General features: G+C 38.4%; 2 protein-coding genes across 7 annotated transcripts; one reads left to right on the forward strand and one right to left on the reverse strand.

Moving 5' to 3' along the window:
- The first annotated feature begins 1,201 nt into the window (after window positions 1-1,201).
- CA13 (carbonic anhydrase 13) lies at window positions 1,202-72,513 on the forward strand. 4 transcript variants are annotated; one of them, XM_042972886.1, is made up of 9 exons: window positions 1,202-1,340; window positions 5,822-6,019; window positions 14,472-14,590; window positions 21,718-21,813; window positions 23,119-23,181; window positions 23,679-23,834; window positions 34,349-34,447; window positions 54,368-54,423; window positions 72,415-72,513. In XM_042972886.1, the coding sequence occupies exons 1-8, from the start codon at window positions 1,304-1,306 to the stop codon at window positions 54,395-54,397; spliced, it is 798 nt and encodes a 265-aa protein (XP_042828820.1). In that variant the 5' UTR covers window positions 1,202-1,303; the 3' UTR covers window positions 54,398-54,423; window positions 72,415-72,513. The 4 variants fall into 4 exon arrangements, with proteins under 4 accessions (XP_042828820.1, XP_042828819.1, XP_042828817.1 ...); XM_042972885.1 differs by lacking the exons at window positions 54,368-54,423; window positions 72,415-72,513 and adding an exon at window positions 39,804-40,032; XM_042972883.1 differs by lacking the exons at window positions 54,368-54,423; window positions 72,415-72,513 and adding an exon at window positions 35,569-37,186.
- Window positions 72,514-86,771: 14,258 nt separating this feature from the next.
- Window positions 86,772-97,479, reverse strand: CA1 (carbonic anhydrase 1). 3 transcript variants are annotated; one of them, XM_007084317.3, is made up of 7 exons: window positions 97,443-97,479; window positions 96,745-96,942; window positions 95,233-95,351; window positions 92,698-92,793; window positions 90,037-90,099; window positions 88,531-88,686; window positions 86,772-86,939 (listed from the first exon to the last, which is right to left on the reverse strand). In XM_007084317.3, the coding sequence occupies exons 1-7, from the start codon at window positions 97,477-97,479 to the stop codon at window positions 86,823-86,825; spliced, it is 786 nt and encodes a 261-aa protein (XP_007084379.1). In that variant the 3' UTR covers window positions 86,772-86,822. The 3 variants fall into 3 exon arrangements, with proteins under 3 accessions (XP_007084379.1, XP_015393983.1, XP_015393984.1); XM_015538497.2 differs by lacking the exon at window positions 96,745-96,942; XM_015538498.2 differs by lacking the exons at window positions 95,233-95,351; window positions 96,745-96,942 and having other exon boundaries at window positions 97,443-97,457.
- Between the last annotated feature and the right edge of the window lie 39,856 nt (window positions 97,480-137,335).

Below are 137,335 nucleotides of genomic sequence, written 5' to 3' on the forward strand. Positions count from 1 at the left end.
CCCTAAACAATACGGTGGTTACCAAAAGAGGTACCTCCTGGGACTTTCAATTACCACATTAGGCAGCTGCTGTGTGGATTGCAAGAGAAAGTGAAAGATGATAGTTAAACAGCCATCCTTACATCTTTTATGGAAGGTTCATGACCATTAAGAAACTATTTGCATTGGCTTGACCATAAATAACACTGCACAGTTCAATTTGAAATTTCAAATTGACCCAATTCAAACCCTTCTGCAGCCGGAACAGTACTTATAATCCTGGCAGTTCACAGAGTTCTCTTTATTTTTCACTCTGAGCCCAGAACACCTACTACTCCAGGACAGAAATTCAAGGCTCTGCAGACAGTTCAGCTTTCAGTCATAGGGCAGCAAGCCTACTGTGCATCCAAACCAACGATGGAATGAACACCTTCCTGTCTCTGCTGGGACAAAAGGGCAGCATTATTTCGGGACCAAGAATCAATATTAGATTGGTTCCCTAATTCCTCCAGCCACAGTGAGCAAGGGTGAGAGTCAGGAAGGAGATGGGATGAATGGGCTGGTGCAACCAGGCTGGGTAAGGGAGGGGTCAGGGGTCCTTTTTTAGTAAGAACTCTAGGCCCCTTTTGGCTGTGTGACCTGGGAGGGTTACTCAGCTTGTCTTAAGACTCTAGGGCAATTATAGGATCTAGTGGCAAAATGTGGGTAAAAGTCTTAGTTCAGACACTGGCCCATGGTAAGCCTTTAGTAAATAGCAGCTAAATTATTTTTGTAGCTATTACCATTGTCACTATTATTTTGTACTTTAATACCACCACCACCAACGACTTGACTTCATGTCTCCACCAGCAGCCCCTCCCAGCCCGGCAGCTTCAGGCCCAGGTGACTCATTTATTCCCAGGATAGACCTCCAAGCAATACTTTCGGGGGTGACTACTTCTCAGGAGGCAGAAAATCTCCTCTGGAAACTCTTCTCTCGTTCTTCCCTCTTTCCTCCCTTCCTCCCCGCCTCTCTATCAAACCCACTCTCCTTTTCTGGAGTTCAAGCTGTTAGTGCAAGGCACTCTCGCCCCAGGACCTAGCTCAGCTCCGCCGCCGAGGTCGCCCAGACATGTGCGGGCGCCTTCCTGCACGCCACTGCCCCCTGGCGGACGAAGCCGAGAGCGACCTGGCCCCGGGGTTGTAGCGCACCCCTGCTGCCAGGCGGCGCGGGGCGGACCCCGTCCAGGCTGGCCGCCGCCTTTGCCAACTCGCGCGCCCGCCCGGCTCCGTCCCTCCTCTCGCTGTCCTGCCACATCTTCCTCTGCCTCCCATTCGAGGGACCATGTCGCGGCTCAGCTGGGGATACGGCGAACACAACGGTGAGCGAGGGAGGGCTTTGCTCCAGGGGGCGGCCGTGGGGGACAGACCACACACTGCTGATCTCGCACTTGCGAGAAACTTTTTGGTTCCTCTTTAAATTGAGCAGCTTTCCCCTGAGCCGAATGCAGGAAGTAAAGAGAGGGCTCAGTCTTGTGAAGACAGGAAAAGCGTCTTTTGGAGGGTGTTGATAGTGAGGGTGAAAGTTGGTGTGTGTTAGCCCTGTGAAGATTCCCCCAGACCACGAAATCTTCGTATATGTCCATTCACTTTCACTTGAAAAGCCGAGGACTTTCCCTAGTAACAACTACTTATCAATTAAAGGCACGGAGATTAGAAGTCTGATGACATACTTTAATGAATCGAGGGCAAGTTCGCTTTCAGTTTTTTGAGTTCATTATTCGCAGGAAACAAATCATGGAAAACATTTGAAGGTATACTTAAGAAATTTTAATAATTGAATCACAATCCTGAAGATTGAAGTTGCCTTCTTGGCAAATGAAATACTGCAAATATCTTAATAGCTGTTACTATAAAATATTGCCACGGTAATTTGCAGTTGGTTGACTGGTACTGTTAGCTTTAGGAGGTTTCAGGTTCTTTCTAAAAAAATAAAGTTATGCTTTGGGCCACTTCACTCTTTCTCTCTCTCCCACAATCATCCTTGCATAGATAGAGGATTAGCAAAGGATTATTCAAATTTTATCATATTGGCAAACATGGATTTATTGATGGGAGCAGCAGTAATAATATGTATACTTGTCTTCTTCTATATACTAAATCACCAAAATAACCGTTATTTGAAATAACTGCACAGTGAACCAAGAAGCCTTACAGTGAATCAGTGTCAAAATTAGATCTGTTACTTAGAGCCTGGAGCCTGCTTCGGATTCTGTGTCTCCCTCTCTCTCTGACCCTCCCCTGTTCATGCTCTGTCTCTCTCTGTCTCAAAAATAAATAAACTTTAAAAAAAAATGAAACAGTTTTAAAAAAATAATAAAAAAAATTAGATCTGTGAATAATAATAATAATAATAATTATACTTTCCTTGGATTAATGTGCATATTATTGAATAGTACCATATAGTCAAATTTTAGAGAAAGTTTACTTTCACAAAGAAACTTTCACAAAGAAAGCTTTTCAGCTTCATTTCTAATTGCAGCCTTCTTGAGGTTATGATTAACTTGGCAGTTTAAAATGGCAGCAGGTGAAATTTAGACCTTTAATAATAAAACATATAATTTAGGCGAATTTCTTTTTGACTGAGACTGTAATTATAATCTCACACTTTGCTAATTTCCAATTTATGTTTGGGAAAAAAACCCACAAAAAATTTCTTTTAATTTCCCTCTCTGCTGGAATAATTTTAATTTTTGTCATTTCATAGTTACTGGGTGTCAACCGTGCCCTCACAATAGTTAGGAAGAAGAAGCATCTTTTCAATCAATGAGTACTGATTACTCTTTAATACATTTATTTGTTAGAAAATGTTGGCCCCGGTGAAACTCATCTTCAGAAATGTAAAAAAATCTATCTTTGAAAAGCCATTACTAAGGAGTGATTTTGTATTTCTGCTAAGAATTGTAGGGCCATTTCCTGGTTTTTGATGCAATAGCTTTCTGAGGACTATGCCTGTAAGTAAATCAACTGTGGCAAAATGCTACTGGAGATGTGTTGTATCCTGACCGGGCAAGTTTAGTTGCTTGTTTTCTGTTTAGGCTGGCAAAAGCAGTGAATGAGCAGATAAAAGGAAATTTAAACAAGGTGTAGTAGCAACAATAAAATGGAACACCAAGAGTTGAGCCATTGGAAGGGGGTTCCACCTTCACCAAATACTTAAAAGTTCTTCCACTAACCTGTGGTAGTTTTATTGGTTTAGTTTAGGGAATGTAACAGTTACTGAAAACTGCATATCTGTAGATATTTAAAAGTTCTAAAGTCAATGGAAGAATCACCATTTATTTCTACTTAAGAACTGTGTTTAAATGGGTTTAAAGTTGAATGTTTTGGAAACATTCATTAAAAAGGAGCTTGTTTAAGAGGCAGGAAAATGAACCGACTATAGCGGTTAATAAATAATATTGAGTAATTTATGCAAAGCATTATTATTATTACTTTTAAAATCTTTATTTTTGAGAGAGAGAGAGAGAGACAGAGCGTGAGTGGAGGAGGAACAGAGAGAGGGAGACACAGAATCCGAAGCAGGCTTCAGGCTCTGAGCTGTCAGCACAGAGCATGATGCGGGGCTCGAACTCACAAACGGTGAGATCATAACCTGATGCTGAAGTCAGACGCTTAACCAACTGAGCCACCCAGGCACCCCAAAGTGTTATTATTTTTGTTTTATTTTGGTTTGCCTCTGCTTTTCAAAATTATTCTTGTTATAAAGGACTGGAAATAGGAGAGTAAAGGAATTAGGAGGAGACAGAAACTCTTTCCTAGTTGGAAAAAAGTCAACAACAACATTTCATGATACACGCATTACACATTTGAAATCTAATTCTGGTTAGGTTGACTCATACTTGGTGGCAGTGAAATAGAAAACTTTTTTTCACTTAAAGAAAGGACTAGATTGTACACAGAAAGAGTACTAGAAAGGTAAATGAGAGTACTCAATAAACCAGGAAATGTAATGCCTTCTCTGTAATAAGTAGGCAAAGACTTTTGATGTTCAAGTTGTTTTGAAGTCCAAAATGTCAGATTCCCTAGAGAAGAGCTTTTAAGTTATGTGAATGGTTGTATATTCATGGTTTGAGTTTTTGTAACTGATGCACATGTGAAGGAAAGAGCTTAAGCTTTCTCCTTTGCAAAATTTAAGAGTAATAAGGAGTGTTAGATTTAGAGATTGAAGCTGTTCATAATTGCGATATGTTTGTATTTCTTGAAGTTTCATTCTAAATCTTTAAAAATATTTGTTGTCAGTAACAAATGTTTAATTGTCATGCTGTCTCAGTAACATTTGTTTTAATGTTTATTTATTTATTTTGAGAGAGTGACAGCGTGCATGCAAGGGGTGGGCCACAGAGAGAGAGAGACAGAGAGAGAATCCCAAGCAGACTCCACCTTGTCAGAGCATGAAGCTCCATCTCACAAACTGTGAGATCATGGCCCGAGCAGAAATGGAGAGTTGGATGCTCAACCAGTTGAGCCACCCAGGCACCCCCAGGCTGTGTCATTTTAATAAGTACTTGAATATTAGAGAAATCAAGTTAGTGAAGTAGGGAAAAGCTTAGTCAGTAGCCCTGTGCTCTGCTGACTTGGTGGTAGCTGTATAAATTGCAGGCATAGTAGACAATAAGAACCTCTAACCTGTAAAGTGACTACACACACCTGTAAATGACTTAGAGATTTACCTGAAGCTGCAGTCTTGCTGTTGATTTGGGGAGGCAGAACTTGAATCAAGTCTCCCAGAGAAATGAACAGTCTAGACAAGGGAATTGCCTGCTTATTGGTTCATATCAATTTACCAAATGTGTGTCTGACTTGGGGACTTGTTCCAATTTTGACTTTTTTGAATAGAGGATCAGGATGACCATTTTCCCTTGTGTTGGAATTCAAATATAACATTGGCAAAATAACCACAGAAAGAACTTCAGAAATGTTCAAAGAAAGAAAGAAATTGTTACCTGACTCCGCTGAAGATAATCAACAATATTACATTTCCTGACATGGTGCCGCCATTTTATTTGGATTATACTATGTGAAAAATTTACATATTTCCTTAGTATGCCTGTTGGACATTAGAGGTAGCTGAGTTGAGGCCTGGGTGACACCTGAAGATACCAGTGAGTGATAGAAGAAAGAAGTAGGGATAGCATTTTTTTTTTAAAGTTCATTTATTTATTTTGAGAGAGCAGGGGAGGGGCAGAGAGAGAGACAGAGAGAGAGAATCCCAAGCAGGCTTCACACTGCCAACATGGAGCCCGATGCAGGGCTCGAACCTATGAACTGTGGAATCATGACCTGAGCTAAAATCAAGAGTCAGATGCTTAATCAACTGAGCCACCCGGGCACCTCAGGGATAGCATTTTTAAGAACTGCACCCTTTTTTCGCTACACAGCTTTCTCAGTTTCATTCGTTCTTTCATCTTAAGAACTTGGAGACCTCTGGAGCTACCACAGATCTTCCTTGGAGCTGAGACTAAATCTCATTGTTTTCAATGATCAATTATGCTATTGTTTTTAGTTTGGTGGAAAGGCACCTTTGGAAAGTACTTTTTAACCCTTAAACGGTTTTTGTTGCAAGGGTTAGTTTAATGCTGCAAATGAGTTAAGCAAACCAGGAGGTTTTCATCCTATAATAAAAGCACCCAGCCTTGTAAAAAAAAAAAAAAAAATTAGATGCAAAGGTCGTGAGGATGAAGATCTTATTTTATTCATCCTTTTTATTCCTTCAGCTCAAGCACAGTGCATTGTACTCAACAAATGTTTGGGGAATGAAGTAACTTACTTAATCCTTTTCTTTTGGTCCTATATATTTAAGGTCCTATTCATTGGAATAAATTTTTCCCGATTGCTGATGGGGATCAGCAATCTCCAATTGAGATTAAAACCAAAGAAGTGAAATATGACTCTTCCCTGCGACCTCTGAGTATCAAGTATGATGCAAACTCAGCCAAAATCATCAGTAATAGTGGCCATTCCTTCAGCGTTGACTTCGATGACACAGAAGACAAATCAGGTTGGTTCTTTTTTTTTTTTTTTGGTTGGGGGTGTGTGTGAGGTGATTGCACTGTGATTTCTTATCTTTCATATTTAAAATACCTATGTATTGTGTGTTCCTTATTAATACTTTGCTAGAACTTGTAATAAAAGTTTTGTTTGACTGTTTCATGGGATAATGTCTTTCACGCTGTGAATAAGTCATGGACCAACCAAATAAAACTTTAGTTTATGTGTTAATTTGATAACCAAATGAGGTAGAAAAAGAAAATTTCCTTAAAATGGACATTGAATCCTTCTTCAAGCATATCAACTGCCCAAAGAATGGATGATATCCAATTTAAAGTTAAGATGAGAGAGAAGATTAGAGAGAATTGAATTTTGGAATAATTCTTAAGGCTTCTGACAAATTACTTTCACTTTTAGTCTAATATTAGGATGATGTTGTATTTGCTCTGTTAATAAAAATATAGTTAAATTATATATATTTTTTTACATTTATTTATTTTTGAGAGACAGAGACAGCATGAGCAGGGGAGGGGCAGGGAGGGAGGGAGACACAGAATCAGAAGCAGGCTCCAGGCTCCTAGCTGTTATCATAAAGCCCGATGTAGGGCTCGAACCCATGACCTGTGAGATCATGACCTGAGCCGAAGTCAGACACCCAACCGACTGAGCCACCCAGGCGCCCCAAAAATATAGTTAAATTATGCAAATCCTAAATTGGAAAAAGATTTTCACTTATTCATTAATCTCAGAATAGGTTCATAATAATATCCTGTATTTATGTGGTACTGTATTGTTAGCAAAAATTACAAGCTCATAAAATTTCTTTCTCATATTTGTCAAATTCATAAAAGATACATTTTCATCAGAGCACTGTAAAAAATATACAGAAAAGGATTAACATGCTATTTTTAACTTTCATGGGGAGGAAGGACCTCACTTTAAAAAAAAATTATTTATTTTGAGAGAGAAAGAGAGAGAGTGGGGGAGGGGAGAGAGAGGGAGAGAGAATCCCATACAGACTCTGCACTGTTAGTGCAGAGTTCTAACAGTGGGCTCAAACATGGGCTCAAACCCACGAACTATGAGATCATGACTGAGCTGAAATCAAGAGTTGGACGCTTAACCAACTGAGCCACCCAGGAGCCCCCAGACCTCACTTTTTATATACTACATTCAATTGTCTTTCCTTTAAGCCCTCAGTTTAATGCTTCTGTATTAATAGATATGGTTGATGCAATGGGTACATTATAAATAGTCCATGGCTTCTGAGTATAAGGGCTTTACCACCCATAATTGTAGTTTGATACTGTTTATGTCTTAAACATAAAAATTTGAGGCTAACCACTCCTGCTGTTACAATAAGAAATGATTAAATTTACATCACCTAAAACTTTAAGTTTTTAGTTTATAAATGTAGGCAGCCTTAGTCATAGAAAATTCCTACTCTAATCTGCTTGATGATGATCTAGGTTTCCTCTCTCTCCCTCTCCCTTTTTTCTCCCTCTTCCTTCTGTCTTCCTCTCTCTGCCTGTCTCTTTCTCTCTTCCTCTCGTTTTCCTTCTACTTTGAGTTAATCTGGGGGAATCAGCTTATGTTTCCAGATTTGACACTTTGTCTGTGATTGGTAGTGTGTGCCTTCTCCCATATGTGAAGGTCTAGTTCCTATCTAGATCACAATGAAATTACCAGAGTTAATTGGAAATGTCTGTAAAGTACTTTGTACCCCTCTGAGACAGAAACTACATAAATATGGGTCATGATTCTCATTCTTTTTTCTCAAGATAAATAAAAAGAGAATGTTTTGTGGTGACTCTGGGTATTAATCAGTTAAAAAGTAGAAACCACTATAGTTAAATTGTTGTTGATTTTTCTTTTTCTTTGGTAAACTATAAGAAACACAAACTTTCTATAGCAAACCACTTTAATTTGAATAAAACAGTTTCTATTTTGTAAAGAAGCCATTCTTGACCAAAATTAACTCTGAATCCCACCAGTAAGAGGGCAGAGGCACCTGGGTGCCTCCATTGGTTAAGCCTCTGACTCTTGATTTCAGCTCAGGTCATGATCTCACAGTTCATGGGTTTGAGCCCTGCGTACAGCCCAGCACTGACAGTGTGGAGCTTGCTTAGGATTCTCTCTCTTCCTCTCTCTCTGCCCTCCCCTGTTCAAAATAAATAAATGAACTTAAAAAAAAAAAAAAGGAGAGAGAGAAACCACAGGCATGAAATTGTCCTCACGGTCCTTGTAGGACTTCTTTGGCTGGGCAGTTGCATTCCCCGTGGTTAACTTCTGGCGAGCCACCCTTTAGAATTTAATAGTCCTTTAAAGAGGGGGTAGGAAGTGATGATATTTTGGGGGAAGAATTCCTCTTGGCCATAGCAGAGGGTAAATAGTAATCTGGTAGAGAAAGACAAGGGCATTCTCACCCTAGCTACTGGTCTGTGTACTCAGACAGGATCTCACCTCTCTGGGAATCTCACCTGACTGGCCCCACAACTCCTCCTGTAACATCCCTGCTTGTCCCATCCAGAGCTCCCCACACTGCATTGTAACTGCTAGCTGGTTCTCTTCCCATTCAGCTGAACGCTCCCTGTGGGCAACAGCTCTGTCTGACTCCTGTGTCTAGCATAGTGCCTTGCACACAGTAGGTACTCAATAAATGTGTGTTTGAGTTAAAAACATTTTTTTGGTGTGATGTTTCTTGGAGGATAGAAAATTGATATGGGGGCGCCTGGGTGGCGCAGTCGGTTAAGCGTCCGACTTCAGCCAGGTCACGATCTCACGGTCTGTGAGTTCGAGCCCCGAGTCAGGCTCTGGGCTGATGGCTCGGAGCCTGGAGCCTGTTTCCGATTCTGTGTCTCCCTCTCTCTCTGCCCCTCCCCCGTTCATGCTCTGTCTCTCTCTGTCCCAAAAATAAATAAAAAACGTTGAAAAAAAAAAAAAAAAGAAAATTGATATGGCGGGGTGAGTAGGTGGCCCCGTAGGTAAGTGAAATCAAGAGATTCAGCTCAGGTCATGATCTCACAGTCCTGGTATCGAACCTCGCGTCAGGCTCCGCACTGAACATGGAGCCTGCTTGAGATTCTCTCTCTCTGCCCCTTCCCAGTGCTTGTACTCTCTCAATAAAAAATAAGTAAATAAAATAAAATAAAATAAAAAAGAAAATTGATACAGCATTATGGTATAGCACTCATTAGCCTATGTAAAGTCCCAGTAAAATTACAAACTGCCAGAAATTAATTAATATTTACCATTTGACACCTAAGTAATTTAAATTATAATTATTTTTAAGTTTATTTATTTATTTTGAGAGAGACAGAGACAGCGCGAGTCAAAGAGGGACAGAGAGAGAGGGAGACAGAGAGAGAATCCCAAGCAGGCACCACGCTGCTGGCACAGAGCCTGATGCGGGGCTCAAACCCACAAAACCGTGAGATCATGACCTGAACCAAAACCAAAAGCCTGACCCTTAACCAACTGAGCCACCCCGGTGCCCCTGACATCTAACTAGTTTAAACATTAGTGGATTATTCATTGCTTGAATGTTTAATTCTTATTATTATTATTAAAGTTTTTTTATTTTTGAGAGAGAGAGAGAGACAGACAGACAGAACGTGAGCAGGAGAGGGGCAGAGAGAGAGGGAAACACAGAATCTGAAGCAGATTCCAGCCTCCAAGCTGTTAGCTCAGATCCTGACCAGGCTCGAACTCATGAACCGTGAGATCATGACCTGAGCTGAAGTCAGAGACTTAACTGACTGAGCCATGCCACTCAGGCGCCCCTGAATGTTTAATCATTAAAGGCTGTTGTAGTGATTGTTACATTTTAATAAATGAAAATTCTTGGAATGTAGTAAGTACTTAATAACTATTAATAACAAAATGATAATAATAAGACATAGTAAATAACAGGCCTGTATCCTTTCCATGTATAAGATATGTTGTGCTGAAATCTTTTAAAGATGTCAAAAGGAAGGAAGCTAGTTTCTTACTGAGAAAGGCCTTGTAGGAAAACCAGTGACATGATGGACTCAATGCTTATTCTTTAATTTTCACCTCTAGAAATTGTCAGTTTCTTAGTTACGCTCTAGTTATTTAGTTCTAGTTATCTGGTTCTAGGTAACTGCCTGAAATCAACCAAATTCACAAGATCTGAAATTATACATTAGAAAAGAGAAAAAACATAAAAAGATATGGGAGCAGGATGCCTTAGTTGTGTGATTCCTCCAAGAACCAAGATCTCCAGGAAACTGAATTGGTAATTTGTGACAATGTATACATTACAAAACTATCATAATGATGTTTCCTTCATTAGGCCTAAGTCCCTTGAGGATAAGGATGACCTTACTCATCATCCCATACTTAGTATTGAACATAGTTGCTAGCCGATAGCAAGGTATTCAGAATTGTTGAATGAATAAGCAGAGAGTGACCTGGTGTGCATATGCTCAGAGCAAAAGAGGCCAGACTTAACGAAGACTTTCCTGGCTCCATAAAGAATTCAGGCCCCACTGACTGGAAGCATTTATGGCTTTGGTCTCTCTCTCTCTCTCACAGTATAATCCTGGCAGATTTGTGCCCTTTGGTTCCTCTTTTCCTAGGGTCCAAGCAAAATACATGTGCTATTCATTTAGCTTTGCTTCAGAGAACTGTTTACCACACAGTGATTAGTCTATGACTTTCATTAGATTCATAAGAACATGTTCTCTAGTGGTTCCCAGGTCACTTACTCAGTAGCCATCTTATAAACTGAAGTTTACAGAGATGTGCTTCTACAGGTGAGGTCTCTTGTTTTATGTTTTTAATATTTATTGGTGCAGACACTGTCTTAAGCACTAGAGATACAAGAGAACAAGACAGATTCTGCCTTAGAAGAGTTTGTATCCTGGTGGGATAGACAGTAAATGCATGCATAGACAAGTGTGTTAATTTTTAAATTATTTTCTTTCTGATTTTGTTGCAAGCCTTGGTTACCATTTAAGGCCATTGGCTATACTGTGGTTTCAGAAAAGAAGTTACCAACAATTTAAAAAAGCCAAACTCAATGGAGTAACATATACATTCTAGTTTCACAACATTGTTGGTCTTTGCAGCATATAACAAATGACAAGGATTCTTTTATTAAGATATTAAAAAGTTCCCAAATTTTAATGGCACTTAACTCTGATTGCTTACTCTCTGTGGACCTCTTATATGAGTGTTTTATTTGGAATAGATTTTTAAAAAATTCTGAATGAAATGATAAGTGGACTATATATGTATACCACGTATGATTTGGGAGAAACAATTACTGTTTTCGGATATAAGATGGAGACAATAATATTTAGTTACTCATCTGGGTTACAGAGGAAGGTGAATGATTTGATGCTTGAAAACACTAACTCATTCCCCCTAAAAATAATTTTTGTTGCCATTGTTCATTTTATACTATAGTTATGTTATTTTATTATAGAGTATCTCAAAGTCAGTGATAAATTAACCTGGATATTTTGACTTACTTTTCCCCATCCTGTGGGAAGCTTTCTTCAGAAGAGCTCTGTTCTAAGAGAATGTTTTCTTCACACACAGACAGTTGCTGATCATGGTCCCAGTTTGGATATTTTATTTTATTATTTTATTTTATTTTATTTTATTTTATTTTTAACATTTATTCATTATTTATTGAGAGATGGAGAGAGAGAATCCCAAGCAGGCTCCATGATGTCGGCTCAGAGTTGGACATGGAGCTCAAACTCACGAACCATGAGATCATGACCTGAGCCGAAATTAAGAGTTGGACACGTAACCAACTGAGCCACCCAGGAGCCCCCAGTTTGGATATTTTAATTGAAACACTCACGTGTGGAGTCCACATATGTAGAGTGTAAGGCAATCTTTGTTGCTTAACTAGCAGAGCTATGCTAATCTGGCTTTAAACCCTGGATTCTGAGCAGGCTTTCCAGAGATCAGCCATTATTCTTGGATGTTTCCCTAACAATGTGTGTTTTTTGGTATCATTTTCTTTCTCCTGAGCCAGCTTATTTGCATCTTCTCCCAAAGTTAATTCCACATTGATTACTCAAGCTCTGTAATCTGCCTTTTATCTGTGAAGGAATGACTTTATGTTTCAGCTCAGGTTTTATGCTACTGCTGCAAGAAAAGAAAGGACAATAGAATTGTTGATTTCTTTTCATTTGGAATGCCACTGTATCCATGCTGTATGGAGTCACTTAGGGAAATTTGCCTTTTAAATTAATTTATCTGTGAATGATCTTTGAAAATGTTTGTTTAAAGACAAATCAAATGTTTTATTCATTCATTCATCGAATATTTATCATACATCTCCTCTGTGATAGGTTCCATGCTAGATGATGGGTACAGCAGTGATCCAGTTGGACAGAGCCTCTGCCCTCATGAACACTGTCCAGTGGGAGACTCAAAACCCTAACATTACTCTGCTTATAACGGTGTAACAGAAGAGCAAGCCTTAGAGTCTGATGTAAATGGTTCTTCTCTTTAACTTTTCAGAGGGTTTTGGAAATAGCCATCTTTGGTTATTTAAAAAAAAAATCTGGATCCAAATAAATCTACCAAATAAATTTTTTTGGTAAATTTAATTTGGTAAATTAGATTTATTTACCAAATAAATCTAATGGTAGGGAAGTTCCTACCATTCAATCTTCCAAAAAAAAAAAAAAACCCACAAAATGAATTGCATATGCTCAATCTTTTCCCTTGGTAATTTTGATAATTGTATAAGCCAAAAAAGCTTCCAGTCCTATCTCCTAATTAAAAATAGACAGACAGACGGACAGATGAACACAAGTATGCATGAGAAAGCTAAAGCCCACAGAGACTTAAGTGAATCTTGAAAGATCACATAATTCAGTTGCTGAGCTGGGACCATTCCCAGGTTTGCTGATTCCAACCACGGTAACTCTTAATCATTGATGTTCAACTTCACTGAGTCAAACTGAGTAAGGAAGAAATGAGTTCAATTGTACTGGTTAATAGAGGCAGCCATCTGGATCATTTTTCTCCCACAAAAGAGCTCAAAGAGGCGTGTGCCTTAGGCATCCTTACTGCATGTGATACCTCTTAACATCTTTTGCTTCTTTTTTTTTTAATTTTTTAACGTTTATTCATTTTTGAGCGACAGAGAGCAAGCAGGGGTGGGGCAGAGAGAGAGGGAGACACAGGATCTGAAGCAGGCTCCAGGCTCTGACCTGTCAGCACAGAGCCCAATGCAGGGCTTGAACTCACAGAATATGAGATTAGACCTGAACCGAAGTCAGATGCTCAACCAAATGAGCCATCCAGGCGCCCCTTGCTTCTTTTTTAAGTAGACTCCATGCCCAATGTGGAACTTAAACTCATGACCCTGAGATCAAGAGTCACATGCTCTGCTGACTGAGCTAGCCAGGAACCCCATTAACATCTTTTGATTCATATATAAGATGGATCATTCCTGACAAATTTTGAGATTTCTCTCTCTCTCTTTATCTCTATCTGTCTACCTATCTGAAATCTCTGAAGAGGAAGGTCATTTAAATCAAACTGTTATTAAGACTGCACCTCATAATCTAACACTTAATTCTACTGGATGTTGATGGGAGATTAGTAATGTGTATGGTATATTCAATATCCAATGCTGTCTTATCCCCCCATAAACATGCCCAATAAAGATTAATTAGGAGGAGACAGGTTAGAGCTATGTTTTATATTAAGAAGATTTTCTATATACTTAAGATATGATTCTGTTGTCAGAAAAGAGTTAATTTTGCACTGTATTCCAGGTTTCCCTGGGAAGATAGAATTTAAGTACAGAAGATATGCTTACTTGGCCAGTTTTTGTAGTAATCCTAACACAATAAAATAGTAATAATAGCTAACATGTCCAGCATGCTCACTGTGTGCCAGGCAGTGTTAAGTCCTTTGTATTCAACTTTTCTTCTAGTTTCAAAACAGCATTAGGAGGAAGGAGCATTACTCTCTTGAGGTTACAGACATGAAAGCTGGTGCTTTGAAGTTAGAGTTCATGCAAGATCACCAGTAAGAGCATGAGCCCAGGTCTTCTCAGTGCAGGACACTATTCTTTAATCATAATGCTGGACTGCTCTACCAAGTTCAAGGTGGCCCTTTTTACATAATCACATCCTTATTCAGAGAGGCTGACATTCTCCAATAAACAGACCAATTCCTTACCTTTAAGGACTCCTAATTTCTTCTACTTTCCAACCACTGTCTGCTGTGATTTCCCAGATATTCCATAAAAATCTGTTTTGTAGACTCTCCAACCTTTTAAAATGTTTGTACGCACTCCTCATATACCTAAAAGTTGTGTTCCTGTCCACAAACTGAATGACACATTTGTAAACACTTCCTTGGAGGACCTGCGTGTGTTCAGGGAGATGATGTGGGTTGTAGCAGCATGTGTAAAGATTGTTTTCTTGCTCACAATTGAAAATGCACCGCCATTTTAGTTCTGCGTGGGGGTCCTCTCACTGGAAACTACAGGCTGCGGCAGTTTCACCTGCATTGGGGGTCTGCTGATGATCACGGCTCTGAACATGTGGTGGATGGAGTGAGATACGCTGCAGAGGTAAGCCAACAGACATAGATTCATGATTCAGTGTTTTCCTAGGTGATGGGATTTAAGGAACGCAGAGGGCAACTCTCTTGACTCCAAATTGATCCTGAGTCAGTCAGGTTTCTCGGTGTCTGAAATTGCTTTATTCAATCAACATGAGAGTTTATCAATATGAGAGCGATCAGTGTGGCTCTTCTGAGTCTTATACCAACTCTGAGAGCTTAGGGTTATTGTGCTCATTCTAGAAATGAGTAAACTGCAGATTTGGAGAGATTAAGTAACTTATCCAATTAGGGGGTGGGTAAGATGGATTTAAATTCAAGTTTGTCTGATACCAAATTACAAATCTTTCTATACTATCTATTGTGCTTCCCGAAAGTCGACTGAGAAGGCAGAGAAAGAGACATTTGATTGGGGCCCAACTGTGTACGTATTTGGTCCAGACAGAGATACATACTAATATCATATTTTGTAGAGGTAATAGTGAATGGCGGAGTTTCTTGTAGGGAAGAAAAAACAAAGACACAAATTCTCCTAAACTCTACATTACATCTATAATTACAGGTATAGAATGGAATCTGTTAATTATTAAGGTCATTGGTAAAGCATAACACAATAAAGCATTCATTGACTCTTTAAAAAAATTTTTAATGTTTATTCACTTTTTGAGAGACAGAGACAGAATGTGAGTGGGGGACAGGCAGAAAGAGAGGGAGACACAGAATCTGAAGCAGGCTCCAGGCTCTGAGCGGTTAGCACAGAGCCTGACGCGGGGCTTGAACTCACGAACCACGAGATCATGACCTGAGCCGAAGTTGGCCACTTAACTGACTGAGCTGCCCAGGCATCCATCATTGATTTTTTTTTAAATTGGGAAGTCACTTCTTTATAATTATATTTGTTAATAACACTCTACTTTTTCTAATCCTCTGTTCAATGATAAAGCATAATATACTTCAAGTTTTTATACTGTTAAATATTGCTAACACCCAACTTTTTCATGAGGTGAAAGTGAATTATTGTATGACTCAACCAAAGCTGTTTATGTGAAAATAATTTGGCTTGTGAGCCATCTAGGTGAGACAGAGCAGTGTTACCAGGCCAGTAAAGTTCTTCATTTTCTCATGGTTACTGAGCTGTGGAGTATGGATACTCCTTTATAATTCTGCTGTTCAGAGAAATCCAACCAACAGAACTTTTTTCCAGTTTTACTCTTGCATTCACAGGTACATCTATTCTTTGAGTCTATCAACCAAAGTGTCCATTTTGTCAACTTAAAACACTTTTGTCTGAGGCCAAGTGCTTAAGGTGTGGGACCTGCTCTGTTTTCAGGATGGGGAAATAAAATGTATATCCAAAGTGTTCCATATCAGTGGAGAAAAGAAGCTAAGAATGTAGGAAGTGGGACTTCTGAATCTGTGTGGTGCCTCAGTTTATATCATCTGCTGAACAGTTTTCATGTTGCTTTCTCACATTTTGTGTTCTAAATTTAACACATTGTTCTAAATCTTAAAGGCTTTGTGGCGATTGAGCTGGCCTTGGGTTACTGCTTTGTAATATTCCTAAACAACTAAGAAAAATTAGTCACATTGCTTTATGGTTTTACTTTCTAGTTTCATAAACTTGAATGCGTACTCTCAGAGAGATCTTATCTGAGCTGGCAAGTTGTTTCTTGAAAAGGGCACCCATATCCTGAAATTTTCCAGAAGCTCGGAGTCCTGACTTGCAGAGCAAGAAACATCTTTGTAGACTTTCCTTCTTGAAGGAGATAAAGCTTTGACTGGAATTTCATATTTTCTTTAATATATGTTTAAGACTATTTCTTATTTTGCTCATTTGTTCATGAATTCATTCACTCTTTAAGAATTCATTGTGACCCTACTATGTCCCCCATGTTTGCCTAGCTGACTTGTGCTCATCCTGAAGGGAATGCTGGAAGGAAGTAGGGATAGAACAGGGAACACTTCCCTGCAAAGAGCCCTTCAGCCCCAAACAAAGGATGAGCAGCAGTGAGCCAGGCAAAGGAGAGAGACAGCAGTGGTCCTGCACGGGATCATGTATGAGGACTTGGGGTGGGAAGTCCATCCCGTATTTGAAGAACAAAGTGGCTAGTTGGATTGGTGCATGAACAGGGAGGAGAGCTGCCCCAGGTAGGGTTGGAAGGGCTGGAGGGCCTGCACTTAGTAAGGTAAGTCATGGTAAGGATTGTGCACTTCATTCTCTGTGCAGTGGGAAGCCACTGACTAGCTTTGAACTGGAAAGTGATCATATTTGCATTTAAAAAAACATTCTAGGTACCATTTGAAAATAAATTGGGTTGAAGCAGGGATGGATAAGAGGAATCAGTGAGATTTTTGGGGGGAGTTCCAGGTAAATCGATGATAGTATAGTTAACTGGAGTGCTGGCTAGAAGTATAGACTGGAAGTATCCCCCTTCAGTGGGATTTGTTGATTAATTTGGTTTGAAGGGGAAAGGAGGAGGGGGTCATGTTTTCTGGTTTGAGACAGGAATGCTGATGGAAAATGAGGAAGTCTGGGTCAGACCTCAGAGTTGGGGGGATGTTAGAGGTAGATGATAAACATTAATAAATGGTACGTGATAAGTTCTTTGATAGGAACATACCATGGGAGCTGGTAGTGTTACTGAATAGTTAGGAAATGTTTCTTTGTGATTTATGTGAATTGAAACTGAATGTCTAAGAGTCACTATGAGAAAATCTAAAGAGCTTCTCAGCAAGTGGGCACAGCAAAGACAGATGACCCCAGGCAGGAGTAAGGTTGGCATGTTTAAGAAGCAAAAGCCTTTGGCTTCTGGGATTGGAATTAACGAGGGAGAAGTTATAGGCCATGTCCTGGAGAAGCAGGCAAGGACCATGCCTTGTCAGGCTTTGTGGGGCATGGTAAGAAATTTGGGATTTATCCTTAATGTATCGAGACAAAGATGATGGAAGGTCTTGAGCAGGGGAATGTCATGTTCTACTTTATATTTTATAAAATAGAAGCAGCTGCTATGTGGAGAAGAGGTTGGACTAAGGTTGAAACAGGGAGACAAATTTGAAGCTTATGGATGTAGTGCAAATGAGCAATGATGGTTTGGGGTATGGGTGTGGTGGAGATGAAGAGAGCTAGATGAGTCCATGATGTGTTTGCGAAGTGAAGTCAGTGGGACTTGGAAATGAAAAGGATGACAAGATTGAAGGGAGAAAAAAAAGAGGGGTCTAGAAACACTCCTAAGATTTTGGCTTGAACAAACAGGATGGTTCTGCCATTTACTAAGATGGGCAAGTCCAGGGAGAAGCAGATTGCAGAGAGAAGTTAACTTTCTGTTTTGCACATGTTAAGTTTGAGGTGTCTATTAGATAGATATCCTTGGCTCACATTCAAGAGGGCTGTTGGGTGCAAGTGTGGACTTTAGGGAAGAGGTCCAAGCTGGCGCTGGAGGCATTTGGGAGTCACTTACTTTTAGTTTCAGGTTCAAAAGAGTCCCTTTGTGCTGAGCTGTAGATAGGAGTCTAAAGCGTTAGTTTTTCCAGCTACATTTGTACCTAATTTCGTGACTGTCATTGAGTTGTACCCTCTTACAAAATAAAAAGAAGAAAAGAAAGGAAAGGAAAACCATTTAAAATGTACCATATAAAAACTTAACTTGAGGTCTACTCTGATGATTTTCTAACTGTTATAGAGAGATTAAAGTGATCTATATCATGAAAAACCATATCCCAAGGGTTAGGCATCTATACAAAGTAGACTAATAATCCACTCCATATTTAAAATTTTTTAAATGTTTATTTATTTTTGATACACAGAGAGACAGAGCATGAGTGGGGGGATGGGCAGAGAGAGAGGGAGACACAGAATCTGAAGCAGGCTCTGGACTCTGAGCTGTCAACACAGAGCCTGACGCGGGGCTCGAACCCACGGACTGTGAGATCATGACCTGAGCCGAAGTCGGACGCTCAACCGACTGAGCCACCCAAGCGCCCCTGATCCACTCCATATTTAGAACTTCATCTGATTCCAGTTTGTGCAGATTATATAGTAAGCATATTAAATATGTAGTTGATAGTAAAACTATGATTTTAACATTAATGGCAATCTTGGGCATGCTAAGCGTAATTGACATATCAGTAGTATGCAGTTAAAAATGCCAAAGTTGAATAATACTATTATTTAGGAATTATTTTCCAACAGGGAAGAATCTTCTCATTTCCATTTTGGTCATGACTATGACTTCAATCACTGTGGCTGTTGTTGTTAGTCAGGAAATGTGAGTTTGCTATTTGTTTGAGTTTTAATTCAAATACAAATGCTAATACAAGTGATAACAGTTTCTCTGAAGGTATTGCTGCCAGTTAGGCAAGGTGTGTGGGAGAAAGACTTGTTTAAAAAGAGTTTTGTTGCTCTAGTTTCCCAGAATATCCTAAACATTTGCTGTTTTTTAACCAGAAGAAGGATATATAGATTCATTTCTCTTTAGTTACATGTTCATTTTCTAGTCAATTGTGGTTGTGAACTTAAAGAAGTCATTTCACATCTTTCTATCTCTTTGGTGTCATCTCTTACTAAGTGAGCTGATGGATTGGCACAGAGCCATTTTAAACAACCTTAGTGTTCTTTTCAGCCCCTCCCTTCCAGTGGAATGTCATCTATCTCATGTGAGCCAAATGAATTTTGTTTCATCATTTAGTGTTTTCAGGTTTTGTTCCTCCTCCAACTATCTCACACCAACTTGGAACATGGCGCCACCGGAATCCACTTTTTTTTTTTTTTTTAATGTTTATTTATTTTGAGAGAGAGAGAGAGACAGCAAGGGCGGGGCAGACAGAGGATTCAAAGCGGGCTCTGCGCTGACAGCAGGGAGCCCAATGTGAGGCTCAAACTCATGAACTGTGAGATCAGGACCTGAGCTGAAGTCGGATGCTTAACTGACTGAGCCATCCAGGTGCCCCTCCACTTTTTTTTTCATTTAAATTTTATTTAGTTAACATACAGTGCAATACCGGTTTCAGGAGTAATATTCAGTGATTCATCACTTACATACGATACCCAGTGCTCATCACAAGTGTCCTCCTTAATGCCCATCACCCATCTAGCCCGTCCCCCACCCACCTCCCTCTATGAACCCTCAGTTTGTTCTGTCTTTAAGAGTCTCTTGTGGTTTGTTTCTCTCTCTTCTATTCCCTGACCCCCACCTTTCCATATGTTCATCTGTTTTGTTTCTTAGACTCCACATATGAATGAAATCATATGGTATTTGTCTTTTTCTGTTTGACTTATTCTGTTTAGTGTAATACATTTTGGCTCCATCCATGTCCTTGCAAATGGCAAGATCTCATTCTTTTTTGATGGCTGAGTAATATTCCATTGTATATGTGTACCACATCTTCTTTATCTATTCATCAGTCTATGGATATTTGGGGTCTCTCCATAGTTTGGCTATTGTTAATAATGCTGCTCTAAACATTGGGGTGCACATACCCCCTTTGAATCTGTATTTTTTTTATCCTTTGTGCAATTGCTGGGTCACAGGGTGGGACCCACTTTTGTATTTTCTATCTGGATATCCCACAGTTGTCCTTGATTATTTGTGGATGGTGTACTATTTTATAGTTTTGTGGCTATTTATGATAATTCTTATTTATTCAGAAATCCCCCATATTAGTTGCCTGTAAGATGTGAAGTTATAGTTAAAGCATGGGATTAAAAACATGTCTTTGAACATACTAAATCCTCTCTGTAAGAGTTAGCTAGAAAGGTTATTTGTGCATGAAACCCTTTATATGTGTTTCCTTCCTGAGTTGCCAAAAGGATTTATTTAAAGGAGATTTTTATCTGAAGTCAGTCCCTCATATAGGGGTTGTTAGACCACATGGTCTACTCGTGATCTTGGCTGAATCATGTGAGTGTGGCACATTGCCCTTTAGCATCTATCTTAGTTTAGATTGTTCTTCCCCTTAATCAGGAATGAAGATCTTCCCAGAGTGGTTTTCTGCCGTATTGTTATTCTACAGTCTTCCACAGTTGTTTGTGTGATAGGGATACTGCACTGTTTACAATGGCAGAACATTTAGAACACCTTTGGATTTTGCATGAGGTCCAAGTTGTGAAGTAGGTGTAACCTATTTTCTAGAGTTCCAAGTCTTCCAACTCCTTCCCTCTCCCCATCTTTCCTTTCCCCCACCTCAGTAGCACCACCTGCCTCTCATTTTCATCCTCAGACACCTCTGGTTCCTAGTTCCTGTTCCTAGACAAAGCCTCTTTGTCCCCATTAAAAGTTGCTGTCAGCAAAGGATCTGAACATATTTATAGATGGTAATAAATGTGTGAATATTGCTTAAAATAGTTGTGTTAAGGAAAGTTTGCACTTTTTTTTTTAATTTTTTTTTAACGTTTATTTATTTTTGAGACAGAGAGAGACACAGCATGAACGGGGGAGGGGCAGAGAGAGAGGGAGACACAGAATCTGAAGCAGGCTCCAGGCTCTGAGCCATCAGCCCAGAGCCCGACGCGGGGCTTGAACTCGCGGACCGCGAGATCGTGACCTGAGCTGAAGTCGGACGCTTAACCGACTGAGCCACCCAGGCGCCCCAAGTTTGCACTTTCAAGCCATAAAAAGTCTTAGAGTACAGTGATGAACAGCTGACTGGGCAGTTTCAGGAACAATTGGCACTGTCCTTAGCAGCAGGACTCAGTCACTGCAGACCTCAGTGGACTTCTCCGCCATCCTGTGAGCCTAAGCTCATTTAGTGGACTCTGCCACCAGCTGGGACCTGACCTAAGGTGGCTCTGTTGCAATGCCACCCTTGCAAGGCTGTGGGGGAGCCTTAAGTCACTCAGGAGCAATGGCTGGAGATTGTTCCTTGGCAGGATAGTCCAGAGCATTCTAAATAGTGATGTAGAACTTCTGATAGTGCACCACAGACTAAGTGGTAGTGCACCACAGACTAAGTGGCCATGGTTTTTGTCTCTGGTTTTTGGATGAAAACAAATAAGATTCTGTCCAAGATTCTTGTGAAGAATACGTTATATACATGAGTGCACAGCACCAGAGCATCTATATAAATATTCTATTTTCATTTATGTTTTTAGGGATGTTTTACAATAAAACATTTGAATTATGTTGCATACCTCCCTTTCAGCTCCATGTTGTTCATTGGAATTCAGACAAATATCCCAGCTTTGTTGAGGCAGCTCATGAGCCAGATGGACTAGCTGTTTTGGGAGTATTTTTACAGGTGAGAATACACTGATTTCATCTTAAATAATTAATCAGTCATGTTGGATAAAGAGTTTCAGTCATGGAGAAGATAGTCTACCACTTTTAATAGTAAACTCATTCTAACTTTAATGTTTTCCTTTTGCAATTAATGTTAAAAATTTATGTATTAATTTATGATTCATCTAATAGCCCACAACTACCTTAGGAGATTTGTCTTCTGTTTCCTCTTATTGTCCATTGATCATTTTTATGTGGGTAGAAACAGCAGCAACAGCAACAACAATAATAGTAGCAGGAATAACACTAACATTCTGAGAAGAAGATCTTTATTGTAGGCTCTTATTGTAGGCTTTATTGTAGGCTCTTCCTGATTGCACAGTCTTTAGAGATAACAGACAGTCAAGTTCAAGTTCCTGATTCTTGAAACACTAGTTTTACCACAATGGTTTGTTGTCTCAGACACACTGGCCAATTTTTTAAAAATTTTGTTGTAGTTTCCTTTGTCTAATATTCACATGGGATTAGGCAAGTATCATCGTTATAATACCCGTGGGTGGGTTGGGCTCCCACTGCACCACATTCTTGCAGGGCGTGCACTTCTGCTTTGCCACCGACTCTGTGTGTGATGTAACTCGTTGGGGCTGGGACTGGGGGAAGCCCAGGGCAGAAGGGAGGGAGGCATGAATGGCAGCGGCTCCCTCCCTTTGGCCACCAAGTCTGCTGGTGGCAGTGGAGTCCAAGTGAAGCAAGAGATTATACTTTCATTCTGAAGGATTTAAAACCTTCAGGTCGATTCAGGACATCCCTAACAATGAAAAGAGTTACATCTATTTTTCTGATGATTTCTACTCATGACAATATATCGTTTTGGTTCAGGACCTCAAATCATTTTAGGTTGAGAATGGGAGATGTTTTCTTTTAATACTTTGATGTCACAAGAGTCTGTTTAGATGTAGGGTCTGAAGGTCACTTCTGGTTGAATTGGGCAAGTATTATGTTAGAGTTTCCTAAGCAAGTTTTCTCTTAAGTTAACCTGTACATTAAGCCTTCATAAAGCTAAAGAATATGTAGCTGTTACTACTCATTTTAGAATCAAACTTATAATTCAGCCAAGGAGCCCTGTAACATTATCTTGTTATTCACATTCTCTGGCATGCTAAAGCCAGCAGGTAAAAGACAGATTCATTATAGAACAATTACCGTTTGTTCTGGGTTGGCAAAGGTTTTTCAAAAAAAGGGTTAAAAAAAAGTGACTGGCATGGAGTGAATCAGACCTGTTCTGTTAACGGTAACCATTTCTTTTGAAATTTCATGCTTTCAGATTGGTGAACACAATTCTCAACTGCAAAAGATTACTGACATTTTGGATTCCATTAAAGAAAAGGTAAAATAAAATACTGTCTGCTAATGACTTGTTCTCTCCTGAATTCTCTTACCTTCTTTTAATAACTTAGACTTTGGACATTGGATATGTTATCTGCTTTGAAGCAGGTTTGGAACACACTTGACCAATAGAGCAGAATTAACCTATTGCCAAGTGTGTTTTGAAAATGATGAAGGGGTCTTAAATTATCTAAAACCATTACTAATAAATCTATGCATACTTAGTTTCTCATATTGGAGTTTTGCACAATAAGCATTTAGTTGCAGCACATTTCAAACAAATCTTGTGCTTCTTAAATAAATTTAGGTAATGTGCTGCTTCGTGTAAAATTTTTAGATTAAGGCAGATACTTTTTTTAAAGATACAAAGGCAGATACTAAATAATTCCATGAGTTAAAGAATTCCAGTAAAATCGTATTTCATGGGATGTGTGTTTTTTTGAGGTCTGTGTAAAGCTATCCCATTGTAATTTGTAGGAATTCTTTTTTCTCCACTAGGGTAAACAAACTCGATTCACGAATTTTGACCCATTATCTCTGCTTCCTCCGTCCTGGGACTACTGGACATACCCTGGTTCCCTTACGGTCCCACCTCTTCTTGAGAGTGTCACATGGATCGTTTTAAAACAACCTATAAATATCAGCTCTCAACAGGTATGTCACTGCTTCAAGGTTGGTTCTGATTTACTAGAGGAAGCGGGACTGAAACTTTTTTAAAAAATAAAAACCCTGCCCTTAATTTCAGCTGCATTATCAAGCCTGTGTTTTCCCTTCATTAATCAGATAGGTGGTTGGACCAGGTAAAACTTGTGTCCCTTTCTTATTTGACCTTCTATGATTAGATGATTTCTCTCCCAGTTGTTAGAAATGCCATGTGCATACAGACACTGAGGAAAGTGAAGTGGCTTTAAAGGCTATAATTGTTTTCTTTTTTGGTCTGAGATATAAACAGGCTGGGATATAAATGAGCAACTCAGAAGAGAGGCTACTCTTTTTTTTTTTAATATGAAACTTATTGTCAAATTGGTTTCCATACAACACCCAGTGCTCATCAAGGGGACTTTCTCCTTTTTGACCTCAGTCCCTAGACCTGCTCCTCCTACAAATTTGACATTCAGAAAGTAAGCAGTGAGAACAACAATGGATCTTTAGGCTTTTGTTGACAGAACTTTTGTGGGGCTGCTTGAGGGACTTTGAGCATTTGCTAAGGCGCTATTTGAGCATTTGCACCCGTGCTGTTTTAGTGAAGACATTTCCTCACTTGTTTTTCTGAAAAACATATTGAGCCCCCACGATAAGCCAAGCAGTCTGCAGGCTCAAGATGTCTTTGGGCCTAGAAACTCTGCTCAGATCTACAATCTGTGTGACTAACCAATCTGACAAGTGGATGCTATATCTTCTGGGATGCTGTGCTTAGTGGGTTTTATTTTCTTTTTGTTTTCCTACTTGAATTACTTGCTGCAAAATCTGAATAAGAACATAGTCTAATAATTTTTGCAGCTGATAAAGCACTTCTATTTTGGGCTAGCCCACCTTCCTAGCTGTTTATTTTTTTCCCCCAATCAAAGACTAGAGCTGGTTCACCTTTTCCAAGGTCATGTCAGACAACATTTCTCCTTGGCATGTTGAACACATCCAACTTCTGTTGGCCTTGTCTTTAGGATTAAAGCCAAATAATACTCTGGAACATACTAATTAAAACGTTTTGTAAAAGTTGGGATTGAAGTCCAGAGTTTGACTGACATGGAAATTCCTGCGACTTTTTCCAATCATGAATAAGGTGCATTGTGTCATAAGAAAAATGACCTGTCACTGATTCAGTGGCCTGTAATGGAATACATTTTTCTTTCCTTCATGTGTTAAACTGTTTACTTTTACATTCCTTTGTTAAATTTGAACAAGTTAACAGTAGGAATTGATAAATTATAATAGAAAGGTAGTAATAATAGGAGCTCATGTTCTTCCTCATGTTTTAAGGATATTTTTATTTCTTAAAGCCACTTGGAAAATAACTTTTTAAAATCCACCTGCCATTTGGAAGAGAATATGTTAAAAAATATAATTTAGTTCCTTAAAATGCATAAGACTAACCTAAACAAAATGACTCGCTGTAGGGGCACTTGGGTGCCTCAGTTGGTTGAGTGTCTGACTCTTGATTTCTGCTCAGGTCATGATCTCACATGAGATCAAGTCCTGCCCTGGGTTCCACACTGAATGTGGAGCCTTGTTGAGATTCTCTATCTCTCTGTCTGTTCCTCCCCTGCTCTCATGCTTGTGCTCTCTCTCTCTCTCAAAATAAATAAATAAACATTAAAAAAAATGACTCACTGTAAAGTTAGGAATTGTGACTAGGTGTGGATACACTGCTGTATCTTATTTAGGTCTCAATTAATTAATATTACGTATTAATGGGGTATTTATATGGTAGAATATATAAAATAATAGCTATATTTTAGAGCTTTAGTATGAATGATAATTCACTGTGATCTACTTACATTCACTTAAATCTATAGTAGGAGTACTTTCAGACATTTTCTAAACAGATGGACGTGATTATCTGGGTAATAATCTAAATTTTTATAATATGACATTATGGTGATTTTAAGAGTTAAAGAATGAAGCAAAAGATATTTTAAAGTCCAATCCCAGTCTAACCATGAGAAAAACATCAGAGAAAGCCCAAATGAGGGACATTCTACAAAACAGCAGGTTAGTGCTCCTCAAAACTGTCAAGGTTATCAAAAGCAAGGTAAATCTGAGAAATTGTCATCAAGAATGCTGAAGGAAATATGACTACCAAATGTAATGCTGTTTCCTGGTGAGATCCTGGAACATAAAAAGGTATTAGGTAAAAACAAAGGAAATCTTAATATTAAGGATGAACCGCAGTTAATGGTAACATATTAATATCGGTTCACCAATTGTAAAAAATGTACCATGTAATGTAAAATATTAATAATGGGGGAAATTGAGTATGAGGTATATGAGAACTACTCGTACAATCTTTTTAATAATTCTGTAAATTCAGAACTGTTCTAAATGTTATTTAAAAAAAATCCAAAGCCTGAGAGAGTTGAGATGATTATTCAGTTATCTGTTTCCTATAAAGTAAAATGAATATGTCTTTTGTGTATACCACTTGAGAGTTACTTTCCAAACGATAATTTTTAATCTCAACTTCGGCAGCTGTTTATTTTTGAAGTCCCTGAGGCACATTGTTTTATTTATTTTCCAATTCTACCATATAATGTCACTAGCCATGAAGATTAAATTCTTTTTTTAGTGAGTTAGTGCCAATTTTTTTTTCTAGGTTTTTCTACTGCTATTTCTTGCCAAGTCACTGTTTGACCAAAAAGACAAATCAGACAGTTTTCATTTTCTTTTATTTGATTCAAGCCCATTTTTGTCCCCAGAGTCACTTATTGAAATGCTTGATTTAACTGCCAGGCCAGTAAACAGATATGCTGTTTTCAGATAGTTTTGATAACAGATCTATCATTCTCTTTGGAAGGCTAAGCTAACTTTTCTGCCAAGTTTCTTAGGGTTATCCTAAATTATCTAAATTGTCTTACTCATCTACTGAATTCAGTGTACAGAATACTTGGTTTTAATTCTTTGCTCTTTTTTTTTTTTTTTTAAATCTCTCTTATTTGTTATGATCTTTTCATACAATAAAATTCATGAATTTTAGTGTGCAGTTGATTTTGTTATTGTATATTACTGTGCAGCAACCACTAGATCAAGATATGAAACAGATCACTTGGCCCGAAAATTCCCTTGCGCTCTACCTCCTTACTCAACCATGGCTCTGGGCAGTCTTTGAGATGCTGTTACTAGGATTCTGCCTTTTCTAGAATTTTATTTAAATGGAATCATACAGTTACATAGATTTTTGTGTTTCTACTTAGCATAATGTTTTTAAGATTCACTGACTCTTACTGAGTAATATTCTATGATATGGATATACCACATTATTTTATTTTTTTATCAGTTTATTTTTTTTTATTATATGATATTTATTGTCAAATTAGTTTCCATACAACAGTGCTCATCCCAACAGATGCCCTCTTCAATGCCTATCACCTACCCTCCCCTCCCTCCCACCCCCCATCAACCCTCAGTTTGTTCTCAGTTTTTAAGAGTCTCTTATGCTTTGGCTCTCTCTCCCACTCTAACCTCTTTTTTTTCTTTTTTCTTTTTTTCCTTCCCCTCCCCCATGGGTTTCTGTTAAGTTTCTCAGGATCCACATAAGAGTATACCACATTATTTTAAAATCTATTTACCAATTGATGGACATTTGGGTTGCTTCCAGTTTGGGGCTATTATGAATAATAGCTATCCATATTTGGGTGTTAGGAATAATTGTCATATATTTTTTTGTGGACACATGTTTTCACGTTTTGTGGCAGTTCCTAACACTAGATTTACTAGATCATGTGGTAAATTCATGTTTAATTCTCTAAGGTACTGCCATATTGTTTAAAAAAATTTTTTTTAATGTTTTTATTTTATTTTTGAGAGAGAGAGAGAGAGAGGGAGACACAGAATTTGAAGCAGGCTCTAGGCTCTAAGCTGTCAGCACAGAGCCCTATGTGGGGCTTGAACTCACAGACTGTGAGATCATGACCTGAGCTGAATCAGACACCTAATTAGCTGAGCCACCCAGGCACACCTGCCATCTTGTTTTTTAATGTGGCTGTTCCATCTTCCATTCTCGCCAGCAATATATGAGATTTCTAGCTCTTCCACATCCTTGTCAGCAGTTAGTGTTGTCAGTCTTTTTAACTTGAGCCATTCTAGAGGTTATATGTGATTTCTAATTTGCATTCATCTGATGACTAGTAATGTTGAGCATTTTTCATACGTTTATTGACTACGTATATCTTTTTTTGGTGAAATACCTGTTCAAATCATCTTTTCCTTTTTGAATTGGGTTTTGTCTTTTCATTATTGAATTGCAAAAGTTCTTTATACAATCAGGATAAAGCCCTTTTTAAAATACATGTTCTGCAAAGTTTTCTCCCAGTTTGTTGCTTGCCCCCCCCCATTTTTAAAACTATGTCTTTTGAAGAGCAAAAGTTCTTAATCTTGATGTAATTCATTTTTATCAACTTATTCCTTATAATTTGTGCTTTTGATGACCTGTTTAAGATTTCTTAAATCTAACTATATGCCTCCAAATATTTTTTTCATACTTTAATAGTTGTAGCTCTTACGTTTAAGTTTTTGATGACTTATGAGTTGAACTTTTATGTATCCTGCACCCCATTTTCTCATTCCTTTCCTTCTGATATTTCAATTATGCATACTTTAACCTTTTAATATCATCTAACACATCCCCAAGGTTCTATTTTTTTTAAGTAATTTTTTAATCTCTGTTCTTCACCAGGGATAATTTCTACTTATCTATATTCAAGTTCATTTGCTCTTTCCTCTGTCATGTCAATTTGACTATTAAGTCTATCTAGTTAATTTTTTTGTTTTAGCAATTCTATATTTTAGTTCTAAAATTTTATTTGGTTCTCTTTTATTATATCTATTTTTCTTCTGAGACTTACCACTACTCTCCTAAGATTTCTCAAGCATTAAAATGATGCTTTGTTTAACATATGACCCTCAGGTAGTTAAAATACTCATTTAAAAATCCTTGTAAATTCAGGGGCCCCTGGGTGGCTCAAGTTGGTTAAGCGTCCAACTTTAGCTCAGCTCATGATCTCGTGGTTTGTGAGTTCGATCCCCACATTGGGCTCTGTGCTGACAGCTCAAAGCCTGCTTCAGATTCTGTGTCTCCCTCTCTCTCTGCCCCTCGCTTGCTCACACACACTCTCTCTCTCTCTCTCAAAAATAAATAAACATTAACAAAAAACTTAAAAGTTAAAAAAAATTCTTGTAAATTCCTAATTTGGTTCATCTTGGGTGTGACTCTGTTGATGTTGTAAATAACTTTGCTTATGTCACTCCATAAACAATGGAGTTGCTTTTTTGGAGAAGGTGTTCCATTTTCTTGCCTCTTGGCATGTTAAGTAATTTTTTATTGTATTCTAGATGTGACGAACATTAAGTTGTGGACATTCTGGATTCAGTTACTTTTCTCTGATGAGCACTTTTTCCTCTGTGCTAGCAGGTAATTTTTTTGATAGGGCTTGAACTTCAGGTTTTCGTTCTCATGCAGCAGCTCTGGTCTCAGTACAGCCATGTGTGGTTCTTGGGTGTAGAGTTGATGACCCTCTCTGCCTCTATCCTTGTAACACCAGTGTGCTCCATTGCACTGTGTGCACCTTGCAGACTCTTCTCAGCTCCAGGTGAAAAACTGGAAATTGGAACTCACTTATAGAGCTCCCATCTCTCCTTCAAGTGAGGATAAACTCCCCACTTGAGTCTCTCTGCTTCTGTTCACTCTCCAGTACCTGTGACTAGTTGCTTTTTGTATTACATCTGGGTTTTAGCGTTGTTTTCCACAGGGAGGTTGTCTGCAGTCCAGCATATCTGGAAGCAAAGTTCTAACATCCTTTTTAAATAGTAAAATGTTCTATTTTGTAATTAATGATAATGATCTAGGAATAGTTTTCTTAGCTTCTGCATCTTTAGGCTAAATGTGAAATGGGGAAAGAATCCATTCGGTTGAACATTGATTTTGACTTGATATAAAAGTGTGTATAGTTAGCTTTGAAATTAAAGTTCTAAATTATAGGAGACAGTACAAGTCAATTCTAGAATCGTTTATTAATTGCTAATTCTTGTAGGGCATAATACACAAAATTACAAAGAAGTGTTAAAAATGTCCCTTATCCTCAAGTAGTTTGTAATCTAATAGACAAGATAAAATAAATGCCTAAGAAAGGATATCACAATGGCTGTGCTTGGTATGTAAGAGATATAAAGTGTAAGGACGTTTAAAAAAGGAGAGACTATTTTATTGGAAAAATCAGGAAAAGACTTCATGAAAGAGCTGACATCTGGTCTAGGGAAAATGTGGTGGCTGGTTTGAAGTAGTAAAGGAAAGGGAGCAATTTCAAGATGGAACACCATAAATAAGGCAAGTAAAGGAAGTACAAAAGATATGTGGGCAACTTTGTACCTGAAGTTCTCAAGCTTTAGGGTATACAACAGTTACCTGGGGAAGCTTACCAAAACGTTGACCCTTGGACCTTGTCAGAATTTCTGATTCAGAAGGTCTGGGGTAGAGTTCAGCAACCTGAAGTTTTATGAATCACCCCAAAGTCTTTTCATTCAGGTGCTCTGGAGCCACCCTTCATAAAACTGGCTTAGAGCAGAACCTGTGTGTGGTCATAATCGGAGATAATCTAGTCAGTTAGAACCCGGTGATTCAGAAGCCAGGCTAATAAGTTTGTTTTGGGGGTCTTATTAGAGGTAGAAATATTACATATTTTAGAATTATATTTTGAAATATTTACACCTGAAACGATATGATGTTCAGAATCTGCTTCAATCTTATCCAGTTTGGGCAGGATGGGAGGTGGAAAGAGAATGAATGAGAATATGGGTGAAATGAAATTGGCTGTGTTAATGGTTGTTGAAGCTGGGTGATGGGTTTGTGGTGGTTTATTATGCTGCCCTTTCTACTTTTGTGTATGTCGGAAAGTTTCCATAATAAAAACTTAACGAAAAGACATTAGGGGAAAATAGGGGGAAAAAAGAGATGCAGTAGTGGTTAGTTAGTATATGACTTATCTGCCAGACAGCTTATTTATTGAAACTTCCTAGCTGTTCCTCAAGTTCCTCATCTTTAAAGTGGGGATAATGGGGGCGCCTGGGTGGCTCAGTGGGTTAAGCATCCGACTTCGGCTCAGGTCACGATCTCGCGGTCCGTGAGTTCGAGCCCCGCGTCGGGCTCTGTGCTGACAGCTCAGAGCCTGGAGCCTGTTTCAGATTCTGTGCCTCCCTCTCTCTGACCCTCCCCTATTCATGCTCTGTCTCTCTCTGTCTCAAAAACAAATAAACGTTAAAAAAAAAATTAAAAAAAAAATAAAGTGGGGATAATAGTATATCATTGATTAAATGAGATATGTATGTAAAGCACTTAGCACATTACCTGGCCTACCATGTTCTGTAAGAAATTTTATTTTCATTATTATCCAGCTTTGGCAGGCAGTGGAGTGCCATTAGACATTTGAGCACTGGAGTGACATAAGCAAAGTTATTTACAAAACATTAGAAGAGAGTATTTCTGCTTGCTGGGCTTGCTATATAAGGAAATTAAAATTTGAGTATTAGAGCCAAGAAAAATAGCAAAACAGGTCATACCTACCTCAGACATCAGGCTGATCTGTGGAGACTGCTGCTAGGACCCCCATAGATGCTATGAGCCTTAGTGACAGAGTGGCCGATTCTCTGTCTGCAAGAAGCCTGGGGTCCGGAAAGTGAGGAGACTGGTAGGGGCCAGCCAAGGATGTGCATTTTCTTGTGCAGAGCCAAGAAAAGCAAATCTGAGCAGACACTGGCAGATGTAGGTCTACCTAGCTGGGCAAAGCGACTGGGAGGGAAATCCAGAGCCAAAAAGGTCAGGGGTTTGGTGAGACATCAGGATAGGTTCAGAGAAAGATCTAGAGTAAATTCCAGTTTTACACCATGAGGTCAAGGTGTTGCAGAGGTAGGGAGCCATGATCAACTTGCAGAGGAGTTATAAGGAGGATGGGCGAGATAAATAAAGCCCAGGTTTTCAGAGGAATCAGCAGTTTCACTGGGAGGCAAGTCATGTTGGCCAAGGCCAGCAAGTGGGTGCCCTGATTCCAGATTCCGGATTCCTGCACAGCCACCTGGAGAGGTCACTCCAGACAAACCTGATCCGCATGGTCTGGGGAAAAGCCTGGGTGTCTTCCCTATGGCTCCAGAGTTTAGATTTTATTTTCCTCTGCTGCTTGACTTCACCAGACAATTATTCGAGTCTCATCTGGCTTTAGCTATAATTTGGTCTAATGAAATATGAGTAATAGTTAAGTTGTAAATATTTGTCTTGCCGATATCTATACCTCTTAAAATACACCTCGGGGCGCCTGGCTGGCTTGGTCAGTGGAGCATATATATGACTCTTGATCTCAGGGTGGTGGGTTTGAGCCCCACGTTGGTTGTAGAGATTACTTAAAAAATAAAATCTTAAAAAAAACAAATAATAAAAGACACCTCAGCGTATCAGTTGTGGAGAGACCTGGCTGCTTGTATATGATGCATGAACTTATCTCCGTGGACTGTGGTTACAAACTGTTGCCTGCTTATTGTGGAGCACCTCGGTCACCTCTGCCTCCCATCCCGGCCAGGGCTGTGCAAGAAATATTTTAGGCTTCAGTTAGAGATGTGGGAAGTACGGATCCCCCTACTTCTCTGCCATGTAGGCCCACATCCTTTTAGGCTTCAGTTAAACAATGATGACAGAAACTTAATAGATGTATCCTAGTCTGAATCTACTTGCCTCTGCGATTAGGTGACTAACTCGGCTTAGACAATGGAGGCTTTCATTCTCAATATGTAATAATTAGTCTTTGCTGAAGCAGAGCAGCAAAACAAACACCCAAAACTTACTTGTGTTAATTGACAATGTATTTTAGGTGAATATTTTTGTGACAGTAGAATTATTCAGTTAGCAGTCTTCATTTTACTACTGTAGACCAGTGCTAAATCTTGATAAAAAATATTAAATCACCAAGGAATTGGTGAATAATTTATAAATCATGCTTATAATAGAAAACTTTTCAGCAATTAAAAGTAGTGACATAGGGGTGCCTGGGTGGCTCAGTTGGTTAAGTGTCTGACTCTTGGTTTCTGCTCAGGCCATGATCTCATTGTCTCATGAGTTCAAGCCCCACATCAGGCTCTGTGCTGACAGTGCAGAGCCTGCTTGGGATTTTCTCTCTCTCCCTCTCTCTCTGCCCCACCCCTACTCACACTGTCTCTGTGTCTCTCAAAATAAATAAATAAACTTAAAAAAATAGTGACATAGATTTATGTTTATTGACAAGCAAGATATCTAAGATATATATTAATTAAAAAAATAAAGTTTCAAAAGAGCATGGCAGTTGAGCCTATTTTTGTAATAAAACATTGTGTGTATGTGCATGTGTGCTCATGTGTTTATATAAAGAAGAACATCTGGAAGGATATACTCCATAATGTTAACTGTGATTATGTCTTGTGATTACTAGTAACTTCTGTCTTCCTCTTGATGCTTGTATATTGTATGAAGTTTGTAAGATAAGTAAACATTTTTTTTTGTAATAAGAAAAATTAAGTTCTTTTGATGAGAAATATGCCTATCCCAGTTAAATTGTATTTAAACATTATCAGAGGTTGAAGGGTACTAGATGTTTACCATGGTTGTTGTTTCCAAGACTCAAGTATGGTGAGGGCAAAATAATTGTTTCAGGAAAACAGTACTTAAAAGATCAAAATTCCATAGGATGAGGACCACAAGGTTCTTGTGCGAACTGAGGCCATGTTGTGCTGGAATACTGATAAGCGTTCATTGTAATTCCAAGAGTTGGAAGACAGCTATTGAAGGAATATAATCCAATGCATTACTTTATAGATGAAGTAACTGAAGGCTAGAGCTCAAGGTCACACAACTGGTCTGTACCAGGCCCAGAAATGGGACCTAGCCTTGAAAGCCAGTGCAGTGACCTTTCCACTATCCTCCTCTGACTTGGTAGGTGACATTCTCTGATTCCTAGATATGGACTCTTTGAACCACATTCTAGATGTTGTTTCCTCATATTACTTTCATCTCCAGATAAAGAATGCTTATGTACTTAAGTTTTTGAACCCATAGGTATTTGTATAGTGGTGAGAACTTAGTAGAAGTATTGTTTTATTATATATATGACTCATAATTTAGAACACTTTTACTGCAGTATTTTGGTTCCTGGTAAGGGAAAGGTTATATATGACTTTTTTTTAATATTTATTTATTATTAATTTTGAGAGAGAGAGAGAGAGAGAGAGAGAGAGAGAGAGAGAGAGAACATCAGCAGACGGGAGGCAGAGAGAGAGGGGAGAGAGAATTCCAAGCTGGCCTGACATGGGGCTCTATCTTACAGCTGTGAGATCATGACCTGAGCCGAAATCCAGAGTCAGACACTTAACTGACCAAGCCACCTAGGTGTCCCCTCAGGTGTGACTTTCTATGCTGAAACGAACTCTTCTCTTGTTTTCAACAGCTGGCCACATTCCGCACTCTCCTCTGTACCGCGGAGGGCGAAGCAGCAGCTTTTCTGTTGAGCAATCACCGTCCGCCACAGCCTCTGAAGGGCCGAAAAGTGAGAGCCTCTTTCCATTAAAAGTTGTCACCAGTCGACCACCCCAAACAAGTCGGTGCAGAAAAAAACAAAACACAAAAATCCCTAGTAACAGTTCTTTCCCAGGATTCTGGTTTACAGGTACCATATGGCTGCTGTCAGCTTCAGTACCACAAAGATCAGATCTCTTTAATCAAACTAATAACTTAACTCATCTGTCTCAGATTTTCCCTCATGGGTATCCAAACAGTAAACATTGTTTGATGTGTGTTAAAACCCATGAAGTGCATCTACTTCAACCTGTGTGAAAACATGGCAGGCATCACAAATCTCAGAATGTATTAAGATCTTCCCCTTGCCCTAGAGATTGAATCAGTCATATCTCTCAGTGATGTTTGGTGAAAAATTTAAATTCTTTTCCAGAATGATAAGATTGTGATATCTTTTTCTACACAAATGAGTCAGCTTGCTGTCTTGTTATCATTCCAATTCATAGAAAGTCGATAATACTTCCTTTTAAAGTGAATTTTTGTTTTGATTATGTTGTCGATGCTCATCGCATGGTACCTTTAATAGAATGAACAATATGAGTGCTCGGGGGGTGGGGGTGGGGTGGGGGTGGGGATATAACTCCTTACTCTGTCTATTTCACAGCTCAAAATGAACCGATACCATTTTGGCAAGGAATTCCTCTGGATATAAATGACTGTTTAAACTTTAATGAGTTTTGCCCTATATCACAGTCATGCAGTAATGTTAATGATAAACTGGTTAATAATTGATTAGATACAGTGCTTGCCCAATGTATTGACATGGGTTGAGACTAACAGATTGCAGGGTACCACACAGGTGGAGTGCCCCAAGGGTATGATGGATGGGTCCCCTGCTTTCCTCCTATGTTTTGGCAACAGAGCAGCAAACAGTCCCGTGAAGGTTAGTGTTGTGTCAACTGGTGAAAAACATTTACCCGGGCCTCGTATGAATGTGCCATGAGTCTACAAACCCTGCAACCCATTTCCTTGGCAAAGCCCATCTCCCCTTTGATACATGTCCCTCAATCTCATAAGTAATTTTGTAAATTGGCTTCTGATATTCATTTTAATCTATCGTCTCTCATATATTTTTGTTTGTTTTTGGTGAAGGAGGATGGTGGAAGTCCTTTTACTCTCTCTGGTACAAATGGAGCGACACTAAGCATTAATCACATTAAGACTTGAACACATGGTACGCTTCTGTCCTCGAGAGAAGTTTAGCTGAGTTTCCTTGATTTTATTAATTTGTGTCACACACCGCTTCTCCTCCAGATGTAGATTTTAATAATTCAAATTATTCTGCAGTAGTCTTCTTGATAGGATCACTGAGAATCAGTAAGTTGTGTAATAATGCTGTACTTGGTTGCAGAAGATAATCTCCTGAAGACTAATGTGGATATTGGTCATTTTTGTTTTCCCCCATCTAGCTTACCCTTCACAGGAGCTTGCCATCTAGTAAATATTTAACGAACTGAATGTTTTAAAATGTTTTATTTGATATCTTTGGTAATTATCTTGCTGCTTGGGATTAAATACATTATAAGTTAATGTAACAAGTAAAATGTAAGCTATCTCTTAAAAATGGTTTCCTTTTAAAGGCATGGTTATTAAATCTACCTGTGTCACCAGATGTTTTAATGGCTTTAAAAATACCAGTGTTGAATGGTAAAGTGTTTCTTTAGTTTGGAAGGACATGTTGTAAAGTATCCTAGTCAGAGAAAGAAGTCTGTTTCCTCAGAAAAAGTAATGTTCTGTTTGAAGGGGTGTATCATGGGGAGTGTAACTGCTTTTGCATGAGAGTTATTTGTAATTTATGGTTTCTGCTACAGTATTGCATCGGTTCTATGTTACAAATTGGACTTTAGTAGACTAAAAAAGTCTACACAGCACTGATTATCTTGAAGATTGTGAACTTATTTATCTCTTAGGGGGAAAAGGTCTAAGTGTGCGTTGAAGTTGTTGATCTCTTAACAAGATTAAAGAGTTGTAAATACTAATATAGATCTCTTTTGTTTCCCATACGTGTATTGGATTTATGTTTATTAAGCACTTTGCATTTTAATTTAAGTTGAATCCAACCACAATAAAGAAAATGAGACAAACTTTGAACTGTATTAGGGACTTGTATATGCAAGACACAGAATGAGATTCGATTTTTACATTTCTTATTTAGAAGATAATCTCAAACTCACAGAAAAAATGCAAACACAGTACATTGTTTTCTGAATTATTTGAGAGTAAGCTGCCAACCTGCTTCTCTATCTTGTTACAGATTTTAATTTATATTTTCTACAAGTGAGGACATTGTCCTACATGGTTGCAACATGGCTAAAACAACCATGAAATTAATATTGCTTTATTATTACCCCCTAATCTATTTGAGAAAAACTTGTTCATTTAGTTGTCCAGTTTTCTTCAGTTGGAAATGATCCTCCAGTCTTTTCTTGGTTTTATGACCTTGACACTTTTGATGATTATAAGCCAGTTATTTTATAGAATGTCCCCCAATTTGGGTTTGTTCAAGGTTTCCTACGATTAGATACAGGTTATGCATCGTTGGCAGGAATATCAGAAAAGCAGTGTTGGATGCTGTGCTCTTCTCGTTTCATCCTATCAGGCAACCAATTGTGATTTTTTTCTCTTATGGAGAATATTCACTTTCATCACTTAAGACAGTGTCTGTTAGGTTTCTCCACTGCAACGTTGTTTACCCTTTGTAATTAACATATTTGTGTGAGGATGTGTTTTGAGACCACATAAATATTAATTAATTTACTTTATTAAGGACTTAGCAATTCCTAATTTATTCAGTTACTTATTATCATTATTACTATTATATTATCACTAATACCTTATCTATTTATTCTCATTCACAAATTTTTCTTTTTAAAAATTTTTTTAATGTGTATTTATTTACTTATTTTTATTAACTTGTTTTATTTTTTATTTTTTAAAATTTACATCCAAATTAGTTAGCATATAGTGCAACAATGATTTTAGGAGTAGATTCCTTAGTGCCCCTTACCCATTTAGCCCATCCCCCCTCCCACAACCCCTCCAGTAACCCTCAGTTTGTTTTCCATATTTATGAGTCTCTTCTGTTTTGTCCCCCTCCCTGTTTTTATATTATTTTTCTTTCCCTTCCCTTATGTGCATCTGTTTTGTCTCTTAAAGTCCTCATATGAGTGAAGTCGTAGGATTTTTGTCTTTCTCTGACTAATTTCACTTAGCATAATACTCTCCAGTTCCATCCACGTCGTTGCAAATGGCAAGATTTCATTCTTTTTGATTGCCGAGTAATACTCCATTGTATATGTGTACCTCATTTTCTTTATCCATTTATCCATCGATGGACATTTGGGCTCTTTCCATACGTTGGCTATTGTTGATAGTGCTGCTATAAACATGGGGGTGTCTGTGTCCCTTCCAAACAGCACACCTGTATCACATGGATAAATGCCTAGTAGTGCAACTGCTGGGCCATAGGGTAGTTCTATTTTTAGTTTTTTGAGGAGCTTCCATACTGTTTTCCAGAGTGGCTGCACCAGTTTGCATTCCCAATTTCATATTTATTTTTGAGAGAGAGAGGGAGACAGAACATGAGCAGGGGAGGGGCAGAGAGAGAGGGAGACACGGAATCTGAAGCAGGCTCCAGGCTCTGAGCTGTCAGCACAGAGCCTGACATGGGGCTCCAATTCACAGACTGTGAGATTGTGACCTGAGCTGAAGTCAGATGCCCGACTGACTGAGCCACCCAGCTGCCCCCAAATTTTTCTTGATTTACCCAGTGGGAGCACCTTCAAGATGACTTCTGTGTCCTTTTGACATGTCCCTGTTTGCTTACTTTCTGACAGCAGTTTGACATGCCTGGCTCATCTCATTCTTTCCCTTTCCTAGTCCTAGGATCTACCATTTCTCCAAAGGGACCCTGCTAGTATTGAGAAAACCAGTCTGGGTACTAGATGATCTCACTGCTATTGGAATGTCACTACTTCTAGGTCCTCTCCATGGACAGAAGTTGGGAATGTGTACACACACATGTTCATACGTGCACACATACATCATGTGTATATACAGCTTCAACACTGGTATTTCTATATTTTTCTGTGTTAGGAAACATGATTTCACACTCATATGTCCAATTTCTGTCCAACTGCAAGTTTCATTCTAGTTCTCCATTTCCGTATTTGTAATTCTCTTTTCCAAAAGTAAGAAACCAGGCTTCTTCCATTATCCTCAACACATTTATTATTTGACCAATTCTTCTGTATGTAACCGTATTCCATCACCACCTGCAGCCTCTCACCCCCACATTGCATGGATGCCCTTCTCACTCAGCTTGGGCTGTGATGTCCTGTGCTGGGCTGCCTGGACCCCTAAAGGGAAGGGAAAGGAAGGGAAGGGAGAAGAGAAGACCACATTTTGAAATACTCACTGGGCTGTTCATAGGGAAGTCCTTTATTTCTAACACAAGGTTATTGAAAATGTAGCTTTACCTATACACATTTCATCATAAGTGACAATGGAGTAGAATATTTTGTAAAAGCCTTTTAATACCTTTGGAGTGGGACTGCAGAAAATGTAGGCCAAGGAATAGTGGTCTCATTATGGAGGGTGGGAAGCCATCCCGGCCCATGAATAACTACCCCAACTTGCTCCTGTTTCAAATTCTGAAGAAGATTAATTTTTTTATATTAAGATTTCAATACCCATTGAAATGCAAACTCCTCTCAGTGGATAATTGTTTAAGTTGCCACCAGTCATTTCTACTTCAAGGTAACTGATCTTTGCATGGTGGGTTTTGGTGGGAATAACGTCTTTGATGGAAGGAATGTGAACATGGTACCAGAGAGCAAATGATCTGAGTGTTCACATAATCAAGGTGAATTTGAACCACGTCACAGTGTTGCCTACATGTCTCATTCTTACCTGTACCCTGACACCTCACACCAAGGACTGATGTATAGCAATGAACAGAATGCATTAGTTCATGCTTTATTGCATTAGTTCACGTAGATGGGCATATCTACGAAATAGATGAACAGAAACAATTTCCAATTAACTGTGGAGGAACTAGTGATGAGGCTTTGTTAGAAGATGCCTCAGAAGTTTACAAGAAGTTTATGCAACGTGACCTGTTGAATTAAGATTTGATGTGTTTGCTCTTTTTACAGCATAGCTTGTTAATAGTGGAAACATCAAATGTTGAATTTTTGTAACAAAAATTAAATTTATGCTGCCATACACTAACTCAGAAATTTGGGTATTTCATTAACTTGACTGAGTAAATTTTATGTGAGTTAAACTTTGACTTAAAAATGTTTATCGAATTGAATTACTTGCAGATTTTTCTGTTGTGGCTCAAACTCACCTGTACCTTCCTAAAGAGGAATTAATAACAAGCAGAGATCCCCTACCTCCTGTTATGGGCTAAGGAAAGTCTTCTTGCCTGAAGGTCTTCAACATTCCTACCAGTGTAAATCATCTGGTGAAAGAAAGTGGGTATTTTCACTTCCTTAATTAGGGGTGCCTTGGAGACTCAGTAGGTTGAGCATCTGACCCTTGATTTTGGCTCAGGTCAATGATCTCAGGGTTCATAGGATAGAGCCCCACGTCGGGCTCTGTGCTGGGTGTGGAGCCTTCTTGGGATTCTCTCCCTCTCGCTGCCCCTTCGCTGCTCATGCTCTCTCTCTCTCTCAAAATAAATAAGTAAACATTAAAAAATTTTAAACTTTCCTAATGAATCTGTTTTCAGCTCCTCTAAGTGGAGGGACTGGTCAGTTGATCTTAGCTATACTCGTTAGAGTTGCAAAAACTCTGGGTTTGTGTCTCAATGAGATCAGAGGAACCAATGCTTGGATTTGATTATACAAGTGAGAAAAGATGTTGAAAAACTAAACAGAACAGTGAGGCAACCTAGAGATCACCTTCCTTAAAGGAGGCAATATTCCTGGAGCCAGGCACCATGGCCACCCAGGTGAAGTTGAAACTAGAGTAGACTTGACGACCAGGATCTGGTTAGTTTTTGGAGTCAGCCACTATTGAGACCTGGTTTGAGATAGAGAGAGGGGGAGACATACTCTGGGTTCTCCTTTTATTCTGTCCTAACCTAGTCAGATGCCAGATAATGTGGAAATATGAGAAATCATCCCTTCTGTCATACAGAGCAGATCAGTGGAAAGATCCAGGAATGGATCCGAGGAGAAACAGACTTAAAACCAGCCAGGGACCGAGGACTGGGATCTCTATTAAGCTCATCAAATGACTGTGATATTGGGCTGGAAGTCTCCAAAGATGGAAGAACTTTGCTAAACACTCCAATTCTGGAAATTTAATTTGAGCACAATTTGTCAGACGTCTGATATGTGCTAAATGTTATGTTAGGTACTAGAGATATAAAGATGATTAAGATATGGTTGCTTTTCTTAGCTCAAAATCTAAGACAAGTATAAAAACAAATTGCAACATATGAAATGTTATTAAGTATTTTAATTTCAGCTATCTATAGAGTGTTAAGGAAACATGGAAAAGATGCAAAAATTAATTCCAGATAAATTAATAGAGGCACAAAGATTTGCAAGTGTGATATTTTGAAAATTGGATTTTCTGGCTCTCTAATGTAGATTTGTATTTGGTGCTAGGGGGTAGGGAAATGGATCAGTGAGGACTCTTTTGCTTGAGAACAATAGGAACTCCAACACAACACGGATAAAGCAATAATGTGAAGCCACAGGCTACAATCAGCCCTCAGTGTTCCTACTTCTTGGCTGTCTCCACCTCTGTGGGCTTTGTTACCAGTCAGACTCTCCCTTCATAATGGGAGGGTAGAAGTCTGCACCTCTATACCTAAACCACCTCCTGTAAGCCACACCAATGGTAAAGGAGAGCTTCTTTCTTCAAAAACTTCAAAAAATGTCTGTCTTTCACTCATTTGCCTCAGTTGAGTCACATGTCCATCCTTATCATCATGGCCAGCAGATAGAACATCCGTTTGGAGAAGCAGGTGGAACTTGGGGCTAGTACCTGAGGAAGGGAGAAAGGCTCCTGGGTGACAAAAGCAATAAATGTCTACTCTGTAACTGAAAGAGTGGCTGAAGAGTGATCTGAAGAGAATAAAACTCATGAGCTAATTGATACCTTCCAGAACTCACCATCAGCCACCTAAAAGAGAATGAAGTTTCTCAAGCCAAAAGCAAGGTCAGCATTTCAGTAAAGGCACAAGATTTTTTTTTTTTTATGTTTATTTTTTTGAGATAGAGAACAGCATGAGCAGGGGAGGGACAGAGAGCGAGGGAGACACAGAATCTGAATCAGGTTCCAGGCTCTGAGCTGTCAGCACAGAGCCAGATGTGGAGCTCAAACCCACAAACCATGAGATAATGACTCGAGACAAAGTTGTATGTTCAACCGACTGAACCACCCAGGAGCCCCCGGGGCACAAGATTTTTAAAAGTTTTTTTGTTTTTTGTTTTTTGTTTTTTGTTTTTCTGCCAGTGCTTTGATACAATGTTAAGTCAATACTTTTTCACAGGGATGAGGAAGGATGGGTACGTAAACTGGAATCGGCAAACCTGGTAATGTCAGCAGAAAAGGGCTATTTGTTGATGCAATTCAGTTGGTGTTCCATGCAGGGCTCATATGTTGATGTTGGTTTCTGATCACTGTGGTCTGTCTCTCGCTGGCTTCTCTCTTGTTCCAAGGAGGCAGAGAGGTCTCTGTTAGCTTTCATCCGCATCTCTCTTAGTCTTCTATGGATTGGTCTAGTGATTGATCATACCTACTATTCTCAGTGCCTTTGTCTTTACAGGTGGCTTTAGGAAGTATTTTTGGAAAGCATTAACAAATGAACACATGAATGAGTAATAAATGCTCTGATTACGTGTAAAATTAGCACGTTTTGAAATCCACTCTTCTTCAATGAAATAACAAGTGTCCACAGGTTACTGACCTAAAATCTCAAGCAATTTCTCCCCTTAGGGAAATGGTAATCAATTGTGAAATTAATTCAAGATAAATGAGGGTGGAGGTTTAGATTGTAGTTGTTTCTTTGTGATTAAATGCACACACCCTTTCCCTAGGATGGTCTCCAACCACCGGAAGCCCTTCCTTGTTAGGGCCAAGGTCCTCCTAAAACCTCTGACTAAAACCTTCTGCTGCCATCATCTGGACAACTATGAAATTTTCTTCCACAACCTATGCCATGGACCATGGACCATGGCTCAAAGTGGTTTGCAGATATCTGGGGCCCCAGAGATACTTGTAGGGGGTCAGTGAAGTCAAAGGTATTATTTGCCTTTTTCAACTGCTTTGGTATTTGCACTGATGGTGTAAAGTGATGATGGATAAAATTGCTGATTTCTTAGCATAAATCAAGGCTGTGGCAATAAATGGTGTTAATAGTCATTTTCTTCTTGCATGCATCGTTTTAAAATGCCAATTTCTCTTAAGAAAGTCCTTGTTGTTAAGGTTAATTGGATTCATATTATTGAAAATTAGTTTGAGCTTAACTATTAATCTCAACTCCCAAGTACACATTTGTTTAACTTGGTGTGACATAATGGGAAATTTGCCAGAACTTCACCTGCATATAGAAGTATGGTAGTTTTCTTTAGGGAAAGCATTGTGCAATGATTTGAGTTGCAAACTGAACTAGACACTTTTTCTTTTTCTTTTTTTTTAAGTAAACCCTACACTCCATGTGGGGCTTGAACTCACAACCCTGAGATCAAGAATCACACACGCTACCAAGCGAGCCAGCCAAGTGTCCTGCACTTTTTTTCATTGAGCATCATTTTTACATAAAAGAGCAACTGACAAACTGGATAGTCAGACTTGGGTAATCGGCAAATATTTTCCTGGAAATGAGCAAAGTGAGCTTTTCATTTCAAGAAAAACAACTAAAAGCGTTTGTTGGCAAAGATAAAATTAGAACTCTAAAGAGAAAATTAGGATTTTGGAAAACTTACATCTGCCTAGGCGAGCATGCCAGCTTCTCAATGCTTAAAGACATTTTTGATTAGACCAGTGGTAATTTTTTTAAATGTGATTTTTGTGATATCATCTAATGAATTGTGCCAACATTTTGAAGATATGCATAACTCGGTGAAGCAATACTTTCTAAACAAAAGGTGCGTGATGTTACAAACGCATGCACAGATAAAATATCTATTCACAATGCAAGACAGACCAATAAATTTTAGTGCAACAAAGTATGAAAAGTTTATTCATAGAGTTTATTTATATGTAACTTTTAAGAAAACGCCAATTGTTAAGTTTCGGTGTATTACTAAAGAAGAATATCCACAATTATCCAAAAAGGCTACTAATGTACTCCTCTATTTTCTACCTATGTGTCTGTGTGAAGCTGGATTTCCTACAAGCATTTCAAACAAAAGAGCCTAAAATGACAGATTAAATGTAGAAACAGACAAAAGAATCAACTTGTCTTCTAGTTAGCCAGATATTAGAGATTTACAAAAATGTAAGTGCCACTTACTACATTTTTTGTTTTATAAAATATTATTTTCATAAAATTTGTCATGTTCACTTATTTACTATATAAGTCCATTATCTTTAGATGAACTGATACATAAATGCTTAATATTTTCTCAGTTGTAATTTCTAGTACAGTGAATAACAGCAGATATAACCCACATTAACAAAAGCTCTTTGAGGTCTTCAGTAACTTTTCTTGTTTGTTTCTATTTTTTTTAATTTTTTAAACTTTACATCCAAATTAGCATATAGTGCAACAATGATTTCAGGAGTAGATTCCTTAGTGCCCCTTACCCATTTAGCCCATCCCCCCTCCCACAACCCCTCCTGTAACCCTCAGTTTGTTCTCCATATTTATGAGTCTCTTCTGTTTTGTCCCCCTCCCTGTTTTTATATTATTTTTCTTTCCCTTCCCTTATGTTCATCTGTTTTGTCTCTTAAAGTCCTCATATGAGTGAAGTCATAGGATTTTTGTCTTTCTCTGACTGACTAATTTCACTTAGCTTAATACCCTCCAGTTCCATCCACATCGTTGCAAATGGCAAGATTTCATTCTTTTTGATTGCCAAGTAATACTCCATTGTTTACGTGTACCTCATTTTCTTTATCCATTCATCCATCGATGGACATTTGGGCTCTTTCCATACTTTGCCTATTGTTGAAAGTGCTGCTATAAACATGGGGGTGCATGTGTCCCTTTGAAACAGCACACCTGTATCCCGTGGATAAATGCCTAGTAGTAGAATTGCTGGGTCCTAGGGTAGTTCTATTTTTAGTTTTTTGAGGAACCTCCATACTGTTTTCGAGAGTGGCTGCACCAGCTTGCATTGCCACCAACAACGCAAAGAGATCCTCTTTCTCTGCATCCTCACCAACATCTGTTGTTGCCTGAGTTGTTTATGTTAGCCATTCTGACAGGTGTAAGGTGGTATCTCATTGTGGTTTTGATTTGTATTTTCCTGATGATGAGTGATGTTGAGCATTTTTTCACGTGTCGGTTGGCCATCTGGATGTCTTCTTTAGAGAAGTGTCTATTCATGTCTTTTGCCCATTTCTTCACTGGGTTATTTATTTTTTGGGTGTTGAGTTTGATAAATTCTTTATAGATTTTGGATACTAACCCTTTATCTGATATGTCATTTGCAAATATCTTCTCCCATTCGGTCAGTTGCCTTTTAGTTTTGCTGATTGTTTCCTTCACTGTGCAGAAGCTTTTTATTTTGATGAGGTCCCAGTAGTTCATTCTTGCTTTTGTTTCCCTTGCCTCCAGAGATGTGTTGAGTAAGAAGTTGCTGTGGCCAAGATCAAAGAGGTTTTTGCCTGCTTTCTCCTTGAGGATTTTTATGGCTTCCTGTCTTACATTGAGGTCTTTCATCCATTTTGAGTTTATTTTTGTGTATGGTGTAAGAAAGTGGTCCAGGTTCATTCTTCTGCATGTCACTGTCCATTTTTTCCCAGCACCACTTGCTGAAGAGACTGTCTTTATTCCATTGGATATTCTTTCCTGCTTTGTCAAAGATTAGTTGGCTGTATATTTGTGGGTCCATTTCTGGGTTGTCTACTCTGTTCCATTGATCTGAGTGTCTGTTCTTGTGCCGGAACCATACTATCTTGATGATTACAGCTTTGTAGTATAGCTTGAAGTCTGGAATTGTGATGCCTTCTGCTTTGGTTTTCTTTTTCAAGATTGTTTTGGCTATTTGGGGTCTTTTCTGGTTCCATACAAATTTTAGGATTGTTTGTTCTAGCTCTGTGAAGAATGATGGTGTTACTTTGATAGGGATTGCATTGAATATGTAGATTGCTTTGGGTAGTATTGACATTTTAACAGTATCTCTTCTTCCTATCCAGGAGCATGGAATCTTTCTCCATTTTTTTTGTGTCTTCTTCAATTTCTTTCATAAGCTTTCTATAGTTTTCAGCGTATAGAATTTTCACCTCTTTCGTTAGATTTATTCCTAGGTATTTTACGGTTTTTGGTGCAACTGTAACTGGGATCAATTCCTTGATTTCTCTTTCTGTTGCTTCATTGTTGTTGTATAGGAATGCAACCGATTTCTGTGCATTGATTTTATATCCTGTAACTTTGCTGAATTCACGAATCAACTCTAGTAGTGTTTTGGTGGAATCTTTTGGGTTTTCCATATAGAGTATCATGTCATCTGCGAAGAGTGAAAGTTTGACCTCCTCCTGGCCGATTTGGATGCCTTTTATTTCTTTGTGTTGTCTGATTGTAGGGGCTAAGACTTCCAATACTATGTTGAATAACAGTGGTGAGAGTAGACATCCCTGTGTTGTTCCTGACCTTAGGGGGAAAGCTCTCAGTGTTTCCCCATTGAGGATGATATTAGCATTGGGTCATTCATATATGACTTTTATGATCTCGAGGTATGCTCCTTCTATCCCTACTTTCTTGAGGGTTTTTATCAAGAAAGGATGCTGTATTTTGTCAAATGCTTTCTCTGCATCTATTGAGAGGATCATATGGTTCTTGTCCTTTCTTTTATTGATGTGATGAATCACGTTAATTGTTTTGCGGATATTGAACCAGCCCTGCATCCCCGGTATAAATCCCGCTTGGTTGTGGTGAATAATTTTTTTAATGTATTGTTGGATCTGGTTGGCTAATATCTTGTTAAGGATTTTTGCATCCATGTTCATCAGGGAAATTGGTCTATAATTCTTTTTAGTGGGGTCTCTGTCTGCTTTTGGAATCAAGGTAATGCTGGCTTCATAGAAAGAATTTGGAAGTTTTCCTTCCATTTCTATTTTTTGGAACAGAGAATAGGTGTTTCAAGAGAAACAAGAGAATAGGTGTTAACTCTTCCTTAAATGTTTGGTATAATTCCCCTGGAAAGCCATCTGGCTCTGGACTCTTGTTTTTTGGCACATTTTTGATTACTAATTCGATTTCCTTACTGGTTATGGGTCTGTTCAAATCTTCTATTTCTTCCTGTTTCAGTTTTGGTAGTGTATATGTTTCTAGGAATATGTCCATTTCTTCCAGAGTACCCATTTTATTGGCATATAATTGCTCATAATATTCTCTTATTATTGTTTTTATTTCTGTTGTGTTGGTTGTGATCTCTCCTCTTTCATTCTTGATTTTATTTATTTGGGTCCTTTCCTTTTTCTTTTTGATCAAACTGGCTAGTGGTTTATAAATTTTGTTAATTCTTTCAAAGAACCAGCTTCTGGTTTCATCGATCTGTTCTACTGGGTTTTTTTTGTTTTGTTTTGTTTTGTTTTTTTTTTTTGGTTTTGATAGCATTGATTTCTGCTCTAATCTTTATTATTTCCTGTCTTCTAGGTTTTGGGTTTTATTTGCTGTTCTTTTGCCAGCTCCTTGAGGCATAAGGTTAGGTTGTGTATCTGAGATCTTTCTTCCTTCTTTAGGAAGGCCTGGGTTGTTATATTCTTTCCTCTTATGACCACCTTTTCTGCATCCCAGAGGTTTTGGGTTGTGGTGTTATCATTTTCATTGACTTCCATATACTTTTTAATTTCCTCTTTAACTGCTTGGTTGGCCCATTCATTCTTTAGTAGGATGTTCTTCAGTCTCCAAGTATTTGTTTCCTTTCCAAATTTTTTCTTGTGGTTGATTTCGAGTTTCATAGAGTTGTGGTCTGAAAATATGCACGGTATGATCTCGATCTTTTTGTACTTACTTAGGGCTGATTTGTGTCCCAGTATATGGTCTATTCTGGAGAACGTTCCATGTGCACTGGAGAAGAATGTATATTGTGCTGCTTTAGGATGAAATGTTCTGAATATATCTGTTAAGTCCATCTGGTCCAGTGTGTCATTCAAAGCCATTGTTTCCTTGGTGATTTTTTGATTAGATGATCTGTCCATTGCTGTGAGTGGGGTGTTGAAGTCTTCTACTATTATGGTATTACTACCGATGAGTTTCTTTATGTTTGTGATTAATTGATGTATATATTTGGGTGCTCTCACGTTTGGTGCATAAATGTTTATAATTGTTAGGTCTTCTTGGTGGATAGACCCCTTGATTATGATATAATGCCCTTCTGCATCTCTTGACACAGTCTTTATTTTAAAGTGTAGATTGTCTGATATAAGTATGGCTACTCTGCTTTCTTTTGTTGACCATTAGCACGATAGATGGTTCTCCATCCCCTTATTTTCAATCTGAATGTGTCTTTAGGTCTAAAGTGGGTCTCTTGTAAACAGCATATAGATGGATCTTGTTTTTTTATCCATTCCATTACCCTATGTCTTTTGATTGGAGCATTGAGTCCATTGACGTTTAGAGTGAGTACTGAAAGATATGAATTTATTGCCATTATGATGCTTGTAGAGTTGGAGTTTCTGGTCGTGTTCTCTGGTCCTTTCTAATCTTTGTTGCTTTTGATATATATAGATATAGATATAGATATAGATATAGATATAGATATAGATATAGATATAATATAAATATCTATATCTATATCTATATCTATATCTATATCTATATCTATATCTATATATATATAAATTTTTCATCTTTTCTCCCCTCAGAGAGTCCCCCTTAAAATTTCTTGGAGGGCTGGTTTAGTGGTCACAAACTCCTTTAATTTTAGTTTGGGAAACTTTTTATCTCTCCTTCTATTTTGAATGACAGCCTTGCTGGACAAATAATTCTTGGCTGCATATTTTTCTGATTCAGCCCATTGAATATATCCTGCCACTCCCTTCTCGCCTGCCAAGTTTCTGTGGATAGGTCTGTTGCAAACTTGATCTGTCTTCCCTTGTATGTTAGGGACTTTTTTTCCCTAGCTGCTTTCATGATTGTCTCCTTGCCTGAGTATTTTGTGAATTTGACTATGATATGCTGTGTTCATGGTCAGTTTTTGTTGAATTTAATGGGGGTCCTCTGTGCTTCCTGGATTTTGATGTCTGTGTCTTTCCCCAGGTTAGGAAAGTTTTCTGCCATGATTTGCTCACATAACCCTTCTACCTCTATTTCTCTCTCTTCCTCTTTTGGGACCCCTATGATTCTGATGTTGTTCCTTTTTAATGAGTCACTGATTTCTCTAATTCTTAAATTGTGCTCTTTTGCCTTAATCTCCCTCTTTTTTTCTGCTTCATTATTCTCTATAAGTTTGTCCTCTATATTGCTGATTCTCTGTTCTGCCTCGTCCATCCTTGCCGCCGCTCCATCCATCCATGATTGCAGCTCATTTAAGCATTTTTAATTTCATTCTGGCTATTTTTTACTTCTTTTATCTCTGCAGAAAGGGATTCTAATCTATTTTTGACTCCAGCTAGTATTCGTATTATCGTGATTCTAAATTCTGGTTCAGACATCTTGCTTGTATCTGTGTTGGTTAAATCCCTGGCTGTCGTTTCTTCGTGCTCCTTCTTTTGGGGTGAATTCCTTCATTTTGTCATTTTGAAGGGAGAACAGGAATTAATGTGGTAGAAAAATTGAAATGAAAAAAATTACAATTAAAAAATATTAAAATTAAAAGTTAAACACACACACACACACACACGTAAACACAAATTGAATAGATGATGCTAGATCCTAGGTGTGTTTTGGTCTGGGTGTTGGTAGTGGTTTGACAGATTAGAGAAAAAAAAGGGGGGGGGGAAGGAAAAAAAAAAGGAAATCGCTTGAGAATTTGAAAAAATGAATACACTGAAGTAGACTAAAATGAGATGATGGAGGTAAAATAGAATTTGAAAAAATATTCACAGAAGTAAAGAATATAGTAGAAAAAATTAAAGAAAAATATTTTTATTAAAAACTAAAAATAAAAATGATTTTTTTTCTTTTTATGTGTTCAAGAAAAAGAAAAGAAATGAAAAAGAAAAAAGAGAAAAAAGAAAAAAGAAAAAAGGAATAAAGGAAATCGTTTGAAAATTTGAAAAAGTGAACACACTGTAGTAGACTAAAATAAAATGATGGAAGTAAAATAGAATTTGAAAAAATTTACATAAAAGCAAAACATATAGTGAAAAAATTAAATAAAAATATTTTTAAGGGAAATTGAAGGTAAAAATGAAGTTTTTCTCTTTCTGCATTCAAGAAAAAGAAAAGAAATGAAAAAGAAAAAAAGGCGATTGTTTGAAAATTTGAAAAGGTGAATACACTTACGTAGACTAAAATAAAATGATGGAAGTGAAATAGGATTTGAAAAAATTTACACAAATTAAAAAATATATTAATAAAAATTAAAGAAAAATATTTTTAATAAAAATGGAAAATAAAAATGAATTTTTTCTTTCTGTATTCAAGAAAAAGAAAAGAATTATAAAAAAGAAAAAAGAACAAAAAAGAAAGAAAATTGAATTAATGAACCTGCTAACAGATTGAAGTAGGACTGAAATTGCTTCGTTTTCCCCTAGAAGTCAGTCTATGTAGCTCTTTATAGTCCATAAATTAAGCTGACGGTGAGACTTGTGTTCTTGAAGAGCGAAGTTGGCCCAGTTGGGCGGGGCTCAGTGTAACAGCTCCGCTCTCCACTAGATGGCGCTGCTAGCCTACTGGGGCGGATTGTTGCAGGGCTTGTAGGTGTGTATGCGCATGTGCACGATTGGTGTGAATGGCGCTAGCCAGCTACCCAGTCTGTTCTCCCAGATCAGCAATTGCACACCTGTCCACCTTCAGCTTTTGTCCACTCCCTGCTTTTTCATCTCCGTGACCAGGCCCCAGGCAGTAGCCCTCTCCTGAGTTTTGTCTGAGATGCGGCTGTTTTCCCTGGCCCCTTACTTCTGAAGGACTGTGGCTTTGACTGGTTCCTTGCCTCTGCAAGTGGGTCTCACAGAGCAATGACCAAATGAGCAATGGCTGAATGTCGGCTGCACCCACAAACACTTGCTGCACCCCACTGCTGCCGGTGCCCCAAGACTGCGGCCAGGTGCTAGCCCGCCCCAGAGACAGTGTCATAGCAGCGTTTCAGGGATTATTGAAATCACAACACACATCCGGCACCAGGCTTCACCCTTCAAGGACCTTGTTCCAGCACCAGCGAATGTGGCCGCCTTTTGGGCTGGGACCAGGTGGCTTCAACAGTCTCTACCAAATGTCCTTCCAGCAGTGGAACTGCTTTTCCCCGTGTGGCCCAAGAACCTCCCAGACCCCACTCTGCTCCTGGGGATTCGCCGTTCCCACCAGAGCACCGACAGGTATCGAGCTGTGGAGTTGCAGCCTTTGTGCTCCCCTTGTTTAGTCTTAATGGAATTTAAATCCTTTCCTTTCTCCTTTCTCCCTTTTTAGTTTAGTCCCTGCGGCTGTTTCCAATTTTTCACTTTCTCTCCAGCTGCTTTTGGGGAGGGGTGCTCTTCCCGTATTCTCCCCCCCTCCCCAGTCTCCGTCCTCTCTCCACCCGCAAAAGTGTTTCCCTACCTTTTGCGGCTTCTGGCTGCCCAAATTCACCTCTCTGCGCCGCATACCTGCTGAATTCTGTGGTTCAGGTTGTGCAGATTGTTGTGTTAATCCTCCAATCAGTTTTCTAGGTGTGTAGGATGGTATAGTGTTGGTCTGGCTGTATTTCATGGACTCGAGACACAGAAAACTTCCATGCTGTTCTGCCATCTTGGCTCCTCCCTCCTTTAAATAATCATTTCTTTCCTCTGTTTCCCCTTTCTCTGCCTGCTTCCCCAGGGCAGCTCACTGGCTCTACGCTGCCCGTCTCGGCAGAGACTCTGTGACTCGGAAGGAGAGCAGGTGCTGCCTGTGATGCTTCCCTTCCTAGCTTTTGTTTCCAAATCCTTCAGTAACTTTCAAGAGTAAAAGGTCCTGAGACCAAAAGGACTAAGAGTGTTTCCCGCGGACCCTGTCATGATTCAGTGTCCCACCCTTCATTCTTCTCAGCAGAGATCTGTTATCAAAGAGTTGTGATAGAAACAAAATTTTTTTAAAATAAATAAAGAAATAAGTAAATAAGTTGTGATCAGGTCTAGTGAACAGTAATTAAGTTCTATTAATACTGTAATAGAACTAGGTACGGACATGCATCCATATTACCCAGATGTAAGAAGGTAAATTCTGGTCACATAGTCTCACATTATTTGCATAGGATTAACCACTCTAGTTCAGGTCCTTCTAGATTTACTATTCACTTTGCAACATCAAATCTAAGGTCAAGCAATTTGCACTAATTCCTATTTAGGTGCCGAAGGAACAATATAATTTCCTCTAAGTTTGGGGTAACTCCTTGAATTCAAGTCCAAACTACTTGTTGTAGATGCTTTGAAGTCCTGGCCTGTAGTTCCCTGGTTTGTGCCAACAGAAATTTCTCACCCCCTTTTGCTCTTAGCAGATTGCCACTTCTCCTGCTCTAAGCACTCAGTTTTAAAAAATTTCTTCCCAGTCTTTTGTCTTCTTATTGTGTATTACAGAATGGTTCTGACCATGAACTCCAGGTTTCTTTGCCATATCCTTTCCCAGTCTCATCTTTTACTTTTATCGACCTTCCCTTTCCCTTGATCCCTCCTCTCCTACCTGAGAGAGTTACCGGCCTTCCAGTTCTTGCTTCTTCTCTGGGAAAAGAGCAATAATCTATCTTGGCAGATTAGTTACAATTCGGCTTTCTTGCTAGGTCAGTGCAGAAGGGTGTGGCCAGATGGCTCCTTCCTAAGGAGTGTCCTAAGTTGATATACCTTAATAAGTTCTCCAGGTATAGAGCCAAGCCCTCATCTCTGCAAGGTTAGCTTACTTTGTCACTGCAATGAATTCCTTTTTTAAATGCAGACTCGTAAGTGAGGCCACAAGTTTGATACAGAAAACACAAACGTCAAGTTATTAATTTATAAACAGTAGCATGCATCTGATATCATCTGGAATGCTCAGATCAGCATGACCATGCATTCAAAGAATATTTACTGAGTTCCACTAGGAAGGTAACCATGCATAGGAAACCAAATCAGAAGTTTTCTCAGTGAGTATGGAATTCAGGACAAAGAAGACAAATAGAAGAAGTAAATGTTTTACATCAGTAGACCTGGAATAATTTAAAATATCCAGCTCACTAAAAGGGGTGATTTTCAAAGTGAGACCATAATAATAGAATTTTGTTGGCTGTATCTCCCAGCATTATTTCCAAAATATGGATAATTTTGCCAGAAGAACTAAAATACTTGCTCTGTTGGTTAATGTTTTCTCAACATTGGATCATATTTGGATAAACTCTTATTATGTACCTCTATGGTTTTCATTTTCTATTGTTTTGTGACAAATCAACCTCTTCCCTAGTTAGCACATCCTTTCTTTTAACATGTCAACATTCACTAAGTAAGAGTTTCAGATCTGAGGGCCATTTACCGTTTAAGGATAGTCTTTAAATGTCTGTTCTTATCCAATAATGTACAGATTATAAAGCCCAATTCTTAGAGCTATTTAGCTGATGTATAGAATTTTAAACTTACTTTTCTTATTCGCAAGTTTTTATTGGGAAAGTCTCTAAATCTCCCCAAGGACTGAAAATGGAATTATTTAAATTACTTGCAGAATGGATAAAAAAGAATATAAAGAAAATGAGACAGCATACCTAAAATAATGCCTTTTCTGCTGAGTGTATAAACTCTTCACACCAGTTGGCTTGGAGATCCCACCTTTGTAGAGGAAACCTTGAAGAGGAAAGGAAGGATGGGTACAGTCAACTGTTAACTTCACTTCCAGCCAAATGCCGGTGCAGAGGTGAATGGCTCAGCCAGCTTTATGTTATACGACCTAGAGGGAGGCCACAGGCTCATGGAAAATGGGATGCTGTGGATTCATGAGATACTGTAAAGAGTAAATAATGTGTGCACACTGAAGGCAGTAGGTACAATGTATGCGTATGAGGAGAGGGGAATACAGAAGGATGTCAGTAATACATGTGATGTTTGCTGTGTTCCTTTTACCCGTAGAGTTGTTAAAGGATAGAGTTAAAAATAAGAAGGGGTCACCTTGTGTAATCTTAAAAAATAGTAATAGCATAGTCTGTTTCTTTGTTTCATCTTGTTTATTTTCATGGGAATTTTCTTTTAGGGAAACTTATCTTTTGATAAAGGAGATACAGTGTTTTTTCAGCCAGCTGGGATGAAAAGCAAAAGAATAAAGTCAGGGATACAAATGGCAGGCATTGGCTGTGATAAATATGAGTCAGACTGATCACAAATCCATGACCAAGTAGAGGTCTTGCAGTTATAAAAACTTTTGAAGACAATTTTCAGGGTTGTTATATAATGAAAATCTTGGAGACCCATGAAACTCCTGGAGCCCTGATCCCAAGGGGTCTCTCGAATATCATTAACCTAACAGTGTCCTTTTCTCTGGGCATAGGGACTATTCTGTGTTGGGTTTCTTCACGTGTCACTCAGACATCCTGAGATCAAGTAATGAAACAACAATTCCTAAACCCACATCTGTTTGCTCCTATTATTTGCTGTGTAGTTGATATACTTTCTGTGTTTTTCCCTTTAGAAATCGGAGCCTAGACAAACACAAGCTTGAAGTGCTCCTTCCTTGAACAATGGAAGGTACTGTTGTGCTTTGCAGCTACACAGAGGCATACTTGAAGCTGAGTTTGCTCACTCATCACAGGAGTTTGAAATCTGAGCTCCAATTATTCCTTTACTTAAAGGAGTCTATTAAGAAAACACAAAGCCAGATCTGGCTTTCTGACCAATATTAAGGAAGAAAGGAAACAGAGAGCTCTATTTTTTTTTTCTTTATTATGAGGATACACTTCATTCCTATCCAAGCAAAAACTCCTTGTCATATATAATGAAAATGCATCTTTGTTAGAAAGCAGTAAGATTGAGAATGTTATGAGGGCATATTCCATTCAAATATTTTTAATAAAGGAACTATCTCAAATACATCTATTAATGGTGGATGTTCAACAACAGATTGATTCTCTAATTAGTCTCTATAATTGATTAATGTTTATTGTAAATGTGTCAGCTTATAACCAGGTCAGGTACTATCTTTTAAATGGCTTGGCAAAATTTAATCACATGCTATTGCTCTGTAATAACTTCATTTAGGTTAGCTTACATGTGAATATTCAACTAAGTCATAAGTTCTTCTCTGTCACCTTCCTTTACTCTTCTTTAATCTTGGCATGGAATCAGAGAGAAATACTAAGTACTCAATTATGAGTTTAGTTATTTACTAGACATAAATACACTGGATACACCCACCTACACATAGGTACATACACATATAGATATATACACACACTCACACCTATAATACACACCCACAACTATACCTACATGTATGTGTATGTACATTTCTATCTCTTCACTTTTCTTTTTTTCTTTCTTTTTTTTTAACTCTTCACTTTTTTTTTTTTAGCCTTTTTATTCATTTTTTGAGAGACAGAGAGAGACAGATCGTGAGCAGGGGAGGGACACAGAGAGAGGGAAACAGAATCTGAAGCAGGCTGTAGGTTCTGAGCTGTCAGCATAGGGTCTCACGTGGGACTTGAACCCACAAACCGTGAGATCATGACATGAGCTCAAGTCGGCCACTTAACCGACTGAGCCACCCAGGTGCCCCCTCTTCACTTCTGAGACAAATCTCCTGGTTTCTTTTGTCCTCTCCAGGTGTTTTTTGTTTTTTGTTTTTTTTTTTTCTAGTTTGTTCTCTCTTTATTTCACTCTTTTCTGGGTGATTTTTTTTCTAGTTCCATGATTTTAACCAACATTTAGGTATACTGATGATACCTGTATTTGCATCTCCAGCCACAACCTTCCCCCTGAAATTCTAACTCATATATCCAACTGCCTAGAAGACAGCTCCATGGGATTCCTGATAGACCTCTCACAACTAACATGTCCAAACAGGTCCCTTGATTCCACTTGCCATCCCAGTTTCTTCCCTGCGACACCTCCTCCTCCCAGTTCTCTCATCTCAGTAAATGGCACCACCAGCTACTTAAAACACATTCATCTCTCACCCCTCTTTATCTTAAACCACGTGAATCTGTCAGCAAGTCCTATGGGCTCTGTGCTTAAACTATGGCTCCCAACTGGTCTCCTGGCTCCAGTCTTGCTTCCTACAGTCTTCACACAGCAGCCAGAGTGCATCTTTGAAAAAGTAGGTCAAAGTGCTTCATTCGCTTGAGCTCCATGCTTCAGGAACTTCCTCTCACTCAGGATAAAAGCCACGTGGCTTACAGGACTTTGTGTAATCTGTGCTGGCTGCCTTTGTCCCATTCTCTCCTACTATCCCACCCACTGCCCTCTGGTGCAGACACACTCACTTTTCCAACAGGCCTTTTCAAGCCTTTACATCTGACCTTCTCTTCACCTGGAATGCCCTTCCCTGGATCTTCCCACAGATCCTCCCTTATTCATTCAAATGTCACCTCCTGAAAGAGACTTTCCCTGACCACACTCTCTTTCTCCTTACTTTGCTTGACTGTTTTTTTTTCGTAGCACTTAACCTAACATAATACTATTTATTTCTAATGTCATCTGTCTGTCTTTCCTCCTAGAATGTAATTTTCCTAAGAGCAGGGTTTTTATTTTGTTAGCTAGTGTTTCTGGCATCCAAATTGTGATTGGCACATGCTAGACATCAATAAATATTTATTCAATGAACAAATGAATATATTTTCATGCAGATTTAAAATAACAGAGCTGATACAAACTTGCAACTAGAAGATGAATAAATTCTGGAAATCTAATACAGTTTAGTGATTATAGTCAACAATACTGTATTATATACTTCAAAGTTGCTAAAAAAATTAGACCTTAACTGTTCTTACCACAGTAAAAAGGAATGATAATTATGTAATGTGAGGAAGGTGCTAGCAAACCTGAGGTGGGAATCATATTGCAATATATAAATGTATCAAATCAATGCTTGCACACCTTGAACTTACACAATGTTATGTCAATTATACCTCACTAAGAAAAAGAAATAAGATAACATAAAGATTCACACTATAATCTCTAATTTTCTGGATTAGTTTTGTGCTTTCATAGAAGATTGGGTCTAGAATTCTATGTCAGCTTTGGTACTAGATACAGTGTGCACTGTTTCTTTTTTTAAAAAAAAATTTTTTTAACGTTTATTTATTTTTGAGACAGAGAGAGACAGAACATGAACGGGGGAGGGGCAGAGAGAGAGGGAGATACAGAATCTGAAGCAGGTTCCAGGCTCTGAGCCATCAGCCCAGAGCCCAACGCGGGGCTCGAACTCACAGACCACGAGATGGTGACCTGAGCTGAAGTTGGACGCTTAACCGACTGAGCCACCCAGGCGCCCCAGTGTGCACTGTTTCTTAAGAAAACTTCTTTCGATAGTGCTTTAGTACTTTGAAAGTCTTCTAAAAGTTTTCATGCAGTGTTCAAAGGTTTAAATTTACTGTCTAGTAGTTGATTGACTCAAAGACCCTTACTCACAATTTAATAGATGCCGTATTTCCCAACTCAGGCGTCACTTTGCCCTGGACACTGTTATCTTCCAAAACACTGCTGAGTGAGACACACACTAAGAGAAAAGCAGCACGGGAGAGGATGATGAGGAGAACGATGTTCTCCCAGTGAACGGTGTTTGAAAGGGAGAAAATGCAGAGGAAGAAAGACTATTTTAATAGGCATTAAAGAAACTTTAGGAAGAAAAATTTATGTGAGCATAATCTCTCTAAAGGGCGAAAAAGGAAGGGGTTAAAAAGCAGAGGGTTATTCCTTCTGTTAACCACCAGGTGGTGTTGTTGGAAAAGAAAAGCTGATTTGCCTTCTGGGGAGTGGACTGGCCAGTGCCAGACCAGACACCATCGGCCTCTAGCACATTATCATTCTTTACTTCCTCTGCTGGTGCCAGATTCCAGTCCCTTCCAAAGGCTCCCACTTATCCTTTACTTCTAAGTTCTTCCAGGGAGTGTCTCATTGGTGTTCATGGATAAGTCAGGTTAGCTTATAGTGTCCTTTCTTCTATTGTGTTCTGTCCTCTCTTTTCTCTCCTCCCCCAGGTGCATCTCCTAGCCACCATGACCTCTGGGAGCATCTTTGACACCAGCTCAGGGTATTGCTTAATCCTCTGGGCACCATACAGATTCCACTGGGCTCTGTTTGTGCCCCTGCCAGGGGAGAGAAGCCTCAGGAAGTATTCATTAATAGTAAACATTTTTGTGCCTACTCTGTGTTTCCTACCTTTTTTTTTTTTAAGTTTATTTATTTATTTTTCAGAAAGAGACAGAGACAGTGAGCAGGGGAGGTTCAGAGAGAGAGGAAGAGAGAGAGAATGTCAAGCAGGCTCTGCACTGTCAGCACGGAGCCCAATGTGGGGCTTGAACTCACAAACCACGAGATCGTGACTTCAGCCGAAACCAAGAGTTGGACTCTTAACTAAGTCTCCCAGGCGCCCCGTCTACCTCTATTAAGCACAAAATCAGGGGAAGTGGCCCAAGGTGGAAGCAAGTTTGCATGTAAATTTCCTGAAGTCAAGGCTGCTTTGATACTGGGTTGCTCTTCACTTCTATAAATATGTCATCCTTTTCTATGTTTTCAAATTCCATTGAGTCTCATCTGTGACTGTTGTCTTTCTTTGCAAAAGGGATGAACTTGATTGAGGTCTTCAAGCAATGCTTAAGATCTATCAGCAGATATCGAGGACTTATTTATTAAAAGCTTTGTTATCAGAGACTTACTTACAAACATCTCTGTGTCATTTTCACCATCCTGTCCTCTTCAGCATGTCTCATTCTTGTTGAGACTCGTGGTGGGGTTAGGAGACCCACTGGTATTCTTTCTTCAATCTTCATTTTCTGTTGAGTGAAGACTGAGCTTCTGGCTTCGGACAATCTACTGACTTGCTCAGTCTGGCTTTCTTCCCTTAGATCCCCTATATGACCATCTGCCACCCCCACACCTCCCCTCCTCAGAGGCCATTCCTACAATGAGGGGAATTCAAAAACATATTTTATTCAAAAAAGAAGTTATGAGAGCATGAATGGGATTTTTCTAGCTTTAGGATTCTAGAGAAATCAGGTTACTGCTTTCTCATATAAGAAAAAAGTAATTTTTTTCTTTATCTTTTCTCAAAGGTACATCTTTCTCTTTTTGAGAAGCCTTTGGGATTTCTGGTCCTACCCTCTCACAACTGAATCATCAAGGCCAAATCTGAGCCCTCTTTTCTGGCATATTTTTAGAGGTTAAGGGCAGTGTCCCTGAAGGAAGTACTGATTCTGGGTTTTTTTAAAATGTTTTTAACATTTATTTATTTTTGAGAGAAAGGGAGAGACAGAATGTGAATGGAAGAGGGGCAGAGAGAGAGGACTCCAGAGGACTCCAGTCCAGAGAGAGGACTCTGAAGCAGACTCCAGGCTCTGAGCTGTCAGCACAGAGCCTGACGCTGGGCTTGAACCCACAAACTGTGAGATCATGACCTGAGCCGAAGTCGGATGCTTAACCAACTGAGCCACCCAGGCACCTCCGGAAGTCCTGATTCTGATCAGGAAAAAGGAGGATGAAGTGCAATGGCTTGTGAGTAAGGGGAAGTGTCTTCACTTCTCCATGTCTTACTTTTCTAATTCACACACACACACACACACACACACACACACACACAGATTAGTATCGACATAAAATGTTTTGTGCATCTTAGGTGAGATGAGGCACTTGAAGGAATTACAACAGGTCTTGGCATACTCAATAAATGTATTATTTGAATGAACACGGTCTGTCAATGAAGGAGATACAAGTAAGAACAATCTAGTAGTTCCAAATTCCTTTTAGACTCCAGACACTAGATGTCGCTGACGAATAGTACTTTCCAAATGGAAATTTTAAAAAGTTCTAAAGGAAAAAAAAAAAAAGCTTGGGGGATTGGGAGATTGCTTCTTGAAAACATCAGCCTGAAAGCGTTTCTTTAAATATCGAGTTAAAAGTGAGTCAGCTTTAGAAAACTTGTAAAGCTTTAATCAACGTGTTTAGATAGCAAGGAACCCAGTAGGGTTTGCTGATTAACCGATTGAAGTTAAGACAAAACTAAATGCTATTTCTGTATTTAAGAAGTTGCTACTTTGATTGAAGTCTGAAACACCTCCCTCAGAAATGGGAGGCTTGGTTGAGGAGGTGGGGAGGGGATGTTAGCAAACAGCTTCCTATGGGCCCTGTATTTAGATGACAGGTAACATCCGGGCAGATATGGATCTTTCCTTCCCATTCAAGATTTGATCAATGAACTTAAATTTTGGGGCCTTTTTAAAAGTACCTTCTCTGATTTGTGCACATATAGAACATCAGATTAAATGAAAATATACAGCCTAAAGTAAAAATTTCTGAATTCCGTATATATGTGAGAAGAATGACACTTCTGGTGTGATGATTTTGTTAATCACATTACAGGTTTGAAAAGCAAAGTGCTGTTTTTATCAAGTATTTAGGAAGTAGGGGTATGGGGGCCTACATGCACTCCTAGCCACTGTTTTCTAGGATTTTTCTACAGCTGCAGAGAGTCTTAGCTCAGGACAGCCTCTATAGCCAGTGTAGTGGGTGTTTACTGGACTGAGAAAAAGATCAAGGAGATGGGCAGGTGGCTAAATCTGAATTTTTCTCTCTTTACGTCAAAAACGTTTACAACTGGGTGTGTGGAATGATAATATTCCTAATGACAGCTAGAATTTGTTAAGGCACTGTTGTGAGCCCTGTACACAACTCATCTGAGGCTCACAGTAACCCCACAGCACAAATACTGTAATTATTCCCATTTTACAGATGGGAATGCTGAGAAAGGCCAGGTTAATTGCCTAAAGCATTAGTGCTAATCATGACTTTGATAAAACACGTTTCTACTAAGTAGAGATGTAAGTTTGTAAAACAGCCTGGAGAGATAAGGCCAATTATGTTCATGTCTCCACCATCTTTCCAATCTTCTTAATTACACACTGATACAGTTGTGTGCATGTATGTGTGTGTGGTATGCCTGTGTTCCACTCTTCCCATTTAACCTCACCTTACACACACGGTCTCATTTTGTTTGTATGGCTGCATTCTTAGTGACAACAGAAATGATGCCACAGTAGCTTTCACATTGTCTCACGGTGCCCTGTGAATTTCTCAGAGGTGGTTTGGGGCCACTTTGCAGCGTATAGGGGGTCAGGGCACAAACGAGCACGACTCAGTCCTACCCCTTTTTCCCGCCTCACCTGAAGTGGTTGCTCTTGAAAATATTTTAAATCCACTGACACATTTATAGCTTATGAGTAATGTTTCAACGATGACAGGGTCTCACTGTCTTGTCTAAACAAAGTTTAAATATCATAAACTACATCAGAGTTTTTAATTCCTCTATTGTTGAACACTTAGGTTATCTCCATGACTTGTTATTTTCCTCTTGATACGAACAGACGTCTTTGTAGTTTCCCCTCTTTTGTTTTCTTGTATTTCCTGGAGTTGGTGAAGGCTGAAAGCACATGGACGTTTATAAGCATTTTATGCAGCATTACCAAGATGCCCTGTGGAAGGCACTTTGCGGTGCCAAGGGTGCGTGAGCACCCTTGCCCTTTGCCCACAAACCGAAAGTAACAGCTTTGGAAAAACAAAACAACAACAACAAAAACCAAACCTGAAACAAACTGCAAGTTAAGTTAAATATGACCGAGCTGTATTGGCAGCACCGAAGTCAGCTCCCTGAGGAAACTGTGTTTCTCTGAGTTCCTTTCTACTGAAGTAGAAGAATGTGCCATTTACAAAGGGTTATGTAGGGACCGCAGGAAAGGTGGGAGATCTTGGTTCTCCTGGAATCTTGAGGGACCCTGACTTGGCGAAGTGACTTCCCCGGAAGAAGTCTTACCTCTGAAAGTCAGATAGGGCAGAATGTAATTGGTGCTGCTCATTCACAAGGCTCTATTGGGAAAATGTAATGTGTTTAACACATGCAAAGAGTATCTTTGAAATACCATTTATTAAAGACAAGGAAAATAAAGAAAAGAAATCACTCATGTTCTCATTTCCACACCAATAACAACTGTTGACTATTTTGCCTTTTAGGGATTAAAAAAAAAGAATCTTTAGTGCATCTGGGTCTTGTAAAGTTTTGATAATTTGTTTTACCTTAAAAAAATTTTTTTAATGCTTATTTATTTTTGAGAGAGAGAGAAAGGGAGGGGAAGAGAGGGGGAGACACAGAATCCGAAGCAGGCTCAAGGCTCTGAGCTGTCCGCACAGAGCCAGACGCGGGGCTCGAACTCATGAACCACGAGATCATGACCCGAGCCGAAGTCAGGCGCTTAGCCGACTGAGCCACCCAGGCGCCCCTAATCTGTTTTACTTTTTATAAATTGAATAATGTGGCAGAAAATTGAAGGAATCAGATAAACTGGGTGTAATTCCATGCTTGTAAATCACAGATTTGCAGTAATTTACAATGTATTTTGTAATATGAAGGGTAAAGTTTGCTTTCCATCCTAAGCACGCATTTATTTTCCTGGGTCAAATACATAAACACTCCAAGTGGCATTTCTGCTCCAAGCTCAGCAGAGATGACTAAGAGCAAGGGTGCCATGTTCTCACCTCCACATGACATTACTCATTTCAGAGTGGTGGCAAATGGTTGAAGAATGTCACACTCTGCCCTATGATGCTAATCTCTCTTCTCATAAAGCAGAGAGATTCAGTTTACGGTGTCACGCAGATGCCAACATTAAGGTTGGAGCAAACAAGGACGAAAACTTTCTTTATTAAGTATGTGTCCAAAGAGATGCCAGGACTTTAACTATTAAAAGTCATGTGTTTGCTTTTTTGCAACTTTTAGAAAAGTTCATTTTAAGTTTGACAGGAGAGATTGGATTAATGAGGCCACAGACTACCGGACCTCACACATTCACACTCAAATCCACGAACCTAGAAATTGTGTGTGCAGTATGACGGTGTTTGGAAGCTGGAGCGCTTCCTCATACCCACTGTCCTAGTTCAGGCCATACCCCCCAGCTTTCCTGCCTTCAGTCCCACTGTCTTACCACTGTACAAATCATCTCTCCAAGATAGAGCTGGTGATGTTCTTTTCTGGCCATATACCTTGATGGGGTTTACACTGCCGACAGAGTAGAGCCCAGGCAATCAAGAGTTCCTGCATTCAAGAACTTGTGCTCTTGGCCTCCACCCCCTTTCCGGCCCCACTTCTTGCCATTTACTGGCTGGCCCCACTGTGTTCTCGTCTCTCCAGACATCCTTGCCATCCTCTAAGCAAGCTCTGTTCTTGTTCACCCTTTCTTCTTTCCCATTAAATTCCTTGCTCTATTTCTTTGTCCTTTAATAGCCAGCGCAAATGTAGCCTACTCTCTGAATCCTTCTCTGACCAATCTCTCTTTGCTGGGTTCTGATGTAGAGCTCTGCTCTGATGTACTTTGTTCATAGTACTGTTCACCTTATAATACAGTTCTTTGTATTTGTCTCTTTCACAACTAGCAGACTGCAGCTGTATTTCATGGTTTTTTAAAAATTTCAAAGTAATTTTATTAAAATATATTTGATATACAACATTGTGTAAATTTAGGATGTAAAACATGTTAGTTTGATACCTTTAAATATTGTGATATGATTGCCAGTGTAGTGATAATTTGCACATCTATCATTTTACATAATTGTCATTTCTTTTTTATGGTGGGGGTAATTAAGATCTACTCTCTTTGTAAGTTTTATAATTATGAAGCAATATTGTTTGTTATACTCACTATATTGTGCATTGGATCTCTAGGACTTACTTTTTTTAATGTATCTATTTCATGTCTTTTTTAAAGTTTATTTTATTTATTTGAGAGAGAGAGAGAGCACATGAGCCGGGGAGGGGCAGAGAGAGAGGGAGAGAGAGAGAATCCCAAGCAGGCTCTGCATTGCCAGTGCAGAGCCTGATGTGGGGCTCAAACTCACAGACTGTGAGATCATGTCCTGAGCTGAAGTCAAGAGCTGGATGCTTAACCGACTGAGTCACCCAGACATCCCTCTGTTTCATGTTTTTATCCCCAGACTAACAGAGTGTCAGAAACATAATAGATGCTTTTTTAATATTTCTGAACAAATTCATCTATTTATAAATAGGTTATAGTCACTAGTAAATCAATAAAAAAGTAAGTAATGATTGTTTACCAATATATATTATTTGTTTATTCAACCATCTTTTACTGAGTCCCTACTATGTGCCAGCCATTGTGGTATGCAATGGTACCCATTGAAGAAGACATTGTTTCTGATCTGAAGGGGCCCACAGTCTTCTAAGGGAGATAGGCAAATAAGCAAGAATTATATTTGTTTATTTATTTTGTAAAATAAAAAACATTCTTAATATTGATGTGTTTTCCTCTATGATATTACAGTGGATAGTGGCATTTTAAGAGTATGAGTAGCAAAACTATATAATTATATCTAATTTCTGGTCTGTACTATTCGGAAAAGATATATTTAAGAGTAATTCTGATCTTTGCCAGCAAAGGTGCAATCCTGGGTGTTTCTGCTGGCTGTACCGGGAGTTTAGATTCTTCCTTTTCTGCCACAGGCAGCTTCCCCTCCCCCTCCACGGTGGACCATACTTCTGGGGAGACGAGCTGTGGCATTAGAAATACAGAGAGAGAGGCTACTTCCTTCACCACCAGAACCTGCTGGGACTCTGCCCTTCCCGGAATCCATAGCACTAGCAGCAGAGCAATGGTGTCTCCACAAATACCCTCAGCCTTCTAGAAAGTGAAAAGATAAAGAGTTTAATAACATAACCAGAAGAGAGTCTTGCATCAATCTTTAATTTCAGTGTAAGCCTGTGACACAAACTTGGAGTGAGGATTTGCTATGTAGTCTTCCTCTTGTGTGGCCAAGTGAGACAAGGAGTCCCAGTTATTAATGAACCATGACATATAAAGGGGACAACCTGAGATAGTGAACTGGCATTTTGTAAAGGTCAGGGGTTACTATAAAAGGACTTGTGCAGAGACAACGATTGTTCTTCCACTAGACAAGGAGGAAAATCCAGCCGCGTAGGATCACAGGACTGACAGGGACACCAAGAGGTAAAGTCATTCAGCCCTTGCCTCCAAACAGGAGGACATCTAATCATTCAAAAAACCAAACGAAAATAGGGGCTCCTGGGTGGCTTGATCAGTTAAGCGTCTGGCTCTTGATTTCAGCTCAGGTCGTGATCTCATGGATCATGGGATAGAGCTCTGGGTGGGGCTCCACACTGACAGTGGGAGGCTGCTTGGGATTCTCTCTCCCTCTCTCTCTGCCTCTCCCCTGTTCACACTCTCTCTCACTCTTTTTCAAAATAAGTAAATAAACTTTTTAAAAAAGTGAAACTAGAATGGGCCCTATCAACCAGATCTTATTTTGGAAGCCTATCTTTCCAGCAAATGGCTCAGTTAATACCGGCATGGCATCTGAGCTGATGTTCTAGAATAGTAAGGGCTCCTAAAGACATTTTATAATTTTCTTACCTGTTTTATTAGTTTTATTTACTTATCTCTTAGAAATGAGTCTTTTTGAAGATTATGGAAGATAATACAGTAGTGAATTTATCATATCATGATATAGCCTGTAAGGTGTGTGCTCCTGAAGTTACCATGGAAATTAGTGTCAGTTTTACTGGAGGAGGAGGTGTGCTTCCCATGGGGCATGGGAGTGAGTATGAGCTCCAGTTGTGGAAATGTACAACTTCTAGATATAGGATGTTTATTAAGAGGAGTTTGTTGGGGCGCCTGGGAGGCTCAGTCGGTTAAGTGTCCGACTTTAGCTCAGGTCATGATCTCACAGTTCGTGAGTTCGAGCCCCACATTGGGCTCTGTGCTGACAGCTCAGAGCCTGGAGCCTGCTTCAGATTCTGTGTCTCCCTCTCTCTCTGCCCCTCCCCTGCTCATGTTCTGTCTGTCTCTGTCTCAAAAATAAATAAACATTAAAAAAAATTAAAAAAAAAAAGAGTTTGTTAAGATTTTTAGCAAAGCAATGACAGAATTTATTAAGAGGATTTTATTGGGGCACCTGGGTGGCTCAGTCAGTTGAGTGTCTGACTCTTAATTTTGGCTCAGGTCATGATCTCACAGTTCTGAGTTGGAGCCCCATGTCAGGATCCGCACTGAGCATAGAGCCTGCTTAAGATTCTCTGTCCCTCTGCTCTTCTCCCTTGCTTGTGCTCTCTCTCCCTATCTCTGAAAAAATAATTCTAAAAAAGAAGATTTTATTTGGCAAAGCAATGATAAGCCCTTTGCGGTGTAATAATATTTATCAATTAACAATCCTTCTATGGCATTATTTTCAACTTTTTAATGCATTGTCTTTTTTTTCTCTCCCTTACCAGCTTTCCCAAAGTTTAACACAACTTCTTAAAAAATATGATGTCTGAGACACTGATTTAATTTCCTTTGGATATATATACCTAGGAGTGGGATTGCTGAATCATATGGTAGTTCTATTTTTAATTTTTGGGAGGAAAGTTCTATTAGCTGCACCAATATACATTCCCATCAACAGTGCATGAAAATGCCCTTTTCTCTGTACCCTCATCAACAGTTGCTTACTTCTTGTCTTTTTTATAATAGTCATCCTAACACATGCGAGGTGTTATCTCATTGCAGTTTTGACTTGCGTTTCCCTAAAGATTAACACCTTTTCATATATCTGTTGGCCACTTTTATGTCTGTGAGCTGTAAAGATGGAGAAAAGGGGCCATGAGCCAAGGAATGCAGGTGGCCTCTGGAAGCTGGAAAAGTTAAAGAAACAGATTCACTCCTAGAACTGCCAAAAAAGGAACTCACCCTGCTGCTAATTTGATTTTAGCCCATGAGAACCATGTAGAGTTTCTGACCTGGAGAACTGTAAGACAATACATTTAAGTTGTGTTAAGCCACTAAGTGTGTGGTAGTTTGTTACGGAAGCAATAGGAAACTAATACAGGAATGCATTGTGACAATAATTATGAATGTCTGACAAGAAGAGTCGAGTCTGACTCATAGAAGGATGCAGTGAACAGCTTGTTGCAGCTCTCTATGGCAGCCACCTTCTGGCACGTAGTTCCCATTCAGTGGGGTGGCTCAGTTGGAGGGAATTAATGGTTTTGTTGGAATAAAGAGAAAATAAAATCTTAAGCTCCTGCCTAGGAAATCTGGAAAAGATCATACAAATTCTCATGAGCTGAATCTCATGTGATGTTCCTAGTTCGTTGCTGAGAACTAAGATTTATGGAACACTTTAGAAAACATTTCATTTGATCTTCACAACTATCCTGGTTTCTTTATTCCTATTTTACCTAAGAAAAACCGTGGGTAGGAAGTTAAGAGAAACTAGAAGTCAGACGTTAAATGATCCATCCAATAGATGAAGGAAGAAGGACCTCCTTGTAGCTTGTAGCTTCTCACTCATCCTCAAAACAGAGGTTTTGTACTGTAAGACAGAGTCATGCTCTTTCCTGGTCTTATGCCATATGCTTGAGTATTGAAACACAATAAAGATTTTCTCCAAAAGTAGGGTTTTGTTTTCTGCGAATAGAGCAACACTGGATATATATTATTTTCTCTAAACTGTTTCTGAATATATTTTAAAAAGGAAAGATCCGCTGTTATCTTGGCTGCTACATAGCTGATTTCCACTTGGCTTCATTGATAGTGGCTTTTACCCTTTTCACAGCAGAAAGCCCAGCTCTGATGGAGACCATTAGAATCAGCTATTGTTTTATTCAAATCATGTAAGTTTAGCAGCTACATACAGGAATGTGGACTCTTGTAAATAAATATAGTCAACATATATATAGCACAGTGCAGGTAAGGCATTTTTCTATACTACCAGGAACTGCACCTCGGACAAAGGAAAAGAAACCCCTGAAACGTAATTCCAAAAAATATCTAATATGTTTCAAATTTACTTGTGACTTCTTCTTCAAAGGATTTTTTTTTAATTTTTTAAAATGCTTATTTATTTCTGAGACAGAGAATGAGTGGGGGAGGGGCAGAGAGAGAGGGAGACACAGAATCTGAAGCAGGCTCCAGGCTCAGCACAGAGCCCGACGCAGGGCTCGAACTCACAAACCTTGAGATCATGACCTGAGCTGAAGTCTGTCACTCAACCAACTGAGCCACCCAGGCGCCTACTTGTGACTTCTTAAACTAAAGTAATTCAGATGCAGAGAGGGAGAATTTTTATAAAAGAAGTTAAAAGAACAGTTTTATTGAGACATAATTCACATACCATACAATTCACCCATTTAAAGTGTACAATGCAATGGCTTTGGGCATATTACATTATTGCTTTTTAAAAAATTGTGATAAAATTTCAAACCATCTTTAAGTGTACAATTCAGTGGCATTAATTGCATTTACAATGTTATGCAACCATCACCACTGTCTATTTCCAAAACATTTTCATCACCCCAAATAGAAACTCTGCAACCATTAAGCAATAACTCCCCATTCCTCCCTCCTCTCAGTGGCTGGTAACCTCTAATCTACTTTCTGTTTTTAAGAATTTGTCTAATTTAGATATTTCCTATAGTGAAGTCATACAATATGTTTCCTTTTGTGTCTGATTTGTGTACTTGGCATAATGTTCTCAAGGTTTATCCACCTTGCAGCCTGCATCAGAACTTCATTCCCTGGTATGGCTGAACAGTATTTCACTACATGCATATACCACATTTTGCTTACCTACCTATTTGTTGATGGATACTTGGGTTATCCCCACCTTTTGGTTGTTGTGACTAATGTTGCAATAAACATTGGCATGCAGTTATCTGCTGAGTCTCTTCTTTCAGTTTTCTGGGTATATTACCTAGTGGTGGAGTTGTTGGAATCTATGGTAGTTTTAGGTTTAACTTTTTGAGGGATGACAAACTGGTTTCCATAGTGGCTGCAGCATGTTACATTCCCACTGGCAACGTTCAGTAGTTCCAATTTCTCCATTCCTCACCAATATCATCCTGGAAGATGGGATGTGTAATCTCTTTGTGGTTTGTATAAATAAACTTTTAGACTTGGGGCACCTGAGTAGCTTGGTCGGTTGAGTGCCTGACTCTTGATCTCAGCTTGGGTCTTGATCTCAGGGTCCTGAGTGTGGAGCCTACTTAAAAAAACAACAGCAACAAAAACACAAAACAAACAAAAAGATAAATAAACTTAAAAGGATTAAAAGTTGAATCCTTTCTAGCCCTTAGTTTTAATTTCCCTCCGTTTTGTGTGTATTAAATCATTTTTAGGTGTTTACTACCGCTCTTCAAGTTACTCCAAGCTAGAACACGAGTGTTCTAGCTCTTGCCCTTTCTTAGAAAGAACCAGGTCAAGGGTGCCTGGGTGGCTTAGTTGGTTAAGTGACCGACTCTTGACTTCAGCACAGGTCATGATCTCACAGTTTGTGAGTTCGAGCCCCGTTTTGGGCTTGGTGTTGACAGCGCGAAGCCTGCTTGAGATTCTCTCTCCCTCACTCTCTCTCTGCCCCTCCCTTGCTTATGCTCTCTCTCTCTCTGTCGATTAAATTAATAAAAATGAACATAAAGAAAAAAGAAAAGAAAGAAAAAGGAGCCAGGTCATCTCAGAGGAGGCTTGGACAGAGAATAAACAATAGATGGAGGAATTTAGTGCAATAGGGAAATAAGTGTGGAATGTAAAAGAGCGCAAGAAAGGAGTACACAGAGGAAACATAGAGTTTATAAAGGATTATAAAAATTATATGGGAGAGAGATAACAAGGGTGAATTCAGGGAAAGGTGCTAAAGGAAATGGCAAGCAAACTAGGTACGCTCTGTGAATAGAAGCCATAACTGGAAGGTCCAGGTTTCAAAGTTGTCATGTCTGTGGACTTGATGCTTCACTGTAGAAAGAGAGAGGATGGACTGGGTTCCTTACATCCCACTTGAGGAAGGATGATCACGCTACCCCGGTTCCCCCTAGGACAGGGAGGTAGCTCTTGAAACCTGTTAAAGACAGGGAACCCATTTCCTCAAGCCTCCTTCAACTGCCAAAAGGTGATCAGACACAAGTACATTGGCCCAGTGGCCCAGTGGCTGCTGTGTTTGGTAGGGTTAGTCCGTGGGATTTGGGAAAGCCAAAATTTCCCTCAAAAGAAAGCAAAAGCCTTGTGTTATTTTTTTCTAAGGAGACTCTCTTTTTTTAAAAAAAAATTTTAATGTTTATTTATTTATGAGAGAGAGAGAGAGAGAGAGAGCATGAATGGGGGAGGGCAGAGAGAGAGAGAGGGAGACACAGAATCCTAAGCAGGCTCCAGGCTCTGAGCTGTCAGCACAGAGCCTGATGCAGGGCTTAAATCCACGAACTGTGAGATCATGACCTGAGCTGAAGTCAGACACTTAACTGACTAAGCCATCCAGGTGCCCCTGGAAACTCTTTTTATTAAATTATTAGGTCCCATATTTATCAAAATATTAGACCCGCCATTTGGTTGATTATCCCCGAACAATGGTAAAGGTGATCCCATATGGATGAGCAAGGGCACTCTTCATCGTGCCTGTGACACCAGGTCTGCCTTTAGAGGAAGTTCTATACCAGAAGCTTGAAGATATGCATACCCTTCCATAATCTGTAAATTTATACCAAGAAAAAAAATCAAAGCAGTGTACAAATACCCATTGTACATTTTGTGCCAAATGATCACCACAAGTTTTGCCTGTCAAAAATGTATTGACAACAAATATTTAAGTGTAAGGGCTTTATTAAATAAATTTGGCTCACCCACTTACTATTTTGCTATTAAATATTGTAGAAATGTATTAATTGACATGAAAGAATGTTCATAAATTATTGACAGTCAAAACAAGCAAATCACAAAATAATAGTCTCAACTTGTAGTATCATCTATCGATCCCCCCCTCCTAGGTTTATCTATCTGGAAGATTCATGCCACAATAGTGGTCTTTGGGTAGTCAGATTACAGATAAGTTTTGTTCATTCATTAGGATTGTTTGTATTTTACAGGTTTTATTCAATAAACCTGTGTTACAACCCCCCACCCCCCACCCACACATTCTGGAAAATGCCAGAGGGTGGCAAATTCACAATTCTGTTCACGAAGGGGCATGATTCTCCTGCACCATCCACAGCATCATACCTCCCCGTCTCCACATATTCAGAAGAGTAGCATGGCATTCTGGGTCTCCTTCAAAAAAAAAAAAAAGAGTTCTAAATTCTTAGAGAAGACCAGCAAGATGCGATTCTACAAGGCAGCAAATGCTGATGGGGAGAGTAAAAGTGGAGATGGTTCAGCAATGACGAATCTTCCTGGTTTGGTCACAGAAAAGGAGAGTGTTGCCAGTTCCCGCTGTCGGGATGCCTTTTGTGTTCTGCATCTTTTTTTTAGCTCAGGGATTATCAGGGCAGGGTTTCCACGCCAGAGCATTCAATAAGGCTTGCCCACCCAAATTCAGAGCTCAGTGTGATTACTATCAGCTTTTAAAAACTTTGCTAGATAAGAATTTAGCTCTTGCCGACAAAATCTTTTCATATGGATGGCTTATTTGTTCAGGAAGTGAGCAAACAATGCTGTGGTGACATTAATGCACCACAAAGGCATTCACTCAGAGTTAATTTCAGCAGAGTATAATCTTTCAGTTGCTTTGTTCATAAAATGTCCAAATCGCCTCTTTCCACACTGACACTTCACATACTTGGCTTGCACAGTCTATAGGCGTCACGGAGACTGGCAGGACCAGATGATCTAATTATACCATTTATGCTGTCAATAATGAAGAGCCGCAAGGCCTGAGCCCAATATCTCTTAGTTCATCTATATGTTCATTTTTAAGATCTAAATAAAATGTTAAAACTGAATTTTCAAAATGTTACACCATAGTGTGAAATGTAAGTTTTTGAAATTGATTTTTGAAGTTACTTCTGAAATGTCTCTTGAAAAATATTGGGTTGAGCAGGTGTTTGGTCTCTAAGTCTGTTTTTCCAGAGGCTTCCACTAACAAGGTCCTGAAGGGAATTATAACAGATCTAAAAACATCAGGTCACAGATTGGGAAAGGTGTTTAAAAATTGAAACTACAGGGGCGCCTGGATGGCTCAGTCAGTGAAGCATCTGACGTCAGCTCAGGTCGTGATCTTGAGGTTTCTGAGTTCCAGCCCCGAGTCAGGCTCTGTGCTGACAGCTCAGAACCTGGAGCCTGCTTCAGATTCTGTGTCTCCCTTGCTCTCTGCCCCTCCCCCACCCAAGCTCTGTCTCTCTCTGTCTCTCAAAAATAAATAAGCATTAAAAAAAATTAAAACTACACACAGACAGAAGTTAGGTTCTTTATTCAAGTTGAAAGTGTGCAAGAAAAGAATATCTTCATCCCACTAAACTGGAAAATGATTGAAGAGCTTTTTTCAGGTAAAGTGCTTTGGGGACTGCTTTTAAATGGGCCCTTTACGTTTTTTCTGCTCTTGTTTATTATCTAAACTGGAGGCAACTTTTTTTTTCTATAAATCTCACAATATTTGTCATTGCTGAACCATCTCCACTTCTACTCTTCCCAACAGCATTTGTACCTTGTAGAATCGTATCTTGCTGGTCTTCTCTAAGAAGAATTTAGAACTCTCTTTTTTCTTTTTAAGGAGACCCAGAATGCCATGCTACTCTTCTGAATGTGTGGAGACGGGGAAGTACGATGCTGAGAATATTCAGGAGAATCATGCCCCTTCGTGAACAGAATTGTGAAGTTGTTATTGAATATGGACTCTGCACCTCGTTCTGTTCTTCTCTTCTCTTCTCTTCTCTTCTCTTCTCTTCTCTTCTCTTCTCTTCTCTTTTCTTGTTGTAAGAAATATTTATTTATTTTGAGACAGGGGGAGAGGGAAAGAGAGAGAGGGAGAGAGAGAAACCCAAGGAGGCTCCACACTGTCGGCACAGAGCACCACACTGGGCTTGAACCCATGAACTGAGAGGTCATGACCTCAACTGAAATCAAGAGTCAGAAGCTTAACCAACTGAGCCACCTATGCGCCCCTCTGCCATATGGTCTTTTACTATCTGATGCCTTAGAATATTCTTTTATATCACTGTTGTCTCAGATTAGTCTCAAAAAAATAATTACTAATTAGCACACGAGAAAATGAGGTCAGAGGGCTGCTTTAACCTGTCAGCTAGCTGGTTTTTCCTCTTCCACATATTGTCTGACTCCAATCCATCTTCTTCTTTTTTTTTTTAAGTTTATTTATTGAGAGAGAGAGAGAGAAAGAGAGAGAGAGAAAGTGGGGGAGGGCAGAGAAGGAGGAAGAGAGAGAATCACAAGCAGGCTTCACACCGGCAGGGCAGAACCTGAGTTCAAAAACCTTGAACTCATGAACTGTGAGATAATGACCTGAGCCTAAACCAAGAGTCAGCCACTTAACTGAATGAGCCACCCAGGTGCCCCAATCCATCCTCTTCTTGCTGGTCGTGTTACTTTAAGTGGACTTGTTCCATATATAAAGTTTGGGAATATGAAAAATTTGGAAGTTAATAAAGAAAACCAGTGTACGATTCATGTAAGCCTTGCTACCATGATATTAGAATTTTGGCAGACATTTTCTGCATGTTTCCATAAATCTGCTTTTTTTCTTCCCTCAAGAACAGCAAAATTTCACTCAAAATAGAAACAATAAGGCACTCTTGCCATATTGACAAATGAATTGTCTGTTATCAATGAACAAATATTCATCAAGTACCTACTACATGTCAAGCCGTTGGAATACAGCAGTGAAATGATAAACAAGGTCCTTGACCTCATGGGAATCAAACATTAATCAGTAATTATAAGTGTGACGAGCGCTAGGAAGAAGGGCAATATGGGAACTCTATTGCTTTCTCTCTTTCTGTTCTTTTAATAACTCCCCTTAGAAATTCGTGTTGTCACTTGTGCCTCTGTGGTCTAGGGCCTACACTGAATATATGCAGCAAATGCATTCTTAAAGTGTATAACAGTGAGTATATGAACAGTACAAAGTGTGCTCAGAGAAAATAAGAGCAACCGCCCGAGGCAGGAAGAATACATTACATTTCAGAACTGTGATCTCAGGGCCTCTCTGACCCTTTTATCTATCCTTCTTTCAATTCTAGCATACCTCCTCAATTGTTCTGTTGGCAAATTAACACTGTATGGATTTTAGGGCAAATCAATGGCATTTCTTCTATGATATCCCCATCTTGACCAAATCTACTTATGTGCACTGTTCTTGTTTCAATATGACAAGTGGCTCGTCATCTTTGACATATGATTCCTCCACTGCCATTTTTCTGTTTCTTAGTATGTTTTTCTGACTGTACTATCTAGTTCAACCTGCAAGGCTGAAAACAGCATTGTGCAAAATCCCCAGGTTAATAAACTTAAATCTCTTCCATTTCTGGCCGTGTTAGCGGGAACATTTTATAAAACCAGTGCCTGTCTATTTTTTTTCCTATGAGATATATAATCCTTGAGGAGAGAGATGTCTCATGAAAAGTTTATAAACTCAATAGTATAAAACACAGTGGTAGCCCCTCCAATCCAATGACGTCACTTACTAATACATGTCTATGGTGCTACAATAATTCTAATTTTGTTCTTGGAAGGAGCATTAAAGCCATTATTTCAGCTCCACAAACAACCTGACGGAAGTAATTTCTTTTTTCACCAGGAAAGACTCTCATGTACTTCCTGTACCATAGAATAGATACCAGAGTGGTCATAAAATACGTCAATATCTGAGGTCATTTAGGAACATGTTGTATTTTTAAGGGCTAGTGACTTATGTTTGAGCTCATTGTTTTTATTTATATTTAGCAATGAAATATTTTACCCTTTTTGATTTATTGTCTGCTAAACATCTGCTGTCTTTTGTTGAGATTCATAACACTTTTTCCTTTGAAATCTTTTCAGAACAGTATGACAATTTAAGAAAAATTAAATAACACTGAATAAAATTAATAAAAATAAAGTTAATAAAATAAATAAAAATTAATTTAAAAATTATTAAAAGCTAAATAAAATAGAGCATTAAGAAACAATTCTGTAATTATATACACACACTTTTTTCTTCACACACATATTTTTAAAAAATGTTTTTTAATTTTTATTTACTTTTGAGAGAGAGAGAGAGAGAGAGGGAGAGATACAGAGCATAAGCTGGGGAGGAGCAGAGAGAGAGGGAGACAGAATCTGAAACAGGCTCCAGGTGTCAGCACAGAGTCTGGTGTGGGGCTTGAACTCAGGAACTGTGAGATCATGACCTGAGCCGAAGTTGCACGCTCACCTGACTGAGCCACCCAGGCGCCCATTCACATACATATTTTTATAAAATGATTGTATCTGAAAAGAAAGTTCAGGGTTCAGGCTTTGCCTCCAAACTTTAGAATTCTAATCCTGACTTTGCTAGTCTCCATCTGTGTGGTTTTGGACAAGCTTCTAAAGTCCTGGAAACCTCAACATTCTCATATGTAAAATGAGGATAACTGCACGTAACTCACAGGGCTGTTGTGATGAAAGATAAAGGTATCTAGTGAAACCTAAAGAAATCTAATCTGATTTCATTGAGGGATTTATTTAGTAAATACTACTTAATATGCAGCCACAGTTCTAAGACTTTGCAAATATGACCTCATTTATTTTCTCATTTAATACTTCAATCCTAATAGCAACTGAATGACGTGGGCACTCTTTTTTTTTTTTTTTCTTAATGTTTATTTACTTTGAGACAGAGCACGCGTGAGAAGGGGATGGGCAGAAAAAGGGAGAGAATCCCAAGCAGGCTCGACATCATCAGCACAGAGTTCAACATGGGGCTCTGTCTCAAGAACTGTGAGATCATGACCTGAGCCAAAATCAAGAGTAGGACCCTCAACTGACTGAGCCACCCAGGTACCCCAAGGTGGGCACTCTTTTTGCTTCTATTTTGTAGATGAGGAAATCAAGGGGCTGAAAGGTTAAGGTAACTATTCCAGGTAAGGAGAGTATCAGAGCCAGGATAGCAACCTGGGTGGTTAGGCTAAAAACTTAATGCTCTTAAATAATGTAGCCCTATTTTATTTATGTATGAATGTAACCAATTTACTTAACTCCTACTATATATGTTAGGAATTGTCCTAGGCACATGAGTTACAAAGATGAAGAAATCTGTGCCCTTGAGAAGATCATAGTTTAGTGGTAAAAAAAAAAAAAAATTGGAAACAGATAATTATGATACAATGTTGTACATCCATAGAAGACATAAGCTCAGTGGCTGTGGGAGTCACTGGCCTATCATTAACATTTGAAGGGCTTAGGAAGAGGCATAAATGAAAACCCGCATTCCATATGTTCACATATTTAAACACTATAGACAAAATTTCACAAAGCTGTTTTTTATAATGACAAAATTGAAAGTCTGAGTAAGTCTGGGAATTTTTTATTACTAAAAGTTACCATAGCACAAGAGCAAAGACAACTGAATTTAAATATTAGTGGGCATGTCTGTGTATTCTGTTGAAGGGCTGGCAATGTTTGGGTGAGTGATTAAATAGCAATAAACATAATTCATAAATAAAATTCATTTACCCACAAATATATTTTTCTGAACTTACTCTTACCAAAATAACTAATGATGATTTTATAATCAAGATTTTCACATAATTTGTATACTATTAATAGTAATAACCTAAGTGTCTAAATATATACCTATTCAAAGTGTATAAAATTTTAACATATTTTCATCAAATCATTAATTAAATTTACCAAAGTTAAATTATTTTCATATTTTTTCAAAAAATTCTCTTTATATATGAGGTGCCTGGGTGGCTCAGTAGGTGAAGCATCTGACTTTGGCTCAGGTCATACTCTCACGGTTCATGAGTTCAAGCCCCACGTCAGGCTCTGTGCTGATGGCTTGGTGCCTGGAGCCTGCTTCAGATTCTGTGTCTTGCTCTCTCTCTGCCCCTCCCTCCCTCATGCTCTATCTCTCAAAAAATAAATAAATGTTAAATTTTTTTAAATTCTCTTTATATAAAATACCCAGTTATCTCTTAAAATAAAATGTAAAATAAAACATTAACAATTTTATTTATTTAATTAATTTATTTTTTTAAGTAGGCTCCTCACTCAGTGCGAAGCCCCACACAGGCCCCAAACTCACGACCCTGAGATCAAGACCTGAGCTGAGATCAAGAGTCTGACACTTAACTGGGGCGCCTGGGTGGCTCAGTTGGTTGAGGGTCCAACTTTGGCACAGGTCATGATCTCACAGTTTGTGAGTTCCAGCCCCACACTGGGCTCTGTGTTGACAGCTCGGAGCCTGGAGCCTGCTTGGATTGTTTCCCTCTCTCTCTGCCCCTCCCCCACTCATGCTCAGCTCTCTCTTGCAAAAATAAGTAAACATTAAAAAAATAAAATAAAATAAAAAAGAGTCTGATGCTTAACCAACTGAGCCACCCAGGTGCCCCAAAACACTAACATTTTAAAAAAATTAACTGAAACTGAATTAATAATTCAATTTTTTGAATATTTAATTAAACCGTATCAAATATATTTATGTATTTGAGTATACCGGACACACAATGTTACATTATACTCAACACCCGACACACAATGTTACATTAGTTTCAGGTGTACAATATAGTGATTCAACAACTTTGTATGTTTTGCTATGCTCACGGGCAGTGTAGCTACCATCTATAATTGCTATTATAATGTAATTGACTGTATTCCCTGTGCTGTACTTTTTATTTCCATGACTTATTCATTCTGCTACTAGAAGCCTGTATTTCCCACTGTGCTTCATCCATTTTGCCCATCCCCCCATCTCCCTTTCCTCTAGCAACCATCAGTTTGTTCTCTGTATTTATAGGTCTGAGCTTTTTGTTCACTTATTCATTTGTTCTGTTTTTTTAGATTCCACATATAAGTGAAATCATATGGTACTTTCCTGTCTCTGTCTGACTTATTTCACTTAGCATAATACCCTTTCGGTCCATCCTAAAGTGTATTAAATATTTTTATACAAACAAATGGATTCTAATGTCCATGTAGTTGCTATTTGGATCGATGAGTCACACATGTTACATCTATTTATATACAAATTTAAGAGTAATGTGAATTGTTAAAGGTTGCAAAATGTTCCTCAGTTGCCATGTGCAACTGTTGTGAGTCCTTGCTAATTTGTGAGTAGCTCTGGAACCGTAAATCTGAGCACATAGATAAACAAGAAAATGGGTACTTGGCTCTACTGGGAATAACATTTTGTTTTGCAAGGATCTATTGCACATACGCTATTGGAAAGCTTGATTATTATGGCCCTTCTCTTGCCTAAACGCTATTTCTGCTCAAATTCCCCCCACACTCTGCAGCAGTGTCTGTCTCCAACATCAGCACGGGCATGACCCCACAAACCTTTATGTCGTCTAGCTCCAGTTGCCTTTTGTTTCAAGGACGCGGCTAGAGATACGGAGATGTATTTCTTTAGAGCCTGAATCATGTTAGTGGAGGAAATGATGATTAGGATTATGAGTCTTGCTGTGCCAGTGCTGAATACCAGATCCTGAGAGAGAGAGGGGTTCATATGTTCCTTCATAAATTTATTTTTGTTTGTTTATAATGTATGAGGCCCTCAGAAGTGGAGGGTCCTTCTTGCTTGGGTCTTAGGGTGGTACTGTGTAACTACTAGCTACAGGACCAAGGAATTTTTTATATGAAGCAGATATTTGGTTGAATCTTGGAGACAGAGCACTACTATGGGGCATGTTGCTGAGAGCATATGCAAAGGCACTGAGGTACTTAGTAGTGTAGCCTGCTCGGTGAACTGCAGACATGTCTGCATGGCTAGAGCACAGGAAGCTTGAGGGGAGAGGTGGAGGGTGAAGCAGGAGAGATAAGTAGGGACACATCACACAGGTCTTAAGAGCCATTTGATGTTTATCCTGAAACAAGGAGGAACATTAAAGGATTTTTTACAAGGGAGGAATTTGTTTAGAATGGGCTTTGATGTGGATCATACTTGGAGAAGGGCAAGCACTCAGCAATTAGGGTAGCAATTATTCCAGGAAGAAACAATGCTGATGCTAACAAAGTTGGGGTAGTGGAAATGGAAATGATGAGAGAAGTTGAGAGGAATTGAGAATATGATGAGAGACTGGAGATACAGGAGGGCCTAGAACATTTTAGTGGTTTAATAAATGTTTGTTTGAAGTGAATTGTGCTCCTGTTTCCAGTGCCTCTGGCATTTCAACTACATTATCACACATGCCTTTGTTTAACTGTGAATTAATCTGAATATAGTGTTCTAATCCTTTGAATTGTAAAGTGGGTACATTGTTACAAAATAAAGATTGATACCAAAGGGAGACATACCAAGAAGTTCTCAGTGAAGTTGGTCTGATACTGTCACACAACTGTGTTCATTTCCAATAGGAACATCTCCTTGAGTCAAAGAAGTTCATCTCACAGGTCCATCAGGTCATACATGGGTGGGTTATAATGTATACTGCTCATTCACAAGTTTTCTGTACATAACCACACTGCCCTTCAGTTACCTTTGCTAAGATTCTGAGTCTACTTTGCCCAGTGGGAAACATTTGGAATCCTTGAGTTTTCTGCACAGACTGTAACTTCACAGAATATTCCCTTTGTTCTTTAAAGTGGTGACTCATTTTTTTCTAAATCAAATTTAACCTAAAATGACTTTTTTGTTGTTATTTTGTTGTGCTTTATTTGACTTCATGTAACCTTTCAGAACTGATTGGGGACAGATTTGTAACAAATGCAGCTTGAAAATTTGGAAATGTGACAGTCGCAGACAATGGGGGTCATGCTGTTTTTATATCTGTCTTTAAAAGTCCCTTTTTGTTCATGCTTCTTCTATCTGCCTTTCCATCAATAGTTGGGTCGACCGGCCTATCTGATGCAAATTCAATCCTGCTTGTCTCTGAAATTTATCCTGACCTTAAATAGAGGGATATGAGAAGTCCAGCCCTAACCTGGAATCCACACCAGTCAATGCTGCTACTGCTCCTGACTGTGTGCTTCAGTTCCAGTAACTGCTGCTTCTGCCTACGCTCTGTGTCTAAGTCTAGGCATCGATAACCCGAGTTTCCTAAGACATAGACAGCAAGTTGCATTTAGCCATTTTTTTTTTATTTTATTTTACCCAGGAAGTGAAGCCTGGCTCCTTGACTTCACCTTTGACTCTGTGACCACCTTCTGGATTTTCTAACTGGTCCTGGATTTCTTTACGACACAACATTATCTTGTGTCTGATTGCTCAGTACAGGTCTACTACTCTCTGTCTGCTGCCTTGCCTCTTATGCATTTTACTTCACAGGCCAAGATGGCCTTTCCCTGAGTTAGGTCTATTCTCCTAGCATGTGCTTCATACCAGGAGACAAGGCTGATAGTAGATTTCAAACTCTTCGATTGTGTTCCAACTTGATGAAGCAGGTTGGTTGTGTCCTGAAAGATGGGTAAATTTGTAGCTCATATACAGGTAGAAAAACCTTGCTGATAAATAGCAAGAGGAAGTTAAGGTTAAATCATTCTTCCTCTACCTTCCTATAGCGTTTGACTGCGTGAATATCAGTATATATTTAATTCTGTAATGATTTGCAGGTATTAACATGGATGTCTCCCCCAGTAGATTGTAAGCTCCTCTGTGATTTGGTCTATTTTTATCTATTTTTGTATTCCTGACAGCATTAGCATAGTGTTCTAGAAATAAAGAAATATAAAATCAGAGTTCATAAGATGCTTATTAATAGGATCAAGTGTCTTATTTTCTTTATTTTTATTACATTAGTGTAATGCTATCCTCATGGTAAAATGCTTAGTAAATGTTTGAAATAATAAGTAAGAAAAGAATTAGAGTTTCATTTTTCAAATTTCTAGGTTAATAATTTATTGTTTGTGATTTTTTTTTCCTGCATAGAAATCAGAAACTGCTATTAGACTGGTTGTGCCTAATTTTCATAGACAATGTATTATTATTTATTTATTTTAAGTTTTTATTTAAATTTTTTTATTTAAAAATTTTTAAAAAGTTTATTTATTTTGAGAAAGAGAGAGAGAGAAAGAGATAGAGCTTGTGCGGGTGAGAGCAGGGAGGGGGCAGAGAGAGAGGAGAGAGAGAATTGTAAAAAGGCTCCTCACTGTTAGCACAGAGCCGGAGGTGGGGCTCAAACTCATGAGCTGTGAGATCACGGCCTGAACTGAAACCAAGACGGACGCTTAACTGAAGCCATGCAGGTGCCCCATTATTCTTTTTTATAGCCAGAATAATTACATCTGTGTTACAGTCAAATACATTAAACACTCATCATATGTTCCATCTTTTTGAGTTTTTCAAGAGATACAAAGGTGGGTGATAAGATGAATCACAGTCTTTCTGCTTCTTTTCTCTCACCTGTTCTTTTTGCAATGTTTATAGTCTAAAGGAAGAGATTATTGAAGTGTACAAGAATTATGAAATAAGACAGAAAAGAAGACCCAGGGGAGATGTTCCCATAATGTTTTGTGGGAGAACTCTTTGCTAGGCAAGGCTTGTAACTAGCTGTGGGAATTCTACCATTTAACTCTCCTTTCCTACATCGAACCTAGCATTTCATTACATGATTTCTGATAATAAGATTTGTTCTGGAGCACAACTTTTGCATTACTCATGAACAGACTATACTACTTTATGTTCTTCCCAGCAATGTATGACAGTTCTTATTTCCTTGCATCAGTAGATGCTATCAACAATAGCTGAATCATGGAAGGAGTCCAAATGTCCATTGACTGATGAATGGATAAAGAAGATGTGGTATATACATACAATGGAATATTACTTGGCAATCAAAAAGAATGAAATGTTGCCATTTGCAACAACATGGATGGAACTAGAGTGTATTATGCTAAGTGAAATTAGTCAGAGAAAGACAAATACATGACTTCACTCATATGTGGAATCTAAGAAACAGAACAGATGAACATAGGGGAAGGGAAAGAAAAATAAGGTAAAACTGAGAGGGAGACAAACCATAAATGTTGGTTCTTTTAAATACAGAGCACAAACTGAGGGTCGCTGGAGGGGAGGTGGGTCAGGGGATGGGCTAAATAAGTGTTGGGCATTAAGAAGGGCACTTGTTGGGATGAGCATTGGGTGTTATAGGTAACTAATAAATCACTGGGTTCTACTTCTGAAACCAATACTACACTGTATGTTAATTAACTTGAATTTAAATAAATAAATTTTAAAAAATTTACTAATTTGGGGTGCCTGGGTGGTTCAACCAGGTAAGTGTCCCATCTCTTGATTTCATCTCAGGTTATGATCTCATGGTCCCTGAGTTGAGCCCCATGTCAGGCTCTGTGCTGACAGCATGGGGACTGCTTGGGATTCTATCTCTCCCTTTCTCTCTCTGCCCTCCCCACCTCTCAAAATAAATAAATAATCTTAAAAAAGATTAAGATTGAGCAGTTTTCATATATTTATTTCTTTACTGATTGCTTATTTGTATCTTCTTACTGTTTTCTCTTGGGAAGTCAATTTTTATTTTAATAACTTATGAAAGCTTTCTCTATAGCAAGGCCATTGTTCCTGTTGATGTCATTTACATCAAAAAAATGTCTCCAGTTGCAATTTTTTATTTTCATTAATTTTTTTTTATTATTGTTGATTGACCTAGATATTTAAGTTTTTCCTAGCTCAATCAATTATTCTGTTATTTCCTGGTTTGTACCTTTGGTGTTTTGAAAGTTCTTCAACCAGATATTTAAATATTTACCTATTTTTCTTGTATATTGATTTCCTTGAAAAATTTACCACCTTGGATTTATTTTGGTGTATGGATGAGAGAGGGTCTTTTTTTTTTTTTCCTAAGTAGCTAAACATTATTTCTGCATGGTGTGGTTCTGTTGTGCGTGTTTGTGTTTGCGGACAATTTAGTCATCAGTTAACGTGATGGAAAATAACATATTCAAATAGCTTAACATGTGCCTCTAAAGGGTATTAAAATATTTATTGATGATTTGGGAAAAGTATATTCTCTAGTCTTTGAGGGGAAAAAATAAGGCCACTTAAATACTATGCCTCTCTGACATAATTGCTATTTCTACCTTCTCATAGCAAAGGGATTAGCATCCCAGATGCCATTGTGAGAAACCTCTAGTAAGTGCACTTATGCTCTGAGCATTTTAACACCTTCAAACATGACCTCTTTGTTCACCAGGGCACTTTTCGTATAAAGATACTGAAGATGCTTGTAAAGATACAAGATGAGAGTATGCACGTATCTTTTTTTTTTCTTATTTTAGGGCTTTATTCTTTTTTGTGCTTTGCTTTACTTTTTAATTGAATTATAGTTGATATACAATGTTGTATCAGTTTCAGGTGTACAATGTAGTGATTTGATATGTTTGTACATTACAAAATAATCACCTTGATAGGTCTAGTTATTATCTGCCATAGACAACATTATTACAGTATTATTGACGATGGTCTCTATGCTGTATATTACATCCTCGTGACTTATTTATTTTATAACTGGAAGTTTTTACCTCTTAATCCCCTTCATCTATTTTGCCCATCCCCCCACCCCTCTCCTTGCTGGCAACCACCAGTTTCATCTGTGTGAGAGTATACACGTATCTTAAGACTCAAAGTTACTCCCATGAGCTACTTCTCTATTGAAATCTAGATTTGTAAGCCAGAATGCCTAAGGCCTTTTCTCCTAACTTGTTTTAAGCATGTTATGTTTCTTTTAAAATCTTTCTTATTTTACATATTTTCCCCTTAGCTTTATAAATGTGTCCATATCATTCTAGGAACATATAATAAACTGTGTTCTTCTAATAGGTTAAATATTCATATCTATGTTTCTAATTTGTCAAAGTAGACCAGTCCTGCAATAAATACAATCATTTATTCATTTATATCTATGTCTGTTTGTCTGTCTGTCTCTGTTTCCCTGATGAGATTGAAAATAGCCAAATCTAGTGAGAGTAATAAGGAAATCCTAGAACAGTGTCTCACAGAGAACAGTGAGTAATTAAGCATTTGCTATTTATGGATAATCATCAAGATTATGCTCGTAAAATAAGTATTTCCCTATGCGTTCGTGGTCTTAGATACAAAGTATGTTGATGACTTTCAGAGTGATTTTGAGTTATTATTGATCTAATGAGATCATCCTCAATTGAATTTTTTTCTATGCTCTTTTCACTCTCATTTGCAACTTTTTTTTTTAGCTTACCCACTAATAAATGAAACAATTCCCTAAAGTTTGAATTCTCTTTCTTTTTTATCGTTTTGTATCTCTTCTGCAATGGAGCCCTATACCATATTTGTAAAGGAGAAAATAACAAGAAGATAATTTATGAACTATATGAGAAATATACATGATTCCATCTAGAAACCTGCTCTAAAGAAAGATGTAGAAAAGCAAAAATAAATGTTAAATTAGGAAGCAAGATCGAGAAACCTGGAGTCAGTCCCATTGTAGTTCAACTTTTTTTGTAGTTTAGAGCCAGAATCCTATTTGCAGTCCAGGATTGACTTTGTGATGGGGAAGGGAACAAAAGGTTGAGTTTCTAAGTACTCTAAAATTCCATGCAAAATTTTGATTATATCTATTTACATTTTCAGGGGAAGTAGAAAGAAGTTTCATTGCTTAACTTGCATACTCACAGGAATCCATGCAGAACCACTGATAGTAACCAGAGTTACAAGAAATAGAAATGTCCTCTTTTGAGTCATGTAAAAAATAAATTTAAAGAAGATATTTATCTCCCTTTCTTTTCTTTTCCCTAATTCTGTCTTTGATGAATTTAACGTTCTTTGAGTTATCTAAAACTTACAAAAATGAACAATTTAGAAAATATCTTGGACTCACGAATTAGCAAAAGGACACCGTAAATATTCAGCATGGTGTTTCTGAAAGCAAGGGTGGGACTGTGGGGCTGGACAAGATAGGAAACAGTAGGGTATAGAAGCACCTTTCTACTCTTGAGCTGGGCCCATCAGGTGGCACTGTCATTCTGGATTACTGGAAGAAGGTCAGCTGCCAAACCTCATGGAAAAATCAGAAAATACTTGCAGGATGTTCAAATCATTTACCTACATTGGCAAGGGAAGAGGGCACACAGTGGGAGGGTGAGTCAAAGAAACATATGAGTTGCCTTCTTAGATCATCCAATACCTTGTCCACATATCTTCTCTCAACAGCTGCTTTTATCGGCTACTTCAGAGAAATGTGGAAAGCCCCCATAATGCACCTCGTGAGTTCTGCCAAATAAGTGAAATTCTGGCAGAAGCAGTAAGGGGAAACATGCTCCCCAGTTGGCATTCAGCTTAGGGATGAAGTTTGATGACCATCATATATCTTGTGTCATCTCTTTGCCCTCTTCATAACAAGACTTACAGATTTATATTTAAATTCAAGAATACATTTGAACCTTCTTAAAAAATATATGGGTCATCAAGTTAAATATTTTTCAGACCCTTTTTGTGAAATTTGTTTTTTTTTAAATTGCTCCATTTCGTTTTGGGAAATATTTTCAAACACTGTGGGTCCTGAGTAGATATATTTTGCAGATATCTTTCTGCAAAAATTTTTATGCCTTTTATACCTCATGCAAATATATTTCTCAAATTAAACTCATACCTCTCTTTCGTTGGCTTTCATGATGACCTTTGATAACTTTAGAATTGAAATCCTATCAATGTGACTCATGTAAAATAAGAGGATCATAGGACAAGTGTAACTGCTTCAGGCTTCTCGGTATCTGGCAAATATATAGTAATACACACACATTACTTTTGCAAAGAAAGTGTTTCTGTTTATATAATGCTTATGTGAGCAGAGCTAAAGTGTTACTTGAACCTATTACATTTTAATAAGAAGGATTCTTTAAATTCTGGGCCCCAGATCAAAAATTTCAAAAGAAGTCTCTTAGTGCGGTTTTTAGGTACAAAGTAAACACAATCTTTATACAAAGACTCTCTCAGAGCAATGAAGAATCTGCTTGATCTGTCTTTGTAAACTATGTTTATATTTATTTAGAAGTTTTTATTGATTCTGTAACATTAGACAGCTCTAGGACATTGGAATGGGTATGGGCTTTGGTATCTAATACAGTTCCTTGTATTAAATCACAGAGAAGGAAACGAAAGTCAATTACAAGACTATACACTAGACACAAGATTTGAATTCTGGATGTAGATATGGCTTCAGAAAGAACTGGCTTTAGTTTAGGGACATATCTGACTTAAAAATTATGTGATGTTTTTATATGATTTTAGGTCCAAATGACTCCATCATTTTTATAAACCATTCACTGGTGAATTTTCTTCAAATTTTGAATTATAGATTCTCTATTCAAGCTAATCAGTTATAATAATGGGGGGAAGGGGAGAAACCACTGGCTTTACTAATGGGAGGAGCAAAAGCGGAAGCAATATCCAGAAGCAACATCTTCCTGTATAAAAGACACCATTTTAATCACAGAGAACACAAATGTTGGGCTGGTATAACGATATTAAGTACAGTTGTCATCTTAGCTATATATTTGCCTTTAAGAGTAAGAAAATACATTTCTCAATATTTCATCTCAAGCTGCTCTTAGGTTATTACATTTGAGGTAAAATAATATTGCAAATAAGGCACTTAAGATTTTTGGATGTAAATGGGGTAGAAAATTAATATTAAAAAAATAGAGTACATAACAGATAAGAAAGGGATACAATTATTTTATTGGTTCAACTAAACTGAATAAAGTGGAAAGAGATACAAGTCACTAAGAAATTATCCAATATACCTTAATTGTAATTATAAATAATTCCACAAAATAAACTTGCATTTACACACAAGTTTAACAAACTTATAGATGATTATCTGAGTTAAGCATTAAGAACAAAAATTAAAACTTTTCAGTTCTACAGATTAAATTTGCAGCTATGCTGTCTTGCTAGTATTGAAATAATTTTATTTCTTCAAAATTTGTTTTACTGGTTTGTGTCAGAAGCAGGGCAGTGTTTCTGGAAGGAGGATAAGTTCCTTCCTGATCGCGTCAGAATGAAGCTTTCACTATTCTGCCCTTCAGAGGCTGAGGTGGTCGGTTGTTGTGCTGAATGGGGACAGCTTTGTCACCTTCAACATTTGATAGAAGACTTCGGAACTGTGCCAGCTGGGAGGAAGAATAAAATATTTAAGGAATCAAAGGCTATTAAAGTTACACAAAGCACTTTATTTCCAGTATAATCAATGCACTGATATATAAAAAACTAAGTTATTGATTGCAATGACTTCACCAATCAGAAAGGTGGAAGTCAAAAATTCCTTCACATTTCTTTGAACTAGGTATTTGGTTTAAATGATCAAGGATTGACTGGATTAGAATGCCAACTTTCTCAGAGTGTCAACTGGGCTAATTGGGTCAGTGACTTTCTGCTTTTGGCCTCAGTTTCTGTAGTAAAATTACAATCACATTGACTATATTCACTGTGCTGTGCCTTTTACCCCTGTGACTTATTCACTCCAAATCTGTACCTTCCCCTCCCCTTCACCTGTTATGCCCATCTCCCACCCTTTCCCCTCTGACAGCCATCCGTTTGTTTTCAGCTTGTGTGTCCGATTCTGCTAAAAATCTAGCCTATTTAGAGTAAGTGACTTCAGCTATGGCTGAAGGCTTCTTTGTTAAGGCACAATGTGTGATAATTTATGACTTCTCAGAATAATCACTTTCCCACCCCAAAATATATTCTTACCTTTTTCTTAAAACATCACCTTACAAAAACAAAACAAACAACAACAACAACAACAACAACAAAAAAAACCCACCAAAAACCCTGTCATTTAATGTAGACAGACTTTTAAGAGTTCCACAAAAACATCAACTGGCCTATAAAACTACTGAGGCATGAAAAAAAGTCACTGACTTCACAATTAAAAGAAAATTGCAAAAAAAGGAAATAATGATGGCAACTGGAAAAGAAATTGGCGTGTCCTCAACATTTTATCGCTCCAGATTTAACAGAGGCAAAACTTTATACAGATAGTGTAGTATGGAGCAGGCCCCTTAAATAGCTGATAGGAAAAATATTGAACACTCTCAGCTATTTACAATGGGTTTTTGTGAAGATTAAATGGGTTAATACACATAAAGTTCTTAGAATGTTGCTTGGCATGTAGCATATTAGTTATCAGTAGGCTGCATACATTGCCTGTCCTGTAGGTTTGTTCTGAGAATTGGCTGGCAAAACATGTATAAGGCACCTAATGAAAGTACTTGCTCAATCAGTGGTAGTTATTATTATCATAATTATAAACAATAATTAAAGAGATATTTTTTTGGATAGTTAATAATTAAAACCTTCAAAAAAGAACAAAAAACCTTGTCAACTCTCAAGGCATGTCTATTGTGAGCCATACTTCCTCAAAGTCTCAGTAGAATTTCCAGTGACAATCTTTTCTTTGTTTCTCAAACTCTTAGGAAGACACTTGTCAAGGTTGGATTTTTTTTTTTAATAAGGTCAAAAAGATAGTAGGGGTTCAGAATCTCATATTTTTTTCTGTATAAAGTAGAAAACAGTATTATAACACACATTTCTGTTTAATTATTCAATAGATCTAAGTCAGAAATGAATCTTTTTCACTGGGAGTGGAAAACAAACTCCTCAAAAATCTATTTGAAATCATAATGTCCACCTTACTATGAATTGAAGTGATATTCCTGCTTTGCACTCCTAAGTCCCACTCTTTCACCTTTTATACTCTACCTGTTCTGGGCTGATACCAATGCTCTCCTTACAGATGATCCAGATTACACTCTCATAAAGAGGAGGATGAGTCAGAGAGCCAAAGTAGGTCCAGTAATCCAGGGATGAAGGAAGGAGAGTAGAGGGGTCAAAATTTGTGAATGGGGCTCGTTTGCCCTGGAAGGAAAAGAAATGTATCATTATACCATGATTTAAAATACTTACAGCATATACATATATGGTATCTATGTTATATAATTTTGGTATATATATTGTCTTGATATTTTAGCTGAAAATTTAATTTTCCTACTATATAGTATACACTGGTGTGTTTGTAGACATAAACAATAAAAGTAATAGACTGAAAAATTGCTACACTGGCATTTTGGCCAAGCAATCTTCTTTCCTCATTTGGCTGAACATAAACAAATGTTAAGAAGTTTTAAAACAATCTATACTCTCTAGAAGATATTTCTCTTCCGGAATAAAACATTTATTGTTTCTTTAAAAAAATTGTTTTGTTTATTTATTTGTGAGAAAGAGGTAGAGAGAGAGAGAGAGAGAGAGAGAGAGAGACCGAGTATAAGCAGGGGTTGGGGAGGGGCGAGAAGCAGAAGCAGGCTCTAGGCTCTGAGCTGTCAGCACAGAGCCTGACATGGGGCTCGAACCCACAAACTGTGAGATCATGACCTGAGCCAAGGTCAGATGCTTAACTGACTGAGCCACCCAGGTGCCCCAAACATTTACTGTTTTTTTAGGAATGATGCCAGAAACTGTTCCAGTGACAAAACTATTTATTGATGTGCAAACTAGTTATGTTTTAGCCTTATTCTATTTATTCCTATTTCTGTTTTGGTTGTTTATTAATGGCTTGTTAATGGTATCTCAAAAAAATACCCCTAACTCCTGCATTTTTGTACTGCTAAAGAAATAGAGACATTTTTCTTCATGAAATGGGAAAAAAATCACATTTTAGTTGGATATAGTTTTTAAAGAAAATTTGAATGGCTATGAAACTTCTTCTTCTATAGGCTTCATCCTGCTGAAATAGATAATAATTGTGAAAAAGAAAAAAACAAAACAAATACCTGAGTCAGAGACCTCAGAAGCAAGCAATATCCAAGTAGTACCTTGATTTTCAGACTGGTAACTTTTGCTTTAGGCTTCCTATTCCCCACTTCAAATATGTAAATGGTTTCAGTAGTTCTGTGGATTCTTGTTCTCAGATTTAAATGTTTTCATTTATTTATTTATCTTTTAAAGTTTTTTTTTTTTTTTTTTTGAGAGAGAGAGAAAGAGAAAGAGAAAGTGTGTACATGCGCAGGTGTGCTTAAGCAGGGGAAGAGCAGAGAGAGAATCCCACGGAGGCTCTGCGCTCTCAGCATGGAGCCCGATGCGGGGCTTGATCCCCCAGGAATTGTGAGATCATAACCTGAGCTGAAATGAAGAGTCAGTCGCTTAACTGATTGAGGCATCCAGGGGCCCCTCTTGTTCTCTGATTTAAACTAATGTGTTTAGTCTATTTACCTTGGTTTTAACTGCGTTTAGGGCATCAAGTACTTTCTGCAGTCGTGGGTTGGCCTTATCAACCTGGAGATTTAAAAAAAAATGTGTGTTAGAAATTATTATTAAGTGAACCTATGTTTGGCTATTGTTTTTTTCAATTGGAAACCGTAACTGAAGAAAGGTAAGATATTTTCTCTCTGCTTTAGGAGAGGGAATTTTGTTGGTTGTATGTCCTTGCGGGCCCTTGTGCTCTGTAAGTTGTTCATAATGTGTAACCACTGTCAACCTAAAAACAAGAAACCAGCTCAAGAGGTAAAGTGTTTACTTGAGATCAAAGAATTACAATTCAGGGCACACAGATTGAGGTAGAAACCCAAATAGCGTTCTAATTACAGGACATACACTCATTTATAGAAGAGAAGGATGATCATGTCAGTAGTTTGTTTGTTTGTTTGTTTGTTTGTTTGTTTTTTGTTTTTTTGTTTTTTTACATTTTTGTTTTTATTTTTTTATTTTGAGAGAGAGAGAGAGGGTGGAAGGGGCAAAGAGAGAGTCCATGCTGTCAGCACAGAGCCCGGCTGAGGGTTCAAACTCACAAACTTTGAGATCATGACCTGAGCCCAAACCAAGAGTCAGACGCTTAACCAACTGAGCCACCCAGGCACCCCCATGTAAGTAGTTTTTGAGAAGAGTTCATTGGTGCTGACAAGCAGGGTGAGATTTGTACTTCACAGATTTGTCAGGTGAAGTGGTCACTACGTAAAAGTTCACTTTTGTTAGTTCTCTCAAATAGGATATTCTTGTTCTTGTTGATTTCTTGGAATATTGGTGGTTGGCCCAGTTCTAAGGTTCAAAAAGCAGGATGTGCAAGGCAGCTCTGAAATGGCCACTATATCTCTGTTGTAAATGGCTCTGTGTATGTCATTTTTTCACACCACAGATGAAGTGGAAAACAAAACCTTGGTTTTAATTTAATATGGACAAGATGTTCAGGGATATACAAGACAAAATCCAGGAATTTAGCAAAACTGTGATACAAAACACAACCTCTTACTTTTGGCTTGTTTTATTAGTTATAATGAGTACAATGCATGGCATGTTGTAAGTGCTCAAGAAAGGTTAACTAGAATTGCTATAATCCCAAAAGTTAGCTACCTGTGATGTTTATAATAAGACATATGTTTAGGACACAGAGCTCCTAAAATCCTTGGAATTTGCTAAGTGATGACAGTGATAAAGGTGTCTTTTGTTATGTTAATTAGGGGACTTCTAGACTGAATCTGAAGGTGAGGGCTGGTTGCCAGGAGAAACAAACAGGGGATTAGAGGGTTGGACCTTTCAATTCTACCCTCAGACCTCTAAGGACAGTAGAGGGGACAGGGCTAGAGCTTGAATCAATTGCCAATGGCCAATGATTTAATCAATTGTGCCTAAATAATGAAGCTCCTATAAAAACCCAAAACGACTGGGTTCAGAGAGTTTCCAGATTGGTGAATTAAAGGAGATACAGGTAAATCAGTGTGCCTGGGCAGTGCACGGAAGCTCTTTGCCTTTCCCCATACCTAGCCCTATGCATCTTTTCTATCTGGCTAGTCCTAGGTTATACCCTTGTATAATTAACCAGTAATCTACTAAGTAAAATATTGCTCTGAGTTCTGTGAGCTGTGCTAGCAAATTAAGCAAGCCTCTTTGAACCCAAGGAAGAGGTCATGGGAATCTCTGATTTATAACCAGTCAGTCAGAAGCACAGGTAACAACCATCTGGACTTGAGGACTGACATTTGAAGTGGGGCAGGGGGACTTGTAATCTTGCAAGTCTGAACCCTTAACCTGTGGAACCTGATGCTATCTCTGGGTAGATAGTGTTAGAATTGAATTCCTGGACACCCTGCTGGTGCCCAAGAATTGCTTGTTAGAGGTGTGGGGGGAACCTGTCACATTGGAATTTGGTGAGCAGAACCCAAAAGATCCTAGTATATCCAATTAATAATAACTTCCCTATAGGACTTTTCAGGGACTCCCCTATAGAGGGTTTCAGCAACATATGCCATTTTATTTTATTTTATTTTATTTTATTTTATTTTATTTTATTAACTATTTATTTTGAGAGAGAGTGAGCAAGTGGAGGAGGGGCAGGGGGGAGAGAGAATCCCAAGCAGGCTCTGTGCTGTTAGAGCAGAGCCCAATGGGGGGGGGGGGGTGGGGGGGTGGGGAGGTGCTGATCTCACAAACTCTGGGATCATGACCTGAGCTGAAATCAATAGTCAGATGCTTAACTGAGCCACCCAAGTGTCCCAACATCTGACATTTTAAATATTAACTGAACTTTCTTTATGGGACAATAATCCTCTTAGTATTTTTTTTTCTGATGATACATTAAATTGATAAATTCCTGAACCTATGAAGTAGAAGTTTAGAGGAAAAGAAATTTAGAAAAGCTGGAAAATAGAAATTCCACCCTCCCCCAATATCTTCCCATGTTAGCCCTACCTGAAACTTAATTCTCTCAAAAAAGGGAAAAAACCAAGAGAAAACAAAGCAACAAAGTATTCGAGAACTGTTTGCTCACCTGTAGCCATTAGTAGAATGGAAAATTTTAAAAAGAAAGACTCAGATATCTTTTTGCCTTATTTTATACTTTTTTGATGTAAGAAATTGTGTTAACCGAGCTCTGTAACTCACCTTCATCAAAACACCAATAATTGCCAAACCATCAGCCTGTGAGGCAGCTTCAGCAAAGCTGGAGTATTTTGCAGAATTCCAGTGAACTATGTGAAGCTAAAAATGATAATGTGGTCAATTAGTTATTTATACTTCTGTGAAGACAAAAAGTTATAAATTAACTTGTTAATATATGAAGATGTACTGTTGACTTAAATAACATTTATGTGAACCTTTATCCAGTGGATAAAAGGGCTATATTCTCACTCTTAAGAAGGGTTATGTACATTGAATAGAGTGGGCAATTTGCAATTTCCAGGGAAATAGTAAAATTTCTTTTCCCCTAATATTATAATTATTCAATATTATTTCTTTTAAAAAAATTGCTTTGGTATAAAAAGATCAGGAATTTGAACTGACTAGTTTTAAACACAGTTGAAATAATTTCTGTCATGTGAGATACTTTTTAGTAACTTTATGGGTAGGGGTTCCTGGACAATCTAGGAGTCTTGGCCAAGAACACATTCTCTTGAGCATATGTAGGCTCCTCTCAAATCATTATCTCTAGCCTAACCTCTCTGTGGAACTCTAGATCTGAATATCCAATATGTATGTATGTCACCTTGATATCTTCTTGGTATTTCCACATTGGTGTCTAATATGGCCAAACTTAACATGGCCAGAGTATAACTCTTGATTTTTTCCTTGCCAAAACTGTTTCATTTTCCCAGCTTTGGAAAAGGTACCATCATCTACCTAATTGCTCAATCAAAAAGTACCACAGTTACCATTAATTTCTTGCTCCCCGCCCCCATCAATAGCCCTCTTTCAGCAAGCACATCTCATAGATAATACCTCTTCACTTGGTTCACAGCTTTGCATTAGCTGCTGATTTTGTCTGGAATGTCCATAATCTGTCAATGGAAACCTTTTGTCTTGAATTAGGGCTGAACACAAATGCCACTACTGAAAGAATTCTTTTATGACCTCCTAACATAAAGTGATCATCTGGTCAATCATCACTTCCAATTAACTAGTTCTCTCCATACCACCTATTTAATTTCTGTCTTCTCTTGCTCTCTGGTTCTTGCTTCTCTCTCCCCTCCTCCTCTCTCCCCTCCTCCATCTCTCCCCTCCAACTCCTGCTCTCCCTCCCTCCCTCCCTCCTTTCCTCAATCACATGTGGAATTTTGTGGCTAAGTGCCTCTCATCTCTAGCCTGGATTATTTTTATTTTTCTTAAATTAGATGAGAGAATCACTGATTTAGATTTCTTAGATACAGCCAGATACCCATCTAAAAAGATAGTATTAATTTAGGCTCCGAGTCCATTTAATTTTAGTCTACTTTTTTTTGAGGGAGAAATGGGAAGAAACATTTAATAGGTTTCTGTAGTATTAAAAGTTATTAGCCAAGCTTTACAATGTAACGTAAAGCCAGTTATATGTGTATATAATTCCCAAAACTTCTATCAAAATAATAAAAGCACATACCCTGTAACCTAGTAATCCCTCCTATAAAAAAAAAATCTGCCCCACTGATGTGTTTTCACTGGGGTATAAGGTATATGTATTTGTTGCCGCATATTTTGGTAAAAGTCAAAAACCAATGGAACAAAAAGCAAACGGCATTGCAATTGTCCATCAGGGCGGGGGGGGGGGGCAGTTACATAAATTCTGACATATTTATACAATGAAATACTATACAAACATTAAAAGAATGAGGTAGAATTAACTCTACTGACTTGGAAAAAAATGATTATGATAAATTGGTAAGTAGAAAAAGTTGCAAAACTATTTGTATTACAAATTCATTTTGTAAAAGTAAAATAAAAAGTCAACCTGTATATATGGGAGAATATATATATATATTACATTTATGTATTATATTAATACATATAAAGAACAGAAGTTCTTCTTTTTCAATCTCCCAGATGCTCTGTTGACAGTTTGATGCAAATATTCTTGATTTTTCTATGTATATACAGACGAAGAGTCTTGAAATGGATCACAGACTTCTGTGTGAGGGCAAGTCAAGAGGGTGGAGGGTGGTGGCCTACAGCAGGAGCCCTCAGGCCCTCACTTAGGCGTATGTTATTCTTTGTATACATTCCTATGGTTAAACTTGCACTCTTAGTAGAGTCTTATTGAAGTGTTCCAGCCTGGCTACACCTATGCCACTGGTGTGTCCAAACCTGAACATTTGAATTAGAAGCAAATGGTGTGGTCAGCTTAGAGTCAGAGCTTTAAAGGAGAGCAGTGTCTCCTCTTGATGTTGTTGTCAAGGTAACAGTTTTTAAGGCATTCTGAAGAGAGAGATGCTTCTTGGGCTCAGGAGCTCAACTCCAAGTTCAGCTACCTTTTTCACATGCAAAATTTCCTTCTATTGCCAAACTCAGTACGTGCCTGTTTGATTTTAAAGGGGCTTGGGAATTCTCCTATAGAGACCAGAATGCTCATTCCTTTGGAGCTATTATAATGGTGTCTTATATAGTAAAGCAGCTGCTTCTGAGAGTAATTCTCAGTGTAATTATGTCTCAGTTACTAAGTTACATTACCTCTCCAGAATATTTGACTCCATCCACTGTGTGTTCAGAACCATAGTCATTTGTGCGGCCCCAGTGAAAATGGAACTGACTGAGCCTATAGCTTTCAGAAAGAGGACCACCTCTCAGCACTAGAAGAAAAAGGGAACTACTATTAGTTTTATGATCATAAGCTCCTGCTTATCTTTGCATTTAATATAATCCCACACGAAAATGGATTGAGTAGAACTAAAAACAAACGCTGGTGCCAAAGGCATTTTCTTGTTGGATTTTTTCCCACATCCACGATGATGGCATTCATATGTATGGTGCATCCCTGACCATTGCATTGAGTTATATACAATTCTCAGCCCATGAGCTGTAATTTTACCTTTTTCTGCTGCCAAGAAAGTATATTGGAAGGTGGGTGAATTATAAGGATTTCCTCGAACCTGCTTTAATTTGCAAGTTTATTCATTCATTCTTTCAACAAAGACTATATAGGAAGTATGCATTAAGATCTTTAGTAATTTATTTTGAGTAACAAATTACTCATCACATACTTTTTACTAGTCAAAACACAACAGTGTATCTTGATAGCTTTGTTTGAGAATGCCTGTCCAGGGACGGAAAGAAAGTGCTAGGGGGTCAGTGAGGTCACTTTAAAAATTTTAACATTGAATGACTATGTCATTTTTAGAGAGTCTACACAATCATATGACTAATTAAACACACATAACACCAGATCTCATATAATACAACAATGGACATAGCCCCAAGGTGCTTAAAACTTAGGGTCAGAACCTTGCAGAAAAGTGCTAAAACAAGTCTTGCTTTTTGTCAGTAGAATTGTCTTATGAAATTGCCATTCGATAGTTATTCAAGAAACATTTATGAGAATCTTACCATGTAGCAGGAAATGTGCCAGATTCTGGGGTATGAAGATAATTCAGTGACTACAGTATAGAAGTGGAGGGCGGGGGCGGGGGGGGGGGGAGATAGACAAGTGCATTTAAGCACTGAATAAATCTTGCAAGATTTATGTAAGACTTACATTCTTACTGGTACCCGAGAACTTCACAACAACAGAGCTATTTTTTTGGAGGTAAAAAATAAATACATTCTTCACTCCGTTTCTCTTTCCTACTGTGCTCCTCTGTCCTCATTCCAATTAGAGAATATTTGCCTTTTCAGTTTCATGTTCTATATTCTATATTCATTATGATGGTTCATTAAACCTTCTTGGGAAAAAATACTGTTTATTTAGAGAGTGTGAAGTGAGTGCAAAGATTCTAGAGACCAGAAGAGATGGGCTGGTGTCATGGAAGAGAAGGGCTGAAAGAAGACAGAGCTGGGGGTTCCAACATTCACCTTTACCACTTGGGAGTTTTCCAGAAGTCCAAGATGCTTCACCAGATTGCAGTTATGTGTACTACACACATGCACAAAAGACCGAGGATGGTGTTTGTGTTTCTTAAAGTCCTATTGTTTAATTTGTCCCAGAAGAGTTAAAGAAAACATAACCAGAAGGATCTTTTGGCTCACCTGATCGGTTATCATTGTCCTCAAAGCTTACATGGAAAGAATGTCCCACGTTGATAATTTCTTTGGCTGTGGCTGGATTGTAGGAGACACTGATAGGTTTAAGAGAGGTGTCACGTTTGGTTTCACTGGTTTTAATGTCAATGGGAGATTGGTTATTTCCGTTTGCAATAGGGTACAGCTTGCCCCATTGTTCAGGACCTAGCAAGGTAAACACATGCATACAATCATCACATGTCTGATTCCAAGTTTTAGGAGGATAACTAGTTCTCTGCTTATTAGACTAGGATTAATTCTGGTATCTTAAATGATATTATATCTAACTTAATGAAAATTCAACATTTAAGAATGCTCCTTTTCTATACTATCCTATGAAATAGTGTATTTGTCAACACCACAATAAATATTTTACAATTAGCACTAGATTTCTAAAATACAGATGAGAGAGAGAGAGATTGAGAAAGAGGAAGAGACAGAGAACACATTTTATAGACAACCATGTCCCAAAGGACAACTGTTAAGGGTACATACAAAGTTATTATAATTATTCAAGTCAGGCAATTCAAACTGTTAACCTAGGACTGTACAGCTATTTTATTTATATTTATATTTATTTACTTTTTAAAAAATGCACAATATCTCTTTTACTGGAAAAGGCAATGAGCTAGTATTTTGTTCTACATGAACAGAAGAACTCTTACCATTGTGGTCATCATATCCCCAGTCAGAACTCGCCATGATCTTCTACTTGGTTTTCTTTTCTGCAAACAAAGGTAATTCCTGGAATAACTGACTGCAAGTAAGCATGCAGGAAACAGTGGAAACCACCTCGTGTGGGTTTTTATAGAAACTTCTCTGCCCTTAATAGGCCACTATGTCATCATCTCTGCCTATCAGGAAATATAGATAAGTAAAAAATAAAAATAAAAAAAGATATTATAAAAAAAAGCCCACAAACGTCAGGTCAGTTTCAATTGTTTTATTTTCTTATATCATAAGAGTGAAATATCTAAGTCATAGATTTTATAAAACCAGCCCCATTTCTCTCATGTTAGTAGAGATATAGCTAAATACTTTCATATATGAGTTGTTGGGTTTCCTAAATTAAAAATGGATTTGTGCACTTGATATTTCCAATTATACCCTTGCTGGATACTTAAGTAATACTACAAATGGTAAGGAGAATAATTCACATGTTTATATGATGGTTGCAACTAGTATCATGATGTTAATTTAAAACCAGATAACAAAATTACTGATCATTTATAATATATGCTATCTATGAAATACATTTCACAGACACACAGGATTAGAAAAAAGTCCTTTGTTTTAAAGCAATATTGTAATTCATAAGTGGAGACAATTTTATTGATATTGAAATTCCACACAGCTCGTATTTATTTTACACATCAAATTCAGTTCTACTGGAATAGAAACTATTCTTTTATATGCTTCTATACAATTTATAAAGCAATTTCACCACTACCATATGCACAAAAATCCTACCGAGTAAGAGTTATCATTTTGTAGCTGAGAGATATTGAGACTTCATCAAAACTAGCAAGAAGTCAAGAAGCCAGGCTTCAGCCACAAGTCCAGTTGCTTTTTTCACTATACCCTATGTGAAACCTATGCGACCTATGAGGTGGGTGATCCCTTAATTCTCCTCTTACATCTACAGTTCTCTTACACCCAATTTAAGCCTGAACCAAGATAAGAATTGCCACCTGTTGAGTGACAAGAAGATATATGGAACCTTTCAAGCAGGCAAAGAAAACCAATTAGGAGGTATCAGACTCTGGCTGGGTCCATGTAACCAAGGCTCTGAACACACTCAAAGGAAATACAACCAGAAAAATCAGCTTTCACAGTAATGCTTTTTCATGTCATGGTAGTTATTATCTCCTTTCACACTCTCGAATTGTCTGAGGTACCTAGGTTCCTTGAAGGGAGAGGAGGGTCAGGCACAATTCTTAGCTAGTTTGACTAGAGAGACATATTGTTTGTCCCTTTTTGACTAATAATGGCCAACTGCCTCAGATACAGTGGGGACTATGGCTCATGAACAGAGTAGGGAGAGGTCCAAGCTTCCATTCTATGCTCTGGTGGGCAGAAGGAACTATTATGTAAAGGGAACATTTTTTTTTAAGGTACCATTTATTGAGGGCCCAGTATGTCTCAACTGCTGTGTTGGAAACCTTACCTGCGTTAATTCATTTAAACCTCACAGCAACCAAATTAGGCATTAAGATCTGTATTCTGCATAAGAAGAAGGCTTCACATAGGTGAAGATACCTCCTATGGTTACAGAAGCTTTTAAGTGGCTACTTACATCCTGTAAGTCTAGAGTTTAAATCTAGATCTAACTCCAAAGCTTATACTCCTTCTTAAACTTCCGTTGTCAATAAATGCCCACAGACTTCCACTTGATTCTGTTTTCTGGAGGATTGGATTAGTTGATCTGTTCTGATCTGGCTCAAGATGACCAACAGTCAGACTTGATTGTTGCACTTACTTCATTCCAGACTTGGTGTCTCAGGTTGGCCAAAAGTTCATGCAGTGATAGAAGGTACTCTTTGCCTTGTACTTGCTTCCCAATATTTGCTATTTTGCTAAAAATAAGTAAACACAGAACTATTTTAATTAACATATTTGAAAAACATATTTGAAGGAGACGACCTCTTTTCATTATATGGTTATGTGATGATTCATCACACGAGTATTTTAACATTCAATATGGGATGGTAATTCATTTAAAGTTTTTGGCACACAATTACTTCAAGCCCTAACTATTATGACCTTTTATTCCATTACATACCTGGGTGTGTTTGTGTACTCCCACAAGCAGAAAACTATATAGAGAAAGGATGTAAAATTTAATGAGTACCTATGGTTTGAGTCCCAACACCCCACCTATTTACTTTTATTCTCTTTTTTCTGCTTACAAACTTTGCCTCTTTCAGCTTAATATCTCTACTCAGTCCAAGATGTCTTATTTTGCACACTTCTCTTTGACCTATAGCCTCCCCACCGCCACTGCCTTTCCTGTTCCAGGGCTGTGATCTTTGGACTACTTTTGCATACCAAGGAGCTCAATCTACACAGCTCTGCTCTTCTAAAATAACACTTTATTTCCTAAGGCCATCAAATATTGAAGAGGACTATTTTTCCTGATAAAATATTCCAAATAAGTCTAAATGTACTTGAAAATGAATCAGGAGCAACGAGGCTGATGGAAATTTTTTTTTTAATGTTTATTTATTTTTGAGACAGAGACAGAGAGACAGAGTGAGAGCGGGGGAGGGGCAGAGAGCAAGGGAGACACAGAATCCAAAGCAGGCTCCAGGCTCTGAGCTGTCAGCCCACCATGGGGCTCAAACTCACAAACCGCGAGATCGTGACCTGAGCTGAAGTCAGATGCTTAACCGACTGAGCCACCCAGGTGCTCTGAAAAATCTATTTTTTTTAGAAGTAATGCAAAAATATGTAAGTAATTCTGGGAGAGAATTGCTTAACTCGTAACATTAGGAAGTAGCAAGTTATGTCTCAATTATATCTCAATAAATTACTGGGAAAACCAAAAATAAAAAAGATTTTAGCTCTTTGGAGATTTTTAAATGTTGAAAGCATGATGAGCAGAAGGTTTAACTTTAATAATTACATTGGTTCAATTGGCAAATTTTATGAAAACGTACTCATGGGCTGAGGGGAAGAAGAGAAAGGTTTCCTTCATTACCTTATGAAATGGAATTTCAGAGGCTGAATATTACAGAAAAAAATTTAAAGATGAAATGTCGATTATCCTAAGGGGAAGCCCATTATCCTAAGGTGGCCCACCCTTAAACTATATACCACAATTTTATCTCTTGACCTTCATAATAAGTAAATTCCTGCCACAAACATACAGAAATAGCGAGAGTGCTAGCAGATTGAGTGCTATTGGGAGAAATGTTTCCCGGGGCCCTCGTGCCAGGGGGCGGTGGGCTGGCTGGAAGACTATTCAAGGAGAGGCACCAGGATTGGAGTCCCTTTCTGGTTACCTCAAAAGCCCGTGTGTGCTTCCTCTTCTCTATACTACCACGTTTTTAACAGGCTGTCTATAAAACATTTGCTTTAAAGTTAGTTAATATTTATTGAGTAACATCAGTTAACTTTGCTGAAGATTTTTCAGTGTCCTGAAATGTTTTTCAAAAAAGCAGCAACTTCTCCTCAGTGTTTTACAAAATTTGGAAACCATAATTAGCTGAGTTTATATTATATTTAAAAGTCTTAGAATTTCTATTTGAGCTTTTATCTTCTGGTTTCCTAAAGGGACATTTTCCTCTGGTTGCTCCTTTAACATTTTAAAATTAAAAACATGAACTCTTCTGTAGGTGAAGAATGACGGTGAGTCTCAAACTTAAGTCTGTAATTAAAAAAGAATCCTCTGGTCCAGAAGGAAGGGAAAATGGGAGGGAGGGCTGTGCCTAGTTATGGTAGAGATCTGCTAAATGCCACTGGAAAGAAATTCCGAAAGGAAATAGCTGTTCTACAATGTTTAGAGCTCCATAAGGATAAGTGGCTTCCCTGGGACTCCTACTTTCCCCCAAATAAGGAAACACAATTAAAATTTTTTAACATAGTTAAAATCAAGTGTCATTTTAACCATTATATCTGGCATGACTTGGGGGCACCTGGATGGTTCAGTCAGTTAAAAGTTAAGCCTCTGACTCTTGATTTCAGTTCAGGTCATGATCTCAGGGTTGTGAGATTGAGCCCCCTGTCAGGCTCTGTGCTGTCAGCATGGATTCTCTCTTCCTCTCTTTCTGCTCCTTCTTCATGAACCCTCTCTCTCCCTCAATAAATGAATTAACTAAAAAAAAACTTGCATGACTCTCACATTGCTCCCTAACTTCCCTGCCCTGCCAGAAGTGGTACCGTACAGGGTGGCAAAATAAGCCTTCAGTCTAGTGGAGAAGAGGGTGATGGAAAATGGGGATATTAGCTCAGACATTTCTGCAGTAAGACAACTTGAAATTCTGATACATTGATTTATTTATTATTTTTAAAATGTTTATTTATTTTTGAGAGAGAGAGAGAGAGAGAGAGAGAGAGACAGAAACCGAAGCACAGTCTCCATCAGCACAGAGACCAACACAAGACTCGAACCCATGAACCATGAGATATGACCTGAGCTGAAGTCAGACACTTAACAGACTGAGCCACCCAGGTGCCCCAATCTTTCTCTTCTCTTGAACGAGATGTCTTACCACCTTTATTCTTCCCAGTGGATGTCTTTATCTTCATCCATACTAAGTTTGTTCCTACTTAAAAGCCATTGCACTTGCTGTCCCCTCTGTCTGGATTGCTCTGTATCTAGACTTTTGCACAATATCCCCTCCTCAGACACAATTTTCCTGACCTCCAAATCCAATATATCTCCCCTCTTCCCAGTCTGTTGCATCATTCTGTCTTATTTCTTTCATAGCATATTTGTTGCAGCCTGACATTCATTGTTTGCATTCTGAAATTAATTTTATTAATAAATAAATAAGTTTATTTATTTACTTGCTTAATGTCTATAACCATCTCTATAATGGCATAGGACTTTATTTTTTTCTTTTTCTTTTTCTTTTTAAACTCACTGAGTTCACTTACAGTGTGCCTGGAAAACAGTGGTACTCAATAATATTTCACTGAAGTGAAAAGAGAATGATTAAATGGTCATTTTAACTTCAATGATTGTATTTTTATAAAGACTTAGAAGGGCAGAATGCTTAGCAGGGACTGTGCCTACCGAAATGCACAGATATGAACTAGGGGTATGTGCCACTCCACTCATGTTCATATCTGGAACTAAGGAAAAAGAGCCTTTCCCCTTTCATTTCTGTTAATGGGAGGAATTAAGTGTCCCGTCTGTGTCTGTCAGTCATTGCCGGGAGAGTGATAATGTTGGTCTTTATAAGTGTCAAATTTTTTGACACTCTATAAGTGTCAAAACTTAACTCTTCAAATGCGGTTTGAATTTTTGACACATAAATTTCAAAGATCCATACTCTCTTGGTTTTTATTACTGTAACTAAAGAAAAAACTTTCAACCTCATATTTCCTGTCTTAGAACGTATTTTTGAATGCAATTTTTTAATGCACTAATGAGTATCTTTTATTAACAACTAAGTCAACTCTCTCAATAGGTAACTATTTTAATTCACAGCACAGAGGCGTTTATAATTTCCTACAATTTCATGTTTTTAAAAATTTTGGGGGGGGGGCGCCTGGGTGGCTCAGTTGGTTAAGTGTCCGACTTCAGCTCAGGTCATGATCTCGAAGTTCCTGGGTTCAAGCCCTGCATCAGGCTCTGTGCTGACAGCTTGGAGCCTGGAGCCTGCTTCGGATTCTGTGTTTCCCTCTCTCTCTGCCTCTCCCCCACCCATGCTCTGTCTACCCTTTCTGTCAAAAATAAACATCAAAAAAAATTTTTTTAATAAAAAAATTTAAAAAACTTTTTTTAATGTTTATTTTTGAGAGAGAGAGAGAGAAACAGAGACAGAGACAGAGCACGAGCTGGGGAGGGCCTGAGAGAGAGGGAGACACAGAATCTGAAGCAGGCTGCGGGACTTGAACTCACAAGCCACGAGATCATGAGCTGAAGTTGGATGCTTAACTGACTGAGCCACCCAGGCGTCTCTACAATTTCATGTTTTTAAAACCATTAAATTTTAAATACATCTAGTTGACTCTCATGCTTATTGGAATTACTGGTTGGAAAGATATACTGTATACGCTAAGAACACAGGCTTGTGCACTTTTAAGCTAATGGTTAAGAAGCTCTTTTATTGCATGAATGGTAACCTGAGAAGGTTAATGGTACCACCCTTATATTTATTTTTGTAACCAACAAAATACTATTTGTATCTTATCTCTTATAACTATTTGGGGGAATTGATGAGCCCTTCTACAACAGATGACATATTAAGCAATATTTTTCACCTAAAAATAAAATAACATGAACGATGCTTTGTAAACCATACAATATCATACAAATATAAATGATGAACTTCAGCCTCAAAAAGAAAGTTTGATTTTAACTCTCAGGTCAATACATGATTAACTAAAATAAAGTAGTACAAGTGATTGCATGTGGCCTGAAATTCAAACAATTGCATAACAGAAATCTGTTTGTCACAGATTAAAGTAAATGCTACAGGTGAAAGAAGATAAGTTCTCAAAAGTAAATATTAAAGGAAGTGAAGGTCAGTCTTATCAGTCAGCTTGTTAAAATATCTTTCATGCAACCTTTTTTGGCTTTTAGGTCCATCTACCTAAAATTTACCCTAAGATTAAAAAAAGTTTCTGCCGACTCCCTTAACAGTTTTGTTGCCTCTCAAACTCTTTTATCAAAGATAAGGTTTTTAAAATACATTTGCAGTTGAACATTCAATTTAATGCATGCCTTTTTAAATGCAGTGTTTCTTAACGGACAGTCTGCAGGTCACTTGCCTCAGATTCATATGTGCATGAATTAAAATGCACATGTGTTTGTGTCTCAACCAATCCCTGACTTTTGTGAAATGACCTAAGCTGATTTGGATGACTAACGAGTATCAAGCTCTCTTGGGAAGTATTGGTAGGCTTTTTAGATGTATCAGGGGCCTGTGTGAATCTAGCCCAGCAACCTAATTACCAAAGATATATTTCAACGAGAACAAGTCTCTGACCAAACTTTCCAACCGTACATTCATTATTAGCAGACAGGCACAAAATAGTCACATGACTTGTCTGTAGTTTCAGGAAGGCCAGCTATAAAGGAGGTTCAGCCACCAGCACTTGGTATGAAAGACTCACTCTAAACAGGCTTCAATAACATCAGGACTGGTGTACTTTGTTGTTGGGACAGGCAGCTGGGGCTGAGTGGGGACTTAACTTACAAAGTACATCAATGGTATTCAAGGACTGGACTTGTCCACTCATATCTCTTGTTCATGTAAGAGTCATGGGTCTAGTAAAATTTCCTTAGCCAGTTCCTAATCTTGATACCACTAATCTCATGAGTACAAAATTATTTCTAACATACTGTATAGTAAATAATAAGCCTTTCAGTGTTGGTTCAGTTACAAATATGCTAAGTAGTCACCTCTGAAGATGCTAGATCCTAATTAGAATGCTATTCCTATTTTTAAGCATTCCTATTAAGCATTAGATTATATGAACAAACACATTATTTATATGGAAAGAATATATAAATATAACACCGAATGAATAAAAATCTCTGCATATGAGACTTGGAATCTGTATTTAAAAAAATTTGTTTAATGTTTATTTATTTTTGAGATAGAGAGACAGAGAGCGAGTGGGGGAAGGGCAGAGATACATGGAGACAGAATCTGAAGCAAGCTCCAGGCTCTGAGCTATGAGAGCCTGACGCGGTGTTCAAACTCATGAACCATGAGATCGTGACCTGAGCTGAAATCAGACATTTAACCACCTGAGCCATCCAGGCACCCCACTGGAATCTGTATTTTTAACAAAAATTCCCAGGTGGTATTTTTAAACATACTCGGATAGTTTTACAAACACTTTTTTAAGACCCTGAATGCCATTTGCCTGACATGCCTTCTCCTTTAGGAAAAATACTGAATAGTAGTAGCTACTTCATGAATTCGTCTTTTCTTCCCCCATAAGAATTCTTCAATCCTTTAATGCTTTTGTTAGTACCTAACTGCAGGAAAGGAATTCTTTTCTGAATTTTTTTTGTGATGCCCCTTTATCTGTTGGGGCAACATGCTACATACAGAGTGGTGACCTCTTATACAAGGGTTTTTGAATTAAACGCTCAGATCAGATCCATGATTAAGTAGAGACAGGTACAATAACAAAACGCCTTTCAGTAGTGGAAATATTCATTGCTGCAGGCAGCGGTTTGTCATGTTAATTCACTCTTAACTGGTCCCTGTCCTCATAAGTCTATCAAAGAAAAGTGGCAAGAACACTGATTGAATCAGCGGTTTGCAGAATGACTCATTCAAAGGCAGAGCGCATGGAAGTACATTACAGACCCTCTTTATTGATCTAAACAGAGTGAACAAAGACACCTTATGGGGTGAAGCAATATCTACAATGCTCCTTCAGTCTCTAAAGACTTTGTTTTGCTTCATAGCTATTTTCAGGTGTTAGCATTATCTATAAAATCCTTTATCCAGGTACCTCAATTTATTTGAGTCATGCTATTTCTTTGTTGTAAACTGGGTTAATAATACTCAACTGGAAGGTTTTGTTTTTTTTTTTTTAATATAATGAGGATTAGAGATAAAGCCACACAGCAGATGCACAGTAGCAGAGACAGTATTTTTTTTTTTTAACTGAGTGTACTACTAATAATGGAAAACTGCATGGGCTGTGGTTAAATAGGATGGGATAGTTAGATGCTGCAGAGTTGAGGACACAGGGCTGTGTCAGAGCTCCTAAGACTTTGATTGATGAAGTATACTGGCTAATCAGCCTTGAAACCATGAGGCATAATCCTCCCTAGGGCATTATCTAAGAAATTAGTAAGGAATAAAAGGAATGATTATGGATGCTTTTCAAGGAAGAAATTCCTTTAGAATTGCTCCCTAGAATAGGGGGTTTTACTCATATGATCTTATTTGTAACGTTTAAGAAGTCTGTAAGCTGGGTAGAGAACACATTTAAGTATCCTCACTGTGAAATGAAGAAAGAGGCTCTCATGGGTGAGGAAATGAAACCATGTATCCAAACTCAGATATAAGTGTTAGAACTAGAATGTCAAGTCTTCAAACTCTGTCAAGTGTTCATCCCACAATGACAAATTATAAAATCAAATGAACAGTAGCTTTCCTTCTATCACTTTTTAACTTTATTATTACAGGGTTCACTGATATGGTGAGTTCCCACCCCAAAACAGTCAGTGTAGTTTCCCTAAAATAGATGCCATAATGTTGTCATAGATAGGGTTTGGTTTTGTCTACAGGGGTCCAGAGTGTGATATGGGCCATCATCTCTCCTAAAAAAATGGATGCTGTGGTTTTTTGCATCTCCACAGCCAGCCTCCTTAGGCCTGTAGAACTTTCCCATACACCACCCCTCAGGCTCTTTCAATGCCCACCTTCCCTACATTTCTGTGGAGAAACCATGATTTGAATTCCCTAGTTTTCAGTATAACTGATGAATGCATATTGCCACATTTTCACAAAAATCTGCTTTATTTCTTCTAGTCCTAGGGGTGAAGGATCAGAGCACAGGGCAGAACATAATAAATCCTCCTCTCTTCTATTTCTAGAGCTGGAAGAAGAAAAAAGTAAATATATATTAAGTTCCCAACAACAAGATTTCAGAAAAGATTCCTGTCCTTTTAGCTAAAGATGAAATAGCAAGATTTTAATTAAAGTCCTTCCTGGTCCTGTCTACCTTTATACAAAAAATTACTTGGACAGTTAATTTACTTGGTAGAGGTCTTGTGTCTTATTCAGAGTTTCCTCTGTTTTTCAGGTTGCTTCAGGTAAGTGAGAGCTACCTAAATGTACAACTTACACTAAGCTAATATCTAAAATGGGTTTGATTATAAGTAAGTGAAGACTTTTAAGGACCATTAAGGTCTAGCTCTTCCTTCAGCAATGATCCCCACAGGGTCTTCTCCTATGCTGAGGGCTCCTTTAGCTTCTGGACTCAGAAGAGTTTGGAGAGGCTGCTTGAACTGTGGCATGAAAGGCCTTGGGTCTCAAACATCAGGGTTAAGAGTGAAAAGCTGTTGAATGAAAGCCTTCTGATTGCATTCCCTTATGCCTAGTTTATGTGGTGCTGTGCTGCAATTCCTTAATACGCGATACTTGGACATTGCAGTAATAGTCCTAAATCTTTTAAGACTGCCCCGGACTCTGCCTTTCACTAGTTGGTAGAGTTCCACTTAACCTTTGTGCAAGTGCCCAAGGATTACAAACTGAGAGGATGACACGTTGGCAAGTGCCTTACTTTTCCATCATCACCCAGGAGGCAGCCGGAACCAGTCTGGTGAGAAAGAACTCCAGGAAAAACACCGCCCCAGGTTCATGTCAATAATGCTTTTAAAAATGGAGACCCACGGAATCCAGCGGGTCCTTAAGAGCCCTAGTGGCTAAGAACCAAGCTCCAGTTAGAATGAAGCTTTTGAATTTAGACTTCCTAGAACAAATAGGGCTGATTGTATGCAGTGATTTGATCTGGAGAAGATGAATTCCTGGCAATGTTATCAATTCCTCCTGTTGCTAATTCCTGGGGGCGCTAGCTAGCCAGGTTTACATTCAGTGTTCTTACAATGTGGTCTTTTGTTGCTCCTGTCCAGGCTCCGAGAGTTCTCCTGGCTCGGCTTGTCCCCCTGCAGAGTTGGACAAGATTCTACTGTGTGGTTGCTCACAGCTGGCACCAGCTGTTGCTACACTTTTCCATCCTAACGTTGCTTCTTGGTTAAGATCTTGTCTCTAGTCCTCCCCAACTTTTGATACTACATATATAAGGCCAGACTGTTGGCTGGTAAACCTGATATTGTTAGTAAAGTCTAGTGGCTCCCTCCAAAGGAGTAGTGACTGTAACATAAAGTCACTTCTGGATAGGAAGCTGACTGCCATTTATTTTGGTTACTATAATGGTTTCAAAGGAATCATTTTAACTTTAAAATAAAAGGTGACAGATAAAAGTTTACTTAAGGTTTCCAGTTCTTAAAACATAAACTTGGAGTGGTAGGGAAGAAAGGAGTCATCTTTTAGCAGCTGCTAGACATAATAAAATTTGAAGACAAGAAAGATAGGGTATCTTTTATTAGATCAGATATTAGCAGCCATGTTCTGGCATGATGAACATACCTTCTGTATGAGACGAGTATGACATACACTCAAAAAACAGCCCAGAGAGGAGAGAAATGCCAACGATAATAGATGTGACCTTTCAGTGCCTTGGCCACTGGCATTGCGCGAAGGTAATCCTAGATCCCCCATTTTTCCATTTGTATGTAGCTGAGACTGACAGGGCAGGTGTCCTGCCTAAGGCAACTGATGTATGATTTGCTTTCAGTCTTCTTCCTATTTGCCTCTTCCAAAGCGAGCTTGAAAATCCTGCCCTTTTGCTAGCTCTGCAGAGAACCCAGAGGTGAGGACCTGATATATTATTTGTTAGTTGTAAGGCTGCTATTGTACCAATGTGAAGATGGATGACAAATGGACGCGTCTTAGAGGTTTTTATACTGCTATGCACTGCAGGAGGATTGAAACGCAGCTATGACGAATGACTTGAACTGCAGTGTCTAGATGAAACTAAATTGAGCACTACTTAATCCCTTCATCATAATATGAACAAGGAACAAAACAAATAGTACTATGGCAGTCAGGTGTTGCCTCAGGCACCACAATTCTGGTTGTTGAAATTAGCTGTGAGTTCATTTTGTAACTCAGTTATTCACCTGCTGCCACTGATGTCACCAACCTGTCTTATTAAACATCAGGGCTGCCCCTCAGATCATTCAACCCAACTCCATGGACAGATGGAGAAAGTTTGCTGGGAACTCAGTGACCATGGCTTCTTAGGGGATAAAACCGGGATAAATGTGGGAGAGAAGAAAACCACATTCTGCCCCCATACATGTTACCAAGCAGCACTTGTAGAATCCTCCCTCTCTCTTTTATTTGTCCCCAGCAGGAAAAATGTTTAAAAGCAGTCTAGGAGGAATGTCATCATTCTAGTCTGCAGTGGTCATGTGTGAACTTATCTTTTCTGGAAACTGAACTCTGTTTCTGGTGTCCAGCTTGAGTCAGACCTACACCTGTATGCTTGGTTTCAGTTCTGTCTGGTGCCATCCAGAGTAGCTTAGCTCCCTGGACCTCAGCCCCAGTCCTCCCACCTGGACTCTGAGCTTTCCTTTGACTTGAGTGTTGGTGTTCCAAGCACTGCTGCCTTGGGACTCCTGCTTCTGCTCTGCACATCCCTGCCTGCCATCTCAGTCCCCCTTCTAGCCCAGGATCCTCTTATTTTACCCAGATCAACCATTAGTTGGGTTCAAGTTCAGGTGACCAGAGGCTGTCTGGAGACCCAAGCAACAGGAGAAAACACAAGTTGGCATGAGCCAGAAACAAAGGCCAGTGTGAACTCCCCAGTAATCAAAAGTGTGAAGAAAAATGTCTTGCCTAGATGAGAAAAAAGTGTAGGTAAGAAGAACATGAGCCATTAATTATGTGCCACACTGATGACTAACATGAGGCTATGCCCTTGTAACTCTGCTGACTCAGGGATCATTTGCATTTTGGCTTTCTCCACATCGTGAAAGTTATTTATGAGTATTTTTATTTATAACTTTAATTTTTGAGGGTAATTTGTTCATGTGGTTCTAAATTCAAAGATATAAAAGAGTACAACAACAAAAAAATCCTCTTCCCATTCTCTATCCCAGAGAGAACCAAAATTATCAATTTCTTTCACACTCTTCTAGAGATATTCGATGCAGATATGGGGAAATAATTGCATATATTTTCTATTTTTTTTAAGAATACAAATAACAGGGGTGCCTGGGTGGCTCCGTTGGTTAGCGTCCAACTTTGGCTCAGGTCATGATCTTGCGGTCCATGAATTCGAGCCCTGCATCAGGCTCTGTGCTGACAGCTCAGAGCCTGGAGCCTGCTTCGGATTCTATTGTCTCCCTCTCTCTCTGCCCTTCCCCACCTTGTGCTCTGTCTATCTGTCTCTGTCTCAAAAATAAGTAAACATTTAAAAATTAAAAAAAAAAAAAGGAATACGGATAGTGTTATACTATATGTATATTTTTGGCTCCTTTTCTTCTGAATGTGTTGGGATTTGGCCATATCACTATATTAAGAATGTTTTCTTTGGGCTTTACAATATTTGGGCTTTACAACAATTCTGCCATTGTTTATTTACCCATTCACCAACTGATAGACATTTAGGTTACTTCTAGTCATTGTACTCTGGTAATATAAATACCTAATAAGTGTACAAAGTCATTCACCAATATAACTCATTACAAATTTCCAGTTGCTCATCTGAAACCCGTGGGGCCACATGTGCTTCAGAATTCAGAATTTCTCAGATCTTAGCAATACCATTCAGATATTATATAAGTAAAGTCTTTTGTGGGGCCTGGAGAAGCACCCTGTAATTTAACGTATTACAAGTTTTGTAGCAAAATGTATGAATAGTCATAATAAGTGGAATAAATAAGGGCTATAAATACCTTCACATCAGTTCAGGTCAATTAAAAAAATTTTTTAAATATTTATTTATTTTTGAGAGAGAGAGAGAGAGAGCATGAGCAGGGGAGGGAAAGAGAGAGAGAGGGAGGCACAGAATCCAAACAGGCTCCAGGCTCCTAGCTGTCAGCACAGAGCCCAATGCAGCGCTGAAACTCACAAACCATGAGATCATGACCTGAGCCAAAGTCAGACGCTCAACTGACTGAGCCACCCAGGCGCCCCCAGGTCAATTTCTCTTAATGTTTATTTTTGAGAGAGAGAGAGAGAGAGAAAGAGAGAGCCTGAGTGGGAGAGGGGCAGAGAGAACAGGAGACACAGGATCCAAAGCAGTCTGCAGGTTCTGAGCTGCAGCATAGAGCCCAACGTGGAGCTTGAACTCATGAGCCATGAGATCATGACCTGATCCAAAGTTGGATGCTTAACCGACTGAGCCACCCAGGTGCCCCAGTTCAGGTAAAATTTTGTTCACAAATGAGTTCAGGTCAAATCAGGTCAGGTTTTTTGCAGAAAAAATTTTTGGTTTTTGGTAAGTTGTAGATTTCCTAAAATGAAGCAAGGCATAGTGGACCTGTATTTCCCTCCCCTATGTTGAGTGGGTCAACACAATGGCAATATGATTTAAACTTAGGGAGCCCGAACACCTGCTCTACCATTTACTCCTTGTGTGACACTGTGGAATTTCTATATGTCTATAAGCTTCTGTTTCCTCATCTGAAAAATGGGGACAAGAATTCCTACCCAGCAGGGTTGTAGTGAGAGTTCACATGTCTAGCAGCTGGGACGCACACTACGATTGGCAGCTGCTATCATTGTTCATGGGAGGTGGTGTCTAATACAATACAATTAAGTCATTCTTATTCCATGAAAATTTGAAGGTAACAGGAGAGAGAGACAGGAATTTTGTGTAAGAATCTTAGGAGAGTTCTTTAAGGAAAAAGGACTAATACCCAAAGCTTTCTCTCTGGGGTTTACACTTATTAAAAACTGTTGGTCTGGACAGGGCAGTGCTGACCTAAGCTCAGAGTCAAGGAAGTTCCAAAGACCCTTTGAAAATGAAACCCGCAGAAAGAACCTGCACAATGGACTGGTCCCAAACCCAACCTGGAGACAGAAGGGCAACAGTAGTCTGGGTCCACCAAGAACTGGACATAGGAACCTATGTGGCTCCAGGCATCTTGTGATCACCCTTCTGGCCTGTGGGACTTACTATCTTAATTAATTAGTTAATTAATTAATTGACTTAATTATCTTTGGATGTTGAATGATCATAGTTCTACAGGAATATTCAAGAAATTTACACACATGGCCGTATCTTTGTGGGTATTATGGTTTATTGGGGACTTGTGATAAATAAGTAAGCAACAAGCAGATCACTAAACTCTAAAGGAGTAAACTAGGTGGGAAGTGGTGGGACAGGAATGGGTGACTTTATGTCAGGCAGACAGAGAAAGCCCATGGAAAGAAGTACTCTGCGAGCTGAGATGAGAAGGCAGCAGCTGTGCATAGAGGAAACCAGGAGGAGGAGGCAATGAGGGCAGCGGTGGAGGTGCGTGAGCCATTTCTTCTGTCTGGAACACTCTTTGCCTATAAAGTCACATGGCTGGCGCTTCTTGTCATTCAGCTTTCAGATCCAGTGCCATCCCCTCAGAAGGTCTTCCTGACCTTGCTAAACTTAACTGTTCCACTTTTGCTAGTCACTTGCTACCCACTATCCTGATGTATTTCCTCAGAGCTCTAATCACCACAGAAATTTTGTTTATTTTTGCACTAGGTTATTGCATGCTTTCTCCCTTTAGAATGAAAGCTTCAAAAGCCCTGAACATTTTGTCCAGTATCTGTGGGTGTCTAGATATTTGTTGAATAATAAAGGAAGAAACTATGCAAACTAACATAGAAAAAAATCTCGGTGCATTCTAAGAAATGAAATTAGGCCTTTGGGTCTTGTGACATGAATGGCCCCCGACGAATGCTGCTTCCTGGTATCCATGCCCCAGTGTATCCCCTCCCATTATTGACTTTGGGCTTAGCCTTGTGACTTTTTTGGCCAATGGTACATCAGCAAACAACACAGATAAGCCATGAGACAATGCCCTGTCTGGTCTTGCCTCTTTCAAATGGAAATACCACTTGGAGAGTAAAGCCAGGTCATGCCAGGGTCCCAACTGAACTTAGTTCTAATTAAATACAGCTGCATGATTAAGTCCAGGCAAAACCAGTAGAACCAACCCTCCTGTTCTCCTCACCCATCACTCCCACTCCATAGAATTGTGAGATATAAAAAATAGTTGTTTTAATTCACAGAGTTTTTCTGATAGTTTGTTACATGCAAAAGAGCTGAAGCAGAGCTGAGACATAGTAAGCAGAGGAAAAGTGGTATGAGATGAGATTAGAAGAGTAGACAGGGAAACAATCACTCAGGGTCTTAGGTGTATAAAGTTAATTTATATTGAATACAAAGGGCAATTGTTAACAGTTTGAAGGAAGAAATTATTTCCAAAAAGAAGAGTTAGAAGGCTACTCCAGTTATGTATTGCTACTTCCACAACAAACGGAAAAGGCTCTGTACCAATTTCTAGCCTCAGGACTTGAAACTGACAACTTCTATTTCCTTTTTCTCAAAACACTGGGAAGCCTGCGCTTGCATTTAAAAAGCTGATTGCCTTGCTGGACAAATCATGTGGAGAGGACCTAAGTCACAGAGCCCCACCCACATCCAATAGGAGGTGACCCAGTGCATTTCTCTATGAGAAGGGTCCAATCTGCCACGAGGGACCCCTATTATCTCTTACTTCTCACAATAACACCATAAATATCAGCATTCTAAGCTTGATAAATGATAAAAATGAAGTTTAGATGGATTATGTGTCATTGTACAAGCTTTCACAGAGGTGGAGGCAATGTTTTAACTCAGGTCTGCTTAATTCTAAAATCAGAATATTTTCACTGTAAGAGATTGGATGGGCTCTAGCTTGACCATATCTGAGAGTTTTGGTGGCGGAAAGAGAAGAAACAAAAAGCTGTCAGAGTTAAAGAGAAGGTAGGAAGAAAGCAAGGGATACTCCAGGAAAGCAACTCTTCCCTCTTACCACCCTTCTCCCAAACTGTACCCAAGTATTGTGACCTTGAGTGATAACTATAACTATGATCTCAAAAGAATAATAGCTCCTCATTCTAAATTTCTCACACTCACAATTGTTTCAAATCGCTTTACAAGGAAAAAAAAAAGATTGAAGCATTGTTTGTAATAGTTAATACCCTGAAAGTCTTCTGCAAAGAACTTAAATATCAACCAACAGGAGAAAAGACAAACATATTGTGACACTGTCATATGGCAGAGTATAGACAGAACTATTTGTAGCAACACATAAATCTCAAAAACACAAGCAAAAAAAGTTACATTAGAGAAAAATGCACATAGTATAATACCAATTATATAAACTTTAAAGTATGCATAACAATGCAACACGTAATTTATGAATCTGCACTGTGTAGTAATCACAAAGAATATACTTGAGGAAAATATACACCAATTTCAGGTTATTATGGTCACCTTTACGAAGGAAAACAGAAAAGGAATGGGAGGTATAGATTAAAGGCTTTAGCTGTATCAAACAGTTCTTATTTTCTTTAACAACAACAACAACAACAACAACAAACACAAATAAAGCAAATATGGTAGGTAAAATCAAGGGACCTGTCTTCAAGACAGATGCTGTGAGATCATAAGCCAAAGCAAAGTTGCTTAAGTGCCCAAGTGACAAATTGCAACAATTTGGGGGACATTGAGCCCATCAGGTCACAAAACACCACACAGTAACTTGAACACAGGGAGAACTGAAAGAAGTGAAGTGTCACTTGATACCTTGAAGTTGTGCCAAGAACCCTCAATTGGACCAAGGCAGGGCAGTAGCATTCCCATAAAGGTGGCCAGTAGCTAAGGCATGGAGTGGTACCTCTTCCAAATTGCTTTGAGGTAAGTAAGGCTTCGGAACATATGAAACATCTTGAAGTACTCCAAGAGTGAACCAGGGTGAGGTTTTGATTGGGGCAGAAGTGTGGAGAATCTATTCCAGCAGGTCAGATCAAGGCATCAGTGACTTAATTTGTCCTTATAGGTTGGTGGGTGAGGCCTGGGGAAATTCAAGTTACACTTAAAAATATAAACACCTGGAATAGCCAACACATAAATAAAAATGAGGGGGCACCAGGGTGGGTCAGTCAATTAAGCATCCAACTCTTGATTTTGGCTCAGGTTTAATCTTACAGTTCGTGGGATTAAGCCCCTAGTAGGGCTCTGCGCTGATGGCGTGGAGTCTGCTAGGGATTCTCTCTCTCCCTGTCTCTTGCCTCTGCTCCACTTGAGTGTGTGCACCTGCTCTTTCTCTCTCAAAATAAGTAAACATTTATAAATAAATAAATAAATAAATAAATAAATAAAAGAAGTTCAACCAAATAAATGCAAATAATGACATCAGGACCTTTCTTATTTTAATTGGTGGAGAGGATTTGAAATGAGAAAGATACTTCATAAGGCAGAAAGGAAAGCTGGAGAAAAAGAAGACCAATTTTCTAATGGGTTATTTTCTGTTTCTCTTCATCTTTGCAAGAATCCGGTAGAAACTGCTTGCCATGCTGCTTCACGTTTTGTTGACAACTTAGTGGGAGTTATAACCAAGCTCACTCCACCAAGGGCCATGATAATGTGGACACATATAATATCTCTGAGCATGGACCTCTTGTAGATACCCTGGAACATCCAGATTCTCAGAAAAATGAGTTCTTAGATAAACATAACTAGCTCAAAACCCATTACTGGCATTATACATGATACATCAATGAGGAGACCAAATTCCTTGGGGGAACATAGGGAGCATGTGCTGATGCTCCATACAGATTATGTTTCCTGGGTGTAGCATTTAGTTAAAAAAAAGAAACTAAAAAACAAAACAAGAGATAAAGGTACAGAAAGAACAGTTTAAGTCCCATTAAATCTTTGTCAGTTAGTCTCTGGGGACAAATTACATAGCCTTTCTTTCATAAATCCTTCCAGAAAGATGAAAAAAAAAAAAAAGGGATTTTGCAGTCTTTTACCTTCCTTAACCCTACTTGCTTGAAATGCGCACTAACTCTTCATCTCTTACACAGAAAATCAAGCCACCCAGATTTTATTTGTAAGATGAACTACCAGTGCTCCCTGAAAATAGGCGTATGTTTGTTCTAAAGACACTACTGTCTTTTCCTTGCCGATCTATGAGGTAAAAACTAAATATCAGAATTGGCTTGTGCAGCCAACACTAAAACTTTCTAAAGAATACAATGGAAGCTAGTGAAGTTAATACATCTAAAATGTCAATTTTGTCTCCCATCCCCACAGTCTTTCTTCCAGTGTCCTCTTTATAAGTGGCTCTATACCTTCCCTATTTCATGAGGAAGTCTGAGAGTCTCATGATTCTTCCTTTCATAAAATCTGATTATCAAATCACTAGCAAGTTTAATAGTTACTTCCCCCTAAATATATTTTAAATCCATCTACGTTGCCCTAGCTTCATAGCACCACCTTCTTTCCTGCCATTTCTCCTTTGTAGAGCCACCAGGTCCTGCAAAGTTCACACTTTTAGAGAAAATGTTGGCCATACAAGAGGTAATTGATCCCTCCCGGAAATGCACTCTATCCCTCCTAAACTCAACCAAACCCCCAAACCTGAGAGCTGGGTCTTTGGGGCAGGTGTGGCATTATCCTGAGAGTGGGGATATCCTGTAACAATTCTGAGGCTTGAGCCACTGGAATATGAATCCATGACTCTCCTGCTGAGCCAAGACTCTCAAGGGAACTGAAGTGTTTGGTGATGGCCCCAGGCTACTGACCTCTCTGAAGGAAAGACTGCACAATTTAGAATTTAGGACTTCCACAAATAAAGATCAAATAATGAGCTTACAATTAAAGACCATGAACACTCACGAAGACAAGCATTGTATACCTCAAAGATATTTAAAAAGATAATAAAGAGAAAAAGTCAAAGAGATAATATATGTAAAGCATTTAGCACGATATCTGAAATACAGTGGGAGCTCACTACTAGAAGCTGCATTTGGATTCCACTTCAGCCTTTCTTCTCTGAACCAGTGCACTCAGCACACGTGCTCCAGCTACTGTCACCCTGAGGCATGCATTGATCATGCAAGTTACCTGTCTGAGCAGGTAGTCCACTGCCAGGGTTTATGGCAAATGATGCATAGGGGTGATACAGAAGTTTCCTGTTGCTGTGGCAACACATTATTACAAACTTAGTGGCTTAAATTAAAGCAATGTTTATTCTCTTAACACCTCTGATGGTCAGAAATCTGAAATGAGTGCTGGAGCTAAAATCGAGATGTTGGCAGGGCTACACTCTTTCTGGAGGCTCTGTTGGACATCCAGTTCCTTGCCTTGTCTAGCTTCTAGAACTGCCTGCATTTCTTGCCTTGTGGCCCCTTATCCATCTTTAAAGCCAGCAGCTTAGCATTTTCTCTCTCTCTGCTCTTCCCTTTTCTATGGACTCTTGTGATTATATAGGCCCACCTGGATATCCAAAATAAGTGATTAATTTAATCATTTCTGTGACGTCTCTTTGCCCTGTAAGAGTACAAATTCATAGGTCCTGAGAATTAGAACATAGGCGTCTTTGGGAGCCATTATTCAACCCACCATAGGCAGGAAGCAGAGACCACTTTTCAAGGATTCATTAAGTAGTGGTGGAGATTGGTGGAGGTGGTAGATGGAGTATTGAAGAGGAAGCTGGCAAAATGGAGAAAAGAGATAAATTTCAGCCCTTGGCATAATTGGATTGGCATATTTAGGAAAAGAGATTCAGGAAAATTAGCTTCATCTTGAGCTGAAAATGATCTAGGGATTTTGTTTTTTTAAATGCGGGTACATGTGTGTGTGTGTGTGTGAGAGAGAGAGAGAGACAGAGAGAGAGAGAGAGAGAGAGGGATAGGGGCAGCAAGGGAAGTAAATAAAGGTGGTTGAAAAAAATATGATGAACTAATAGTTTTATTACTACTGAAAAGAGCATTGTTCTTTGAATATTGTTTAACTGAGTATGGCTGATACAGCAGAAAGGAGTGGATTTTTCTACACTGTTATTTTTATCTGGTGATCTAACTGAATTTTCTAAGTCCTGATTGGCCATCCACTGAGTCTATTGGATTTTCTAGGCAGACAACATGTTATATATTATTTTGAAGAAAATATCACTACTGATGTCAGTAATAGACACACTGGACAAAGCGGTAAAAAGAACTAAGAATGTGTGGTTTGGCAAAATGATTATCAATGAAATAATTCATGTGCACTGTTTACCTTTAATTCCCCTGTGACACAATAGCATGAAGGTGAGTCAGACTGATTTTGATGTGGATTTTATTTTATGAGAGCTATGAAGTCTATATAGATTTGCTAAGTCATAATGATTGGTATTTTGTAGCATGCCTATTCATTCACAATTAGGAAAAAAGTAAAGGGAACACTTTTCTTTCTCAACACTTTTGCTTCAAATAGTCCCTTGTTGCACTTACTACTAATGAGAAAAACTCCAGTTTCTGGAGTTTTATTTTAAGTTTTACTTTATTTTGGGAGAGAGAGAAAGAGGGAGAGAAAGACAGAGAGAGACAGAGAGAGGGAGAATGAATATGTACATGTGAGCTGAGGAAGGGCAGAGAGAGGAAGAGAGAGAATCCCAAGCAGGCTCCATGCCATCAGCACAGGTATCAATGCAGGGCTCAATCCCAAGACTGGGAGATCATGACCTGAGCAGAAATCAAGAGTCAGGTGCTCAACTGACCTAACCACTTAGGTGCCTTGAAAAACTCCAGTTTCGGGGCACCTGGGTGGCTCAGTCGGTTGAGCGGCCGACTTCGGCTCAGGTCATGATCTCGCGGTCCATGAGTTTGAGCCCCGCGTCGGGCTCTGTGCTGACAGCTCAGAGCCTGGAGCCTGTTTCAGATTCTGTGTCTCCCTCTCTCTGACCCTCCCCCGTTCATGCTCTGTCTCTCTCTGTCTCAAAAATAAATAAACGTTAAAAAAAAAAATTAAAAAAAAAAAAAAGAAAAGAAAAACTCCAGTTTCTTCATTTAAAAACTAAACTTTGCCCATATTTTTCCAGCCTCTGCTAGAGTGCTATGTACAGAAGCACAGAACAATAACTATTTGTGTTCATGCAGATAATAAATTCTGTAAAGTGCTTCATCAGCTAGTCATTTAAGAAATGGAGATTTCCTGGAGGTATCACAATTCTGGATTTTAAGCCATATTGTAAAGCTGTAATCATCAAGACAATATGGTATTGGCACAAAAACAGACACATAGATCAATGGAACAGAATAGAGAACCCAGAAATGGATCCACAAATGTGTGGCCAGCTAATCTTCGACAAAGCAGGAAAGTATCCAATGGGAAAAAAAGACAGTCTCTTCAGCAAATGGTGTTGGCAAAACTGAACAGTGACATTCAAAAAAATGAAACTGGACCACTTTCTTATGCCATACACAAAAATAAATTCAAAATGGATGAAAGACCTAAAAAGTGAAATAGGAAACCATCAAAATCCTACAGAAGGAAATAGGCAGCAAACTCTATGACCTCAGCCACAGCAGCTTCTTACTAGAGAGGGCTAGGGAAGGAGGTAAAATGTTTCTGGAGGCAAGGAAATAAAAGCAAAAATGAACTACTGGGACTTCATCAAGATAAAAAACTTCTGAACAGCAAAGGAAACAATCAACAAAACTAAAAGGCAACTGACAGAATAGGAGAAAATATTTGCAAATGACATATTGGATAAAGGGTTAGTATCCAAAATCTATAAAGAATTTATCAAACTCAACACCCCCCCACCCAAATACCCCCAAATAATCCAGTGAAGAAATGGGCAGAAGACATGAATAGACACTTTTCCAAAGAAGACATCCAGATGGCTAACAGACACATGGAAAGATGTTCAACATCACTCATCATCAGGGAAATACAAATCAAAACCACTATGAGACACCACCTCACACCTGTCAGAATGGTAACATTAACAACTCTGGAAACCATGGATGTTGGTGAGAATGAAGAGAAAGGGGAACCTTTTTGCACTGTTGGTAGGAATGCAAACTGGTGCAGCCACTCTGGAAAACAGTATGGAGGTTCCTCAAGAAATTAAAAATTGAACTACCCTACAACCCAGCAATTGCACTATTAGGTATTTATCTAAAGGATACAAAAATGCAGATTTGAAGGGGCACATGCACCTCAGTGTTATAGCAGCGCCATTGACATTAACCAAATTATGAAAAGAGACCAATTGTCCATCAATTGATGAATGGATAAAGAAGAATGTGATATATATATATATATAATATATATATATATATATATATTATATATATATATACACACACACACACACAATGGAATGTTACTCAGTGATCAAAAAGAATGAAATCTTGCCATTTGTAACAACGTGGATGGAACTAGAGTGTATTACGCTAAGGGAAATTAGTCAGAGAAAGATGAATATCATGTGATTTCACTCATAGGTGGAATCTAAGAAACAAAACAGATGTACATAGCGGAAGGGAAGGAAAAATAAAATAAGATAAAAACAGAGAGGGAGGCAAACCATAAAAGAAACTTCTAAATACAGAGAACAAACTGAGGGCTGCTGGAGGGGAGGTGGGTGGGGGGATGGACTGGATGGATGATGGGCATTAAGGAGGGCACTTGTTGGGATGAGCACTGGGTGTTATATGTAAGTGATGAATCACTCAATTCTACTCCTGAAACAAATACTACACTGTATGTTAACTAGTTTGAATTTGATTAAAAAATAAATAAAAAAAGAAATGCAGATTTACATACTTTCAAGTCATATCTGTGAAAATGTTACTCTTTTAACTAAAAACTCATTTATTCAGTGTTTCTGCTAAGGCATCAGAACTGAGTGACTTGCCTGTATTATGAGCTCTTTCTGCCTTTAAATGAGCTCATGATTGTTCTCCTCTTGCCTCCAATATGTCCGTTAATATTGCCACCATCATCAAGGAGGCAGAGTCTAAGCCCACTGGTGTCTGTCCACTAAATGACAAGATTCTAGGGATCTTCCACTATCTTTAGTGGATACTTGGTAAATATTTGTTAAGTGTTGGGATGGATAAACAATTGAGTTGAGTTTATTAATTTATTTCCATGGGACAGTTGTAACACTGTGAACAAGAAATTTGAGCCCACCAGAATAAGCCCCGCCTGGAACTGGCATAACAGGATTTTCAATCAAGTAGGACCACTATAATACACACTAAGCTATGAAACATCTCATTTCTGGAAAATGTGCCAGAATCTTAGCACACCATTTTCGGGAAAGAGATATCATCTCTACCTAAGACTCGGTCTAATCTTAGTACCAGAAACTCGAAACCTTCTAACTGGAGAATAAATAAGTTTCAATTTTTAATAGATCATAAACTGTGACAGACATGAGAGTATCGAATTAGCCCAAGTATTAGCCACCCTGCAGTGCCAGCCGAGGGGCTGGTGGACAGAGAGCTACTAGAGAAGGCTGGACCGGAGTGGGTGCTTAGTTTCTTCTCACGGTACTGGCAGCAACAGCTGCTGCTGGGCTTTGAAGGCAGCCCTCTGCCCTCTCTCTATGGCCAAGAGATGGATGAGAAGAGCTCCAACAGCTAAGAGATCCAAGATGAGATGGGGGGGGGGCATGTGGGAGGGCGGATGGGGCAGGAGCTTAGGAGGAAAACTGGTCTTGGAGATGCATCTGAGCTGTGTGAAGCAGGATGATTAGTCATCATCATTCTATAAAATGGTGGGGATCTCTGAACTGAGTTATCATATCTGCTTGAGAGACTAAATGACAACAGTTATGAGAAAGAATAACTTCTCTTATCTGGGGAGTACATTTACTGGTGCCTCACTTCAGAGCAACATGAAAACATCACAGGCACATAAATCTAGAATCAGATACCTTCAGCTCTACCATAATGGACGATGAAAGGTGAGATTAAGTGATTCTGAAACTTTGCCTGACCTGATAAACTTCTGTGACTTAAGAAAGTGAACCCTGCTTGGCTAGACACAGCAGCCCTAATATTATTATGGTAAAAGGAATTTCGCACATTGCAGGCTGGGGAAGCCAAATATGGTCTTCATGCTGCAGCGTTCTGCACCCATCTGCACACAGAACTTTTCCTTCAAGAATCGCACTTGGAAGAATTGGCACATCACTTAATAGACTTTGCTAGTGTTTTATTCTAAATAAATTTATAAAGGGTTGATCCACTTTTAATGTTTAAAATTTTTTCTCCCTTTTATCTTTAATGTAGCCTAGACTTGTTAATTTAGTTTTGAGTTCATGGAGAACAACTGTGGCCATAATCTCTGAACACACAGATGAAGAAAACACAGAAACTGGGGAAAGATGACAACCTGATTGCATATGCATGGCCCCTCTCCAGTTAAGCCCAGGTGATCTCCCTTGGTCTTTGGAGAAAATTTGCCTCTGCCAGCTTCCAGCATGCAGCCTGTCAATTCCAGCAGGCCTAGGGAAGAACTGCAACTCTGAGAGGCACGTGTTAACCCACCCGGCCGAGGAGGCAAGAAGCCCACCCCGGCTTTCTTCACTGGAACATACAGAGGTCACCTTTTCCCCTTTGCCTCCAAAAGGAGACTTTTTTCAATTCTTTGCTCACCAAGGGCCACTAGTATGTGAAAAGATGTCCTATTCGTGATCATTGTGTAGGAAAATGAAAATCAAAACAATGGTAGATCACTGTGATAGGGAGCAAAATTCAAAACATCGATAGTATTCCTGGAACACTAAACATAAAGTGCTATGCTCATTAGTTTATAGTATGCATTTAAATTACAAGTGGGCATAGAATTGAGTCCCAAATCTCATCTTTAGAGCTCCGTGCTACTGAAAAAATTAACAGGAGTAATTTGAAATATATGTATAAGGATGCTAATTGAATCAGGGTTTGTGAAGGCAGGCATTTCAGGCAGATGGATGAAATAAAGACTCCAGGCAATTTTATGCCTGTGTTATTTTAAGTGTTAAAAAGTGAATGGTAGGGGTGCCTGGGTGGCTCAGTTGGATAAGTGTCCGACTTCTGCTCAGGTTGTGATCTCATGGTTCGTGGGTTCGAGCCCTGCATCCGGCTCTGTGCTGACCTCTCAGAGCCTGGATCCTGATTCAGATTCTGTGTCTCCCTCTCTCTGCCTCTCTCCTGCTCGCACTCTGTCTCTTTCTCTCTCAAAAATAAATAAACATTAAAAAAATGTTTTTAAGGTGAATGGCAGAGCACCAGCATAATATGATCTTCATTTTGCATATATATACGTATTTTTTTTTTTGCATAGACACATGCACTCAGTGAAGAGTGAGTGGAAGGAAAAACCCCAATCTCATATCATCTGCTGCCTCGAAGGGAATATGATTGAAAGGATGAGAAATAAGAGGGACAATGAACTTTTACTTGATTTACATGTGTATTGTGTATATGAACACATTTTTGTAGTAAAATCATTTAAGAATTTTTACATTAAAAATCTCATATTTAAAAATTCACAAAAGGAACACGAACCATTTCTGCAGTTTCAGTGAGTCCACACACATCATGGGAGTTCAGCTGATGTGCTTCCTCTTGAATACTATTCTATCACTTTAAAAAATGGGAAATCTCCTCACCAGAAGAACACATGGAAAAGTTATTTTATTTCGTGTGATCTACATGACAATTATACTCTTACATGGGAAAAAAATGTCTTTGTTTGAAAAAACACGAAACGGAAAAAATCCCACTCAACTCCATTAGCCTAAGAAGAGAAAACATTTATTGGATTGGAAAAAGGAAAAAAAAAAGGGGGGTCATAGTTTTGAAGCACATAAAATCTTTATTCCATGCTTCTTTTAAGCCACTGGCCCTCAAAGGTTGGCTTGGATCAGAAGCACCTGGAGAGTTTATTAGAACACAGACTGTCTGGCCTCACCTTCAGAGTTTTTGATACAATAGGTGTGGGGTGGAAGCTGAGAATTTACATTTCTATCAAGTCCCCAAGTGATGTGATTGCTGTTCTGAGAATTACACTTAGAAAACTACTGTTTTAAGAATATTCTGACCCTTGGTCAGAAATGGCTGAGATTCCCAGAAGCAAGAACAGAAACAAAGGTAAGAGGTACACAAGTGCTATCTGATACTGGAGTGGAAAATGTGTATTACCTACAGTTTAAGAAAAAGCAAGACTACCGTTGAGCTCTCTGTTACACGGCATGTGCTGCGAGCCTATCTTGTATGTTATATAGAACAAATGCACTGAACAAATCCAAAGGATGTAAGCATAATAGACAATTGCTTACATGTCGTCAAGTTCCATTTATTTTCTCTTCATTGCTTATAAGAGAATATTAACTGTAGAGTTTAGAGCTAGTCAGTCACATTAGAAAATAAATAAAAAACAGAGAGTATTGGAAGAAAAGGCAGAATATTTGTGAATTGTATTTGTAATAAAAAAAATCCTGTCTTTCATTGTGGTGCTTAATTGCCTTAAGCATATGGAAGTACATTTTCCCATTTTCTTTGTACAAAACAAACACAAATATTTTTTTGATGATTGTGTTTCACTGTGACTGAGACAGTAGACATACACAGTGTGCTCTTTTGGGTTTCCCTACAATTTTTTCAAGACTGACCCTTTGTCTTTCTTAAAATTAAATTGTTTTGGAAAAAACATTTTAAAAAAGGTAACTACAGAGAAATACAATTTTATAGAATTTTGGGGAGCAGCACCCCATTCCTAAGGTGGTCCAAGAGCTATGCATCCAAGCCAAGAGGTTCCAGACTTGTCACCATCATGTCAATCTTATAACTTTCCCAGCAAGGCCCTGCCTCCCAGAAACTAAATCAGACTTTCTCCTTGGACTAATACCAAGCCTCTGGACAGAGCTTCAACAGGAGGATTTTGGGGTCATGGGTTTTCTCCAAGGAGGCTCAGAAAATGCTTCCCTTGCAGTTGGAGTTTGAAGGCTGCAGCTCAGTGGCAGACCAGGACACCTAGGAACATTTTCAAGCAAGTAGCCACTTCCCTGCACTTCTGCTGGTCTTGTACTCTGATCTCTGGACTCTTCCCCCTGAATTTCTCCCCTGCTCCAATTAAGTTGTACATAATAAACGCATGGTCATCTTAGATATTACAATAAACTAAGTTATTTACTTTGTGAAAGCTCTTACTCCCTTTAGGGAAACCAGAGGTCTAGATTGAGTTCGTTGACAGATGTGTGAAATATCCATTTTATCTTTCATGGTATTCTCCCAAGTTTGCAGTTTTCTTTAAAAAAAATTTTTTTTAACATTTATTCATTTTTGAGAGACAAAGAGAGACAGAGAGTTAGTGGGGGAGGGGCAGAGGGAGACATAGAATCTGAAGCAGGCTCCAGGCTTCCAGCTGTCAGCACAGAGCCTGATGTGGGGCTCGAACTCACGAACCATGAGATCATGACCTGAGCTGAAGTCAGACGCCCAACTGAACCAATCATACGCCCCTAAGTTTGCAGTTTCCTAATGCAACCACTTGGCTACCCTACTTTGGAGATCACCCCAGATTGCCTGTAATGCAGCTCTTCCAGTGCCAACTCATGTTCAAATTTTTCTAACCTTGGCTAGTTAGCCATCTTGAAACAAATTCACATCAGTGTGTTAATGGCATAAAGTGGCTTAATAACCATAATTCACCTCTTCCAGTCACATCTGTGTTTTACATGGTGATTTTAAATTCAAGGAGCCTTAAGTGAAGAAATAAATTCAAACAATGGAATGTCATGAAATAGTACAGGACAGCAGAAGAGAGATTTTTGGCCAGGGCAACTTCCCAGGGTCCCTCACTCCAACTTGACATGCTCTAAGAGTTGTACTTAATAGGAAATAAACGAAAAATATGCTTTTTAAAAAGTATGCTCTGGGGGCGCCTGGGTGGCTCAGTCAGTTGAGCGTCCGACTTCGGCTCAGGTCATGATCTCACGGTCCGTGAGTTTGAGCCCCACGTCGGGCTCTGTGCTGACAGCTCAGAGCCTGGAGCCTGCTTCAGATTCTGTGTCTCCCTCTCTCTCTGACCCTCCCCCGTTCATGCTCTGTCTCTCTCTGTCTCAAAAATAAACATTAAAAAAAAAAAAAAGTATGCTCTTAATGTCTACCCAAAGGGGAAATGAATGGCCACTTGCACTGTGATGGATTGATCTTGATGTCCTCCATCCATCCCCAACTTCTGTAGCTCGTGTTAGTATATTCCTTACTGATTAGAAGTTATGCTTGCTTATGCTTAAGAAAGAGTTATAGTCTTAGACCTGTATGTAGAGGTCAGGATTACAGTTCTATAAGTAGCCAACTTTATATGACCAACTAAGTTAAGATCTGTGGGCTTTGGCTGCATAGTGGTCAAGGTATCCATTTCCTGTGTAGTAAGAAATCACATGCACTGACCCTTTTGGAATTAGGCTGGGAACTGAAAGGGAATGGAGTTGAACCAAGTGCTTGTGCAGCTGTACCTTCCTTAGGGCGAGGGTATGTAGACAGGGTTAAGACTATTCTACAGAATGAGGGATGCTTGTATGTAAAATCTATCACTTATAAACCCATTGTATTTCATGTTTATTTATATTGCTTTCCCTTCTCTCTGAAACTCTCTGCCTGTCTCAATTCTGCAAGAGAATAAATTGGAAGTAAACTTTGTTCAGACTTCATTTAGATTTCTGGGGAAAAGAATCACAGTGATAGTGTTATCATAGGAAGAATGAAAATTAAAGGACCTAAGTCAAAGGTCTCCAGACTTAGAAATTCCCATTCTAGGACAAAAATCTCAGAAGTTCTTTAACATTTTAAACACTTGAGTCTTTTTCTATTTTATTTTAAGTTTTAAAATAAGGGAGATGGGTCCTTGTGGTCACCTTGGATGATTTTATCGTAGAGAGTGAAACATCCTAGCTTATATCTATAAGCATGAAACTCAGAAAGAACCTCTCAGTCTGTCTATTTGAATTGGCTTGCTTGTAAAAGTAGAGATGCTTTTTATTTGTACAGATTAAATAGAAAGTAACTTCAATTTTATAAAAACGTAAAGTACTGTCTCCATAACATGTACCGATACACTATTTTTTATCTGTGTCTTGGTTTTTCTTCCTTTTTTAGGCGATATTTATTTATTGTCTTTTTTCACAAATTATTTTATCAGTCCTGTATTAAAGGTTAACAATTTCAAATTGTATCGTGTCAGATCAAGACACAAAAATAGGTTAAGGTGTAAATGGTATGTACAAATAAAAGCCCCTGTTATGTTAAACAGATATTAGAGGTGTTAAATTTATATTTTCACACTATTTTGGATACTTAGGGAACTTTTAATTTGATGTCATAATTCTTCTATTATGTTTGGCTGTCTGCATCTAACACATAAGATCTCAATTCAGTGTGATTCCTGCATGCCTCTTTGTATGGCCCCCAGCTATTATGACTTTACTACCATCTTTAGGATTGATCTTCAGGCTCTGGATCAAACTTGTATGTAGCTAGAGGGAGTTCAAAGGAGATTTAGATGATCCTACCCGTTTAAATGACACCTAGAATTGGTTAGCTGATTCTATGGCTTAGTCCTAGTAATTGGGGTTTTACCTTGCCTAAGATCTGAACCTGTATCACAATTTGTATAAAGACCTTGATTTCTCTCTTTAAACTTAAGGTTCTGGCTTGATAGTGGGTCCAGTGCCCCCAGGGCTTCTAGATCTGTCATTTTTACTTGTTTTTTGGTTATACACTTCTTTAAGATTGTAATAGAAGTTGTATCTGTGTCCCCTGAAAATGCATGTATTCACAGACAGACACATTTACACAAGCACACCCCAATTTTAGATTCTATTTCAGGGGTTTTTATGTACCTAAGTTCCACCTAGGAATGGGGTCCCTGATTATTGTAGGCTTTAATGTTATATGTAGTATACCCAGCTGAGGCACTATCCTAGAACACACACCATTAATTCCATCTTGCCCTTTGAGCACCCAAATCTTGTCAGCAATAGTCAGGTAGAATCCACCCAGCATAAATATTTGTCTATAGCAATGGTCAGAAAGATTACTTGATTTACAACTTCATGAGAAAAATAAAATCATTTGCTGAGCATGAGTGAGCATTAGAGAAGGAGAACAATAAAGATTCTACTATAGTGATAAGAACTTAATTGCACACAGTGAATTATGAAGCAGCAAAGTCCTGATATGTGTGTTCAGTTCTTCTAAACTAAGGAATTTTGGACTCTTTTTTTTTTTTACTAAATTTTGTTTTTTATTTTTAAATTTTAGATTGTGAACTTTCTTATACAGATAAATATAGAATACATATGAGAAACCTGTGTATCTTCTACCCAGATTATACAAATGTTTATACTTATCATATTTGCTTCAGACATCTAAAGTCCCCTTTTCCTCCCAGTCTATCTTATTCCCCTCTCTAGAGACAACCATTTTGTTTTATTTTATTTATTTATTAAAAAAAAAATTTTTTTTTTTAACGTTTATTTATTTTTGAGACAGAGAGAGACAGAGCATGAACGGGGGAGGGGCAGAGAGAGAGGGAGACACAGAACTGGAAGCAGGCTCCAGGCTCTGAGCCATCAGCCCAGAGCCCGATGCGGGGCTCGAACTCACGGTCTGTGAGATCGTGACCTGAGCTGAAGTCGGACGCTCAACCGACTGAGCCACCCAGGCGCCCCTAGAGACAACCATTTTAATGAAATTGGTATGTATGCTTCACATATCTATTTTTTTAAATATAATTTATTGCTAAATTTGCTAACATTCAGTATGTACAGTGTGTTTTTGGTTTTGGTGGTAGATTTCCGTGATTCATCATTTACATACTTTACCCAGTGCTCATCCCAACAAGTGCCCTCCTCAATGCCCATAACTCATTTCCCCCTCCCCCACTCCCCCATCAACCCTAGTTTGTTCTCTGTATTTAAGAGTCTCTTATGGTTTGCCTCCCTCCCTCTCTGTTTGTAACTATTTTTTTCCTCTTCCCTTCCCCCATGGTCTTCTGTTAAGTTTCTCAAGGAACTTTGAACTCCTATATTCACAGTGGCTGAAAGACCACTGTCTGTGGTCTGCAGTTTAGTGTAAGCTCAACTACCAAATATTTATTAAACATTGACTATGTGTCAGGCCCCAAGCTAGGTTTTGTTGATAAAAATATGAATGATGAGCTCAAAATATAATACAGAAGATATATATGTAAATAAGTAATAATAAAGGTACTTCTGCTTTCGAGGTGCAAGCTCCACGTTAAGGGCTTCATGTATATTATTTCACCAAATCTTCAAAACAATTCTAGAGGCAAGCTTGTTATCATCCTATTTTACAAATCAGAAAACAAAAAGCAGAGAGAAATTGAGTAAATTGACCATATATCATGGTGGAGCTGAAGTTCATACCTGAGTCCATGGAAGACTCAGCTTTTGGGGGTTCTTCTTTGAAAAAAAAAAGCACTTTGCATCTAATAGATGGATATTATTAAAAGCAAAGCTTAGCAAAAGAAAGCATTCCCTCCCCACAAAAACCAGAAAATAAGAAGTGCTGGTAATGATGTGGGAAAATTAGAGCCCCTTGTACATTGCTTGTGGGAATATAAAATGGTGCAGCCACCATGGAAAATGGTATGATGATTCCTAAAATATTAAACACAGAACTACCATATGGTCCAGTAATTCCACTTCTGGGTATATACCTAAAATAATTGAAAGCAGGGACTTGAATAGTTATTTGTACACCCATGTTCCTAGCAGCATTATTCACAATAGCCAAAAGGCAGAAACAATGTACATGCCCATCAACGGATTAATGGATAAACAAAATGTGGCAGGTACATACAATGAATTATTATTTGGTCTTCAAAAGGAATGATCTTGCTACAACATGGATGAACCTTGAAGGCTATGCTACTAAGTGAAAAAATCCAGACTCAAAAAGATAGTACAAATATGATTCCATTAATCTGAGGTACCTTAGAAGAGTTAAATTCGTAGAGGTGGAAAGTAGAATAGTGATTACCAGGGGCTGGGGGAATGATTTGGAAAACTAAGTACTCTGAAAGACTGATTTTATTGCCATGTTTATTCATTCATGATTATTTTATTAAGCACTTACTATGCGTCTGAGTGCTTACATGTGCAGTTGAGGTTCAGATGGTTTGTGTTTTGCCTAAGATAAAAGGTAACATGAGACTTGAATGAGCTGGAGCCAGCATTCAGGTCAAGGCCTTTTGCTTTCACAAATACCATATTCTTTCCCTCTCTTACCTCCTTCCACAAATGATAGAGAAAGAATTCTTGAGTTAGAGAGTTGGAATGGATGATCTACAATCTTGGGGATCACGTTCTGTGAATAACATCACTAACGTGCTTTGACTTTGCAAATAATGCTTTGATGGCTTCTGACCCTCTTGGATGATCTGTCCATGACACCCATCTACAAACACTTTAAAGATGGAGCAGTTGTTCTAAAAAGTTTCTGAAATAACTGAGCAGTGAGTGTCAACTTTAAACATGCACAGGGAATGTTTTAATATCCTGTGCTTATGTAAATGCCAGGACCAGCTTGGCTGAAGGTCACTTGAGAGGACACATAGCTGGGCTGAGAGAATGTGGCCTGGGGAAAATTCGAAAGTCATAGACAACTTGCACTACTTATGGGTAATGGTGATGCATTGACCTGGAACTGAGGCAGACACTCAAAGAAAAGAAAAAGGTCCAAGGCCAAGACACTAGGAGTCGGCAGTGGGATGAATATATAGCTCCAAATTGACTTTAATTGATCTACAGATAGAAATATTATTTTGCGTGGCAAACTATTTACTGATCAACTTATCACCAAAGATGAAAAAAGAGGACCTTCTCCATTAATTTTACCCCCATTTTTTTCTTTAGTCACTTACATTTTTATTTTTTAAAGGGAAAGTGTGTGCTTATTAAAACCCACAATTATATGACATTATTTAAATTTAGAACACAAATTTAGGATATAGACTCAAAGCAGAAACCTCTCTATTTTTTTTTAAATTTATTTATTTATTTTGAGAGAGACAGAGATAGCGCAAGTGGAGAAGGGGCAGAGAGAGAGGGAGACAGAGAATCCCAAGCAGGCTCCGCTTTGCCAGCACAGAGCCAGAGCCCCACACAGGGCTTGAATCCAGGAAACCGTGAGATCATGACCTGAGCTGAAACCAAGAGTCAGATGCTTAACCGACTGAGCCACCCAGGCGCCCCTTAACTTTATTATCAGAAGTTAACAGGCATAAGTAACAAACATGAAAGCTTTAATTTATAAATAACTGGAATGCAATCATGTTAAGCTCAAGTTTTTTTTTTCTTTTTAAAAATCATATGCACAATTATTTCTCCATTACCTCATTCTTCACGCGGCTTCTAATAACTGACCAACAGGTTATGGGTGAGACACAGAATCTAGATGATTTGTAAGTTCTATGTTCAGTTTTTACTTTAGTTTAGAATTGGTTATGAACACCAAATCACCAGATGATTTATTCTACATTTTTTGTTATAATATTTTAAATATGTATTATTATGGAAAAAATTAAACTTTTTGATGTTCAGAAAAGCTTCGGGCTCAGTCATGAAGTTAGAGTGACACTAAAGCTAAACATCGTTTCTCTATAAGTAAGAAAAATCTCCCAAAATAAAAGTATTCTCTATAAATCTCAGAGGAAAGAGAGGTGAAAGTTGATTATCCTGTCATCATTGTGAAAGCGGCCAAGTCTGCAAATGTATAATCAGTCAGTCTTGCTCTTAGATTCAATGCCATGACTCTAGAATTCAGATGAAGCTCTTTCTGATCTCAGAGTTTAATTGGCCATTTGGAACTGTCACTCAAGATCCAGGACTCTGAAGCTAGAATCTAAAAATCCTTATCGGCAACCATGACATTTCTCTCAGCAGACAAGTGACTCCACTTGAAATTTAAGTCTGGCTCAAGGCTATGTTTAATGACCCGTATCATATCATCATCATTGGCTTTCTCTGACTACTTTGCCTTTTGGGAAAAGTAATTATATATATTTATATAACACTGAATTTGCTTCTGACAAAAGAGAGACAGGTGAAAAAAGGCCAGCCAAATCTATTAGAAGATAAATGATTAAATAAAACAATCTAAGACAAATATTGTGGTAAAGTGTTCCTCTTTTGCGTATATAATTTTACATTATTATTTTATTCATGTGATGCATTGATACCATGTTGGCAAGTATTAATTATTAGGATTCCTGCTGTATGAAGACCGCCAGAGAGGTGGGTTCCACCATGGACTAGTCATGACGGTGGGCCATTGAAAAAATTCCCAGAAGCTTATACATATAGATTTCATTTCTATAAAATGGTGATTATAAATACCAACAGCATAGGATGCTTGTAAAACTTAAATAAGATAATGTCTTAAAGCACCAATGCAGTGCCTAGAATTTAGAAGTTCTCAACAAACTGTAAGCTTTACTTTATATTACTTTAAAAAATATGTATTATAACATATTTTTAAAAATATAATACTTTAAAAAGTATATAAATTTTGTATATTTGTATGCATGACACCTGAACTAAACTAGTTTTTCTATCTAAAATGTTTAATAATGACTTTTTTCTCATAAATAATCACAACTTTGAGACAGGAGTCCATTTAAAGATTAAAGACCTCCTACATTTTGACTTTGTTCATTTGTAAATTTAGTGATTCTCACTCAGTTTTTTCTTTACCTTCATCAAATCTTCTGAAATCTAATATATTATGTGTAAACAAGATATTATGTATTTCCAGTCTTAAACTGGAGTTTAATTTATAAGAATTGAATTTTAATTATAATCCTAAAGTATGTGTATTGTGCAATACTCATGTTAAATTCTTTTACAGCTCTTTCTGTAAGATTTCTTTTAAACTTTTAAGACATTAGTGACACAAAAAAAACCTTTGTGTCCCCCCACTGAGCTGGTAAGCTTTCCCCTTTCTGAAAATCGGAACTATGCAGCAGGTGATGATTTCCTTTCTGGCCCTGGTTTCTACATGTCCATTCCATTCCACTATTCCTTAATCCTGATTTCTTAAATTTATTTTCTTAAACTCATGTTCATATAGTTTAATGTGAGCAATTTTCAAATTTTTTGAAAATAGTATAGTATTGAAGAATTTTATAGTTACTATCAATTCAATAATACGAGCATTGAGGACTTAAGGGAAGTTTTCAAAGTTTTTAGGACATTTGGGAGAAGTCCTACTGACTTCCTCCTTCTCTTTCTCTTCCTTTTTCTTTTAAAAACTGCTTCACTGGATATAATTAGCACAGTGTGGTACTAGCACATGAATAAGCGGACAGTTTAGTGAAGTTGAATAGAAAATCCAGAAATAGACGCAAATATATATGCAAATTTAGTGTATAATTAAGGTGATGTCTCAAATCACCCAGAGAAAAAGATGTACTTTTAAATAAATTTCTGGGGAAAGAGGAAAATCATTTGAAAAAAGATACAGTCAGATTAATACCTTATACTTCATACAAGAAAAAATATCAAATGGATCAGAGATTTAACAGAAAGAAAGAAGAAAAGAGAGAGAGAAAGAAAGAAAGAAAGAAAGAAAGAAAGAAAGAAGCAAATAAAGAAGCAAATAAAGAAAGAAATGAAACGAAATAAGACATTGATTTTTCTTAGAGATACTTTACTTTGCTTCATAGGACTCTCCCTCAGGAGAACTGCTTTTGTAATAATTACAATTATAAAATTTTTTGGATAATTAATAGTTGGACAATAGTTGGAGGATAGAGCCCAAGAGGTCATTAGCAAAATGTATCACTTCCTCCCACTTTATAACATATTCATATTCAGAATATTGCAACAATAGATAAGAATTCTACTTTCCTAACACTGTATTTTTGCCTTGACAGAAATATTTATATGGAAAGGAAAGCTACAAAGTCCCACTGTATTGTCTGGCATATTGATATAATGGAGGTTTGAATGATACCAATATTTTGGATTGTCCTTTTTTACCTGAGTGATGCATAATAAAATCAAGAAGGATGAGAAATATGCTGTTTTTTTTAAATAAAATGAAAGATGGTCAATTATGAAAGTGGAAATGGGGAAGGATTATCAGAGGCTTCAACCACAGGTGCATTCTCAGACAAATGGATATTAGAAAAGGCACCTATGGAAGGTAAAGACATGAAGTCATAGTACAACTTGATTAATTTTTCATGCTTAACAATATGAAGGATCATAGATTGGAAACATAGCCTCCGCCAATAAATTACTCAGAACTTGGCCATGATAGCTCATCTTTTAAAAAAATTTTTTTTAATGTTTATTTATTTTTGAGAGAGAGATACACAGTGAGAATAAGGGAGAGGCAGAGAGAGAGGGAGACACAGAATCCTAAGCAGATTCCAGGCTCCCAGCTGTCAGTACAGAACCTGATGTGGGGCTTGAACGTATCAACCATGAGATCATGACCTGAGCGGAGTCAACACTTAACCAACTGAGCCACCCAGGTGCCCTGATAGCTCATCTTTAATAAAGTTGCTGGTGATCCTTAAGTCCCTTCCAGGTATGACATAGCTATATATTTTTGCATGGGTAAATTGGGTTCATTTAAAGAGGCCTGAACGGAATCAACTCTTTTAAACAGAGGTATCACCAGTATCTAAGGTGAAAAGATAAAAATGAAAACCTCTCTAGATCTATAAAGAATCAAGAATGAGGATGGGTACATCAGTGGAGAGATTATAGACATGCCAGGTGGCCACAGAGCTGTAGATAATACAAAATATACACTGTCATCAAGAACATTTGGGAAAATGAAGGAAAATAGTATCTGGACCCAGAGTTGAGACAGTAGACATATGAGTATCAGTAAAAACAGCAATGTAGGGAGGGAAATTGTGAGGACAAATTCTTATCTTACTTTTTGTATATATGACCTCTTCTGTAGTTTCGTCTATGTTTGGCCCGGCTCAAGATGATTGCTCTGATACGTGTTTGCAGCATTTGTATGTCAGTTCATTTTACAGGGCCACAGACATTTATATCTGACCTTTGTTCTCTCTTAAAGCGGCATTATGAACTAGCAGTATGCGTTTCCAATCGGATGCTGAAAGTACCAATCTATCTGGTTCTTTCCTTCTTATCCATCAGGTTTCTTCTCTGTATGAAAATCCATCATTTGTTCCCTTTTTCTAATACTTTCTTCTCATATAATCTGTGTTCAGAAAAAAAGGAGAAAGTGCCACATTCCTTATTTAATTCACTATAATTATGAAAACATAACTGTAATAAGGTAACAAATAGTCTATTTTTGGTTTCATGAATAATAAAACTTGTATTCTTTAATCAATTGAAGATAAAAATTGAATTGAGAAATGATTAGGTAAGTCCCAGGAATTAAAATTGTGTTTTTTCAAATGGCAAATTCAATTTTAAAAAATATGCTATACTTGGAGAAAAATGACTTTATTGTTTTCCAGAAGTTTTCAGATTGCATTCATTTTTATGTTTTTTGTTTTTGGATGAGGAAAATGGAACTTCATTGTATTCATTGTGGATAGTTGCTAAAGAGGTTAAATTATTTGCCTTACCCAAACAGCTATGTTTTGGCTTTAGTTTCCAAAATATACATCACCCACTAGGTATTTCAGTGACAGATTGCTGAAGATAAAACATATTAGTTCAAAGTTTTCAGTCTATTTGCCTCTCTGAAAATGAAATACTATAGCAGTGGTTTTCAACCGTATCCCACACTCTTCAAAATGCTAATGTGAATTCTAGAACCTAGGCATAATATGAAAACTTTGTCATTTGAAATGGGTTTAGGTCAGAAATTAGCTTCAGTTTATAATTTCTATTCAGGGGGTTTTTCACAAAAGGCCAAGCACTTTTGGTCCCTCTTTTTTTTTTCCCCTCCTCCCTTCCTTCCTCCTTTCGTTCCTCCTTTTCTTCCTTCCTTCCCTCCTATTTTCCTTTATCCTTTTGTCCTTTCTTTCCTTCTCTTCACTTCTAAATTTGTTTCCCAGATTTTTCAATTTAGTAGAACTAATTTTTTCAATTAATAGAACTCTACTAATTAGACTTTGACACTTGGTTAAGATCATATTTTCCAAGTGTTTCCAAAAATAACATATCCTAATATCATCAGACTATACCCATTTGTGACTTAGAAGTCTTCCCTCAAATTTAGTACATCTTACACCCCAGTGCCTGCTGAATTTTTCTAAAGTATCAGTCACTTTCTTGACCACTCATCTTTTAAGAATTTGTAGATTTTTCTTTGCCTTTTAAACTAAGCCCTATTTCCTCAGTCTCATTAATTTTGGGTTGATTAATTTGAAGGACCTTAAAGATAGGGCAACACAACTTTAGTACTTGTGGAACATACTTCTACATTTTAGTAGAACCTGGGGTTGAATATACGTATTATGTTCATTTCTCCTGACCACCAGTATCTGTGAAGCAAGTTAAACAACATTCCTTGTTGAAAAGTATGTAGACAGCAGCTTGGAAATGGAAAGACCAAGAAAGTAGGGGAAGTCATTATGGCAAAGTTAATGGCTTAAGTGGCTTTTGGAGACAGTTATAATTCTTGGAGCACTGTTTTAGCAAACTGGAGGAGAGGTTGAAAATCATTTCTTTTAAAAAAAATTTTTTTTTAACATTTACTTATTTTTGAGAGACAGAGCATGAGCAGGGGAAGGGCAGAGAGAGAAGGAGACACAGAATCCAAAGCAAGCTCCAGGCTTTGAGCTATCAGCACAGAGCCCGATGCGGGCCCGAACCCACGGACTGTGAGATCATGACCTGAGCCAAAGTTAGACGCTCAACCAACTGAGACACCCAAGTGCCCCGAAAATAATTTCTTTCTGCTTTTCTTCTGGAAGTCCATGTGCTAAATTCTTCATCAATTATCTCTATTAATCTTCGCAACAAGCTTATGGAGAAGGTACCCTTACAGCCCTTTTAATGTATGGTGAAAACAAAATTAAACACTTGCTATGGTCAAACAGAAAGTGGTAAGGGTTGAATTCAAAGCAAGGCAGCCTGACTTGAGAGACTAAATGGGTGCTCTGTGTAACTAGAGAAGGCTACAAAAGAACTCCCCACCTGGACAGGACATGGATTGGGTTATAATATGCATATGAGTTTTGGAAACTGATAGGATTTGGAAGCTTTTTCTGATATTCCCTTTTTCTGCTCAAAGGCTAACCAACAAAAATTTTAGATCCTTATATCTGGAAAAGACCTTAGAAATTA

This window comes from Panthera tigris, chromosome F2, assembly GCF_018350195.1.
Source record: "Panthera tigris isolate Pti1 chromosome F2, P.tigris_Pti1_mat1.1, whole genome shotgun sequence".
Lineage (NCBI taxonomy): Eukaryota > Metazoa > Chordata > Mammalia > Carnivora > Felidae > Panthera > Panthera tigris.

What these genes read in the sequence shown, in the direction of transcription:
- CA13 (XM_042972883.1), top strand. Translation starts at nt 1,304, where the DNA reads ATGTCGCGGCTCAGCTGGGGATACGGCGAACACAACG. An exon ending in GGGATACGGCGAACACAACG is followed by an intron (nt 1,341 to 5,821) that starts GTGAGCGAGGGA and finishes TATATATTTAAG; the next exon opens with GTCCTATTCATTGGAATAAA. An exon ending in GAGTGAGATACGCTGCAGAG is followed by an intron (nt 14,591 to 21,717) that starts GTAAGCCAACAG and finishes CCTCCCTTTCAG; the next exon opens with CTCCATGTTGTTCATTGGAA.
- CA1 (XM_007084317.3), bottom strand. Translation starts at nt 97,479, where the DNA reads ATGGCGAGTTCTGACTGGGGATATGATGACCACAATG. An exon ending in GGACAATGATAACCGATCAG is followed by an intron (nt 95,352 to 96,744) that starts GTGAGCCAAAAG and finishes TTTTTCTTCTAG; the next exon opens with TGCTGAGAGGTGGTCCTCTT. An exon ending in TTGGTATCAGCCCAGAACAG is followed by an intron (nt 86,940 to 88,530) that starts GTAGAGTATAAA and finishes TCTTCCTCCCAG; the next exon opens with CTGGCACAGTTCCGAAGTCT.